Source organism: Eleutherodactylus coqui, chromosome 1, assembly GCF_035609145.1.
Source record: "Eleutherodactylus coqui strain aEleCoq1 chromosome 1, aEleCoq1.hap1, whole genome shotgun sequence".
Taxonomy (NCBI): Eukaryota; Metazoa; Chordata; class Amphibia; order Anura; family Eleutherodactylidae; genus Eleutherodactylus; species Eleutherodactylus coqui.
Genome location: NC_089837.1, coordinates 96,522,138 through 96,656,800, shown reverse-complemented (window position 1 = coordinate 96,656,800; position 134,663 = coordinate 96,522,138). Strand labels below are relative to the sequence as shown.

General features: G+C 43.4%; 1 protein-coding gene across 1 annotated transcript; it reads left to right on the top strand.

The window, feature by feature from the left end:
• The first annotated feature begins 14,037 nt into the window (after positions 1 to 14,037).
• RASA2 (RAS p21 protein activator 2) lies at positions 14,038 to 124,340 on the top strand. Its single transcript, XM_066598149.1, has 24 exons — positions 14,038 to 14,167; positions 38,903 to 39,020; positions 45,938 to 46,041; positions 51,370 to 51,464; positions 62,810 to 62,883; positions 65,779 to 65,862; positions 68,755 to 68,827; positions 69,052 to 69,128; positions 73,177 to 73,278; positions 75,393 to 75,549; positions 79,153 to 79,301; positions 79,387 to 79,501; positions 81,220 to 81,294; positions 89,008 to 89,131; positions 91,509 to 91,615; positions 93,753 to 93,839; positions 93,969 to 94,046; positions 97,442 to 97,515; positions 103,101 to 103,207; positions 110,896 to 110,978; positions 112,112 to 112,320; positions 112,718 to 112,821; positions 118,173 to 118,353; positions 119,824 to 124,340. Exons 1-24 carry the CDS (start codon positions 14,074 to 14,076, stop codon positions 119,852 to 119,854), a joined length of 2,502 nt encoding a protein of 833 aa, XP_066454246.1. The 5' UTR covers positions 14,038 to 14,073; the 3' UTR covers positions 119,855 to 124,340.
• The last annotated feature ends 10,323 nt before the right edge of the window (positions 124,341 to 134,663 follow it).

Here is a 134,663-nt window from a genome sequence, read left to right as displayed (position 1 = left end):
TTATCCTCCTATGTTGTTGATCCAGAGGAAGGCAAAAAACCCCAAGAGGCAGGAGCCAATTAGCCCATTTGGGGGAAAATTCCTTCTCGACTCCCTAATGGCAATCAGACTGTTCCCTGGATCAACCCCTAATAGTTCCTGCCTGCTGTATACCTGGATTAACAATTAACCTAAGATTTATATCCTGTAATATCCTTCCGCTCTAGAAAGACATCAAGTCTCCTTTTAAACTCCTCTATGGATTTTGCCATCACCACCTCCTCAGGCAGAGTTCCACAGTCTAACTGCTCTTACAGTAAAGAACCCTTTTCTGTACATTACAGTGTAAAGTAAAATTTTGTTAAGGATTTTTAATTATTAAAAAAATTGCAGAGATCACAAAGGGCTTATAAGGTTCACAATTATTTAGAAAGTCTTGTCACAGGAACAGGACTCCCTTAAGAAAATTGTGAGCTTAAGAAACTCCAATATTTGAGGTAAATAAATCACACCAAACAAAAAACATATTTGTTATTACAGCATGCGTAAAAGTCTGATCTATTAAAGTAACATATTATTTCACCCACACAATGAATGATGTCAGAAAAAAATACATAGTGACTAAATTGCACTCTTTTGGTCACCCAGTCTCCAAGAAAAAAATTAAGAAAAGAAATTAAAAAATCATATGTATCCTAAAATGGTGCTAACAGAAGCTACAGCTACCCCACAAAAACAAGCCCTCACACAGGCCCATCAATATAAAAATAAAAAAAGTTATGGTGGTCAAAAGGTGACAACAGAAAATTATGTTTTCTTATAAAATTTCTTTATTCTTTAACCCCTTGAGTGGCGGGTTTCCTACCACCCTGTCATGCCCACCAGGGCAGGTTTTTTAAAATGGTCTAATCATTGAATTTCAACTAATTTTGCAGTTGCGTCTCAAGAGCCATAACTTTTTTATTTTTCCATTGACATGGCCATGTGAGGGCTTGTTTTTTGCGGGACAAGTTGTGATTTTTTAAACAGGGGGGAGGAAAAAAAGAATGGGGAAAAACGAAAAAAAGGGGCCATGTCATTAAGGGGTTAAATAATGCATTAACTTCCTTCTCTGGGTCATTACGACGCACGGATACCACATGTGTGATTGTATTTTTGATTTTTTACAAAGTAAAGGGAGACAAGTGTTTTTATTATGTTTTTTATAATTTTTTACCTTTTTTTTAAAAAGAATTTTTTTGTCCCTTTAGGGGACTTCCACAGGGACCCATCAGGACCCCTGATCACATTCCAGGGGTCCGATGGTGACAGCCCTTTACATGGTGCAGTGACAGCCCTTTACATGCTGCAGTCACATAGACTGCAGCATGTTAAGGGTTAACACAGCAGAGATCGGAGGTTTTCTCTGATCTCTGCTGTAAGAGCTGGTACCTAGCTGTCCTCTGACAGCCAAGCACCAAGCTCTCCCTGCCACAGAGACCATCGGCTTGCTATGGCAACCTGTAAACAAAGCAGGAGGTTGCCGACATATCGGCAATATCTTCTGCTGGTTTTTCAAAGCCCTTGCTTTGCTCTCTGTGGGTCTGTGCAGGCAGAGCACACTGTCACAGTTGTGGCATTGTGCTCTGCAGCTCCCATAGTGATACATAGCCCGGAAATCTTCCGGGCTATGTCACTACGAGCAGTGGAGCTCGTCCCGGAAAATTTCCGGGCGTGCCACTCAAGGGGTTAAAAGCTGTATATAAAAAAAAAAGATATAAATTTGGCATACTGGTGTACAGAATAAGGATGACATATCATTTTTGCTACACTGAGTATGCCATAAAAACAAGAACTGCCAAAAATTGGCACAATTGCGATTTTTTTTCCTTCCATTTCATTCCACTTTTCTTTCATGTTTTTACAGTATATTACATGGTATCTCGTCTGTACCGGCCAGATCTTCTTTCTTTAGCATGGTGGTTGCATCCTGCTTTCCCGCGGATCCACAGCACAGCCACAATGACAGCTGTGGCTGTGCCGCGGATATGGCAGCTTCCATTGACTTCAATGAAAGCCGTCCAACGGAATCCACAGCCAAAATGGAGCATGCTGCGATTTTCTCCCACAGCGTGCGATTCGCACGCCGGGAGAAAACGGCATCCGCATCCTTTTAAATCGTTTGCAGATGCTAATGCATCCCTATGGGCGGCTTTGATTTGCGGATCCTCCAGGCGACTGACCCGCGTGGGTTCTGCAAATCAAAGCCGCAAGTGGACATTGGGCCTTAGGATATGGTTACACGTGTAGTTTTTGTTCAAGTTTTCGTATGCAGTCTTTAAAGCCAATACCAGGAGTGACGACAAATAGATAAAGGACAAATCTCTAACCCACTAGACACACCCGCTTAATCACCTCCCCCTCACAAAAGCACTACCTCTCTAGTTTATACCGAGTCTTCAGGTTAAACATTACGGCATTCGATAGCTCATCAATTTTTAAAAAATGGTTAAAAGAAATCAATGACCCAGAAATTGAACAGAAAATCACGAATGGCTGGTCAGCAATGCGCAAAGCCATTTCCAATGTAAAATAGAGAGAAACTTGGTTTGAAATTATACATAGGGCCATATATGGTTTTGATACCCCACCACATCCCAATGCACCCGAAAGACTGCTGGCCTGTCCTAAATGTAACAAGTCAAAAAACCTAAATTCCATAGTTTATGGAGTGGTCCCGAAGCTCAAGATATTGGACAGAGATAAGACTACTAATAGACAAGGTCAAAAAAATCTTACTACCATTGACATCCCAGGTTTTTATATTTCCTTTTCTCCCTGCTGAACTACAATCAAGGCATTTGATCCATGCTGCTCTTATAGTAAGCAAACGTTGCCTATTAACACAATGGCTTCAGCCGCTAACCCCAAAACTCACAGACATAACACACCAACTCAAGCAATTTTCGTGTATGGAAAGATTGGAATTAGAACATAGGGTGGAGTCACGAGCTTCAGGTTTTTTTTTTTTAATGAAGCACAGTCTGGCTTTTCACCTCCCATAGATATACTAGTCTTTTACCTGTCATTTTTTTCTTCGTCTCAGCCCTGGGAATACTGAGCCTTTCAGGCTTTACCGTACAGAAATTAATGGACACACTGTGGCTGTCCTCATTCAGGCTCGGGCTGGTCAGGATCAGGGCATATTACTCAGTGGTGCGCCCTCTTGTGTTAGAAACAGTAGCAGCAGGTCGGCCATGCTGGACAAAAGTTCTGAGATAGGTTTCAATTTTCCTGACAATTTGGAGCAGACGATGAAACTGTATGGAATTCCTTTAAAATTCTTCTAACACGGACTCATACAGGCCAATATCGCTGTTAAATGCAGATGTCAAAATTATAGCAAAGATTCTGGCAAATCGGCTCACCAGAGTGGTATCCACCCTGGTGCACCCGGACCAGAACGGATTTATACCGGCGAGATCCACAGCAGCAAACATACGTAAACTGTTCTTAAATCTGCAAATACCAGTTGATAATACCGGGAATAGAATAATATGCTCCTTAGACGCCACCAAAGCTTTTGATAGCGTTGAGTGGCCATACCTTTGGAAAGTGCTGGAAAAAATGGGATGTGGCCCAGCGTTTCTGCGTTGGGTCAAGCTGCTGTATACGGATGTGGGAGCAGATGTGTTCATCAACGGGGGGTCCTCAGAAACATTCCCACTGTACAGGGGAACAAGGCAAGGGTGCCCATTATCACCACTCCTGTTTGCCCTGGCAATTGAACCTCTGGCATGCAAAATACGAACACACCCGGGGATAGAGCGATTTCGGAGAGGAGAGATGGAGGAAAAAAATTGCTTTATATGCAGACGACATACTCTTACTTTTGGGAGATGCACAAATATCTCTGGAGATGACTATGCAGATAATTAAAGAATTTGGATCCTTTTCGGGACTAAATAACTGGCCTAAATCAGTGATAATGCCAGTGGATGTACCTGAGCTGCAAATTACCAATAAAGAAATAACTATGAAATGCGTCATGACATTCAAATACCTGGAAGTTAATATCCCTAGGAAAGTTAACGAATATGGGAAAATAAACCAAGAACCACTTATCACTAAATGGAAGCAAAAACTACATGTATGGCGTAAACTCCCACTATCAGTGATAGGAAGGGTAAACCCCATAAAAATGATTTGGATGCCAAAACTACTATATTTGATGCATAACTCCCCACATTGGATAACACAGCGCTTCTTTTATAAAATAAATAGAATGTTTAGAGAGCTTATATGGGGAGGGGGGGGGGGGGGGGGAAGTCCCCCGCATCAAACTGGAAGTGCTGTGTAACCATAAAGAGAAGGGCGGGTTGGCAGTCCCTAACCCCATGTCATATTTCATAGCCTCACAATTACAACATCTCAAAGGGTGGGAGTCGGAGGAGACGCCAGACGCTAGTTTTCAGATTCTAAAGGAGCATTTCGCCGGGTCACACCTATTTGAAGCGCTAGAGAGATGTATGTTTAAAAGAAATGGGCAGATTACTCCCACGCTCTTGCTTATCCACAAAACATGGTGGAAAACTAGGAATATATTAGGAATAACTATCCCAATATGGGATAATCCGTGTTTCCCTGAAATTCATAAACTACAGGACTTTCAAGGGTGGAAAGATAAAGGCATAATAAGGATGATTCAGATACTAGATGAAGGGGCAATGAGAACCTTTGAAAATCTAAGACAGGATCATGACCTGCCAAATAAGGAATTCTACAGGTACCTGTGGCTTAAACATGCCCTTCAGGCAGAGGTGGCCAAGGAGGAAGTAACAGTAACAAAAAACATAGTAGTAGACATAATAGGAACTGCAAGTACCACGGCCGGAAAAATCACACAACTATACTGCTATGTACAGGATACAGTGAACGAACGCAAGCCAGTTCTGACCAAAGCAAAGTGGGAAGCGGATTTAGGCCCAATTGAGGAGTCGCACTAGGAGGATATCCTACAAATGATACCCAGATTGTCCCTGAGCGAGTCGCACAGGCTGTCTCAAATATACCTGATACATAGAGTGTACCGTACCCCTGCCTTCCTACATAAGATAGGAATAAGAAATTCACCTATGTGTGCAAGATGTAAGACCCACACGGCTGACCTTATCGATATGATGTGGTAATGCCCAAAGCTACACAGATATTGGCGGAGATTGGCAATACAATTAACACAACATTTGGAATAGTCTTGGATCTCACACCATTTGTGTGTATATTGGGGTATACGCATGACCTAGCGCTAGACGAAAACGAAAAAATAGCGGCAGCCAGATTACTATACCTGGCAAGAAAAACGATTGCACAGCACTGGCTGGATGAGCCCCCCCCCCCCCCCCCCTCAACAGGCGAATTTAAAAACAAAGTCAACCAAATACTCCCATGGGAAAAAATTATTTACGTTAAGCGCAAAACTAGCCAAAAGTACTACGATATATGGCTTAGATGGATACAGGCTCAAACCCGGATAAATCTAAGCCAGACAGTGGGATAGAGAAGACTCGTATGGAGAGTGGTGTGGAAAGCCGTGTGGGTCGACATCTACAAAAATGGTATTTGATCCGATGGAAGAAGGGAAGGGGGGAGGGGGAAGGAAATGAAAACATCAGGAAAAAAGAAATAATCGAAAAAAAATATGGTTTATTAAATGAGAAAAAGCAGATATAGAAAACAAAGGCAATGAAACAATGATAAAATATGTCACGGGATGATTTGAGGGATGGAGTATGAAGAGATATCAAATAACTGACGGAAGCATATATTCTTTCCCCCGAGCTGAGCAGGAACAACCTTATCTTTACTTGGAGCAAGAAAGACAGGAGAATAAAGAAGAAAATTACTATTGAGTTAAAATGGACATTTACTGTTAAAGCCCTCTTTGAACTTTGTTAAAACACGAGTTGGAACTTTCTGAATTTTGAGACAATTACATATTCTGGACTAAACGTTAAGAGAGAGACCAAGGAAGGGGGGGGGGGGGATTGGGAGGGAAACAGTTTTGTACACCAAAGACGTATAATGTGCTTGAAATATGTTTGAAATTTGTAAAAGAAAAAGTTGAAAAAGTTTAATAAAAAAATACTTAATAAAAAAAATTTCAAAAATTCTTCTAACACACCTTACGCTGATCACTGCAGCATCTACCATCCCTCCTGTGTTGTTGCCGGCCTGACGAAGAAGGCAAGCATCGCGCCTCCTGCTCTGGCCCGGCAATAGCACAGGAGGATGGAAGACATTGCACTGATCAGTGTTAGGCCGCCTGCACACAGGTGGGTTGGATTCAATTGCAAAAGGGCCGTGGATCGGACGGCTTCCATTGACTTCAATCACTTGGAATCCCTTTTTCCATAGCATGCTATGGATGGTATTTGATGCAGAACCCAGAGGCAGACGCCCACTGCAGATTCAACAATACAAATCCACCCGTGTTCAGACAGCCTTAGGTGAGTACAATGTACGTTTATTTAATTCTATTCATAATATGTGTGGATCTGATGGTACAGTAGGGAGCCTGTGTATGACTCCCTGCTTCATCATAATTACTAACTGCATTGGCGTCCTGTGGATGCGGATACAGTTGAGTGCAGCACTTGCCTGTGGATTTAGGGCACTAGGCTAGAGGTCTGGAGCTTGTGCCCTGAATCTCCAGTGATAGCAATGCTCCTGATCCTCACCTGGTTTTGGCTTCAAATACCCAATCTAAAAACCTGAACACAAACCGCACATGTGAACCAACCCTTTTAATGAAAATCCTGATGACAGGTTCCCTTTAACTCTTCCTTTTCTAGGTTTCCCTGTTTAGAAGGACCATTGGTCACGTTTGCACACTACAGCTCCAATCACTGGTGTAACTATAGGGAATGCGGTTACAACTGGGCCCAGGAGCCTTAGGGGGCCCATAAGGACTCTCTTCTCCATATAGGGAGCTCAGTACTATGAATAAAGCATTATTGTTTGGGGGCCCTGTTGCAGGTTTTGCATTTGGGCCCAGGAGCTTCAAGTTACGCCTCTCCGTTAAGGGGTTAAGAGAAGTTGAGGTGCCCCAAGATAAACTTATGTACCCAGGCCCATGAGCCTTTAGCTACACCCCTGGCTCCAATCATTTCAGTGGGACTGCTGAATATAGCCGAGGGCTTGGGGCAACCTCTTTAGGATGTTTCCAGTCACTTTGTTTAAACTTTGACTGCTTGTCTTGTGGGGTTCATTCAGACCTTCCAAACCTCCTTCTGCAGTACCCCAGAGTTGGGGTCCCACAGCACGTCTATCACTGCGTCAGGTTAAATGTGTATACTCTGGAGAAAATGTAGAAATTGTTTTGTGATACATGTTTTAATTGTGACATATGAATAACTGGTTTATTAGTGTTAATTTCTAATATTCTTATTTGCTAACTCTGGATGATTCAGCAGGATGTCAACTAACCCCTCTCACTCCCGTCAATCATGCTTAGGTAGCTTGGGGATTGGATAGTTAGTTGGGCCCTAGCTCAGGATTGATAGACGCTGAGGGTATAAAAGATAGTGAGAGGGTGGGGTTAGGGAGTTCCATCTAAGTCTAGCCAGCTCATTGGAGTCTGAAGAAGACTGGGGAGACAAAAGATCTTCTATTCTAAATCAGTGTGGTGGGAAGAAGAATGCAAAGTGCGAGTATGAGCCCAAAGGAATTATGGAAAGAGAAGAGAATGGAGAAGAGAGAAGCAGACAAAAGAGGGGAGCAGAATTGAGTCAATGATGTGTCTATTCCACATTAGTCAAAGCCCAGGATGAAAGCTGGAAGTGTTATCTATAGACTGTCTGCTGGATTACTTCCCACCATCTGCAACAGCTACACTGAGGTACCACACAACCCGGCAGGAGTGTAACGACTACTACCCACATTTTTCAGTGTTTTTGGGTTATCCACGTTTTATTTTCTTTTTGTTTGTTTTTTGTCCAGAATGGATCTCTGCCCATATACAGACTGGCGTCACGATAGACTAACGTTTATTTTATAGTAATCTTTTTTTTAATTATTTTATTTTTACCACTCTTTGCATGTGACACACTGATCATGACCGCGACTTCCCAAGTTAAATTGAAGCAGAAGAGCCACTGTGACTACTCGTTTATTGTTCCCCGATGCTTACCCATGTTGCCGATCCCCGCTCCGCTGTGCTTGCTACACTTCAGTGATCAGATATTGCTGTATAATTCATTGTTCAGGCCAAAGACACATGGTAATGCCCATGTTGTGCCCAGAAAAGTTAGATGCACATAACACTGGAGAGCAGACGGACACCATATAGGTACGTGTGCTGCCTCATCATCACAGAACCCCACACACTGCATGTTCTATTCTTGTCTATTAAACCAGGGTGGGACATATGTGCAACCTATACAGCTGCACAGGGGCCCAGCAAGTATAAAAAGGACACTACCATCTTATAAGTAGCCTATTAAGGCAGCTTTAGGGCTCCCACCCACTGACGATATTTTCTTTCTTGCGCTGCGAGAGCACGAGAAAACTCTCGCATCGCAGTGCAAGAAAGAGGCTGGTATAGAACCGGCATATTGCAAGTGGTTTCAATGGGGCCAACGACAGCAGCGCTAGCCCCATTGAAAGCATAGGGAGAATGCCGCGGACTTCTGCCACAGCTGTCACAGCTGTGGAAGAAGTCCGCGGCATTCTATTCTATTGCTTTCAATGGGATCAGCCAAACCCTGCAGAATGATTATCGGGGAAGCGCTTGAAATATAAGCCCTTCCCCGATAATCATCAATAAGTGGTGAAAAAATAAAAAAAATTATTACTCACCTCTCCTGTGCTCAGCCACGTCCTCCTGCTGGCTCCCCGGAACTGCTATGAAGCTCTTTCAGCAGTCGGGGATTTAAAAATCCCCGCCTCCTGAAAGGGCTGTGCAGATTGGCTGAGGGCTCAGCCAATAGCAGCTACTGCTTAGCTATTGGCTGAGCGCTCAGCCAATCACACATAGCCCTTAGCTATTCATTCATGAATAGCTAAGATATAGCTATTCCGGGGAGCCAGCAGGAGGACGCGGCTGAGCGCAGGAGAGGTGAGTATAATTTTTTTAGATTTTTTTTCACACTTTAGGCAGATTATCGGAAAAGGGCTTATATTTCAAGCCCTTCCCTGATAATCATTCTGCGGGGCTTGGCAGAAAGCAGTGCTTTCAATGGGATCAGATCCCATTAAAAGCAATGGAATAGAATGCTGGGGACTTCTGCCACAGCTGTCACAGCTGTGACAGCTGTGGCAGAAGTCCCCGGCATTCTCCATCTCTTTTCAATGGGGCTAACGCTGCTGCCACTGGCCCCATTGAAAAGACTGGCGATATATCGGCGTGATGCTGATATCCCGGCGTCATGCCAATTTTTTTCTCGCACTGCGATGCTATACTTTAACTATAGAATCGCATCGCAGTGGAAAAAATATCGCCAGTGGGTGGGAGCCCTTACATGGGCAAGACGGATTCTGCATGTGGGTTGGTCATGCACAGAACAGTTTGTTTCTTTCACAGTTTTTTGTTTTGCTTAGCGATGACGTGGGTACCCGCAGCCCTAATGCAATGTTAATTGCATATGGGCTGAAGGTTGGACGACCTCCGTTGACTTCAATGGAGGCCGTCGGCGCGGAGTACGCAGCAAAATTGAGCATGCTATGATTTTTCCTCTGCTCCGGAATACACAATTCGAGTGTGAATGAAACATCGATTTTTACATGCCTTTTAATGCATGCGATTTGCTGCGGATCTTCCGTGCAGATGCCGATCATGGATACCGCAATAGGAATACAGCTCTGCTAAACCGGCCTTACTCTCTATTAGATTGTAAGGATTAAGCTAATGAATTTCATAGATCCGAATTACTGGTGCATTGTTAGAAAAACGGAAAGGGCTTGTCCAATGTAATTCTTTTACATAGTTTTGGCACCTGTGCCTTAAACTATATTAAAGCAATATACTCATGGCATCTGACAGGTAACGTCACCGGGTCTTCGGGTCTGGTGATGTCCTGTAAACTTGTCATATGGCCTCTACAGTAGAAGCCCTGGCAGGTCACTGATGACATCCCTGTTAGGACTCCCATTGGCTGCATTGGTCACGTGGGTAAATAATAATGTGGCCACTACTGCTGGAGTAAACAGAAGACTTGAGGTCTGGAGCTGGTGGCGTGGGTGCAGACTCAAACCCCCTCCAATGTCACCAATGCTTCATAACTCCAAAGACCCCTTTAAAGTATGTGCTCTATGGTAACCTATTTTAGAGCATGGGGCCCATATACTGTAGTTGCATAGGGGCTCACTGCTGTCTCGTGGCTGCTCTTGGTGAAAGCAGACTAGAATAGGACATGCTGCGATTTATTTTTCACAAGGGCCACTTGTTGGTGTCTAAAAAAGCCACTGTTTCTTTTAAATGGTACCTGCTTTTTAACATGCGCTCTAGCATAACTATGAGTTGCGTCCAAGCCATATCGCAGCTGTGTTCTGAGCGATTTTGTGGAGCTACTCTGATCATGACTGTTAACCCTTTAAATGCCCTGACTGGTATTCAGGAATCCCTCATGGGCCTCTGGCGATGAGATTACGAGGTGTCATGGCAGCCTGGGGCCTTCTGAAGGCCAGCAGGGTAGCAATTTATTTTTTAGCAATAAATCTAAAAAATTAAGTTTTATTAATTATTAGAAAAAATAAAAAATGTAGTGAAAGTTTTAAAAACCTCTCATGCCAGTCATCACATCTAAAAATAAAAGAAAATGTAATCTGTAAAAGTCCAATTTAGCAAAATAGCTCATTATTATTCTTGCACGGAAAACGGTGTCAGAACAAAACGATATACAATGCCAGAACTACGCTTTTTTGGTCACCCCGACTGCAAGAAAAAATGTAATCAAAAAGTAGTATGTGCCTCAAAATCAAACTACTAACAACCACTTGTCAGTTAGTATGTATGTGGGTGCTTCTCATGCTCCACCCGTCGTGACGTCATCGCAGGTCCTGCAACATATATAAAACACAAAGTCTGACCAACAGAAGAACAACAAAGTTAGGGCTCTTGGAAGGGGAAGACAAAAATAAGAAAATGAGAATACAACTAAGCCGTTATTATCTCAGACACAACTCAAAGGTCCTGACAGAAACCACCGACCTACCGCCACCACAGAGAATCGGTGGGCTGAAGGACCTGTGGTGACGTTAGTGCTAAGGGAGGAGCCATTGTGCAGTTTGGTAGAAAGTACTGTATGTTGGATAGGCTGACAGCAGCCACCAGGACATGTGATGATGTCACCGTCATGTGATCACCTGTGTGGGTGGAGTCAGGGATCACAGGATCAGGGGCTGATCACTGTATCCACGAGTCTACTGAGCTGATGATGTCTGGAAATCAGCATGGATGTGCCACAGCTGTGTGTGTGAGGTGTATGCGAATCAGGATGCATGTAGTAGAGCTGTTTGTGTAATGTGCTGTGTGTAGTGTGTGGGGTCAGGATGGATGTATATAGTAGAGCTGTGTGTGTAATGGGCTGTATGTGAATCAGGATGCATGTGGTAGAACTGTGTGTAATTTGCTGTGTGTGTAATGTGTGGGTCAGGATGGATGTAGCAGAGCTGTGTGTGTAATGTGTGGGGTCTGGATGGATGTAGTAGAGCTGTGTATGTATTGTGATGTGTGTAATGTGTGGGGTCTGGGTGGATGTAGCAGAGCTGTGTATGTATTGTGATGTGTGTAATGTGTGGGGTCAGGATAAATGTAGTAGAGCTGTGTATGTAATGTGTTGTGTGTGTAATGTGTGGGTCAGGATGGATGTAGTAGAGCTGTGTGTATAATGTGTGGGGTCAGGATGGATGTAGTAGAGCTGTGTGTATAATGTGCTGTGTGTAATGTGTGGGGTTAGGATGGATGTAGTAGAGCTGTGTGTGTAATGTGCTGTGTGTGAATCAGGATTGATGTAGCAGAGTTGTGTGTGTAATGTGTGTGCATCATGATGCATGTAGTAGAGCTGTGTGTGTAATGTGTGGGGTCAGAATGGATGTAGCAGAGCTGTGTGTGTAATGTGTGGGAATCAGCATTGATGTAGCAGAACTGTGTGTGTAATGTTTAGGGTCTCGATGGATGTAGTAGAGCTGTGTGTGTAGTGTGCTGTGTGTGTAATGTGTGGGGTCAAGGTGGATATAGCAGAGCTGTGTGTGTAATGTGTGTGAATCAGGATGCATGTAGTAGAGCTGCGTGTGTAATGTGCTGTGTGTGAATCAGGATGGATGTAGCAGAGCTGTGTGTGTAATGTGCTGGTGTGAAATATGTGGGAATCAGGATGGATGTAGTAGAGCTGTGTGTGTAATGTACTGTGTGTAATGTGTGGGGTCAGGGTGGATGTAGTAGAGCTGTGTGTGTAATGTGTAGGAATCAGGATGGCTGTAGTAGAGCTGTGTGTGTAATGTATGGAAATCAGGATGCATGTAGCAGAACTGTGTGTGTAATCTGCTGTGTGTGATTCAGGATACATGTAGCAGAGCTGTGTGTGTAATGTGTGGGAATCAGGATGGGTGTAAAGTCCGGCCATCAGCATGCATGTAGCAGAACTGTGTGTGTGATTCGGGATACATGTAGCAGAGCTGTGTGTGTAATGTGCTGTGTGTGTAATATGTGGGAATCAGGATAGGTGTAATGTCCGGCCATCAGCATGCATGTAGTAAAACTGTGTGTGATGTGTGGGAATCAGCATGGATGTAGTAGAGCTGTTTGTGTCATGTGTAGGGTTCAGCATGGATGTAGTACAGCTGCGTGTGTAATGTGTGGGAATCAGGATGGGTGTAAAGTCTGGCCATCAGTATGCATGTAGTAAAACTGTGTGTGATGTGTGGGAATCAGCATGGATGTAGTAGAGCTGTTTGTGTCATGTGTAGGGTTCAGCATGGATGTAGTACAGCTGCGTGTGTAATGTGTGGGAATCAGGATGGGTGTAAAGTCCGGCCATCAGCATGCATGTAGTACAATTGTGTGTGATGTGTGGGAATCAGCATGGATGTAGTAGAGCTGTTTGTGTCATGTGTGGGGTTCAGCATGGATATAGTACAGCTCTGTGTGCAGCTATGCTCCGAAGTTGCGCATGAACAGGGTTCATAGCGCAGGAGTTTGAGAAAAACAGCAGGAATATAGACCCCGCCTGATCCTTCCCACACTAAATATTAACTACATGCGGGAAGCATACAGCAAGTCCGATCTTTTCTCGCCCGTACAATTAGCGAGCCAGAATCCCGCTAGTGAGGAAAAAAAATCATTCAAATCCATGGTTTAGTTTTATCCGGTAACGCGGCTGTGATTATGATGTCATCACGCCGTGTGTTTAAGCCCTCATGTATTACATAAAGGTACTATATACATTCCGTATGACTGATCCACAGAATGAGGCCATTTTTTACTGCATCATGAATGTTTAAAAGCACTCCCCAAAATGGCGAAATCACGTTTTTTCCCCCCATTTCTCTCTCCTTTTAAGCTTTCCAATACGGTCCGTTAAATGCTCCCGCTGAAAACTACGACTCGTCCTGCCAGAATAGCCCTCCTGTAGGTCGCCGGGTCTTCGGAAAAGAGAAACGTTACACTAAACGCAAAGGCGAAAAAGGCGTGCAGCCGCTAAAAACGCGAAGCTCTTCTATGTTTCATGTCATTGTGGCTGTCGTCTGTCAATTCACGTATGAAGAAATCAGCGTCACTTTTGCGCCATTCCTTGTGAATCCCCCTTGTGAGGTTACTACACATACAGCACATAATGGATACCAACGGCAGCTATTACACACAAATACTACACTGTATGCCAAATGCTATAGCGGCAGGGAGCACTTCAGCGGGGCACCCTATGCCCACACAGCAGCACTACACCAGGGCACCCCGTGCCCACACAGCCATCACAGCCCCGCCCCTATCCGCTCTAGTGTGTAGTCCTGGACAGCCTCAGGTATTACTCCGCGGCGGGCTGCCTCCCTTGTCATAAGCTGCTAAATAGTGCGGCTGGCGGAAGAGCACGGGCAGCAGAGACTCTGCCGCTGCCGCCTGAGATGGCAGGGGAGCAGCGGGCAGGAGGCAGAGGAGAGGCCGGGGATCCTCCTGCGGCCCCCGTACGGGTCCTGCAGAGCCTGAGAGTGAAGATCTGTGAGTATATGTGCGCTATGCCAGCACTGGACAGCCATTCACTGCTGCTTGTCACCTCCTGGCATGTAATAGTGGGCTTATTGCATTGTTAGGTGTGTGTATGCATTACCTGCGGCTGCATTACTAGTGCAACTTTCTATAGTGTGTGCTGACAGTCTTCTGTGCTGCTTGTGTGCACTATATGAGACAACAGGTCACTTATATGCTGGTGGATGGGGCTGTATAGTGACTTATACAGTTATAGATCAGGCACTATCTGTGCTGTATGTCTATATATATATATTAGCTGAGTGCAATATATTGGTTTATTACATAGTAGTAAAGTTATGGAAAAATGGCACAAAATAGCATAGTGTTCTATGGATTCTAGGAGTTGGTGAGAGTATATCAGACCATCAGAGATGATACATGATATATGTGGCCCTAATGAGTTACATGAAAAGTACAGTGTGTATGTATGTATGTATGTATATATATATATATGTGTGTATGTATATGTGTATATATATATATATATATATATATATATATATATATTCAATTGTGTGCGTTCGATATGGGCTGTACTGGGGGTCATATCAAACCCAAAACAACATATTGCATGGTGGTTGGATATTCACCCCGAGTATATGTGGGTTTCCTCCAGATACTCTGGTTTCCTCCCACACTCCAAAAACCTACTACTGAGAGTAACATGGAATTTAGATTGTGAGCTCCAGGGACCAATGTAAGTGGTGATGATCTCTATACCACACTCTGGTATATGCGTGTGCTATAAAAGAGAATAAATAAAAATTAATTACAGGCCTTCGTTAAAATTGCAGCTTCATTCTAAATAAACTCCGGACATGCCATCGAGGTGACCGGTCTATTGAACCTGTAGAACCTGTGTCGATGGAGTTTCTGAGATGTAGAATGTCTCCACACGGAGGTGATCGCTGCCCGCACCACTGCTGTCCCGTCCCAGTGACCAGTCGGAAGATAGAGGCAGAATTTCTATATAATGATCTTGGTAGAGCCAGCTGTAAAATGATTTATAAGTTTACCTGTTTGTTTGGGAACCTGCAAGAGGCAATATACACTCCTGATGCTTCACACAAATTGTCTTTTTATGTGTTTTTTTTTTTTTGTGTAAACCTTTTATTGCTACTTACAATAAAATAGTCCGGTAAGTTGGAGTACACAAGTTTTAGGCAGTATCTGTTATATGTAACTTAGAGATAAAGTTTTGTTATATTTAGAGGTGCAGTTTATAACCAGCTTTTACACACTGGGTACATTTTGATACATACTGTGTAGAAATATTATATATAGCATTATTATTTTTTTAATACTTTTTGTTTAATTCGGGAACATTCTGGTTTGTATGCAGAAGCTGGTGTAGACTTCTTACTTCTCATGGCTGATGGCTTGTTGCACTTGCATCTGGTCTATACTATCCTCTGTCAACGAAATGCATCCCTAGCACAAATGTACCTCTTGTTCTGCTCGTTTGCTACAATATATACAAGGTATCGATCTGCAGTTCGGTCTGCTCGGTTCATACAGTGTTGACTAGATGTTATACTTTGTTACAAATTCGAAGCCGTGTTCTCACCTGCAGCGTGGGTTCCGTTTTCCTGTTCTGTTCGGAGGAGCAGGAAAGGGGAGTCTCCTGGCTGAATGAATCCGTCTTATGATGGAACTGAATGGTTCATTGACTATAATGGCGTCGTTTTGGTTTCCGCTCAGCTGTCCGGCATTTCACTGGACGAAAATGGGCTGCATGCAGCGTTTTATTTTGGTATTTTGCGCCAGATCTGTGATGAAACCTCCAAACGGAGATCCCAGCACAGATGTAAAACAACCTTAGAAGAAGTAGTATTGTTTCTTGAAGCCACCAGGAAGTCCTAGTGGAGTCAAGAGTGACAGGAGGTGACGACCCCTGTTGCTGATTGGCTGGGCAGATGGCAAGGCAGAAGGTCCTGCAAGGTAATAACGTCTATAATAGGTATAGAGTGTCGGGCGCACCTATTGCAGGCTACTAAGCAGTGAGGCAACAGAGGAGTGAAGCACCTCCACCCCCCCCCCCCCCCCTCATGTTACTTACAGATGGCTGCAGAGATGGCACCGCGGTGGGGGCAGGCACTGTCCTACCCTGCTGGACGCACAGTGCAGCAGCACAGCAGAGATCCTAGTGTGGCGCCTGAGCGAAGCAGCATGGTGAGCGCTGCCACATTTTGCTATGGCTCCGCGGCGGGGGGGGGAGGCACTGTGAGAGCCGACCGGACGCACTGCTCGAAAGCAGAGGACCGATCGAAGTGCTCAGCAGGATCCTCTTCTGCGGCGCCGACACACGTCCACTAGGTGTGCTTGGGGCAGCTGCCTTAAGGGAACACACAGGCCCCAGGCCGCTCGCAGCAGCTAGCCGCCCGCCGTAGCACACAGCTGCTGTCCATCAATCTGCCCTTATCCTCCTTGCGGCAACAAGCCATCACATTCTACCAGCGCTGACACTCAGGGGTGCAGCCTGTACGTTACTTTTTGTCGGCCCTGCTGCCTTATAGTGAGGGTTAATTTTCACCCAAAGCCGGCAAAAAAGCTATATACAGTCTGCACCTAGGACCTTCGCCTCTTGACCCAATCAGGAGCCAGGGGTGTGACAGGGGCGTTCCTCCTGTAAAAGCCCTAGCTCCTGGTGGCGTCAAGATACACTAATACCGAAGTGAGTGCGAACATACTTCTAGAACACTACTAACAGAAATGGCGTTGTATAACCTTTAATTATACAGTGATTAAACTTTTATTTGCTAAATACTGGACGACTCCTTTAAATGTTAAAGGGGCTGTTTGGTTACTGGACAACCCCTTTTAAGTTTGTTATTTTTCCACAGTATCAATGAAAGAAATGATTTCAAATATAACTCAACCGGATTGGGGCACAGGTTACTTAGTACAAGACACAAGTCCCCAAGTTCTTCAATTCTCTGTCCCACCATTGTCACTGTCATCTGATTTGTGTACAGGTTGGTTGAAGCAGCGTGCGGCCGTCTACAGGTCTTGGGGTGGTCGGTAGGAGCAGCGTGCGGCTGTCTACAGGTCTTGGGGAGGTCGGTAGGAGCAGCGCGCGGCCGTCTCCAGGTCTTGGGGTGGTCGGTAGGAGCAGCGTGCGGCTGTCTACAGGTCTTGGGGTGGTCGGTAGGAGCAGCGTGCGGCCGTCTACAGGTCTTGGGGTGGTCGGTAGGAGCAGCGCGCGGCCGTCTACAGGTCTTGGGGTGGTCGGTAGGAGCAGCGCGCGGCCGTCTCCAGGTCTTGGGGTGGTCGGTAGGAGCAGCGCGCGGCTGTCTACAGGTCTTGGGGTGGTCGGTAGGAGCAGCGCGCGGCTGTCTACAGGTCTTGGGGTGGTCGGTAGGAGCAGCGTGCGGCTGTCTACAGGTCTTGGGGTGCTCGGTAGGAGCAGCGTGCGGCCGTCTACAGGTCTTGGGGTGGTCGGTAGGAGCAGCGCGCGGCCGTCTACAGGTCTTGGGGTGGTCGGTAGGAGCAGCGCGCGGCCGTCTCCAGGTCTTGGGGTGGTCGGTAGGAGCAGCGCGCGGCTGTCTACAGGTCTTGGGGTGGTCGGTAGGAGCAGCGCGCGGCTGTCTACAGGTCTTGGGGTGGTCGGTAGGAGCAGCGTGCGGCTGTCTACAGGTCTTGGGGTGCTCGGTAGGAGCAGCGTGCGGCTGTCTACAGGTCTTTTGGGGTGCTCGGTAGGAGCAGCGCGCGGCTGTCTACAGGTCTTTTGGGGTGCTTGGTAGGAGCAGCGCGCGCCTGTCTACAGGTCTTTTGGGGTGCTCGGTAGGAGCAGCGCGCGCCTGTCTACAGGTCTTTTGGGGTGCTCGGTAGGAGCAGCGCGCGGCTGTCTACAGGTCTTGGGGTGCTCGGTAGGAGCAGCGCGCGGCTGTCTACAGGTCTTGGGGTGCTCGGTAGGAGCAGCGCGCGGCTGTCTACAGGTCTTGGGGTGCTCGGTAGGAGCAGCGTGCGGCTGTCTACAGGTCTTGGGGTACTCGGTAGGAGCAGCGCGCGGCTGTCTACAGGTCTTGCACAGTAAGACAAGTTATGAAAGTTCTGGTTTGGTCAGTAGGGACAGTATGCAGGTGTTTGTGGGTCTCCGTTTGGTTGGTCAGAACAGTATATAGATCCTGGATAGGTCTGTAGGAGAAGTGTACATCAGTCTATAGGTCTCGGTTAGGTCAGTTAGTTATACATTAGTATACAGGTCCTGGTTAGGTCGGTCGGAGCAGTTGCAGATAGATCACATCTCTTAGTGGCAAGGCAAGGAATATGTGGCTGGTGTTCTCACCGAAAATGCTGTTGTCAATAAGCCATAAGGTGCATTTTAACTGATACAGTGGCTTATTTTTTTCCAGTGACTCAGTTGCTTGTTTATATAGCGTGTTATGTTATCAAGATCTGAAGTGATTATACTGATAACATCGACAGGATATACAAAATTGGTATGTTCATCTTCAATTCATAAGAGACCGTATGGAGAACCAGAAGCTTGCTACTACTTTATTAGTACAGAGCATTAAGCTCTTGGTCCATCATTGTTTTCTTGATAGTGGAGCATCTAACAGAAAGTGCGGACAATTAGCTCAGGTACGGCTCATTTGCACCATTGTGTTCAGTCAATTTCCTATTCACGTATTACTTGGAAAAGGCTGCCATGCACTCCTACATCCCTCAACGCTTCGGCAAGAAATATGTGGATGGTATACAGATCGCGAAAATGCTGTCCGTGAGCCCATAAGGTGCATTATAGCTCATATTGTGGCTTGTATTTTTCCAGTGATTCACTTGCTTATGTGTATATAGCGTGTTACATGTTATCACGATCTGAAGTGATTAAACTGATGATGTCGGCAGGATATACAAAATTGGTATGCTCAACTTTGATTCATAAGGAGTGATGTTACCACATATGGAAAAACTTTTTATATACGTATCGTATATACAATTTATTCCCCTCTGGCATCAAGTATATTGTGTAACATCCGTGCATCACTGAGGTTTTAACGATGCCTTTGACACTGATTACAGAAAAAGATATAATGCCATGTGCATGGGGTCTTATGGCGGCACACAAGGTCCCTACAGGGGCATAATACGGACATGTAGGAGCAGTTGTGCGCCGCCATACGGCACATATTTAATATAGCAGGCTCTGATTCATATGAAACCTTTGAGCAAAAACTTCCAGTGTCTCTGTATAACATTGGATGCACCATATGGGCATATATCAGACTATGGTCGCTGGATTATAGCGTTGTAGAACATGGATTGTAATATGGTGATGTGTAGTTTTTATTGTTAATCTCACATGGGAAAAATGAAAGGGGTTTACCAGATTGGCAAATTAACCCCTCTATCCTGTTGATGGGGAAGAAAATGCTAATTTGTGGGAGTCTGAGACCCCCACCGTTCTTGAGAATGTGGTATCCTGTTCCCCTCTGCTTGTCCTGTGGGGTCACTTCAACCTCTGCATTGACATCAGAATTAATAGCGCGCTGGCTGAGCATGCACGATCAGTGCTGCATTCATTTTAGTGGGGCTTACGGAAATAGCCAAGCAGCAAGCGCTTGGGTATCTGCAGCAGTCGCATTGAAAATGAATGGAGCGCTTGTGTGACCAGTGCTCCATTCAGTCTCCTTCTTACTGCAGGGGGTGCAGTAAGCCCCCAGTGAGGAGGACGACAGGGGGATTGGGACCCCTGTTATCGAGATCAACCAGTGTGTCAGTGGTAAGAACTCCACTGATTAGTAAGTTATCTCTTATCCACAGGATAGGGGATAACTTGTGATCCTGTTACAACCTTTAACATGTTACGGGAAAAATAACCCGGTGCATTATGGAGTCTTGGCTAAGCTTTTGGGTATTTTCCTGATAACAATCTTGTTGAGTTTTCAGTTGCAACCAGCAGAATCGTGAATATAGCTCTGAGGCATAATACAATTTCTAAGTCAAGAGCAAAACTATTAGAATTCTGGATTTAAAAAAAAACCTCAACTTTTTTGCAGGGGGTGTCTACATATAAATTGTACACCAGTGTTCCAAAATGGATAAATGCAGCATAGTAGCTCATGGTTTAGCACTGCTATCTTGTACTAAAAACTTCGATCCCCATCTGAGCAAGGACAATATCGACATGGAGTTTGTGTAGCAGGGTCTGATCCTGGGGATAAACCTGCTGCAGGTTGCAAGAGAACTGTGGCTTGTTGATGCTTTCTTTATGTCTCCAGGAATCCTTTGCGATGGATGTTCTTCCTCGACCGCACCATTCTCCAAATACTCTCTACACCCTTATACGCGAAATAGTCTAGCCTATCACGGCTGGTCTCGCGTCTGTGACCATGCCTTGCTGAAAGTTGATCAAATCACTCAATTTTTCCTACTCTAATGTGGATTCACACTGAAACTGGTTCAAGAAAAACTTGCTCACTTGACGTTCTGCTGAACCCCATGGACATGTGTGCAACTTCCATGCAGGGAAGCTCCAATCATAAGAAGAGCAGGTGCCTCTAGGAAAGTCATCATTCAGTAAATGTTTGTGGGGATTTTGAGTGCATGATGTATTTTTGTACTCCGTATTGGGCCCATTACAGTGCATCACCAAATTTGGGATCTGTCTGTTATTGATGCCAAGTGAGGCCTACAGGGTTATACTTTGCATGCTGCAGACAAGCTGGAACTGTAAGATCCAATATTTCATGCATTCTAGGCAAAATACGTTTACGGTGTCCTTGCTTCTGGTTAATCTGCATCACTGGGTATTGCATTGTGAGTAGGGATCAGGGGGTGGTCAAAGGTAGATGCGGTTTGAAGCACCCTGAAATGCAGCGTACCTTCCCTTGTCTAATGCAGTGGGGCAGATTTATTAATGCTTACATTTAGATAGTTTACAGCTAGACTGGATGCACCAAACTTGTCACAGTGGCTCATGATATATAATAAATCTGGTGAATCTTTAGAAACTTGGGTCTAACTTTATGCCACCTTCATTTAGACCAATGTTTTTTTTTCTAACAAAACTTTTGCATGTTTTAAATGACCCCTCCTTGTCTAGTGAGGTGCAAAGAGTGTCAAACATTTGCAGCCTGGCTTACCTTAGGAATGCTGACCATATGTACTGGCAATTGACATTATTGCAGACCCATCATAACCTCCCAAGAATGCCAGTTCTGGCGGCATTATACTACTCTTACATGCCACGATCTTTGCAACTTCATAACTTGTTTACCACATAGGGTAGCGCTACGTGGTATCGTTGACTGTGATGCACACGGCCAAAGATTGTCCTATCTTTGCTACTGTGCTATATTGAATCCTAATGTAAGTGAATGTTGCCACAACTGTGACCTGACAATCACAAGTAACCTATCGGGTTTGGACTTCTTGTGATTGTCTGGGCGCAGGTTTGGCAACTTGTGAGTCGAAACACAGCTTTACTTACAATAGGATACAATATGGCAGGGCCATAGTGTGATCTTTGGCCGCGTGATGTGTGTTCCAGCCAAGATTATTTTGGAGGCCGAGCCTAAAAATTTTCCTTGCTCCATTTTTGAGTAACATATGGTTCCTGACCATCCCTGAACGGGAAATAAAAGTTTAGTGGGAAATGTAGGCTTTACATGAAAATCTACATCTCGTTGTACCTATCCTATTGAAAGTAGTAGCGCAACTCGTTCACCACCAAGCACCCGGCAGTCGTCCCAATAATTATCTCTCCTGTGCTTTCACACAGGAGCAATAATCATTCAGTGAATGGAATCCTAGAAAGAATCATTGAATGGTAGAGTTGGAAGGGACCTCCAGGGTCATCTGGTCTAACCCCCTGCTCAATGCAGGAGCACTAAATCATCCCAGACAGATATCTGTCCAGCCTCTGTTTGAAGACTCCCATTGAGGGAGAACTTGCCACCTCCTGTGGCAACCTGTTCCACTCATTCATCACCCTCACTGTCAGAAAGTTGTTTTATTTATTTATTTATTTTTTTTAGACTATAGCTTTCACATGTGCATGGTGCCGGGCTACTTTTCGTGGCGCACACTGTAGATGACCATATTGTTTATTGACCTCACGCTAGGTGTATAATGCTGGTGACCTCACGATGGTAGTGCTTCTATAAACTGTTGTATTGCAGTAAATATTAAAGGGGTATTCACATATCTGCTTTTCATAGCAAAGATGGGAAACCGCTGCTATTGTTTCCAGCCACCTGGCCGGTAACTACCAGAACAGCTGAGCGCTTCGGCCCAGCGCTGTTTCCATAGCTCTCACTGTAGTGAATTGGAGCAACCGAAATGGCGTAACATATTGTGCTACACTTTCCATAACTGGAAATGTTACAGAAGCCGCATAGCGTGCTGTGCTATCGGTTTCCGTAGCTCCCATTCACTTCAATGACCACTATGGAAATGGCGCTGGGCCAAAGCGCTCGGCTGTTTTCCTTCAAGTGGTCAGAAATCAAGAGCCAGGTTTTACCATCTGAGCCGTGAAAAGTCGGAATTTACAGTGTTTTCCCATAAGACAGTGTCTTATATATTTTAGCCCATAAATATGCGCTAGGGCTTATTTTCAGGGGATGTCTTATTTTGAATTGGCTGATCGGCGGTCAGCCATTTAAAAAATCCCTTTCCCCCACACAGCGATGGCTGTGATTGTCTGAGCTACTATAGAAAATGCAAGTGGAGCAGGACACAGCCACGGCTGCTAATAGAACAATACAGCTGTTTTGCAAACAACTGTAGTGTTCTCTGCGCTTATAGTCCCTGCCCCATAAGCCCCGCTGGGAATTCACAGCAGGACACGGGCACAGAGAATCTTATCAGTGCAGTAGGCTGATAACAGCCAAACCCTCAATTCTAGCAAGCTAGAATTGAGTAATCAATGACTTGTGCACCAAAACTGCACGATGTCCCTGCATTTAGACAGAACGAGAATCGCTCAAAAGATTCTTTTGAGCAAATCTTAAGCGAGTCTCGTCTCTAAATCAGCCTTTAAGGTAGGTAAGAGTCTCTTTAAGATTACATTGTCTAATGAGACCAGTTGCAGACATTTGGTGGATACATTCGTATTACGGACGTGTTTCAGACAGACATATGTAATCCGTATTTGATCTGCTTTTACCTACTTACATTTTACTGGTATTGCCACATATGTCTGCGAAATTATACTGCACATGCAGGCGGTCACGCACAGTACACCTGTTTTTTTTGTCGTTTTTGTTTTTGTTTCTATTTCCCGCGCTATTGCTTAGCAATGCCAAGTAGACCCGCTGCACATATGCAGTGTAATTGCGTATGGGCGTGTGTGTTTATACGGCAAAATAAACTATTAGAATATGCTGCGCTAAATATGTAAGCGGAACTGCAATGTAATTGATTGCTTGCGAGCTTCCGTGTATCACACAGACATACAGCGCACGCGTAATATATGTAAACATACGGGCGTGTGGGCCCTTGTACTGTTTTACATCCCAGTTGAGAATAAAGCTGGCTACACATTTAGGTTTGTTTGATCTTCGAAGTGATGGAATTGGTCTGAGTTGGATGTGTGGATTTTCGCTCCGGAATTCACTCATTGCATGCCAATTAATTAACTTTGCCATGCAAATCTGCCGCATTTCCGCAACAAATGGGCATGCTATGGATTTTCAAATGCTGAGCATGTTCTATATTCATGTCCATTGTGGACATTTTCTTCTGTAAGTCAATGGGATTTGTTACCACATTGTACTGCAGTAATTCTGCGATGTGTGAATTCGTCCTGAAGGGTTGCATGAGACTAATGTTTTTGTTTTTCTTCCAAAGGTAAGAAATGTCATAATTTAAAGCCACGTTGGCTGGTTTGATATACCTGCCTCCCATCCTCCCTGCTGGGCTTTGTATACATGACCGCTACGGTGATGTGCCATATACATTAGTAACCAGCGCCGCCGATCACACGACTAAGTGGCCTTGTAGCGTACACTGCTCAGGCCAATGCTTGGCTTCAATGGTCAAGTGTGTATACTGGCACATTACTCCTGCAGTCACGTAGGCGAAGACGGGCAAGGAGGATGGGAGCTGGGGAAAACAAACGGGTGAGTATAGCTTGTTGTTTTATTCTATAACCACCTTTTAGGAAAAAACAAAATATATATTATTTTTTTCTTCTTTAACAAAATTAAGTCCCTAGAAGAAATTGTCGCATTGCTGCAAGACTCGGCATACAGATATATCTCAGGCAGATTTGCAAATAATTTGAGTTATGGGGGTGATTAGATGAATGGTCTTGCCACCTGAGGCCCTAAAAGTGGTTCCTTGACCTATAAAAAGGCTCTGAGGCTCCTTCTGTGTAGTGACCTTTTCCCTCTTGTGTAGAGCTTGTTGGCCGCTAGACGCCTCTACGATGCAATTGAAGAGCTTTTGCCAAGATAAGAGTTTGAGAGGGGCGCATTATTGGGATGTGAGAAGCTGGATGGTCGTATCGATGAATTGTCCACCACCTGGGCTGGTCTGACCAGACTGTTAGGAAGTGTTTAGACCAGTAGATGCATGAGGGAGCACACATAAGGTGACCGGGCTCAGGACGCCCTCAAATGACCACCAGCAGTGAGGATCATCTGATCAGGTCGACAAGCATGACCAGCTTCAACTGTTTCGTTGTCCGCCATCCAGAGACAGTTGGCGCTATCATTACAGGCTTTTGTGTCTGTCGGAACCATTAACCGGTCTTGGCTGAAGGACATTTGGTCTCGTGGTGCCTATCGCTTTTGTGCCTTTGACACCCTCCTGCAGTCTCCTCCATTTGTAGTGGTATAGTGAGTGAGGAAACTGGACTGCTATGAAATGCAACTGGGTTTTCTTAAAATACAAATCCAGGTTTCGTTTGTGCACTGGAGACCTAGGGGTGAATGACTCAAACCTGCCTTTTGCTGTGGAGCGGTACACTGCCCTCACTGCTGGTGTGATGGTCTGGGGGCTCTTGCATATGACAGTTGGTAACCCCTAGTAGTGGTACAATGACGGCTCAGCAATATGTTCAGGACATCCTGCAGCCACATGTGTTCCTCTCATGGCGGCTTCCAAAAGGCATCCAGCAGGATAATGCTCTGCCGCACACACAAGGGGTAACAGGAATGTCCCCACAACATTGTCACACTTCCGTGGCTGCCTGATCACCAGATTTATTGCCAATAGAGCAGGTATTAGACCATCTGGGATGCCAACTCTCAAAACACAGCCTACAAGTTTACCCAGTTACAAATGTGGACTGATATGCCACAGGATACCATACGGAACCTCTAAACTAGAGACGGTAAAACAGGGTACTAGAGCCTGCATGCCCGCCTGTATCACATCTTGTATCCAAGCTAGAGGTGATACAACAGGGTACTAGAGCCTCTATGGCCCCTGTATAGCATCTTGTATCCAAGCTAGAGTCAGCACAACAGGGTACTGGAGCCTCCATGCCCGCCCGTATCACATCTTGTATCCAAACTAGAGGCGGTACAACAGGGTACTAGAGCCTCCATGCCCCCCATATCACATCTTGTATCCAAGCTAGAGGCGGTACAACAGGGTACTAGAGCCTCCATGCCCCCCCATATCACATCTTGTAGCCAAGCTAGAGGCGGTACAACAGGGTACTAGAGCCTCCCTTCTAGTGTTCAATTTTGCACAATAAATGGTCCTTTTGCTCTGGTATTGTAATCACTTATATCACCATTACAATCATACATATAAAGTTTCATTTAATTCTGACAACTCTTTCTAGGTACTGGATTTCTTTTGAAAATGAGTGGTTTTACTTGGGTTGTCGGAAATACAATCTAATCTTCCTCATCTATTTTGACCCCCTAAGGGCTTCTTCCGGTGTGCTTATATCGACCAGGTTTTCACGCCCGGCCGATATACACGGTCTCTGTCTGCAGGTGGAGGAGGCGGACCGGGAGCAGTGCACTGAGCTCCCGCCCCCTCTCTGCCCCTCTCCACTATTTGCAATCGGAGGGGTGAAACTTGGCTTCGCTCCCGCCCCTCCCATGGCAAACAGTGACAAGGGGCGGAGCTTAGTGCACTCCTCCCGGCCCGCCTCCTCCACCTGCAGAGAGGGACAGCGTATATCAGCCGGGCGTGAAAACCTGGCCGATATACGCATGTCGGAATAAGCCCTAAAACAAAGCCGGTCTATGCTCTATAATAGAATTGCCTATGTGGTTTGCATGCTACTATCAGTGTGATTGGCAGACAAATTTTTACGCACATCAGATGAGTTTCCTGGCAGATCAGACAGATCTCCGTCAGATCACTTGGTCATCTTTAAACAGCTAACGTTTAGGCCTCATGCACACCGGGCAAATTGAAAATCGCAGCATGCTCTGTTTTAGAGCTGGCTGCGCAGGTACAGCGTCCACTGAAGTCTAGCGTCAGCGTGGGGAAATCCGTACTGCGCATGTGCGCCGGCGGCACATCCGCATACAGAAGAAATGACAGGTAAGCAGTCGCTGGCAGCAGGCATGGGTGGATTCCCCACACTGAATCCGTGCGTTCCGTGTGCATGAGGCCTTACAGTCCTCTTCTTCCGGTAGACCTTTACACCTTTGATGGAGGATGTTACGTTGTGTCCTCTTATCTCTGTGGATCTTAGTTTTCTCTGCATTGTACGATCAGGCTGCTGTACAGTTAATTAGGCTTAGAATCTTGTTTTGGCAATACATTAAGTAACGGTGCTTCCTTACACTTGTGGCTATTGGTTTCATTTCCAGCCTAGAAGCATTCCAAATGCTGTGTGGGTTTTCTCCAGTTGCTACAATAGCCAAATATAACTCAAATACCAAGCCTTGCTCATCCTCAGCTTCAAACTGGTAGTGAATCGACGGCAGATGGTGTGTTTTGCTATTACTCATTTTGGACACTACAGTTCTCTTGCAACATCGCTGTTCTTGTATAATATGAATATCTAATTGAGTATATAATAACTGCAAATCCTAATTAAAGAGAACCTGTTGCCTCCAAACAGCACCATAAAATAAGTTCTATGGAGGTGATGGGTAGCATGGAGAGGTAAGTTATTTATTTTTTATATTCGCCCGTGTATATAGAATGACAGCAAGGGATAGTGGAAATGGTCTGTAAAAGGAATATATCGTACACTGTGGTTGTACCAGAACCCCAAGGTATACCCTATCCACTGAGAGCCCGTTGATCTTAAAGGGGTTGTCTCGCGCCGAAACGTTTTTTTTTTTCTTCCATAGGCCCCCTGTTCGGCGCAGGACAACCCCAAAGGATGTGTTTAAAAAAAAAAAAGAAAAAAAAAAAAATTTTTATTACTTACCCAAATCGTCTTCCTTCTTCCTTCTTCTTCCTTCACCAAGATGGCCGCCGGGATCTTCACTCACGATGCACCGCGGGTCTTCTCCCATGGTGCACCGTGGGCTCTGTGCGGTCCATTGCCGATTCCAGCCTCCTGATTGGCTGGAATCGGCACACGTGACGGGGCAGAGCTACGAGGACCAGCTCTCCGGCACGAGCGGCCTCCTTCACCAGGAAGAAGACCGCACAGCGCAAGCGCGTCTAAAAAAGCAAGAAGACATCAGAATTAGACGGCACCATGGCGACGGGGACGCCAGCAACGGAGCAGGTAAGTGAATAACGTCTGTATGGCTCATAATTAATGCACGATGTATATTACAAAGTGCATTAATATGGCCATACAGAAGTGTATAACCCCACTTGCTGCCGCGAGACAACCCCTTTAAGACTGAGGGCCCTGTGTCCCCTTATGCCTTTCACTGCAGTGTAGTTTCTGCCCCTGCCTTGATGTCAGAATGAATGGTGCGCTGGTCCAGCATGCACAGTTGGCGCTCTATTTACTTCGATGTGGTTAATGGATATACCCAAGCGTTTAACGCTCAACTATCTCTTGCACAACCAGCGCTCTACTTCACTGTGGGAGTGGGCGGGTGGGGGAAGCCCACAGGGAGGAGGAGGGGGAACACGGGACCTCTGTTCTTTGGATCAGTAGGGATCTCAGCAATGCGATTCCCACCAATCGACAAGTTAAAACTTGCAATTCTGGTGCAACTGCTTTAATCATGTTGAAGATAAGTAATTTAATATTTTAGATTACAACAGTTTTTGTTTTTAAAACCTGACTGAGGTCTGACTTGTCTGTATGGCCATGCGTGGATTGAAAATATGGCATACTGACCCTTCCACAAAGACAAGGGAGTGACAGGGAAGCCTTACTATGCTGAAATATATAATATTGATAGTTCTGCTTAGTATAGTCCACCAGCAGTACAAACAACCTCCAATGATGACTCTGCTGGCTATGTCCAAGCTTGCAAGGCAAAGCTGAAGGTGATCTGGAAAAAAACTGAATGAGAGCTAGTTTATACAAAAAATATTGTCATTTTTTCCCCCTAATGTTACAAGCTGGTGGCTTTTTTGAGCCAGGATTAGATCTTAGTCCATTGACATGCAGCAGAATTGGTGCAGATTTTCCAGAGAAAAATTCTGCATCAAAATCTGCACCATTGGTGGAAATTTTTGACATGAATTTTGGTGCAGATCCACCGTAGACGAAACCGCTTCTGTTGAAAGCGTGAAAACCGCTATTAATCCGTATCAAAATCTGCACTAATGGTTTGGATTTTGACGCAGTTTTTAACGTGCATTTTCCGCTGCAGAAAATCTGCACCATTTTCACTATGTCTGAATATACCCTTAAGCCTAGGTTCACACAGGGCGGATTTGCCGCGGTTCTGCTGCAGCGGCCGGGCCGCTTCAAAGCCACCGTGGCTTAAACCGCGACGGTTCTCCCGGTGGAAATCTCGCGGTTTTTGCTGCGGCCAAACCGTGAGATTTCCGACGGGAATACGCCAAGTGTGAACCCAGCCTAAAACGTACGAAATGAAAACCTGTATTTCGCATAATACTTATGGTCAAACAAGGCACAGATTAAAAAAAAAAGCATAACTTAAAGGGGTTGTCCCGCGCCGAAACGGTTTTTTTTTTTTTTTCCATAGCCCCCCCCGTTCGGCGCGAGACAAACCCGATGCAGGGGTAAAAAAAAAAACCCCGTCCTGTACTTACCCGAATCCCCGCACTCCCGCAACTTCTTACTTACCTTAGTAAGATGGCCGCTGGGATCTTCACCCACAATGCACCGCGGGTCTTCTCCCATGGTGCACCGTGGGCTCTGTGCGCTCCATTGCCGATTCCAGCCTCCTGATTGGCTGGAATCGGCACACGTGACGGGGCGGAGCTACAAGGAGCAGCTCTCCGGCACGAGTGGCCCCATTCGGAAGGGAGAAGACCGGACTGCGCAAGCGCGTCTAATCGGGCGATTAGACGCTGAAATTAGACGGCACCATTGAGACGAGGACGCTAGCAACGGAACAGGTAAGTGAATAACTTCTGTATGGCTCATATTTAATGCACGATGTATATTACAAAGTGCATTAATATGGCCATACAGAAGTGTATAACCCCACTTGCTTTCGCGGGACAACCCCTTTAAACTTGGCCCGAGAGTTGAGCATGAGAGATGGTGTCCGATATTGTCACCTTGCTGAATTCATTCCTATTAAATGGCTCGCCAGTAACCACATGTATGTGCAGCCCTGATGCATGGGGTTTAACAATGCCGCGCAGCCATTAAAGACTGTATGTGCTTCATTGAAAAAAAACATGTCCTCGATTAATGAAGACAACCACAGTTGCTGAGTGTGAAAAGCATTTCCCTTGTGAGGAAGTGGATGTGAAGGGTTTAGCACATAGCCGGTTCACAGTGCAATATTGGTTTTGTCTCTTAAAAAAATAACTGTTACCCTTGTCACTGAGGTGGGGTTTCTAGCATAACAGAGATTGCGTGTTAAAAGACAATGGTGGAGGAAAGGAGATTGCGGTTTCCGTTTTACACTGAAACTGCACAGATGTACGAAACCTCATCATACTCCCTTCCTAATGTGTGTCTACTTTTGACAGCAGAAACCTTCTTTACGTTGCTCTTCAATTATTTTTATCACTTCTTCCCAATCAATATATGTTGCTTCTTAGTTTACATCACTCAATCCTATTGGTCTGTAGGTGCAGTCTTCAAATTTGACACCTATTTTGAAGTCCCATTGATCCCCATGGCAAAAAGTGATGCTGCAAACTATTTAACTTTTTTTTTTTTTTTTTTTTTAAGGCCTCATGTCCACGGGCAAAATATGATTTAAGATCCGCAGCGGATCTCCCGCATGCGGATCCGCATCCCATAGGGATGCATTGACCACCCGCGGGTGGATAAATACCCGCGGATGGTCAATAAAAGGGATTTTAAAAAAAATGGAGCATGAAAAAATCTGGACCATGCTCCATTTTCGTGCGTGCACCTGCAATGGAAAACCTGGCTGATCTTGGTTTCCTCTGGCATAACCAGTTTTTTTTGCCTGCTTTCTGGGAGCAAGACCAGTGGTAATCCCCTGATCACCACAGTAGCTCTATACTGAAAGTGGTGATCTTTTGATAAAAAAACAAAAACAAAGAAAACCCCTTTTTTTCCCTTTCACAGCCAAATTGATAAATGCTAAAAGTTTGGCTGTCTACTGCTACCAATAGCTTAAAACTTTCTGCATGTCATTGAGTTCAAAGACCAATCCAACCTTGTCCATGGGCTTTATCTGCTATTGCATCTCAGTTATTTGGACGAGGCTGAACTATCCTATTTGACACAGCCCATGAGCTAAAGTGGTGCTATTTTCCAGGTGTGGGGAAGAAATAAGTTTTTTGGGTTTTTTTCCGGGTCTCAGTCACCCCCTTCATATTTGTCATATCCTGCTTTGTTCTTTTTTTGTGTTTGTCTTTTTTGGTGGAGTCCACCGATGATCTAATGTAAATGAGGCTGCCAACCAATTTTCATTTTCTTTTATTTTTGGCTTATTCTTTTGCACTTTTTTTTTACTTGTCTCCATTGAGAAGTGGTGACAGAAGTCTTATGTCTATGAGAAGCCTAAAAGGAAACTTCAGTAGATGCAGGAGTTGTGCATTGTGATTATTCATTAGGGATTCCTTACGTTTCCCTAATGAACACCCTTTTTTCGAGGGGTTTCTCAGCAGCAATATCCTTTTTTATTATACTTATTGTGCTTCAGAAGGGTGTGTATTCATGTGTGCCACCAGTGTTTCTGCACCAGGAAGAATACATTGGGCACCACTCCCCAACGCTTGAGCTTGGATTTCCAAAATTCATCTTTATAATAACAGCTGTCAAAGAGTACAGGGAGGGAGTACTGTGTACTTCTTCTGCTTTTAGCCTTCATACTACTGGTTTATTTTTGTTTTAATGTCTTCATTTTGGTAGAAATAACACTTTTGTCTGGTTTTCAGGTGTATTTTTTTTCTATCTCCCTGTTTTTCACATATTTGTGCGAAGACTACGTAAACCTTTTTGACAAGTGCCATATTGTGATGAGTAGACCAGTTGGTCAGAGCATCTTTGAAACTTTGAAGCAAGTCTTGTGGGGTGTTCCTAGTAGGTCCAAGGAAGGACAACCAATGAGCTGGTGACAGGGTAATGCCCAATGCCACTGTCATGCATGTGAACTGAAGGCTAGCCCATGTAGTCCGATCTCATGGCTATGATAGAAAGGTGTCGGAACACACAGGGCTTCTCAGCTTGATGAGTATGGGACTATGTAGTCACAGACCGGTTCCAGTACCTCGCTGACTCCTGTTCATTGCCAAAAGTGCCTTCAAAAGGCACCTGAGCTTTAGAACTGGATTAGGGAGCAATGACAAAATGGCCCATTTAGAAACCCCTATATGTTTACCGTATCCTCCATTTGTCAGTGGCCTCTAAAAGCAGGATAATTGATCAGGAGTGATTTTAGGAACCTGACAAAGAGTGCAAGGTGATGACTTGGCCTCCAAATTCCCCAGATCTCAATCCGGTTGATCATTTGTGGAATTGGCTGGAAAAATGGTTCTCATCCATGAAAGCCACACCTTACAGAATTTAAAGATTCCGGTGCTAATATCTTGGTGCCAGATACCACAGGACACCCTAAGAGGTCTTGTGGAGTCCATGCCTAGACAGGTCATCGATGTTTGGACAGCATGTGTAGACTTACACAATATTAGACAGCTGGTTTTAAGGCTATGGCTAATCAATGTATTTCAGCGTTGGTTACATAGACTTGTTAATGGGCATGACAATTTATCTTTAGTGTATAGAGAATACTTGATTTTGTTATTAAAGGGGTTTTCCAGGCTGTAACTATTGGTGACTTATCTTCTATCTGGAATATGATGTCAAAATGCTTATGTTGTCAATAAAGTTAATAATGACAACCAATATGGCTGTATTTCCTGTTGCCACTTTTTATCTGAAAAAAAAGTTTTCAATAGCTCTGTAAGTAAATAGGACCTAATCAACAAACTTTTGTTACTGCCCGAACTTCTGATTTACTTTATACATAGCCAATTTTAAGTTTTTGAACAGAAAAAAAAATCCTGCTGCTGCGCCTTTAAACAGTACAATCATCCACATCCCTTTCTGTTAAGTAATATGTTCTTGCTCTGCCTCTTCCACCCACGCACTTTAGATCATCTCTGGTTGTAATGTTTTTCTAAGAGTACTTCCCTACTGAATGTTATGAAATCCCTTTTTGTTCTGCCACTCGCCTTCAATTCTCCGTAAACAGTCAACTTTGTAGTATTTTTTTAGATATATTTTGTCAGCAGCGCACACATTTTCTTAGACATTCTTGGTTGGCTTAACTATATATAGTGAACTTCACTGATAGTGGGACTTTTTGTTCAGCTTTGAAATGCATTTCCAGGGATCTGGTCCGAAACCATTCAGCGCATGTATCATGGCCTCAATAATATATTTACTAGGTTTTTGTTTGTTTTTTTGGTTTTTTTTTTTCTCCCTTTTTTTTTCTTTTTTACAGGGTTGTCTGGCACTTTTACTATTGATGACCAATCCTCCGGATAGGTCAACAGTGGGGGTCCTCTGCTCAGGTTCCCCACTCATGAGTTAGTTGTATATTACAAAGTGCATTAATATGGCCATACAGAAGTGCTTAATCCCACTTGCTTTCGCGAGACAACCCCTTTAAGTTCACATATCTATAAAACGGGGAAATAATTCCTCGTTGTAGAATAGGGTACAGAGACTTGTAAGGCTGGGTTCACGCTGACTGATTTGCTGCGGAAATTCGCCTGCGGCCGCTAATCTTGCAATTAGCCAGCCATGTAGACGAGATTTCTCAGAAATCTCGTCCACACGAGACAGCGAATCTGCCGCGGCAGAAGTCGGCGCTGCGCCGCGGATTCGTCGGCCGCAGCATGTTCATTTTTAATTTTTTTTAAATTTTTCTTCTTCCGCTGCGGCCGTGCTCTCCTCTATGGGAGCATCGGCTGCAGCTGAAAAGTGAGCGGCCAGGCCACTTCAAAACCTGCGGCTAAGTGCCGCGGGTTTTGGATCAGCGCATTTCCCAGCGGAAATCTTGCGTTTTTTTCGCTGCGGCCAAACCGCAAGATTTCCGCCCGGATTCCAGTGAGTAAGAACCCAGCCTAAGGCTGCTTTCACACCTGCGTTAGGGCTCAGTTCAGAGTTTCCACCGCTCTGCTCTGCTTTTAGAGGAGAAAATCTGGAATAAAATGGATTTTTCAATGGGGTTTCAAAAAATGGAAAGTAAACAGGCTCAGTTTGCCTCCGTTCCGTCAGGTTTCCATCTTTTTGGCAGAAAATGGTGCAGTCTGCAGCATTTTTCCATTAAAAAAACTGAAACCTGACGGAATAGAAATAAACGGAAGCCTTTCTGTTTACTTTCCGTTCTTTTTTTTTTTTTGTTTAACTTTATTGAAGTTGGTGGGGAAAAGAACGGATCTTTTTTTTTTTTTTTTTCTTGTAGCCCATGTTTCCCTTTGGAGCCTTCTTTTTTGTCGCAATGCATGAAATCGTGCTTTTCGTGCGATGCAACATTAGAAAATAAGCCCTACCCTGAAACGAAGCTATGCATGCCTCGGTCCGGGTCCTCCTGTTGCTCTCTAGAGCTCCGCCGGACATCCTGCAGCCCTCGTTCGCCCACAGAAGATCACTTCCTGGTTGCAGGTTTCATAAATCCCACCTCCAGGAAGTGATAGCTCTGATTGCCTGAGCAGTGCTGGATGAACCAATCCATGCAGCGGTCGATGAACCAATGCGATGGCTGCGATTCATCTAGGCTAGGCTAAAAGGGGGGGAGGGATGTGGCTAGAGATCTATATAAGAAAAGATAAGTTTGTGTTATAGGGGTAGCTTAATTGAGCAACCAAAGAGCAGAGGAGATATAGACTAGAGTCCTGGTAGGTAGCGAGATCAGGGATGTCAAGGCCGCCATAACCTTTGAACGAGAGAGTAAAGATCGTGCAATGTGCACCGGTTTTTGGAACCATGTAAACTTATTTCTCATCACGCATTGGTTGTTAAGGAACAGTCATGGTATGTGCACGGGAACCGCTTCTAGAAGGTATAGGAATACACCATCCTTCTGAAGAACTGCATTATCTATCAGGATCCTAATACGTTACTTTAACTGGGGATGAAGTTTAAGTTTAGACACTCTAATAAATTTCTCAAGTTTGTTTAGGCTGTAATCACATTGGCGATTGCGATCTGTAGGATATGGTCCGATTTAAAAAGAAAAAAAAAGAAAACAAACAAAAAAAACAAACAATTTTCCTGCAGTTTTCATGCGCTTTTTAGGCCGCCTGCACACGGGCGGAAATCCCGCGGCGGTATTTCCCGTGGGATTTCCGCCACTGAAAGCCTGCATAGGAGTGCATTACAATACGCACTCCTATGCAGACGGCCGCGGTTTGGCCGCACGAGATTTCGCGCGGCAAACAAACCGCGGCATGTCCTATTTCTGTGCGGGGCTCGCAGAGTCGCGCACAGAAACGTCACTCACCCGGCCGCCGGCTCCGGTCTAAGCATGCGCCGGCCGCCGGCACATGAAAGAGCCGGGGCCGGCAGGCACGGGTGAGTACGCGCTCGTCCCTGCAGGCTCTCGGGTCCCGCGGCGAGAATTCTCGCCGCCGGATCCGACCCGCTCGTCTGCAGGCGGCCTTAGTGATATATTTCCCCCCCCCCCCCCCCCCCGAAATGTGCAGTGTCCATCTGTCTCTTACAAAAAAAATACATAAATGTTCAGGACTTCTGCACTTCTTGGCTCTCTTCATTTTATGGTCTCCATGATCGAAATGTTTTAAAAACGGATCATATTTGGAAGATGTTTGTGTAATCCCTCTTTTTTTTATTTAAACCCATCCACTGAATTAAAGGGGGGGATTTTTGTTAGAAAATTGGACAACAAAAAAATTATTTAATTTTTTTATTTTGTTAACTCTGACTGTCCATGATGTTCTTGTGAATATCCCAATTCAAATCAATGAGTTCTATTTCTGATTAATTTGGTCTGAAAATTGCCCGGGTAAAGACAACCTTATTATATTTCATTGTATATTGAATGGCGACCACTCTCTACTGTTCTAGATCTCTCTTCAGCATTTGACACAGAATATCACCAAATTCTCCTAAATATGCTCCATTGTAATGGTCTTACAGATACTGCACTCTCCCGATTTCCTCCTACCTCTCTGACCACTTGTTCAGTGTATCATTCGCCGACTCTACTTCTTCTCTTTTTCCCCTTGCTGTTGGGGTTCCTTAGAGTTCGGTCCTTTTCTCTTGTTTCTTTCTATACAGCCCCTATGGTGCAAACTATTAGTAGATTTGAGTTTCAGTACCATCTTTACACGAACGATACCCAATTAGATTATCTTCCTGTGATATCGCATTTTCGCTACTACAAAATGCCAGTGATTGGCTGTCTGCTGTTTCCACCACTATGTAGTCTCTCTATCTATCTAAAGCATAACCTCTCGAAGGCTGAACTTCTTGTGTTCCACCATCTACTAACCGACCTAAATTTGATATCGTCATCTCCATTTGGGGTACCACCATAACTCCTCAGCAGCACGCCTACTGTTTCTGGGTCCTATTACTTTCACTCCCCTCATCCAGTCACTTGCTCGCTCATGTCACCTGCACCTCCAAAAAACATTTCCCGACTCCGCCTTTTCTTCACTGTGGAGACACAAGAACTGTTATTGTTGCCATTATCTATTCTCGGCTTGATTACAGTAACTCTCTACTTATCGGTCTTTCCCTGGCTAATATCTCCCCTCTCCAATCCATCCTGAATGCAGCAGCCAAGCCATCTTTTGTCTCCGCTTTGCTAATGACCTTAGATTACATTCCTCTCTAAACCAGACCTCCTGCCTCCAAGACTTTTTTTCCCCAAGCTGCACCAGTTCCCTGGAATGCACTACCCCAGACAATGTGTTCAATTCCAAATGCCCACAGCTTTAAGCAAGCCCTAAAAACACATATTTTTATGGCTACCAGATTCCCTAATCAAAATTTCCAACCATTCCTCCACTACATCCCTCATGCACCCAGTGCACCTCTTATCGGTTTTATGTTCAAACATAGCTGTTGCTCAACTCACACAGCCATATACATATGTCTTCCTAATAGTCTGTAAGCTCTTACGAACGGAGCCCTCACTCCTATTGTTCAAGCTTCGTATCAGTTGAATACTGTGTTATGATTTATTTCGTGTAGGTTTCCCCTGATTTTTAAAGCGCTGCAGAATGTTTGGTGCTATATAAAAAATATTATCCTATTAACACTGGTCATATGACTCTTCCCCCCCCCCCCTCCCTAATAACTGTAACCTATAAATGTTTTAATTAAGTACCATCAATTTGCCACTTCATGGACTGGAGTGGATTTTGGTGCAGATCTGCACCTGAAACTGCATCAACTTTTTTATTTTTTTTATTTTAACCCCTGATCTGCAGCTGATTTTATTCTTCCAATTGAAGGGTAAATTCTGCTGCAGATCTGCACCCAAATCCCCACCAATCCACAGCAATTCCACTACATGGGAATATACCCCATGGGACTGAATTTTCTGCAGTGGCAAAACAAAATTCATCTAATGTGAAAAACTTCTGTGGATTTATCTTAGCTCTCACCCTTTGCATAATAAATGGTGAAATCCACTGTGAAAATTCGCAGCAAGTGGGCGGCGAACAATTGATTTAGCGGGAGCCTGAGCAGCGGACCCCAGACGATCACCATTGAGGTAATAGAAATCTCATGCAGGACCAAATATAAAGGAATTAATGTACATTGTATCCAAGACAGTCTAACAATCCCTACCCTCATTTCACATTCTATTATTTATCTATTTTTTCTTTTAATTAATTACTTTTTTAATTGGGACTATAATCCCGTACTACAATACAACCTATCAATGTCTTAAAAAATATTTTTCTTCTTCTACCTATGCCTGCAAAACTTAGGTTCTCTTGAGGCTCCTTGCAACATGCCTGTTATATCGTTAGAAGTCGGTACATATTTTATCTGATATGATTTGACAAAAGATACACATGGTTAAATGTAGGAAACTCCATCACGTTGAACAGCTCTACCATTCTGACGTGCAATCTGTCAGTTTGCTTCTCAGGAAAGAGCTGTTTCCTTCTATGGAATGGATTCCACAAGTGACACATGTTGCGTAATTGTCTGCATAGTATTTTGTAATCCACTGTATCTTTCCCTTTGCATATATAGCACTAAAGCCCCATTTACACACAAAGATGATCACTCAAAATTCGTCAGAAACTGATAGTTTAGAGCGATCATTTTGTGTTGGCTACTAATGGGCTAAGCAGCCCATTAGTAGCTAACTAGCTTTGTTTGCATGAATTTGAAGAACAGCGGGTGGTCTGTTCTCTAAATACATCTGCTTTGTTCTGCTTCTGGCTGCATACAGTGCTATCAGCGCTGCCCGCAGAGAACACAGCATGCCGTCCCCGTTCGCAGGGACAAGGATTCTAGGCTGACTTGAAGTCACCGATGAACGAAGAGTGCACAGTAAGTGCATGATGGGCGTGCATTTACATGCAACAGCTATCGCTCAAATGCTGTCGTTTGGCCAAATTTTGAGCGGTGATCGTTAAGTGTAAATAGGGCTTAACGCAGTGTGTGCAGAGATTATTTACTTTTACCATTCTTATCAGTCCCTGTCCCCAAAGGGGTTTACAATCTAATTTCCCTAACTCGGGCACACGCAATAGAGCAAATTTTATAGGACTCTAATTAATTTGCTTGGACTGTGGGAGGAAGCTGGATATGTTCAAACTGTGCATCATTCATTTGCAGTTTGCTTAAATTAGGATTTTAAAAAAAGCAAACAACTTTAAAGGGGATGTCCAGCTGTAAACTATTGTTGGCCTATGTTCAGGATGGGCCATCAATAGCCGATCAGCCTGGAGCCCCCCTTTGAAGAGCTCTTTGCACGTTGGCACTGAGCAGATTTCTAGCTCTGTTCCCATTGTAGTGACCAGGATTGGTATTACAGTAAATGTTCCCATTCACTTCAATGGGAATTTTGCTTGCCATACCAGGACTCTCCTGCAGTGGGAGCGGAGCTGTTTGTTCATGCACAGAGCTGATTTCTGCAGGAAGCACACAGCTTTTCAAAAAGGGTCCTGTGTGGCAGACTCCTGTTGATGTACTTTTTGTTGGCCTGGTCTTTGGCTTTCAATAATTTGGAACTGGACTACCCCTTTAAAATTTTACATAATCCCTGTGTAATAGTGTCATCTTGTTTTACTTTACAGGTGAGGCAAAAAATCTGCTGCCGTATCCAGGACCAAACAAGATGAGAGATTGCTTCTGCACTGTAAATCTGGACCAGGAAGAAATCTTTAGGACCAACGTTGTTGAAAAATCACTCAAGTAAGATGGAAATGAGTTGTTTCTTATTTATCATTTGGATTGCTGAAGATTTTTACCCATTTCCTGTATGCATACAATTACTGACGCCTAACGAGGCTTATTCTGAAGGATCTTTTACACTGCCGGATGATTGGGCAAGAACGTTTTGTAGGAGCATTCTTATGTCTGATCATCGGGCCCCGTGGCTGTGCCTCAGGATAGGTCATCAATAAAAAATGTCCCCTTTAAGAATCTTTTGCACAACCTGATGATTGGGGAAAATGAATATTCTTATCCAATCATCTGACAATGTGAAGGTGGTGCCAATCCCGGGTCAAGAAGCAAACGTTTGTTCATCAGAAAATTGCATCGGCAGCCTATGTGAAGGGGACATGTGCTGCTGACCTCAATAAAGCCGTAGTGAAGACGAATGATTGCATGAACAATTGTTCGTCTTTCATGTATTCTGAATTAGGGCCCATTTGGACACAACGGTTATCGGTGAAAATTTGCTCAAAAGCCTCTTTTGAGTGATAATCGCTGTGTGTAACTGCACTTACATTGTGCAGTTTTCGTTAAGCCGTTGCTTTTCAATGACGATCAACCTTATCAGGGATTCACAGCAGGATACAGCTGATACCATTGTTTCAGCTGTATCTCGCTCCCTGATAACGGGCTGGGTATGAAGAACAGAGCAGTCCCGCTTTGTTCTCCATACCCGGCAAGGAACGCTCGGCTGTATAACAGCTGGGCACTCCGTACAGAAAACATCTGGATGCAGAAGACAAGCGGGGAACCCCGCTTGTCTTCTGCATCCTCCACTCCAAGCGCTCAGCTGTATAACAGCCAGGCGCCCGGAGCGGGGGAACAGCGCAAGGTGATCGTTCATCTTAAGCGATCATCTTGTGCTGTAAATGACACAACGATGATCGCTCAAAAGTCGCTTGAGTGACATCTTTTGAGCGATTATCGTTGTCTAAATGGGCCTTTAGTCTTTGTGAAGGCCGGACAAATGACCACCAATGATTATCAAAAAGAGACAAAGGTGGCTTTATGTGGGATAGGTGTTTGGTGCATACGTGCCCGACAGTCGTCCCAAGACTTATCACGCCTGTGCTTTAACACGGAAGGCAAATGGAATGAAAACGGTGTGCCAGAGATCTCTTCCAGCTGTCCGCCTCCACTCACTGTGAACAGGCAATCGTTCAGAGATGAACAACCGCCTATTTCCACTTGCTCGCTAGTCACTTTGTTCTAGCTCACTCAAACGAAGCAACTAGTGACTACTGACCGATTTCTCACTCAGGACCCTGTTCGTTCCCGTGTTAACACGGCACAACGATCACCAAAAATTGCTCATTTGAACCAATTTTCAGCTCCTGGTTGTCCCTTTTTAAAGCCACCCTTTTGACACTAGCTATCCAGTTGTGTAGGACTATTTGATTGTTTGCCGAAATTGCAACACACAATCTTAAATTTGATTGTGGTGAAATGCTCTTATTAGGTGTAACCAGAGAAGAAGGTAGAGCTTAGATTTTTCATCAGAGATCCCCAATTTTTATTCTTTTTTTTCAAGAGCATCGTTGGGTTATAAACGAGGGTTTTGTGTCTAGTTTTGCCAAAAATACTATTTAAGACTTTAGTGAAATGCAGTCAACATACTCTTTCACGCCGGTGACTCGGTAGTCTTGCGTTAAAGCTGCTTACACTGGGTCTCCGCAGCCATAGTTGGCCATAAATGGTTCATGACTAACACGTTGCGAAGCCTTAAACAGAAATAAAATCCGCAGTCAGTGGAAAGGACGTGTGTATTTTCTGCAGGGTCAGACATTTCATACACAAACATGTTTCTACATACATTCACCTAACCTTAAAAACAGTCTGTGTGCAGGAAATTGTGGGCTATGAATAAAGAAAGAAAACTGTCAGAAACCACACTAGTGCTTCTTTTTTAACAATGAGTTCAGCATGTCTTAGTAATTTCCGCTTTATCCTTGTGAACTCGTGTAGCTTGGTATTGGTGGCTGTAGGCAACGTCTGGGTCACAGCCATCAAGGTGCCTACTGGTAACCCATCATAGGACTTAAGGTAAATGCAGTCTACCTATAAGACGTTAATATGACCTGAAACAAAGCCACGATTGCATAGGAAGTTGTAATGTATTTACCACAGCAGTTAGACTGCAGTTTTTGCATCATTTCCCCTTGCTACTTCAGTAAATGAATCTTGCACAAACCCCAGATCCGGTTGGTATTCTGCTGACGTGGTTTCCCCTTGTCATTTTTTTTCACTAACGTAGTGTTTGTAAGATCACTAGGAATGGGCTTTATTTCCCTACATTTAAAGGGGACCTGATGCCATATTGTCATATATTACGGCTAGCAATTTGTTTATAGACCTAACCAGTTCATAAGTGGATAATAAAATCTCTTTTCTCGTGTAAGTATTGGACATGAAGTATCGTTCTACTCTTTGGACTGCGCTAAGTTGTTTGCACTGTTTGTCACTTGTGAGCGGCACCCTCATACTGCTGAATTTTGCAAGTGGTAGGAGCAGTTCCACATTGAAAGCACATTGTGGCAAGGGATGTAGCAAGGGTAGGCTTAGGGAAGTTTAGGAGAATGTACCCCAGGTGGGGCTTCAACAATTTGGCTAATGGTATTTGGATGTAAGTCTACCGTCTAGTTTAGTAAACTGACCATTGGCTCCTGGTGATGGGCAGCCCAGCTACAACTTTTGAAATCGTATTGATGAGCTATTCTGAGAATAGGGCATCAATAGTTGATTGGCTGTGGTCTGCTGCTTGAGACCCCGGCTGATCAAGCATCCGCTGTCAGCATCACAACACACGGGTATGGAATGGAATCTGCTGCTCTAACCCTTGTGTGGTGGCCAGTGCGTGTAACTGCAGGTGCAGCTTCTGAGAGCTGCACCTGCAATTACAAGCAATGCCCACTATACAGGGGTTGGAGCGAAAACATCCTCTTTGTCCACCTGTGTGTTGTGGCGCTGACAGTGGGTGCCCGATCAGCTGATCGGCCTAGGTCCGTAGTGGTGGACCCCAGGCAATCAAGTAGTTGTCTCATGCCGACCATTTAAATGAATGTCCCACCTTGAATGGGTCCACCAGAGAGAGTTCTTGTGAGCAGTCCAACTCTGGCTATAGAGGGAGGTCCTGAATGGGTTATTCCCACACAGTTTCTTTAGAAGCCTCCTGTAATTAAGTTAAAGACCTGTTATATCCTCGTGGCAATGTGGCCAGCTGCATAGCTTTGCAGCCATGGCTCCGCTGACTTCACCAATGTCTTTTTTATTTATACTCTATCCCATCCTGGCGCTTAGATTAGGCTCCCATTGCTGTATGTTTGTCAAGTGCACGGACCCCACTGCTCACGGTCTATCAAGTCCTACCGCCCCTTGGCAGTCTGCAGTGAGAAGACCAACCGCTTAACACATTTGTAGCTCTGGAAGCCGAATCGAAGAAGAATCGGTAAGGCAGTGAGTATACACAAAAGCAAGACCTTGTTGCTGTCAGCGAGGCCACGGCAGCACAGCTATGCAGCGAACTCCGTGGACACTATTGGTCCTTTTTAACTTGGTTAAATTAGCTGATCTGCAAATCTTCTTAATCCAACTCTGACTTCTAAAGAATTATTTAAAAATTAAGTTTTGGGTTTTTTTTTTTTTGTTTTTTTTTTTTTCTCTGCTCTGCATTGCAAATCCTATAACCCGGGGCTTAGTTTAAAGTGAATGTCCACTACTGAATGCCATTTTATTTTTGTTATTGGCCCGTTACATCCTAATAATTGTGCTGATTTAAATTCTGATTACTATAACGATGTATTAGAGAATTTGAAATGGACAACTTCTGCATCATTTCATGAAAGTGATTTGATTTCAATACTACAGCTCTTCCAAATATCTATGTTTTGTTGCCGTGTATTCAATATATCCTATGTGAGTTATCCCATATTAGTTAATTACTGCCCCATCTACTACTTCTTTTTCTTTTTTAATTACTGCTTCTCTTCTTCATTCTCTGATCTGGACACCATATTGGTGTTTTGGCAGTCCTTCCTTATCATAATACTTATGGAACTAAATAATGAAGTTTTCTCTGCCTACAGCCACCACTAAAAGCGTCCATACATGCTCAATAGCTGTCCGCCAAAGGCTTGTTCAGCCAACGGCTAATTCTCCTGCTTTCCCCGTACAAATCAACACAGTTTGTCTGCGCATTTGGGAGTTTTTCGCAGTGAGAGTTGAGAAAACCACAGCCAGACAACTCTGGTGGTGGACTATCTGCAGGGAAAACAAAGGGAATGGGGTATGTCCTCCCCGGTCTCAGCTTATAATTGCTATAAAAACTGTGACATGTTTGTATCTACATATGACCACTTCAGCCAATGTCTGCCCAGCAGCTGCCCCAGACAAAGTCATTGGTGTATCTATCTGCTCGTAGCCTGCATGACCTGTACACCGGCCTCACGTCTTCTTCTTAATGTAGTGCTGTAGGTCTACTTTAAAGTGAATATCCACCTTTTTAATACCATCTTGTTTTTATTGCAACATTTAGTACAGAATAACTTCATACTACACTAGATGTTTATAGTGGAGTTAAAGGCGTTTTCCTAATATCTTTTTTATTTTAGTATGGCCTGCTTGCTGCCCATAGCAAGTTGATAATGTACTTGCGATGCCGCCAATATGCCAGTTCATTCGATGTTGCATTAGGTGATCTCGCCATCTGAATGAACAACTGGCATATTGGTGGTACTGTAAGTACATGATCGACTTCCTGTGGACAGCGAGGAGGCCATATTAAAATGAAATTTGGAAAACCCCCTTTGTGGCCAATTTCACATGGGCGAGTGCGATATTGGACCATGGAACTCAGCCCGATTTCTCTGTTGCGGCTTTCAGCCGTGCCTAGAGGAATCGGCAAGTGCTTCCGATTGTTTTCAATAGAAAGCTTCACATCGCACTTGCGTGTATCTTGCACACCATGCAATGTGTTTTCCGGGCCCATTGAAAATAATGGGCGATACAAACGGCCAAAGATAGGATATATTGCGATTTCAACCCCACCCCCCCAGGAAAAAATTGCTCATGTATATGACCCCATTCAAAAGAATGGGGATCATTTTTGTGCGTCTCGCAACGTACAATACGTGATTTTTCTCGGCAGTGTGAAAGCGGCCTAAGGCCTCCCTCACATGGGCTGTTTTTACTGCAATTAGCGCTTTGCTTTTTAGCACCACGCTAATCTCAGTATAAGTCAGCACCACGCTAATCTCGGTATAAGTCTCCCATTGTTTTCAGTGGGGCTGCTCAGACATACACTCGATGGCCGCACATTTCAGCTCCGCGATTTTTAATCTGTGTCTGTTCTGTTTTTTTGAGCGCTTAGCGCTAAATGATGCTTCGACCAAAAACAAAAGTAAAAGGCGCAGTTTAAACTGCGGCACTTACCGCGACGCATGTGTGAGGGAGGACTTAATCTTAGTTCTGCTATAAGGATATAGTAGAGTGTGAAGTTATTCTGCACACAATGTTGCAATTAAAACAAGATTGTGCTAAAAGGCGCATCTTCACTTTAAAGTAGACCTACAGCACTACATTTTAGAAGAGGGGAAATAAAATTGAAACGAGTTGCCAAATCTTCAGGTTAGATTAGGAATCTCCATGTTGTTGGAGTGATATATTAGTGGAGTTTTGGAGTTCCCCAACCACATGCCTCTCTTGATAGAAAATCCCTGATGGGAATTTTTAATAATGGCAAAATGTCCCAAAATTTCAACCGATGAACTGAATTTTTACATCCATGGCACATCAACATGCAGTGCTTTTTACCTTTCTGGGACATACTGAGTCATAACCATTATAGGCAACCAGTGGCTGCATTGGTGATGTCCCTATGTACGCTATGTCACTGTTGTGGCATGTTTTACACTCTGCAATCCATCCTGAATGCGGCAGCCAGGCTCATCTTCCTGTCCAGACGCTACTCGGACGCCTCTGCCCTGTGCCGGTCACTGCACTGGCTGCCCGTTAAATACAGAATTCAATTTAAACTCGCTACCTTCATCCATAAAGCCCTCCACAGTGCAGCGCCCCCCCTACATCGCCTCCCTCATCTCAATCCATCACCCAGCCCGGGCTCTCCGCTCTAACGAAACCAGACTGAGCGCCCCATTAATTCGAACTTCTCATTCCCGCCTCCAAGACTTCTCCAGAGCAGCACCAATCCTCTGGAACGCACTACCAAAGGCTACCCGAGCAATCCAGGACTCGCAGAACTTCAGGCGTGCTCTAAAAACGCACCTCTTCAGGGAGGCATACCGCATTCCCTAAACAAACCTCTCTGTACTCCGCCTGATAACATGCTCCCTGACCTACTGACTGCAATCCCTGCTAGCCATCATAAACCGCTCCTGCAGTCATACCGTTTCTGCCGTCACACGGCTAAATGTCTGACCATTGTCTATGTGTATAGCATCCCTCACTCTCCACCTCGCCATACCTTGCACATCTCCAGCCCCTTTACCTTCTGTATCACCCCATTACTTGTAGTATGTAAGCTCGTTGGAGCAGGACCCGCACCCCTATTGTTTCCATCAACTGATTACTATGTAACCAAGGTTCTGTCATTTTTGTATTTTTTTTTGTCTTACTGTATTCCCCTGTCTATGTAAGCGCTGCGGAATATATTGGCGCTATACAAATAAAGTTTTTATTTTTTGTTGTCTTATTTAAAGCTGGAAAACCCTCCTAACTGAAAATGTTAAAACAAGTGTGCGTTCAGATTGACATCACTTGTTGACCATATTGATGGCATTTGTTTCTCCTTGAATGGCTGTGGTTATCTTTTGTGTGATTTTAATTTTTTTACCCTTTTTTCTCTAATTACGGTATCCTTTGAATTTCTTTCTCTGCAGTCCGTTTTATGGTGAAGATTTTTACTTTGAAATCCCAAGAACATTCCACAATCTATCCTTTTACATTTATGATAAGAGTCTATTGCAACGAGATCTTCGAATAGGTGAGAAATAACTGGTGATTTGTCTTTTTGTCCAGAGTGGATTAAGTAGCAGAAGGAACAATAAAACTGTATATTATACTGTTATTACAAAGATATCCCATCTATCTATAGTATATCAAATATTGGATGGAAAGTTAACATTATCGCTCAGCTACTTCATGACCTGCCTTTTCAAAAGTTTCGGTATCTTTCGGCTACAGTAATGCCGTTATTCCAATGCATACATTAGGGCATCTACGTATAATGCACAATTTATGCATCCATCGGCCATATTCTGGCATCTATAAATGGGATTCCCAATACAATTCATAGGTGACTTCAAAATGTGTTTCATCCAAGAGATAACATGTCTGTTTTGGAGGTGGTGGGGTGGAATCTATTAGACTGGGTTCACACTTGACTAAAATCCCACAGAAATCTCACGGAATGACCGCACGGGAATATCGCAAGATTTCTGTGGGAAACATGCAGGTTCAAAACCCGTGGCCTATCACCACGGATTTTGGAGCAGCTTCGCCGCCCGCATTCCGCTGCAGCCATCTCTCCCTATAGAGAGGAGAGCAATCGCCGTGGAAACGGGGAAAGAATTGACATGCTGCGCCCTTGAGATCCGCGCGGCATGTCAAGTTCGGCGCAGATTGGCCGCAGTGAGTGGACGAGATTTGCTGTCTAATCCCGGGATTAAAGCCGTGGCGGAATGTCCGTGCAGAAAGTCCACACGAACATTCTGTGGCAGTTACGCCCTGTGTGAACCCAGCCCTAATGTTAATGCCTTGGTACTCTTGCACAATGGAAGCACTTAAATAAAAAATTTTGTCCACATTCAAAGACCCATAAGAATTATTTTTATATTAATGGAACTATGCAACGGCTTGTTTTTTTTACATGGAAAGTGGAAAAGTTTGTTTTCACTGTTACGTTTTCATAGTAAGTCCACATTTTGATTGCTTTTATGCCGCTTTTTTCGGTGGGATATGTAAAATTACCAATTTTTGTTTTCTGCGTGTGTTCAATACTTTAAATGTTTTGCATTTGGCCGTTGCAAACCTAGTGATAACTAGTTTGTTTTTTCTTTTAACATAGTCGTAGAATGGTGGAGTTGGAAGAGACCTACAGGGTCATCTAGTCCAACCCCCTGCTCAGTGCAGGATTCACTAAGGCCTCCTGTCCACGGGCGATATTTCATTGCGTTACCCGTGGCGATAATCCACACATGGGTAATGCAATAAACGCTTGCCATTGGATAACTATGGAAAGCGCAGCCCGATGTACGCGAGCGGAAAATCGTGGCAATTTTCCGCTCGTGTACAAAAAAAAAAAATCGCAGCATCCCTCGATTTTTTTATTTTTTTAAATTTATTTATTTATTTTTCTTTCCATGATGAACCTATCAATGATTGGATCATCGCGGAAAATCGCGGTGACATAATGCTCCGCTGCGGCGGCTCCTGCGCCGATATCGCAATGCCCGTGGACAGCTGTCATCACAGACAGATATTTGTCCAGCCTTTGTTTGAACACTTCCCTTGAAGGAGCACTCGCCACCTCCCGTGGTAACCTGTTCCACTCATTGATCACCCTCACTGTCCGAAAGTTTTTTTTCTAATATTTAATTTGTGTCGTCTCTCTTTCAGTTTCAGTCTTTCCTTGTACAGATGAGAATAGAGCTGACCCCTCTGCACTGTGATGGCCCTTCAGATATTTGTAGTCTATTAAGTCTCCTCTCAGCCTTCTTTTTTGCAAGCTAAACATTCCTAGATCCTTTAATCGTTCCTCATAGGACATGGTGGCAGACCGCTTACCATCTTGGTAACTCTGAACTTGCTCCAGTTTGTCTACATCTTTTGATGATTCCCAGAAATGGAGAGCGTATTCCAGATGAGGTCTGACTAAGGAAGAGTAGAGGGGGATAATTACTACACGTGATCTAGACTCTCTGCTTCTCTTAATACATCCCAGAATTGTTTGCCTTTTTGGCTTCTGCATCACATTGTTGACTCATGTGAAAAGTCTTTGGTATACTAATCTATATCCAACAGATTTCCCTGGCATGACTTGTTTGTTACAAACCCATGCTGGCTCTGGTTAATTACTCCATTTTCATTCAAGTACTTGCATACATGCTGTTTAATAATTTGTTCAAAGATCTTCCCAGTATAGAAGTCAGGCTCACAGGCCTGTAGTTTCCTGGATCCACCGTTTTCCCTCTTTTGAAGATGGGGACAACATTAGCCCTTTTCTAATCTTCTGGGACTTCTTCTGTTCTCCAGGAATTTACAAAGATTATAATGAGGGGTTCAGCAATTACCTCCGCTGCTTCCTTTAGTATCCTGGGATGTAATTCATCTAGACCTTGAGACTTGAATTCATTTAAGTTAGCTAAGTGTTCCCTCACCATCTCTCTCCTTACAGATAACCTTTTTTTTTTTTTTTTTTTTTTATGGCAAATTACTTTTTCTCCTGAATGCGGAAAGAAGACAAAATCTGTATTAGATTTGTAGAAAGCCCAAGTTTATGGAATCAGATTGATTCTAAAGCGTTAATTTATTCACCTGACTGACGGGAGAGATTTGCGTTCCAGGCTGTGTCTTAACTAAGGAGGAAGAGGAAAGGATTGCGGGTTGATCTTTATCCACTATTAAACCTGTGCAGTGGTTTTGTGGTGCAGACTCAAGTGTTTTCCCGTCAGCAGGTTTGTTTGCAGCTGCCAGGAAGTTAAGGACTCCATCCCCATCAGTGAATCTATTTCATAGTAATTTCAGTGACGTGAGCCATTGCTTACAGGGACTTTTAGTCAAGTCCTGCATTTTTCATATGGCAAGAAGTCCCGTAGACTGCTGTTGCGGGGTATTTTCATAGTTGAATCTCTTATCTACCCTTCAAATATTATAGAAATAATGTAGTACTACCGATCCCGTGATTTCAGTTGGATTGCTGGGGATAGCAAATTGCTTTAGCTTGAACCTCCCACCACTGTTAAGATAGTTATCCCCTATCCTGTGGCTATCGGATAATTTTGTTTTGTGGGAAAACCCCTTTAACCTCTTCACCCCTCTTTAATGTATATGTTCGTCATAAGGTGCCAGTTGGGTACAAAGTGGGCTCAGGAGCCAAGCCTGTTACATACTCGGTGAGTGCTAGCTTTTTCTGACAGTTGACACCTGCAACAAACAGCCATAATTGGAGATGGTGGCAGTCGCAGCTGTTTGACAGCTTACATGCCATAGTCAGGACTAAATGTGCATGTAACTTGTCAGCCAAGGGGTGGGAGCCACTCCTCCAACTCACCATCAACCACTTGTGATACGATTGTGTAGCGCTGATGGCTGCCATGGGTGTAGTGAAGGCCCCCAGGGCTGCTATGTAGTTAACCATAGTAAGCCTTGTCTGTGACCTGGCTTAATATGTCATTGCTAAAAATACAATATACTGCAATATTCAAATATTGCAGTATACTGTAGAAGCGGTCAAATAATCAAAAACTCAAGTCCCCCCCTTTCTCATTTTTCGAATACCACAATTAAAGCAAAAAGAAAAATAATCTCCACGTTTGAAAAAGCCCAGACTTTCTAAGTATCGCATTATCTTATGTGATGTATGCTGTAAAAAGAAAAAAAACTATTGCCAGAATTGTGGATTCAATACAAATTGGATAAAAAGTGATTGATTAAAAAGTTTTATGTACCCAAAAACTATAGCAATAAAAATTACAGGTTTCTCCGAAAAAAAAGCAAGCCCTCGCACACAGTTATTGGTGGGGAAAAATAAAATACTTATGGGGGTCAGAATATGATGATAAAAAGCATTTTTATTTTTTTTAAAAAAGGATTTTTAATTTTCTTTATAGTAGTGAAACAGACAAAATCTATAAACATCGAATCATAATGGTACTGACCCATAGAGTAAGGTTGACATGAGGCACAAAGGCCCCCTCACCTCTTAAATAAATAGGTGGGGTTGAGATGGGAAAGTTATTTTTTTTTTTTTTTTTTTTAAGTTTTTCAGTGCACTGTATTGTGTATTAAATGGTATCATTGAAAAATACAGCTTGTCGCGTTAAAACAAGTTCTCATACAGCTATGTGAATTAAAAAAACAAAACAAAAAACACTTCTAGCTCTTGGAATGCGGGGATGAAAAATACAAAATCCTGAAAAATGGCTGGTAGTTAAGGTTGTTGTTCAGTATGCCAGAAGTCCTCAACTTTTTGTAGCTTGTGAAACCCTTTCAAACACATAGAATAGCACTGGATCAGGCTGCATAGTAAAAGTGAAAAGTCCACTAAAGATATGACTAAATGGCATAGCTTTGATGCTCGTGTTAAATGTCTTTGATACGACTTTGACCGAGTACCAAGTTTTCGTAATGCATACTTCATACATCCGTGCTGTCACCTAGTGCACAATAGTATCCACAGCTGCCACTAGTTGTAGAGCATTACCCTATACAAGGAATAGATTTACTTTGATATTGCTACCAATTTCTCTTATTGAAATCTAGTTCCTTTAATGGGCCCAAAATAAGATTGTGAAAAATGAAATGGGTCAAAATATATAGTGAATAACATAGTAATATAGCATGCAAGGCTGAAAAAAAGACAAATGTTCAGCCTGTTTTCATCCCCCTGCTGTTGATCCAGAGGAAGGCAAAAAAAAAACAATGCGGCAGCTGCCAAATTACCCCATTTGGTGAAAAAAAAATTCCTTCCCGACTCCATAATGGCAGTCAGAATAATCCTTAGATCAGTGTTTTGAAAGTTCCTACCTGACTCCAAGACCCGGATCAACAACCCTGCTGGTTATTTAATGTCTATATCCTGTAATCTCACAGCGCTCTAAAAAGACATCTAGTCCCCTCCTTAAACTCCTCTATCGATAATTTTTTCTTTTATCTTTTTTTTTTTTTGGCCATCACCACGTCCTTGGGCATCGAGTTCCACAGTCTCACTGCTCTTACAGTAAAGAACCCTCTTCTATGTTGGTGATGGAACCTTCTTTCCTCTAACTGGAGAGGATGCCCTACTGTTGCCGTCACAGTTCTGCGTATAAACAGATTGAGAGAGCCTTGTATTGCCCCCTAATGTATTTATACATAGTTATTTGGTCGCCCCTTAACCATCTTTTTTCCAGGGTGAATAACCCAATTTTGATAGCCTCTCTGGGTATTCCAGTCGTACCAGTCCAGAATAGTGCTATTACTTACTTTTCTCCCATGAAAAACAAGTGACTTGCTAACTCCCAACCATAAATGTATTTATTATTATTTTTTTTTAGGGGAGCGATATATATTTCACTTATTTATTGTCCTTTTTCATTTCATTATCTCACAGGAAAGGTTGCCATTAAAAGAGAGGATTTGTGCAGGTACTGCGGTAAAGAACCCTGGTTTCCCCTTCAACCCATAGATTCTAACTCAGAAGTACAGGTAAGGTTAATTAAAATTGCATTCAGTGCCTGAGTATCTTTTATGGAAATCTCATTATGTTCTCTTCTTAAGATCTGCCTCACCATTTTCGTTGTTTGCAAGTGAAAGAAGCAGGAACATAAGGCACGTGGGATGTGCTCAGCAAGATATAACATTCTGTTTTTCTAACTGCAATTCTGTTTTTTCTTTTTTTCCATTTTTAATACCGGCATAAAAAGACAGCAAACGGAATCATCATTCAGAGGTTATTTCCTCCTCTAATATATCTAAACTTCAGCCTTGAAGGAACAGCTTTTAACTATTTAATAATTGCAACAAAATCCCTGAATTTGTGCAAATTGTCAGTAGATGTTCTTTGCGTATGGATATCTATTAAAGCTATAATGGTGGCTATACAGTTGTCATAAATCAGGATTTAAGAAGGTTTGCCAAGGATTAGAAAATTAATAAATGGCGCTGCATATGTCCAGGGCTGTATAATTACCATTCAAGTTAATAGAGAGACGTGGTGCAAAAGCTGGAGCTTTGGCCAACTTATGATGACACCACTTGTTGGTCAACAATCAAGACCTTACACCTTTTTGAAATACCATTGGCATCTTAGGTTATCTATTCGGTGGTTGCAATTAGCATCCAAATTCATTCTGCAAATGGCGTTAATGATCTTGTCTTGGGTACATTTTGGCCACCGATGGGGCACAGAGCGAGAAATCGCTCACTTGTTGAAGTTGCTTGGTTTTTAGCAAAACTAAAAACCAAGCCACTCTTGACCCGTGTAAACAGGAAGCCCTCAATGGGTGACTCCTGTTTACTATGGATGGTGGCAGGTAGAGGGAGCTGTATCCGGCCACTTCGCCGGCATTCACTTGAATGACTGTTGCTCCTGTGTAAGCACAGGAGTTATAGCCGGGTGGCAGTCGGTGGTACAGATGTACAGATTATCAATGTAGGGGAGCATATAGGTACTCTAAAATGAGTGATGGAGACTGGAGAAGTTTTAAATAGATCTGTAGGGTATTGGAACTCTGAAACACTTCCTGCTCTTAGCGCAAAATATATTTGGAGAAGTCCAGGACAGGCACCTGATTTCACTTGGTTGTGTACCACTTTCAAACCAGTCACATGACACACAAGCATCCATGCTGATTATGATGATACCCAATTTCTATTAGATTTTTTTTTTTTTGCTATGCCACTTTAAAAACAAATCTTTGGAAAGGTAACATTTTCTGCCGCTATCTGCTGACAGCCATAATAGCGCCATTGATATAGTTGTGTGAGGGCTTGTTTTTGCAAGAGATCCTATAGTTTCTATTTGAAGTTCATATGACTTTTTTTGTTTAGTTCCTTATTCAGATTTTTTTTTCTTGGAGACTGAGTGACCCCAAAAAAGCAGTTCTGGTACTGTCTGTCTGTCTGTCTGTGTCTTTGACAACATTTACCGTGATGATAAATAATGAGTTATTTTGATGCAGAAGACTTTTACGGATGCGACAGTACAAAATGTGTTTTTGTTTTATTGTAAAAATGAGAAAAGGGCGTTTTTACTTTAAATTAAATTACCTTTATTACCATTTTATTTTTGCAATTTATTTTTAGGCAGTTTTACTTTTTTTCCCTAAGTCCTCATAAGGCACTTGAACTTGCACTCGCTTGATCGTTCATGTTGTATAATACAACACTATAGATTTTCTCTTTTGACATGTTCTATCAGGAAGCCCATCAAGACGTGCCACAGGCATGTATTGATGGACAATTAGTCATGGGAGCTCTGGGGGTCTTGACAGATCTCATTGCAGGGTGGCCATTCGGGACTCCTGAACACTGATCAGTGCATTTAAGTTCCAGAATTGATAGTTGCATTTAAAAGGGTTAGTGGATGCGATCAGGGTCAACCTCGCTGATCGCAGGTGTCAGATGGCTGACACCTGTAGATCATGGAGTGGAACCAGCTCACAGCCCTGCTGCTTACAAACACAGTCCAGCGAGGACATAACTGTATATATTGGACTGTGAAGGTGTTAATAGCAATGAGGAGAAATTAAGACTGCAGCAAACTCATACTCATTAGGGAAAAAGTCATCCAAGCCTGCTGACTCTGGCAGAAACAGCCAACTATTGCATGTGCTTGGGGGCCTCTCAGCTGAAGTTGACTTTCAGTGCTCCATGCTCTTGTTCCCCCTGGAGATAACTTGCCACCAGTGTTGTCTGGCACTGATTTTCTTCACTTTGCCTATTGAAAAATTATGAACACTTGGCCAAATCGAATATTCATGTATGTAGAGAAATGGCTGTTGGCTGAGCAAGCATTTGGCCAACAGCTGCAGAAAGTATATGGGCACCTTAAAACCACTGCAGAAATACCGTATTTTTTGCTCGATAAGACACACCCCGTTTTAGAGGCGGAAAAATGTTAAAAATATTTGGAACTCGCCCAGGGAGTGCAAGGGATAGTACCTATCGACGGAGCAGCAGAGCTCTGAAACGCCAGAGCTCCGTGTCAATGACACTCATGTACGGGCCAAGGAAGGGAAGAATTGGTGGAGGCGGGGAGCAGCAGCAGTTCTGCCGGCGCTAACCACCAATTAGTGGTACATAAGGGGCAGCAATGCAGAGGTGAGAGGACTAGTAAATGATGCATTAAACTCGCTATCGCGCCGGAAACCTTCAATATTGGTACGTTCACTCTATAAGATGCACTGAATTTTCTCCCCTGTTTTGGGGGAAAGAAAAGTGCATCTTTATAGAGCAAAAAATATGGTAAATGACATCATGTGAACCCGTTATAAGAACAAGCATTTCCATTGACATAGATTTGCAATATGTAGTATAGCGTCAAACGGAGTGGTAGGCAGCACGCTGGCATTCCTATTTTTCAAGACTTTTTTTATGAAAAAAGTTTCAAGCTTTATCAACTCCGATACATATACAACGTTTCGACCATATTCTCTTGGTCTTTATCAAGATTGATGAAGGCTATGGATTCCAATGTGCTGCCCACCACTCTTTTGACTTGTGACATCTAGTGGATTATTGAGGAACCTTACCAGCATGCACGTGCTGTAGCTTCCACGAGCGTAGCTTGAATGTTGTGTGCTGTTGGCAACGTCTGACACACGAATATGTAGTATAGCGGTGAAAGTGCCAGTAAAATAACACAATAATAATAAATAGTAGTGCTACATAATATCCATGTCGTAGAACTGCCACAATGGAGACTATCTAACAGCTGACCCGTTGCTCCATTGGCATGTAAATTAATTCTCTAAGTAGAATGTTCATCAGATATTGACGCTTGGTGGGAAAGCGTGTCGGTCACAAGATATCATGTTCAAGGACCTAAAGTGCAGAAACTTCAGCTGGGATTTACTCTATCTCACAGACATGCCCAAACTTGTTTCTAGCTCCGTCCTGCCCAGTAGATGTGTCTAGGCATGTCAGGCACTTGGGTTAGGATTCCTCTTACTATGGGTTATTTTAGTTATGACTGGCCCTGGACCTGGTACAATATTAACCTCCCACAGACTCAACCTGGGCACATTACATTATAATGCTAAATGATTGATATTTGGTTACCATGAAAGTATAGGGACTGCACAGTGTTTCTTCCTGTAATCAGAGATGTTGCCGGTTGATCACCTAAATGTAAGCTGTGCCTCCCCACTTCGCCCTGTGCAGTAGGACGCAGTGTTGCTAATGCCATCTCGCCAAGATTTTCTGCAGTGCTACCGGCTATGAATGTGGGTTGATCTGGCCATAGATTTTAATGATAATCCCTCTAACAGATTTTTGGGTCGTTTACAATAATCTGTGCATCTATTTATATAAATAGTAGAACTTGTCCCAAAAATTACAAGGTGTTCTACAACTACATTGACAAAATAATAATATAAAAATGTTAAATATACTTGGGCCGGTTTCATGGGGCGCAGAATCTCGCGTGAGATGCGGTGCAAACAATTGCGGCATATCCTATCTTTGGGCCATTGTTTTCAATGAGGCCAGCAAAACATTGCACTGTGTGCTAGGTGCATGTGGTGTGATGCGAGGTCTCCCATGGGAAACACTCTGCGATACTCCACCGCGGTTGACAGACTGCTATCGCACTCACCCATGTGAAATGAGCCTAAGGCTTCGATCGCACGAGCGTGCTTCTAGCACAGATTAGGCGTGTGAAAAGATCGTGTCTAAAAGAACCAATGGTTTCCTATGGAAATGTTCACATGACGCCATTCTAGACACGCAAAAAGCTCGCACCTATCAAAGCTCGCATCTAAGGCCTGTGCTGCGAAAATAGATAGGACCTGACCTATTTTTAGTGCGAGCTGCGCAGGAGTTTCCATAGACTCCTACGGGAGCTGGATACCGCGCACCACCGATCATGTTAACAGGCAATTTCACTGCTAATTAAGCTTGAGACTTAATAGCTGGAAATTTGTAGTGCAGTATACCCGTGATCTTCGTGCGCCTATATTGCGCAAAACCCACGCTTGTCTGAACAAGGGGGACTGAATTCTGTGTCAAATATATATACAATAGACCTAGATTCAAAATCTACAATAAAAAAGTGACGTTTTTGGAAGGGTTTTCCAAAATCGGTTGCACTTATCATTCTGCATCAAAATTTTCCTTTTGGGCTCATGCCCACAAGCGTCGTGAATTTCCAAAGTAGGAGTACCACGTTTAAAAACGGGAGTGATCGCGAAATTACGCAGCGGATTTCCACGGTCTCCATCAATACTATATTAATGGAGACCTCCTGCTGCGGAACTCCGCGGTGAAATAGAACACGCCGCTATTTTTTTCCCGCAGCAGAATTCCACATGTGAGCATTGGCAGCAGTAAAGCTATTAGGCTCAGTAGAACCTAATAGCTGCGGATTTCCGCCGCGGGAACGCAGCAGAAATCCGTCTGTGGGCATTAGCCCTCTTGATGTTTGTTTTTATTTAATTATTTACTAAGAAGATGCACAGGGCAATATATTTCCATTTATGGCACTTTACTGACGAACATTGCGAATAAATATCTTATTTGAGGTCCGCTTACATCTATAGTTTTCTTTAGGCCACTTTCATGCAGCTTTATTTTGGCCGATATTTTGTATCTGTAAACCCAAACCAGACGTGAGCCCAAAATACAGAAAAGGTACAAATCTTATACTTTTTTGGTTTCCACTTAAATGACGCCCGATGTACTGCTGTGTGACTGTAGCCGTAGTCTAACGGCCCCCGTACATGTATGGTATGTCAAGAACAACCCTACAAGTACTGTTCTCGGCATTAGATAATCTGATGATTAAATGAACCCTGCATACACATGAGACAAATATATGAATGTACGGTGTTTATGCTAGATTTTTGGCCTTAATACAAGAAAACCTTTTCAGGCTGTTGAGAAATCTGTCGCATACTGCGTGGGCGGATGAGAGATTGGCACACCATTCATATGGCGCATTGCTATTAATCTCTGCCAGTGTTGTAATAAATTTATGTGCACATCATTTGATCATTCTCAGATCTGATTTTTGAGAAGTATCAAAAGTTTGAAGTTTTTGTTTGATGTATTTGGTTGAGTTGGGCAACTAACTTTCAGCCTTGGACTGTCATGATTCTAATTTTGCATAGTAGACAGTGACTCCTACGGCACAGTACGATAAACCTATATGCCTAAATCGCCGGCATAAGAATATAGAAGGTGAGCATGGTTCCTCTTTCACCATCGCTAGTGTTCATATAGTTAAATCACTTTGGCGGCTTCTAGTTTTCAGGATTCCCTGGGATGTTCCTCCTTCTAGATGGCTCGCCAGGAGTGTAGCTGATTGTGGGGGGAACCTGCTGCTGACTCCATTTGAGGATGGGGACTAATGAGAATGCTGACGATGCTGTCCTGCTCTGCAGAGCGAGCAAGAATTAATTTCTCTTAGAGCTCCACACACTTGTGTTTTTTTTTTTAACCCAAATGTCAATGGGACTTTCTAATGTTAAAAATGCATCGCAAGTTGGTGCTTTGCCATTCTTGTGTGATGCGTTTTTAACATTAGAAAGTCCCATTGACAATGGCGTGGAAAAAAACAAAACAGCTCTAAAAAAAAGCTAGTGTGTGGGAGCCCTTAGGCTACATTCACACTGGCGAGCGCAATATTGGGCCAGTTACTTGCCAACGTGCGTTCTACCTGCAGATGTGAGTTTTTATCAAGCAAAAACCCCTGCATGACGTCTCTGAAACGCGCGGTAGAAGATCAGAAGTATTTTTCATTGATTTCAGTGGGAAACCTTGCATCACACTCACATGCACATCGCACGGAATGCGAGTGCCATGCGAAGTCATCAGTCGACAATGTGTTCCAGAATAGGACATGCAGCGATTTTCCCCCACCCACCTTCACAGCATCACTGTGAGGGAAAACATCAAATCCACACCTCAATTAATACATGTGGATTTGATTTGCGGATGCCACGTGCAGACGAACTGCAGTACATCTGTGCAGGAATAAAAAAAAATCGTGATCGCCGGCAAGCATTTAAAAATCACTTCCGCGCTGATTCGCATGTCTTCCGCTGCAGAAATCCGCGAGTGCCGTGAGCATGAAGCCTTACAAGACTGTTCTGTGCTGACCCACATTATCATTGTGGACATGCTGTGAATGTTAATTGCACAATCAAGAAAAGCTATCTTCTGCATGTGTGGACCCTAATAAGACTTTTATTGTGTGTCATTTATAGATACCAGGTATTACAGTTTTTGCATAAAATTATTGAAAGGAGAAAAACAGAAATGTAAACCCCAGTAGTTTGTAGTTTTATAGAATATTGTGGAAATGTCAGGGGAAGCTCACCAATAGGGACCAGTCCACACCTGCGCTCTGACCACAAGCTGATTTCTATTGTTCAGCTTTGTTCTTGGAGCCAAACACTAAAACTGTAAGGATCTAAGCAGCTCCAGATGGACCCCATTGACTTTAATGGATTCTGTCTGGCTTCAGACCTGCCGGCCAAAATGTTCCTGCATGCAGTAGTTTAGCTTGCTGCGTTATTTTGTCTGAGAGGCAAATAAGGGAGATGGAATAATACCTCCACAGCGCCACCTATTGGAAGGCAGCAGTCCTTCAAGCCAAAGTTAGACTCCTCATACAAGCCTTGTAACAATGACTGGGAATTAAAAGCAAAGCCAGACTCCAATAGGTGGCACTGTGGAGGGATTATTCCATCTCCCTGATTTGCATATTACCCAGAGGAGCATGAATGGCCTTTTGAGTCTCCTCACTCACATCTAGGTGCTCTCCCTAAGGAGAAAAGATTGCGTTTTTAATCTTTGTCTGAGATTTCATTACAGATCTCCCCTGGAGGAGGACCTGAGGACCAGGGGTGTATTACCTGCAGTTGTTCTTTGCCTTCCCTCCGATTCGCCTGTTTCGGGCCCTGGTTTCGATATATTGCCCTTTGTTTGGCCAGTACTGATCACATAAACAGCTCTGGCCAATCGGAGAGTCAGTATAGTGCATTAGTAGTCTGACACTACCGATGCTGTGTGGGGATTAGATTGTCCGAAGAGTATGTTGGCCACCTTGGACAGTAGAAATCAGGACTTAGAAGCAGCAGATTGGAGGGATGGCAGAAAAGAGCACCTACAGATAGTATACCCCCTCTTCTGGTTTTGGGTTCGAATCCCCCCATGCTTTCCCGCCACCCCCCCCCAAATATATAGCATGCTTTAGGCATGAAGGATTTTCTGGTCAGTTGAAACGCATAGAAACCCACCAAAAAAACATTTAAAAATGCATGAAATATATAGTGTCTTTTTACAAGTATGTTAAAATGCGGAAAAGCGCTTGTGAAGGAGTCCTAAGACCTTTCTCCCAAGCCCCCCATCGGTGTACCTGCTCCGCTGGTGGAGGCTTCTCAGACGCATTGCAAAAAAATGAAACACAAGAACTTCTACTGCACTTTGCAGTTAAGGAAAGGAGCAAACCGGCCGGCAGAGGCTAGGGGACACCTTTTGGGCATGGCCTAGTACATAAGAGTCTATGGAAGCGGGCTAGGGGACACTTTTGGGCATGGCCTAGTACATAAGAGTCTATGGAAGCGTTAAAGTATACTCCTCCAGGATCTTTTTCTGGTGTGTACACTAGGCTGAACATGCCAGATGGGCCCCATTGACTAGAAAGGATTCCTTCCGTTGTTACCGTAATCATGTCGGCCAAAATAGCCACATTTGTGTTTGGTTTTCATACAGTTTTTCTTACCTCAGAAACGGCTGCGTCCAGATGTCTGCTTCAGGCCCCATTCCACACAGGCGACGTGATTTAGATGTGAGAAAATCGCAGCGGTATCTCATCGGTGGTCCATGAAATTTCGCTGCTTATTCTCACAGTGATAACAGTATTTTGTGTCGCTACAGAGTCGCACGAATTTGCAGCATGGATTTTGTGGGGGTGGGGAGGGGGCTTGAAATATAAGCTCTACCCCAAAAATAAGACCTGACTGCAATAAAAACAAAAAACAAATAATACATCACGTAAGAGGCGCTGTCATCTGCTGCAGCTAGGGCTCTTACAGTAGGATTTCCTACTGTAAATGTTGCATCGCACCGCACGAAAACCGCATTTTAGTGCGATGCAACAAAAAAGAAGGCTACATAGGGAAGCTTGGGCTAGAAAAAAACGCTAATAACGGCTGTATAGAGCATGCCGCGATTTTGTAGTGCCGCCGGCTACAAAACATTGTTAGTATGGAAGAACTCATAGGGAAGCATGGCCTCTACATAGATGCGATTTGTAGCGCTGTCGCGTTGCGACAAAATCGCAATTATATATGGTGGCTTTTCACCAAAAAAAAGCCCAATGCCTCATGCACACGGGGCAAATTGAATTGCGGATCCCGCACTTGTCACCGGTGCAAGCGATCTGCTGCTCAATTTGCCCATAGATGTGTGTGAAGATTCCTCTCTCCACGCACACAAGCGTGCCGAAAATAAAATTGCAGCATGCTCCATATTAGAGTGGGATACGCATGGACAGCTTCCGTTAAAATCAACGGAAGCCGTTCGTCCCGCGGCCCTTCCACAATGAGCATTGCAGAAGTGTCGCAGGATCCGCGTTATCACCTAGCGATGGCGTGGAAAAATCTGTATTACGCATGTGTGCCAGCGGCACATCTTCAGTACAGGTAATGACTGGTAAGTAATGTCACCGGAAGACAAATCGCAGCATGGTCCATTTGCGCAATCGACTGCTTCCATTGAAGTCAATGGAAGCCATCTGATCTTCGGCCCGCTGCGGAGTAGGAGATTTAAAAAAACAAAACCCGCTGTACTGTGCATGTCTAACGGTGAGCTGTGAGGACCATGCGTAGTACAGCGGACCTGGAAGTGGAGGGATGCAGGTAAGCATGGCTCACCACCGCGGGCAGTGCTGGATTCCGCGCGCGCGCCGTGGACATGAGGCCACTCTCTCACAGATGTCGGGTTTTTTTCTTTGGCATTTTCAGTGCAGCGCTAAACGCTGTCATTTACTGCCGTTAATTTCAATGGGGCTTCTCAGACAAGCGTTAAAACGCATAGTTTTTAAGCCAATTCTCACACGGATGTTTTTTACCACGATTAGTCGCGGTATAATGCTCCCATTGGTTTCAATGGAGACTCTCCAACAGCCGCTCGATTGCAGTGCGATTTTTGAGCAGAGTCTGTTCTATTTTTGATGTTTAGCGCACCTTATCCATGACGAAGTATTCTAAACTCCGCTGTTGGATGCAGCATTGCTGTGGCTGAAAGCTAAAGTAAATCGCTGCAAAGTGGTACGACTGAAATCGCAGCGCTTCCCAGAACGTCTGTGTGAACGAGGGCTAACACTGCGCTTTTCAAGCGCTGCCTGCTCTGTTTTCATGCGTTTATGCATTTTCAAAACGTGATGCTTTGCCCATTGAAATGAATGGGGTGCGTTTTCAGCCATATGTGAGTGGCCTCATGTCCAATTGCACGCACTGACTCCACTGCTGAATCCTGCAGCGGAATCTAGCCGCAGACATGGACAGAAATGTACATTTCTCACCTGTCCAGATCCAGCGCAGGTCTCCTCCATGCCGGATGGATCTTTTTTTTCTTTAGCACAACAGATGTGTCCGGCGTGCCGACCAACGTCCCAGGAGCATGTGCAGGGCGAATCTTTTTTAAAAATCCCCTGCTTTCCCACAGATACACGGAATGTCCACAATGGAAGCTGTCCCTGCGGGAACCACAGAAAAATAGAGCATGCTTTGATGTCTTCTCTTGCGTGCGATCCACACGCCAGGAAAAAATTACATCCGCGTGCTTTTAACTGTTTTGCTAATCCTAATGCATCCCTCTGGGGAGCTTGATTTGCGGTTCTCCCACAAATCCTATCCACCCATGGACATTGGGCCTTAGGCTGCATGTCCAGGGGCATGATTCCGCCAACGATAAATCGCCAGCGAATCGCACTCTCTGAAGCTTTCCATAGCGTTGCGGCGTCCACGAACGGAGAATCATAGCGATTCTCCGCTCGCGGGATTCAAATCACAGCATGCTGCGATATGCAGAGATTCTCCGCGGTGAGCCTATCTGTCAGATAGGCTCACTGCAGAGAACTGTCAGCTGTCTCCTACTCCCCGGCGACGGTGATCTTCTGCGGGATATCGCTACGCCCGTGGAAGGCAGCCTTACTGTTCTACAAAAAGTACAGCAAAACCTATGTAACGATTTCTATATCCTGTCTTTCTGTTGTGTTGTGATGTATGTATGTATGTGTGTGTTTTGTTTTTTTGTGTGTTCTTTGTATCAAAAGAACTAACCCAGCACTATGTTATTGCCAAACGGGCTTAGCATATTTGCACTCGCAAGTGCGTTTTTTTTTTTTTTGTGTATTTTTGTATGCGCAAAAAAACATGCAGCAATGCCAATTAGCTTAATGAATTCAATTTGTTTTCTATCCTGCAAAAAATGCACAGGAAAATAGAGCATGTTGTGTTTTTTTTCTTTCTTTTGAGGTTGGAGGGGGGGTTTACGCGACCTAATGGAGCACACAATATGTGCATGGTAACGAACCTGTTTTGGGGGGTTCTGATAAATTTTATATATATATATATTTTTTTTTTGCTCCCCTCCGTCCACGTGCTGCAGAAACCATGTCATCATTGCAGTGCAAAGGGTGGAAATGTTCTACAAAATCTGCATGCAGGTTGTTTCTCCATTGGAAATTGTGCGTGGTCCTGACCCAGATCTGTTAACATTAATGTATTCTCCTTCTCCCCTCCACCATCATGTGTCCTTTCAATGTGACTCATGAGCTGTAAGCCGTCGGTGTTCTAACATATAATTGTTCTGTCTGGCAGGGAAAGGTCCACCTGGAGCTGAAGCTCAATGAGCTGATTACTGACAATGGATCGGTGCAGCAGCTTATGGTACAGTAAGTATATCGGGGAGGGTATTGGCCATGTGCAATGAGCAATGCACGGTGGTCAGTATGACAAGCTCTGAAAAGCCACCAGGACACTTCCTTCTTTCCAGAACTCGCGCAGAGAGGAAGCGTAGGCGGCTGCACAGAGGCTTTGAATAAATACAAATTACTGTTAACCTCTGCTGCCAGTCTGCCAGGACGAAAGAATGCCATGAATTCACCGGCTTTATGAACCTTCTGCAGGCGGCCCCCAGATTCCAGCCATTGTGCATAGGCTACTGTTTGACAGAAGCTTTCTCCAAATTGCTTGTTGCTTTTGTCAAAACCCTTGATGGTCTCCTTAGTAATTTGTAACTCGTCGGGGCTCCTTAGGTGCTATTGGGGGCTTTCTGCACACCCCTATCCTCGGCTAGCTGTACAGGAGAAACAAGAAGGATGCTGTTTTAGGAACTCTTGCCTTTTTAGAAACTCCCTTTAAAATAAAATGTCAGTAAGGGCTTGTTCACGTCCGCTTTTTGCTTTTAACAGATCCATTTTTCTTTAAATGAAACCTAGCACGACTGAACTATAATGAAATAAAACAGAAACCATAGTTTCAGGGTTTTTTCACAAATTTTATTTATTTTTTTTTCCTTCACGGATCTGGTAGACCTGTTAAAAAAAAAAAAAAAAAAGAAGGTTTCTATCCATTTCTGATTCGTTCCATTTACATCTATTTTCAGCAGACCCGTTTTTTCCTTTTTTGTGTGTTTTTTCCCTCCTATTCTTATCTGTTTTAAATGGACAACAAAAAATGAAACTATATGGAAACCTTTCTGTTCTGGCATGCTAGATTTCTCATAACCCTCAGTGGATTCTGGCTAGGAGCCTTGCCGTTGCCCCGGTATTAGTGTAGCTTGACGCCACCAGGAATCTAGGGGTTCTTGAAGGTCCTTTACCATCGTGCTGGTGAGGACCTTGCTGTCAGGCCAATGTAGTCACTGCACTCAGGCTGCTTGGAGAGCGAAGTGCGCATATTCTGACCGCTGTCCCCGGAGGGCGGCGGTGTGATTGGCTGCTCCCATGTCTTGCAGTTGCATGTGTTGTCCCCGCTGTGGTTCGCTGTGCGGCTGCCGACACTGAGTACAAGCCAGAGTGCATTCCGCACTGTGCACTGATGGAAGAAGGCAGTCGCCAGTGGCCGGACCCTGCTGCTGCAACTCGCCTATCCCCACTAGTCAGCCCTGTGCAGCTGTGCTGTCAGAGCAGTGCCCTGGATTGCAGTGACCGGTGTACACCCATGTGCGGCTGCACTTACTGTCCGGACGCCGACTCTGACGGTCGTTGCTCTCCTCCGGCACCTATGTCAATGGCGCTGCCGCTCCCGTGGTTTAGCCTCCCTGCTGACGACCCCGCTCTGTGCTTTAGCACTGAGGGGGGTGCTGGCGCAAGGGGGCCGCTGTCTCCTATATTAATCCATGCAGCTGTACGCTAATATTAGTGGGCTGCCAGAGCCTGCAGCCCAGCCACCTCTCCAGCCTATCCAATTCAGGGGGCGTCACCCCCCCCCCCCCCCCTGTCAATCTTGTCTCTACCAGCACTTGCTGGTGGTGTCAAGATACACTAATACCCAGTGCCCCTGTGTACCTCCTATAACTGTACTGCGGATGACCTCAGAGGCTTGCAGGCAGACATGCGCAGTCCTTTTTTTTTTCTCCCCGTGACGTCGCTTACGCTTAGCAGTGACACGGGTAGCCCATACGCAATGTTAGTTGCGTATAGGCTGCAAGTCGGATGGCCCCCGTTGACATCAATGGAGGCCTTCCGTGCAGATTCAGTGGCACAATAGAGCATGCTGGATTTTTCTTCCACTAACTGAATATACAATTCGTATCTGCAAGTATGAACAAAAAAATCGAAAATGCGTTCCTTTCGAAACCCGCGTTTTACTGCCGAATCCACTATTCTAATTTGCCCATGTAAGCCCGTCCTTTATACTGTTTGTGTGTAATAAATGTATGTATCTTACATTGTGAATACATTTATATAATATTTTCACGGTGTAAATAATATAAGTATATAGTATAATTCAATATATAGAAATATTTATTTTGGTGTATGTGACTGTTACGGGCCCATGTGAAGTGCATTGGACACCTGAATAATCCCTAAGTGTAAATCATAATGCTAGTTTGCACATTGGGTCTCATTTTTCAAAATTGTCTAGGAGAAAAACTTTGCCCTTAGCAACCAATCCCGACGCAGCTTTCATTTTCCCACATCAGCCTCAAAAATGAAAGCTGCGCTGTGATTTGTTGCTATGGACAACAAATAGTTTTTCTTTTACACGGTTTTGATAATTGAGAACCATTGGGCCAAAATTATAGTGCATCATTAAATGATTGCATATATTGAGCTACCCCAGGAGGTGCCAATTAGTGGCAGATGTAAGAAGTCTTATTGAGGCCGCTCTCGTATGTGCGTTTTGCACGTGACACTCGATGCAAATATCCCATTGATTTGTATTGAGCCGCTCGCACCAGCATTTTTTTATGCACAAAAATCGCAGCAAATACGCTTTTCGTGTGAGCTCAGCGCGACTCTTTATAAAGAAGAGGAATTTCTAAAAAGTTAATGTTTCCAGCATTGCATCGTAGGTTGTTCTATGAGTGAGTATTCAATTACACACAACATAATGTTTTTCAATTGAAGTCTGTTTGAAACACAATTATTTTTTTCTTAATCTAGTTGTTACATAATTGTTTTAGCGCCCCCTGGTGTTATTTTCCTCTTAGAATTTCCATTTAATGTATCCAGTGATGGTGAATTTTATCGTGTGTGTGTTATATACATAATTTCATAGACTGGTGTAAATTTCACGCACATTAATCTCTAATTTGAACATATTTTCCTTTTTTTCCCCAGTATTGTAGAATGTGAGGGGCTGCCTCTAGTGAACGGGCAAAGCTGCGACCCGTATGCTTCTGTATCTCTCGTTGGCCCATCTAGGTAAATACCTTTCTATGTATGAGTTAGCATTTGTGTTATATGTGTGATATAATGAGGGTATTGCACTTCGGTGGTTTAAAGGGGTGTTGAGAAGCCACGGAAGACTTTCTTGACTGACAAGACCATGCTGTAAATTGGGGTCTTTTATACCTGGCATGGTACTCCAATGTGACTTCTGTTATGGCTTGTATATCGGTGTGTACGGTGCGTCTATGGTCGCTGATAGGTGGACGTGTGTAAGGAGACGCGTCTTTACAACTACTTTCTCTGAGTTGGTTTGCAGATGTGTAATGCCCGTCCATAGTGTTGTAGGGAAAATGATACAAGGTCTGCCCACACAACAGGGCGCATATGGCGATGGTTTTCTTTAGTGTCAGTGGTGGGTCTTTTTTTTTTTTTTTGAATATTTTTACTTTTGTAATTTTTATTTATTTTTGTAAATATTTTTTTCACAATCTATGTTTCCATTGACATTATATAAGACCTCTGGGGATCATTCACATGGTCCCTTTTTTTTTAACTTCATTTTCACACTTTCTTCCTGTAACTGTAGCTCCTATGAATGCTGCAGCTACAGTGGAAAACATCCCTCTGATTGAGCGCTATGTAGCCTGGAAGGAGAAGGCATAAGCCGTTAAAAACCCCTTTTCCCTTCTCTTCTGGGTCTTCGGCTGTGTCTGACAGCTGAGGACCCAACCTGCTCCTGAGGAGCAGAGGCTTTAATCCCACGCTGTATTTCGGCTATCTGCTGGGATTAAAGTCCAGGACCAAATGCCATATATTTACCTCGCTTGGTCCTTAAGGGGTTAATCTGGCCATGTTTGAATTGGATTTCCATAGCTTCTGATGGTCAGACAAGCTCACTGAGCTGTGATAGTCTAGCCAGTAAGATTACAAAGAATTGATAATGATGTCATTATAAATCTGTAACGGAAAATGTAATGCATGCGGCTTTTTTTTTTTTTTTTGGCCAGCATCACAACTGATGCATCAAATGCCACCGTGTGTGTGTCTGTGATTAGGAAATGTATCATTTAACCCTTTCCACTCCAATTTCCCTGCCACCCGCATTCTCTTCAGCTATTACTTATTTTGGTCAAGAAAGTGCATTGTGGATTCACTGTAATTATTTAACAGAAACACATAAAAATGAGCCATAATATTAGTCATAATATTAGAAATTACAAATAAAAATTAAACGTGAGTTATGAGTGTTTTCACATCGGGAAGATGATTTGTGGTGATTATATATATATATATATATATATATATATATATATATATATATATATATATATATATATATATATATATATATAATATATATTGATATAACATTCATTTATATAATGAGACTCCATCTGTAATTTCTCTAATGATGGATAAATATGATTAAAGAAATTACAAATAGTCTGATTATGTTACTTAAACAAAAAAATGGAGTATGCAGGACAGCTCTCCAATGTCAGAAGCTGGTCTGCATATGTATGTTCATGTGGGCTAGTGAGCATTGGACCCACACGAACGTTACCCAGGATAGGGAACGCCATGTGAAACAACCACTGATTTAGCACCTCTTCCTCCCTATCTTCTATAAAGGCAGATGACCAAGGACCTACCTGAGCGGGGACATCGCCCCGATAGGGGGCGGCCCAGCGGTCTTCGGGTCTGGGCCTTTGCTGCGCCTAGGAATTCGCGTACACATGCCACCACCGACAGGGAGAACTGGACAGCATAAGAAAACAGAGCCCAAATCGCACAATACAGCTGCCAATACACAAACTTTAGTAGCAGATGTTAATGCTATAAATGCCAGGTATTTGACATTTTGGCCAAGATACAGAAGCTAGCGGACCACAACATGGCTCCTGGCAATACCGCTAGTCCCTACACTAACCAGGAGTCCAGCGACCTAACCAAACAAAACCACATTGCAGCCATCACATATAGAACCTGCTCACACAACACAGAGAGAATAAGAAGAGAGAAAGCTGAACACACCCACACCTAGAAAGACAGCTTTATGTGTACTGACCTAGGGGTGATTGGCTGACTGATGACACACACACACAGCCAGCACAATCCCCCACACCTGAGCAAGAAAGCTCCAGAGAACCTGCAGTATAACAGATCTCACGAGACAGATGTAACAATAGCACTGCAGAGCTGCGTTGTCCTGCATAGTGTAATATATACATATAATATACATATGCAGAACAGCCTACGACATTGGGGAGCTGTCCTGCCTAGTGTTAGAAATGTGTGGGACTATTCCCAAAATTAGAGCTATGCAGGGAAATCTGAATGTCGGACAAGGTCCAACACTGGATTGGAATGGGTTAAAGTAATCCTCCAGCCCCAGTCCAAAATTTTGTTCAGGGACCTGATATGGAGAATTATATTACGTAGTCCCATCTTTTTCTCCATTTTAGCCACTGATCCAATGAGGCCACTGCAATTCGTAGACTAAACAAAGCACACTGAGCCTCAGGATTCATTGGTAGTCTAAGATTACACAATGCTCTGATTGACCTGTACTGCACATGTAAACACTGCTGGCCAATCAGGATACAGTGTGCACTGTCTAACTAACAATGTATATTGCGTAGTGAAGAGAGCGATACTGCCATATTGGACCTATGAGGAGAGGTCCCAGTTAAAGGCGGATTGTATCAAAACTGGGAAAAAGATGACGACAGGTAATATAACGCCTGCCGTCTCATCCTTGGGCAATTTTTGCATTGGGACTAGAGGGATACTTTAATAATATATATGGAGCATAAAGAAAAGGCTAAATTGTACAGGTCTTGTAGAAGTTTCCTTGGTATAGATTGTTTATGAAGAATATTTAATTTGTATCTTGAGGTCTTACGCCTTGTCTTCCTGTTGCAGAAATGACCAAAAGAAAACCAAAGTGAAGAAGAAAACAAGCAATCCTCAGTTTAATGAGAAATTCTACTTTGAGGTGAATAAAGATGTGTTTTTATCGTCGGTTCGTGATGTGTATGAAGAGTCGTTGTCTTTATGGTATTTGACTCGTTTTCTTTATAATATTTGACTTGTTGCTAATAGTTGGTATCCTACAAAAATATTCCTTATGGAGAAAACCTTTCTCTCTCTTATTTTTCCTCTTCACAAGGACTGTGCTTGTTCTCTCTTATACACTTTTTACCGCATTGTTTCTTGTAGGTGACGAGGTCGAGCAGCTACACTAAGAAGTCCCAGTTTCAAGTAGAAGAGGAAGATATTGAAAAACTTGAAGTAAGGTTTGTACGCCACATTTTCTTTACTCTTACACCAAATCTGAATTGACCTACTGTTTTCATGAAGTGGTAAGAATGACATTAACTTTTTTTCCGTGGGAGTAAGTACGATTATAGTGATAACAAATTTTTTATTTTTTTTTTACCTACTTTTTTAAAAGGTAAACTTTTTTTTTTTAATTTTAGTTTTCTGTCGCCTTATTCTAAACCCCATACCTTTTTTTTTTTTTAATTGTCTATCAAGGGGCTGTGTGAAGATATCTTTTTTTTCTTGTTTTCCTTTTCTACAAACCAGTAGTTTGTTTGTACCATTTTGGGGTATTTTTAAAAGCACATTAATGAAAAGTGACCAAAAAGTTTTTAAGAGGTGGCGTGACAAAGAAGAATTTTTACACAATGCCAGATTTTAGTTTGTTTATTAAAAAAAAAAAAAAAAAAAAAAAATTCACTGGCTGCGATAATTAATGCAATATTTTAATAGTTTGCACTTTTATGGACAAAGCAATGCTAATTTATGTTTTTGTTTTTTTTTTACTGTAAAATGTTTAAATGGGTTACATCCTTTTTTTGTTTTTTTTTTGTTTTCTTAAATGAAAGCTTTATATTTTTCAACTGTATAGCTGAATGACGGGGCAGAAGTTCAAGAGGCTTTTTCTACAGAATGGGCTGATTATCGCCTATACTGTATACTAAAAGGAACAAATGACAGTTACACTTTACACAGTTACAGATTGTCATGTTTTGGAGGTCCAATCATATGATTTTGTAGCGATTTCCTCATCTAAATGCTGGATTCTTACAATCAATCTTTTTGTCCTTATTACAGTCAAGTCTTGGGATGGTAAGCAGCATGTGTCTGCAGTTTTCTTGCGTGTCTCTATGTTAATTGCTGTTGGATTTATACTTTTGCATTATATTTAAAGAGATACTTCACTTAGGAAATTAAAGTGTAAAAGAGGCATTATGGGTGACTGTCGTAACTTTTAGACGTGGGACCCACCAGGGCAAGTGGGTGAGAATCGCTCACTTATTGTAATCGCTTATGCCCCTTTTACACGAGCTGATTCTTGTTTAAACGAACGCACAAGTGAGGGACCGCACCGCTAACTCCTTTTTAATCGTTTATGCAGCATAAATGATGGACAATGAGCTGAATGCTGATCGCTCAGTGTAAATAGCAGCCGTTCAGTATTGAACGGCCGCTATGTTATGTCAATGGAGAGGGTCGGGGGAGCGAAAGGAGAGAAATCTCCTGCAGCCTCCCTGCTGAGAGCCAGCAATTTTAGCTTTCGTGCAGCAGCACAAGAGCAAGTATGTGCGGGCACGAGTGTCGGGCATCGCCCATCCCGTCTAAATGGAGCTTAAAGGAGTTGTCCGCCAGATGAAGTAAATTTTTTTTTTTGGAGATACAACCTGCAAATACAAGCGAATAAAATACACACTAAACCCCCATTTAAGTAGCCCTTTCCGCTTACCTGAACTAGCTTTTTATCTTCTTTGTAAAAATTCTCTTCAAAGATGGCGCCGGGGGTCTTCTTCTATGGTGCACCGCGGGACTTCTCCCATGGTGCACCATTGTATATGCTCCGACGTGCGCGCTCCCGATGGTGTGTTCTTGGCTCTTCTTCCAGCAGCAGCGGCAGTCATATTAGCACTTTCTGCTTAGGTTAAGCAGCGCTGCTGATTAGAGCCACCTGATTGGCTCTTCGGCACCATGTGACTACACAGCGTGCACCAATCAGGTGGCTCTAATCAGCAGCGCTGCTTAACCTAAGCAGAAAGTGCTAATATGCCAGCGGCAGGCAGACACTCACTCCACTGGTATCTGAAACCAGGAAGTGAGTGTACTGCGCATGCGCCGACCGGCGGCGCGCGTCTCCTGCAATGATTAGGGAAAGAGCGCGGTCCCGGCGGAAGAACGAAGGACTGCGCATGCGCGGAGGGGAAGAGACGCGTTCCCGCGCCGACGAGAGCTGCTGCCGGCCCGACAAGAAATCCAGACGATTTCTTGTCGTAACCTGGGACGACCGAGTGGGGCAACACGGGGGGGCACTACTAAAGGTAAGTGAATAACTTCTTTTTGCAACATTTTCCATGCACAATGTACATTACAAAGTGCATGGAAATGTGCAAACAGAAGTAATGAGATATGATGTTTATGGCCGGACAACCCCTTTAAGTTGGCTGAAACTGCAAGACAAACAAAAAGTGAATGAAAGAAAAACTAAAAGTGACTTTAAAGTGCACGATGGCTCACATTTAGACAAAACGATTATCACACACTTCCGTTCATTTGAGCGACAATCATTACGTGTAAATGGGCCTTTAGTTTTTAGCTCCGCTACATGCTAAGTGCCTGTCGGCCCGTTTAAATTGACAGTCGATGATCTATGAATGACTGCCTGTTTACTGTGAATGGAGGCAGTTTGCCTCCAGAGATCTCCGGCGTGCTCCGCCTCCAGAGAGCCATTATGTTTCCTGTTTGAAAGCACAAGAGTGATGATCACTGGGACCGCTGTCAGGCACTTAAGTGCGCAATGGTCGTCCCATGTAAAAGTACCCTGAATTGAGCTTATAATCTAGTTGCAGCAAAGGGCCTATTTGTTCCCTACTGCAGGTTCCAAGTAACTGCTCAGTACAGGTAATGCATGCGGTTTTAGCATGCTCTTTGACATTTTGTCTTTTTAGTGTACTCCTGCCAAGCACCGCTTCGTATACATATATCCTCACACTAGATCATCACTTCCCAGATCCCATGTTCATGTTTGCTGGGTTATTCGAGTACTCTGCAGTTAAATGATAGGACTGTTTTGACGGAATATTACTGCTAGTTGGTTGTCTGTGTAGAAACTGCTTTGTAACCTGATCATAGGCGCCTGACAAGCTCCACTTCTTCTATTGAGCAACTTTTGTGAGGGATGCGTGGGTGCAAGTCACATGCAGCCTTTGTTTTATATGCTAATTTACACCAAAGGAGATCCTAGCAGTAGATTGCTTTGCTTCATTAGCAATATCTTGCAAGTGCACTATTTCCTGTGTGCATTACTCATCCTTTTATTCTTTGTATTGTCATTTTTTAAAAATTTTTGGGAGGCCTACATTATGGTGGGATTTTCCCGATTCTGCCCTATTTACAGAGAGCTTTGCGTTTTTAAAAGTAATTAAATCTACGCAGATAACGGTTTGCTTGTAGTGAAATATTATAACCAATTTATGTCTATAGTTTGTGTGTGTCTTAATGAAGGACTGTCAGGTGCACATCAAGTTACATCCTGGTCCAAAAACCCTACAGAAGAGTAATGAAATTGAACATCTGAATATCGCGAAGAAGTGATGGCCATGTTAGGGTGGTTTCACATCTGCGCTCGACGTTCCGCTTTCCTGCTCCGTTTGGGGAGCAGGAAAAGGGAATCCTCGCAGCTGAACCGTTTCGTATCTGGACTGAATTAAACAGCGCCGGATGGACCTATTGACTATAATAGAGGTCCGTCCACTTTCTGCCCGGCTGTTGAACGAAATAGAAAAACTCTGCATGTAGCACCCTTTCTTCCGGTATTTTGTGCCGGATCTGTGACAGATCCTCCAGCTGGCCATAGCTCCGCTTATGTATCATGGGCTTCTGCCAGCTATCTCCATCTGGATGTGGGTGATGAATCTTGATCACCACGTTCTCTTAGAGATATATGTATCACCCATGAGCTCCTGACTGTGTTGCTAATGAATAGTCCTTCATGATGTACCCTGTTACAAATATTTCCCCAAGTGCTCATATTAAGGACCGCAGCTTGAAAAGGTGTCCCATGTTTTTTTTACATGGATTTAGACAGGAAATCTGTCCATAGGCTCAGTATATATTCTGTCCAACTAGATGGGCAAGCTTATGCAAACCAGTAATCCAGCACCTTTTTCTGCTGCTACGTTCTTTGAGATCTCCGCTTGGGGGAGTACTTGGGCTACGTGAGTTTTTAACATCGTTTCGAACCCTAATAGATCTCTAACGTTCCTTTTTTGAGGTTTTGTCTTTATTGTATTGTACCCATTACTTTTTCAGAGTTGACCTGTGGAACAATGGAAATCTTGCTCAGGATGTGTTTCTTGGAGAGCTAAGAATTCCAGTGAAAGTATTAAGAAATGACTCGTCCCACCAGGCATGGTAAATGTCTCCTACCACACAATGTATGATAAATCTCTGCTTGGTACCTTGTCCCACTACAGCCCTTTTAAGTAAAAGTCATTTTACGCAGCGCAACAGTTGATCCGTGTCAAAGATAGAATGATCAGCCGATTAACGAGTGAATGCTTCACTCCTCTCTACTTTCTGCAGCCACCATAATGTCACCTCAATCGGGGACATATGGCCACTGCAACCAATCACCAATTCGTTTTAGGCCATGATTAGCTGCAGTGGTCGCATGTCCCTGTCTTGGGTCGCCATTACTTCTGCTGCAAGAAGTGTAGAGTGACAAGGGATTGGCAGAATGGGGGTAGCGGGGGATTGTGCGAGGTTTATATGACTTCTTTTGTGCCTTGTGAGCTATTTTTTTAAGAATAAAAAACACTCTGTCCAAATAATCCCATTCAGAAGCGGAGATGCATTGAACAAAAAGTTTTAGGAAACACCGAAGCGGATGTGTGTTAATTACTGGATTTCTAAAAAAAACCTTTTTGCACTGATCACAGAAGACCTAAGTGAAATTAAATACTAACCTCGTAATCAGACTACATAGCTGTAAAAAAAACAAAACACTATAGAGGGAATGCATAATAGAAATGTTTAGAGACGGACAGGCACTAGATAGAATCAGCCGGGCTGTTTGCATTTTCTTTTTCCTCTCCCATACTTGCCTCTGTTCGCCCGGATGAGCTCTTCTTAGGTCCAGCTGTCGGTGTTCTCAAATGGGTGTCAACGAAGTCCAACCCATTGAGTGTGAGTAGTGTGGATCAATCTGATGGCAGCCATTGAGTGTGAACAGTGAGGGGTTGCCAAGTTGACCCATTGAGAGACCTAAGAAGAGCATGTAAAGGCAAACAGAGGCAAGCCTGGGGAAAAAAGATTGCAGCCATTGCAGCAGCACTATGCAGCCATCTCCACCAAGTCAATCCAGTGACAGGTCTTCTTTAACCCTTTCCAATCCACTGCCTGACATCTTTCTACATTCTGATTGAAGCTTGTACAGCTCCAATGTCAAAAAACATCCGTCAGGGTATTCTTACCGTCTATTGCCAGCCACTTTCTGGCGCACACACACTGGCTTTAGTCAGCAGATGGCACCGTTGTATAACCGCAAAAAGAGAAAGCCTTTTAGAAAACCCTGAATCCAGAATTGGATTGGAAAGGGTTAAGAGTTGGAATCAACAGTGTTTATAAAGACAGATGCAAGAAATGTTCCAATAAATTAATTATAAGACATTTAAGTACCTCAGATCACCTAAAATTGGGATGTGTAGCTGTGCCCAGCTAAATGCTCTTTTCCAAACAATTGTAATAATAAATGGCCAGTGTGCGTACTGGAGAAGATCAGTCCTAAAAGTAGTCAAATTGTTGCTTATGATCGATGATGCCATGAAAAAATAAAATTGCCTTTATCGGCTGCACAATAGGTTAATGTAGATGGTTAAAGTAGTGACCCTTCTGTCTGGAGCACGGCCTTCAGAAAAACAATCCCCGGGTACAAGTGTCATTTCCCATGGGAAGATTTCCCCCCCCCCCCCCCCAATGTTCCTCAGATTTTCAGCCATGATTTTTCAAACTACCAATCGTTAATTCTCTGCGTAAATAATTGTATGGAATGAAGAGCTCTGTATCTTCACGTAAGGGTAAAGAGTGCTGGAGTATTCTTCTAATCTCCCATATTCGGACTATTAAGATATTGGGTAGATGAGAGCGAGCACGCTCGTTTAAGGCTGATGCTCGAGACTCCTCCTCTCCATCCCCTCTCCGCCCCTCTGCACTTTTTGCAATGAGAGGAGGCAGAACAGGGGCGGGGCTAAGTTCTGGGAATTAGCTCCGCCCCTGTCTTGCCTCTCCTCATTGAAAATAGTGCAGGGGGGTGGAGAGGGTGCGGGAGCTCAGAGCACTGCTCCTGGCTCTTCCAGCCTCCTCCCCCTGCAGAGAGAGACGCCGTATATCGGCTGGGCGTGAAAACCCAGCTGATATACGGTCGTGTGAATGCACCCTCTCTAGTATTGGGGTGTTCAATCTACAATCCTAGATTTTAAAAAGTCTTCCCTCACAACTTTTTGCTGCTTTTTGCTTTTCTCCTTCAGGTATCTGCTCCAACCAAAAGACAATGGAAGCAAATCCTCAAAGTATGATGATCTGGGGTCGCTGAGGCTAAGCATCTGTTATACAGAAGACTATGTGCTGCCTTCAGAATACTATGTTTCACTTAAAACTCTGATGATGAAATCGCCTGATATTCAGGTAGAGATATTGTGGTCTTATGGGTAATAAAGTCTTCTTTCAAAATGCTTCACAATGCTGAAGTTTTGCAAAGAATTTTGTTATTAACTTGCAACAAAACTGCTGCATGAGGCCTCCCTCACACAGGCCTCCCTCACACAGGCCTCCCTCACACAGGCCTCCCTCACACAGGCCTCCCTCACACAGGCCTCCCTCACACAGGCCTCCCTCACACAGGGCGTTTTCAGCAGCGTTTTCAGCCCTGTGCTAAACGCTGTACAACACTCCCATTCATTTCAATGGGGCTGCTCACACAGGGCTGAAAACGCTGCGTTTTGAAAGCGCTGCATGTTCTATTCTTGGACGTTTTCGGCTGAGTCTCCCATTGAAATGAATGGGCAGCCTCTTCAGCTGAGCTGAAAAGGCAGCTAAAAAGGCAGCGTTTTGCAAACGCCCTGTGTGAGGGAGGCCTAAGGATACGGTTCTGTTCACACTACCCTCATGGCTTCGTTTCATAATGAAACCCTGCCAACAATTTTAAAATACATCCTGACGGACTCTGACTTTTTTTTTATTGGATCCATCTGAATGCCATTGGTTAGCCAGTCAAATGCTAGACAGACAGACGGGCAGCGGGACTTGAGTCTTGGTGTTTGAAGAAAAGAATACCACCAGTTTTTTACGTGTTTGTTCATATAAACCTTTAACCCCTTGAGTGGCACGCCCGGAAAAGTTCCGTGACGAGCTCCACTGCTCATAGCAACATAGCCCGGAAGATTTCCGGGCTATGTATCACTATGGGAGCTGCAGAGCACAATGCCACAAGCTGTGACACTGTGCTCTGCCTGCACAGTCCCACAGAGAACAAAGCAAGGGCTTTGAAAAACCAGCAGAAGATATTACCGGCATATCGGCAATGTCCTGCTTTGTTTACAGGTTGCCATAGAGACCATCGGCTTGTCAGAAGCAAGCCGATGGTCTCTGTGGCAGGGAGAGCTTGGTGCTTGGCTGTCAGAGGACAGCTAGGTACTAGCTTTTACAGCAGAGATCAGAGAAAACCTCCGATCTCTGCTGTGTTAACCCTTTACATGCTGCAGTCTATGTGACTGCAGCATGTAAAGGGCTGTCACTGCAGCATGTAAAGGGCTGTCACCATCGGACCCCTGGAATGTGATCAGGGGTCCTGATGGGTCCCTGTGGAAGTCCCCTAAAGGGACAAAAAAAATAAAAAAAATTTTAAAAATTAAAAAAAAAAAAGTTAAAAAATTATTAAAAAAATAAAAAAAACACTTGTCTCCCTTTACTTTGTAAAAAATCAAAAATACAATCACACATGTGGTATCCATGTGCGTCGTAATGACCCAGAGAAGAAAGTTAATACATTATTTAACCCCTTAATGACATGGCCCCTTTTTTCTTTTTTCCCCATTTCTTTTTTTCCTCCCCCCTGTTTAAAAAATCACAACTTGTCCCGCAAAAAACAAGCCCTTATATGGCCATGTCAATGGAAAAATGAAAAAGTTATGGCTCTTGAGACGCAACTGCAAAACTAGTTGAAATTCAATGATTAGACCATTTTAAAAAACCTGCCCTGGTGGGCACGACAGGGTGGTAGGAAACCTGCCACTCAAGGGGTTAAGGGAACTTCCTTATAAATGTATTCTTGGCATATGGGACACCACATGTAATGGTCTTTATAATGGGTTACACAATAATGACAGTCACCATGTAAATCATTGTGCCTTATGACTATGCTTACCGATAAGTGCATCACTGGAAGTGTTGACGTCGGGGAAAAAACAGAGCCGTTTTTCAATAACATGATTTCATGTTAATTAACCCCTTAATGCAACATGACGTAAAGGACTATTACCGCTTAGAATCATTTAAATTGCCATATTCTCATGGGAATTTGACCGATAATCGTCCGGTGTAAATGCATGCTGCGACTGAACGAGCGTTATTCAGTTCCTGAATGCAGTAAACTGAATGGTGCACCGTTCAGAAGTTTATACTGCTGTTTACACTGAACGACTGTCTGCTTACAGTGAATGGAGGTGGCCGGGGGGAGAACGCTCCCTGGCTGCCCCGCTTTCATGCCAGCAGCGTTTTCAGTGATGCCTGCGATACTCCCTCCTGTGTAAGAGGATAAAGGCACCTTAGTGAACAACACTGCAATGCAAAAGAATGCTTAGAAAACAATAAGATAATAAAAAAGCCTTATCTGCCCTACAATAAAAAAAAAGGTTGCATTATTTTGAGTATGCGAAAAGGGAGAACGCGCTTCCACTTTGACGTTATCGGTCCTCCACACTGATGGTTTGCCACTGGTGTTCTGGCCTGCCATGGCCTATGATTGCTAATGTATCATAGCTATCATAGCTTTTATGGTTCAAGTCCCGAGTATGGACATAAATAATGTAAAAAAGAAAGTTTAAAAGAAAACAACAAACTTTTGTTGTGCACTTTCCTGTTTGTATATATAAAAAAAAAAATGTTAAAAATCCCCCCCATATTTTTGGTATCATCATTGTATTCCTAATGACTTGTACAATAAAATGAGCACACTATTTATCCTGCACTGCAAAACTGCCCCCCCTAACCTTAAAATACGGAGTCAAAATGCTTATTTTGTTCATTTTGCCACCCCCAACCCCCTGAACAAACTCAATAAGTGATTTAAAAATGCCTTATGTACCCTAAAATAGTACCAATAAAAACTACAGTTCGTCACGCAAAAAACAAGCCCTCCATGGAAAAATAAAGTTATGGGACTTCCAATGCTATGGTGTTTACAAAAAAAAAAGATTTTCTATTGTGCTATGGTGAAAAACCTAAAAAAATTATAATTTTGGAATTGTTGTAATTGTACCCGCCCATGGGGAAAAATGGTCACGTCATTTATGCTGCACTATTAACGCGGTTAATGGCAGAATTGATGTGTTTCTCTTCCTGTCCTCCAGAAACAATAAAAGTTTTACAATACATTATATGAACCCAAAAATGGGATCAATAAAAACTACAGTTTGCCAGACCAAAAGCAAGCACTCATATGGCCATTTCAATGGGGGAAAAAAGCTATGGCTTTTGAAAGGGGAAATGAAGATCCCGAAAAAATCATTGTGTGCTTATGGCCGAAATAGGCCATGTTCTTAAGGGGTTAAAATATCATATACAGAATGACTCTTTTAAAAAGTGTGTTTCCCCCCCCCTTCGTGTGATAATGGTAGTCCTCATGGTCATGTGAAGTGGAGAGATGCTATATGACATGTATTTGTGAGTTTTTAAACCTGCCACAAGAATCTCTGTCATCCATCCATGAGCAATCTTTCATGTGACCAGAAGGGGGAGTATGGTTCTTACACTGCAACTTCATTGAGAAATAATGGGGAAGATGTAGAAATAGCTCAGGTTTGCTTATGTGTCATGTCATCTACTGACATGAGTCAGACAGCAAATATCACATCCAAATTAATAAGCTGTTCCTTGGGGGTGAAGGGGGGCACGGGTGAACTGTAGTCAGATACTACTTCTATGCTGTAGTGCATTATATAATGTGCTAGTTCCAAAAATGATAAACCGATCATTTGAATTCTTCTCGGCTTCATCTGCTTTCTCTTGCAGCCCATCACTGCCTCAGCTGCCTTGATCTTGGGAGAGACTTGTAGAGACAAGAATGACGCCATCCTCCCTCTAGTCCGGCTCCTTCTTCATCATCAGAAACTAGTTCCGTTTGTGACAACTATTGCGCAGCTCGACCTGAACGACACTCAGTGCGTGCTCATGTAGATAGGCATTAAGATTACTCTCCAGTGCTGCCTGCTGTGGTAATCATCCAGTTAATGCTTTGCTTTGTAGAGAAGCCAATACCATCTTCCGGGGGAACTCTTTGGCCACTCGTTGTATGGATGAGACCATGAAGATTGTTGGAAACCATTATCTGAAAGTAACTTTGAAGAATGTTATAGATGAGGTAATAGAGAGTTCATACATTTACCGTTATCTGTATGTCCGCCTTCGCTACATGAGTGTAAAACTTTTATTAAAGTGACATCCCATTTTCGGACAAAATTCTCTCCCGGAACTGGAAGGGGGTATATATTGCCTGCAGTTGTTACTTTTTTCTGTCCATTTGATCCACCTCTTCCTGGCCCTGATTTTTGCCATCCTAGATGGCCGATACAGCCTTCGGACTACCTAGTCCCCACAGTGCATTGGTATAGCTATTCTCTTATTGGTCAGAGCTGCACATGTGATCAGCACTGGCCAATCTGAGTAGTGCACAGTGGGCATTAAGTAGTTAGAAAATTGCTGTAGCCATCATTGACAACTGAAAATTGAGCCAGCAGAATAGAGGAGCCGTAGGGAAGTACAACTGTAGGTAATATATTCCCTGCTTCATCCTGTTCTGGGACAGAACTTTGTCCCCAAAGTGGAGGGTCACTTTACTGTATTCCCAGAATTATCAAGGTTTCAAACCTCTTAATATTATTTAAAATGATGAAAAATCTAAATGATTTAAACTGATCCTCAAACTAAAGAGTATATTCAGTTTAGACTTTTGCATGTGTTGAGAACAATCCTTCTTTCCCCAATGTTTCAGCACATTGAATGTGACACTTTTTGCATAACCCTCACCCACTGTCTATGATGATCATAGTGTAGAACGAGGTTCAGAAGTTACGTTTAAAAGCAGTGCTTCTCACTTTTATACTTTTAGCAAAGCTTTGAGTATTCCAAGTGCATGGCTAGCATTGGTGCGTACGATGTCGTGGTGTATTTCAGTAGTCGACAAGCTAAGCAATTAAGGGTCTTTTCACACCAACCGATAAATCGTTCATATTCCTGCATGCAGCATCAAGCTGAACTATTCTTTCAGTGTAAATGCATGCACTGACTGACTGGCGAATGAGAACTCATTTGCTTCTTTTTTGTCATTCAGTTTCTGCATGCAGAAAATTCAACGACAGATTGGCCCGTGTAAACAGGCAGTTGTTCACTTAGGACCAACTGCCTGTTTATTGTGAATGGAGGTAGGTGGGCCGGAATAATCCCCGGCCCGCTCCGCCTCCACTTACTAGTGATAATTCCTGTGTAAAAGCAGAGGAACTATTATCGCTTGGATGACCTATCGGGCATCTGCACCTGACAGATCACACTGTGTAAAGGGCCATTTAGACACAGCAATTATCGCTCAAAAGCCATCTTTTAAGCGATATTCATTTCGTGTAAATGTGCCCATCTTTCAGTTTTCTGCCAAGCAATGAATCTCAGTTCTGCTGGAAATCTCAGCTGTCAGCCCTGCCGGCGCAACAAAGAGAATTTGTTCAGAGAACAGCGGGTGGTCCCTCTGAAAAAATTCAGCTCCTGGTGGCTCACATGCTACTAATAGGCATTAGTACCAATTAGTAGATTATGCAAAATGATCGCTCAAAAGCTATTTTTTTGAGCGATCATCTTTGTTTCTAAATGCACCTCAAGAGCAGCTAAGTAAACAAAACTGCCATGCAAAAGAATGCTTATAAAACAACAAGATAATAAAAAGCCTTATCTGCAATAAAAAGGGGGTTGCATCATTTTGAGTATGTAACAGTCCTTTTCTAATAAAGGGCTTCACTGCTTTTGTTAATTCTTTAGTTTTACAAGCAAGTACTGTTGCCATATGTCTTCTCACCTTTACTTGTATTCCAGATATGTGACTCCCCAAAGCCCTGTGAGATAGACCCCAACCGACTGAGGGAAGGTGACAATATCGACAATCACAAGGTATGTGTTCAGGTGTAGTTGCATGCTTGTTCATTTTATGTGGCCATAGGTATTCCAGTACATTTATTGATATTTATAATTTAGTATTTTCTTAGCGGGACAAGGAAGAGAATCAATGTAAAATGTAATAAAAATCTAATAGAAATGGTAAAAAATGTACGCATAAAAAAATTAATAAAATGTGGTTATTTCTTAAAAAAAAAAAAATAAAGAGTTTATTAAATAATTGTTACAAAACACATTGGGTAGCATTTAAAAAAAAATTCCACTCAATAAATATAATGATTTTATATGCACAAAAAATAATACTGCATAAAAAACACTTCAAAACAACAACAAAAAGTGGAATGGAAAAACCAAAATGAACTGCCCTTTAAGGGGCTTCTCAAGATTAAAGGGGTTGTCTCGCGAAAGCAAGTGGGGTTAAGTACTTCTGTATGGCCATATTAATGCACTTTGTAATATACATCGTGCATTAAATATGAGCCATACAGAAGTTATTCACTTACCTGCTCCGTTGCTAGCGTCCCCGTCTCCATGGTGCCGTCTAATTTCGGTGTCGTCTTGCTTTTTTAGACGCGCTTGCGCAGATGGATCTTCTCCCTTCGGCTTGGCTCGGAAGCATCTGCGTTTTGGCTCCGCCCCCTTGTATGCGTCATCGCGTAGCTCCGCCCCCGTCACGTGTCGATTCCAGCCAATCAGGAGGCTGGAACCAGCACGCGTGACGGGGCGGAGCTACGCGATGACGCGTACAAGGGGGCGGAGCCAAAACGCAGATGCTTCCGAGCCAAGCCGAAGGGAGAAGATCCATCTGCACAAGCGCGTCTAAAAAAGCAAGAAGACACCGAAGTTAGACGGAGCCTTGGCGACGGGGACGCTAGCAACGGAGCAGGTAAGTGAATAACTTCTGTATGGCTCATATTTAATGCACGATGTATATTACAAAGTGCATTAATATGGCCATACAGAAGTGTATAACCCCACTTGCTGCCGCGAGACAACCCCTTTAAGCCTGTTGGGTTATTCAGCCACATAAGTTATTAACTAATTTTGTAAGCCTGACCATATCCTACAGGTTTTACAGTTAGAAAAGGTTGATCATTTTTAATTCTACTCCCCTAATTTACCATTTAAATGAAGTGAAGCGTGATTTTATGTAACTTTAACCCCTTAGTGACGAAGCCTGTTTGCGCCTTAGTGACGGAGCCAAATTTTGGAAATCTGACATGCGTCGTTCAACGTGGCATAACTCCGTAAAGGCTTTACATATCCCAGTGATTCTGACATTGTTTTTTCGCCACATGTTGTACTTCATTTAGATTGTAAAAAGAGACTGATATAATTTGTGTATATTTATTAAAAGTACCAATATTGGAAAAATTTTGAAAAAATTGTCATTTTTTCACATTTTCAACCGTAATATCTCAAATATGTCCAAACATACTGTACAAATTTTTGATAAGATATGTATTTCCATCTGTTTACTTTATTCTGAATGCACACTTGAAAAACTTTTGTGTTTTTTTTAACCATTTAGAGGACGTACAAATTTAACATTACTTTTCAGCATTTTGAGGAGCACTTTGTTTTCCTGCACCAAGCCAAGTTTGCAGAGGCTCATAAGTGTCAGAATAATAGATACACCCACAAATGACCCCATTTTAAAAACTACACCCCTTAGTGTATTCACTGAGGTGTATCATGAGTATTTTGACCCCACCAGTTCTTTTCAGGAATTAGTTCAATTTAGGGGACAAAAAATAAAATTTCATATTTTTGCAAATATGTCATTTTAAAGACATATTTTTTTCCTATAGAGCCCATGAAAATGAGGATTTACACACCAAAATGGATACCCCCGTTTCTCCCGTGTTCAGAAACATACCCATTGTGGCCCTAATCTTATGTCTGGATGCATAACGGGAGCCAAAATGAAAGGAGTAGTCGGTGTCTTTCAGAACATAAATTTTGCTTGAAGGCGTTTTAGGCCCATAGCACTTTTGTAGAGCTCTTGAGTGGCCAAAACCAAAGAGAACCCCCACAAGTGACCCCATTTTGAAAACTAGACCCCTTAACGAATTTACCTAGGGGTGTACTGACCATTTTGACCCCACAGTTTTTGAATGAATTCAAGCCAAGCAAAAGGAAAAAATTGTGATTTTCATTTTTTTGTCAATTCTGTCATTTTAAAAACAGCCTTTTTTGTACAGCACACGCATGAATGAAGCCTTTCATCCCAAAATGGATACCCCTGTTTCTCCCGTGTTCAGAGACATACCCATTGTGGCCCTAATCTTATGTCTGGATGCACAATGGGGCACAAAACGAAAGGAGTAGTCGGTGGCTTTAAGAACATAGATTTTCCTTGAAGGAGTTTTAGGCCCATAGCACTTTTGTAGAGCTCTTGAGCGGCCAAAATCAAAGAGAACCCCCACAAGTGACCCCATTTTGAAAACTAGACCCCTTAATGAATTTATCTAGGGGTGTACTGCCCATTTTGAGCCCACAGTTTTTGAATGAATTGAAGAAAAGCAAAAGGAAAAAATTGTGATTTTCGTTTTTTTGGCAATTCTGTCGTTTTAAAAACTGCTTTTTTGGTACAGCACACACATGAATGAAGACTTGCACCCCAAAGTGGATACCCCTGTTTGTCCCGTGTTCAGAGACATACCCATTGTGGCCCTAATCTTTTGTCTGGATGCACAACGGGGCGCAAAATGAAAGGAGTAGTCGGTGGCTTTCAGAACAGAAATTTAGCATGAAGGTGATTTAGACCCCATTGCCCACTTGTAGAGCCCTTGATCGGCCAAAACGACAGAGAACCCCCACAAATGACCCCATTTTGAAAACTAGACCCCCTAACGAATTTATCTAGGGGTGTACTGTGTATTTTTACCCTACAATTTTTGAATAAATCTAAGCAAAGCAGTAGGAAAAAAATTACAATTTTCATTTTTTTGGCAGTTGTATCAATTTAAAAACTGTTTTTTTTGTACAGCACACATAGGGATGAAGACTTTCACCCCAAAATGGATACCCCTGTTTGTCCCGTGTTCAGAACCATACCCCTTGTGGCCCTAATCTACTTAATGGACGCATGGCTAGGCCTATAATGGAAGGAGCACCCGTTGGATTTTAGGGTACAGCGGAATAAATTCCAGGCTCCATTGCCCACTTGTAGAGCCATTGAGCGTCCAAAACTATAAAGACCCCCACAAATATCCCCATTTTAAAAACTAGACCCCTTAACGAATTCATCTAGGGGTGTACTGCGTATTTTGACCACACAGTATTTGAATAAATTTCAGCAAAGCAGAAGAAAAAAATTACAATTTTCATTTTTTTGGCAATTTTGTCAATTTAAAAACTTTTTTTTTTGTACAGTTTACATAGGAATGAAGACTTTCACCCCCAAATGGATCCCCCCGTTTGTCCCGTGTTCAAAAACATACCCATTGTGGCCCTAATCTACTTACAGGAAACGTGGCAAGGCCTGTAATGGAGGGAACACCCGTTGGATTGCAGGGCATAACTGAATAAATTCCAGGCCCCATTGCTCATTTGTACGGAATAAAAATTGACTCCCTAAAATCCCCCCCCCCCCCCCTCCACGCCCTTTTCGGCGTTCCCCAAATCTTAGATAAAAGTAATAATGTGAACTGTGTAGTATTTCCAAAGACGGGTAATTATGGAGGCTGGTTGGGATGGGTACATGGGGCAATAAAACCATGTATCCCCCCTCCTCTCATGCTTTTTGGGGGTCATTTTTTGACCTCAGTGGCGGGGATGGGGTGTAAAAAGTGGTGCTCTGTGAGTCTCCGTAAGCTTGATGAGGTGCGGCGGTCTCACACAGAAGGCGCTCAACAAGCTGCTCCTGGAACTGCAGGAAGGCGAGCGTTCCCGGGGCTTCTTGTAAATTGCGTATTACAGGTAGCGGTCTGAATAACGCCGGGCTCACACGGCCGTAGGTGGATCCCGGCTGTGAGCCCGGCTGTGACCCTGCGTACGGCCGCGTAATGTACTGCGCATAACTGCGTACTTACACGGGCGGTCATGCGCAGTACACTTTTTTTTGTTGTTGTTTGTATTTCCCGCACCGTCGCTTAGCGATGACGCGGGTACCCGCAGCCCGTATACAACGTAGTTGCGTATGGGCTGCGGGTATATCCATGACCATGGAGCACAATGGGCTCTATGTTGCGGATATCCGCGGTAAAATAGAACCTGCTGCGTTCTTTTTTCTGCGAGTGGATTACGCAATTCCAACCCGCTAATGTGAGCGGAATTGTGTAATCCAATGCGATTGATCTGCGTATTACCGCTAATCAAACGCATGCGGAATCCGTAATTCCTATCCGGTCATGTGAGACCGGCCTAAGGTAGATCGCTACCTTTTTTTCACGTGACCGGGGACTGCTCAACGAGGCCATCCGTCACTGCTCCAGGCTCTCGGTGACCGTTGGTCGCCGAGAGCAAGGAGATATTAAGTTTCCTGTGCTCCCCGACTCCTGCACATGTGTCCGGTGTTTTGCCAGCGGTCGCATGCGCAGAATACGGGAAAGTTCACGGAAGAAGATTGCGTCGGGGTGCAAATACGGAGGCCTCCGGTAAAAAAATTTCTCTCCTCTCACCGATCGCATCGGTGAGGGGAGATGAAGCTTCACCTTTTTTTAACTTTTACGTGATCGCCATTATTCTTTGGATAACAGCGAACACGTGACGAGGAACCGCTCACCGCGGCCCCCCGTGAAATCTCCAGGCTCTCGGCTAAGTTTTGTAGCCAGGAGCAGGGAGATTTTAAAAAACCACGGCTTTTGCGCATGCGCCTGCCACATTGGTGACGGGCGCGTGCGCAGAAGCTGGGTTGAGGTCCGCGGATAAATCCGCAGGCCTTAGGTACGTCATTTCATCCTCCCTCACGGATATGATCCGTGGGGGGAGATGAAACGCAAGCTTTTTTTAACTTTTTAAAACTTTTTTTTTACTTTTTGCACTTTTTTTTTTTACCTTTTACCCCTTTTTTTTATTTTTATTTTTTTACTTTTTGCACTTTTTTTTTACTTTACATGATCACTGTCATCCATTGGATGACAGTGATCATGTCCCTGGTGACATCCCTCTGCTCTTGGCTACACATGGCAGCCAGGAGCAGAGCAATTTTGAATTTCCCGGGGCTCGAGACCCTCTGTGCACGCGCCCGATGTCAATCATCGGGCGCGCATGCGCAGACGGGGATTTCGGGTCCCGGGACATCGGGACATCGCAGAGGACCGGGGGTGAGTATCTTCACCTCCCCTCATGGATCCGATCCATGAGGGGAGGTGAAACTTTACTTTTGTTTTACTTTTTAAACTTTTTCGCGATCACCGCTATCGCAATGGATAGCGGTGATCGCGGGCCCGGGGACCGCTCACAGTGGTCCCCGGTAACACCTCCTGGTTCCCGGCTACCTTCAGGAGCCGGGAGCCAGGAGATTTTAAATTTGCCGGGGACACCCGGGCTTCTGCGCGTGCGCGTGACGTCATCGTCAGGCGCGCATGCGCAGAAGGCCGCCGGCGGGTCCGGGAGGACCAGATCTCCGGGGGACACCGCCGACAAGCCGTGTGAGTATTTTCAGCTGCCGTGATGGATCCGATCCATCATAGCAGCTGAATTACTATTTTTTTACACTGTTTTATTTACTTTTTTGCGATCGGCGCTATTCATTTTATAGCGCCGATCGCAATGCCGGGGGGGACTGCCCGCATCCTGGGATGACAGCTCCATGCTGTCGGCTACCTGCGGGCACCGACAGCATGGAGCTGTCACGTCCTCAGGCCAGTGGGCATCAATCTAAAGAGGATGCATAAAACTACGTCCTCTAGGATTAAGGCCCACTTTCTGAGGACGTAGTTTCCCGATGGGGCCGTCGTTAAGGGGTTAAGCTTCATGTCGGACAGCAGAGGGCGATGTGCAGTTTGATTATAAAATCTCCTACTAGGATTAAGCTCTTATTTCTTACATTTATGTAGCAGTTTAATTGATTTACACCTTTTTATTGATGATCATCACTTATTCCACATTTTTTTTTCTAAATAGTGATTTTTATTAAAAAATTTTGTTTTAAATTCAAACTTTTAAAAAATTTGCAAAATACGGTATATGTGTAGAAACTGTCAATTCCATTTCATTAATTGCAGAAACTCCAATCCATTGCCCAACTAATCCCACCGTGTTCCTTCTGTTTCAGAGTCAGTTGAACATGTTCTACTATGAGTTAGGTATATACTGTCATTTGTCATCATACAGGGATTTGTTAGGGAGCTTTTAAATGGGATGACTGTCCGGCGCATAGCAGCCGTCCCAGCGATAATCTGTCCTGTGCCGTTACCAAGAGCAGTCATCGCTCAGTGGATGGAGGTGGGGTGGGCAGGAGATCGCTCCACCCGCCTGCCTGCATTCATTGTAAACGGGCAGATTGGCGTTTTGATTTTTATGCCTTTTTAAGATCCGAACAACAAACGAATTATCATTCCTTGTGTAAGCATTAAAATGAATTATTATCTTCAGATTCCTGCGATCCAGGGAGAATCTGAATGATAATCATTCAGCGTAGAAGGGCCTTTAGAGCATTTGTATGGAGTCTTCTACTACAGGGGTTGTTTCATTACTGACAAACTTGTTTAAACTTGGAGTGATCACATAATCCCAATACCCTTTGTGAACAGCGGATTTTGCTGGGAAAGTTCTCCTCATCCAATCATTTTCCTGGCAGCATCCACTACTAATGTGTTTTCCCAAAAAATAAGACACTGTCTTATATTAATTTTTGCCCCAAAGAAGGCAGTATGTCTTATTTTCGGGGGTGGTGTGGTGGGAGGTGGGTCTTAATACTTACCTAGCAGGTGCCGTCCCGGTCCCTCTCGCTGTTCTCCAGGTGCTCTAGCAGTTTTCCGTGTCATCCTCAGCGGTGACAGAGCACTCTCTTCCTGGTTACGTGGGATGAATACCCCACCCCCAGCAAGAGATTGCTGTGATTGGCTCAGGACTGTGGCCTCAGCCATTCACAGCCCCTTCCCCCCCCCTTCACACACACACACACACACACACACACATTGAAAATCAGGGTAGGGCTTATTATCAAGATGTGTCTTATTGTCGGAGCACATTATTTATACATATATTATTATTCAAATAAGTAGTCATATTCATGCAAGACAATTAGTTGCACCTCGAGCTGTTGAGTGCTGCCACTCGTTAACATCTCTATTTTCTGGCTTGTTAAAAGGGGCCTTAGCCTCTTTAGTGGCACGCCGGGAAAATCTCCGGGGCTCGCTGCACTGACCATGCAGTTAAACCCCAGAAGATTTCTGTGGACAGCTCTAGTGCTAAAATGCTCAGAGCACTGAGCTGTCATCTGAAATCTTCTGGGGTTTCTGTAACATCAGTGTATTCTACTAGGACATATGAGACTTCTGATGGGACAGTTCACCTTTAGGCTATGTTACCGATATGCCCATCTGGCCCATGTATGTTCTAGAATGCTCTTGTGTTGCAGAAAAAAACCTCCTCGGAAGTTTGGCTTGGAGCTCAACTGTGAGCCCTCGAGTCAGGGGTGGGCTGCATCGGGCTCTTCCCACTCGCGCCATCAAGGCTGACAGTTTCTCTCTCTGCTTGGTTCCCTTTTATGCATGCATGTGTGATTAATGTAGAACGCAATTTTTTTTTCTACAGGACAATCTAAGACATTACGTGGACAAGGTGTTCTCATGTATAGTGAAATCCAGCATGAGCTGCCCCACCGTGATGTGCGACCTGTTCTCCTCACTACGACACATGGCTGTTAGACATTTCCCTAGTAAGAATCCTCCCCCATTGACTTGTTATAACGAACTTTGCAAATGCAAGAGCAATGCTATTCTTTTCTTGACTCCTTCACCATAGTTCCATTTTTTTAGAAGAACTCCTCTTCAAATGTACAGAAGATGACATGTTTGTGTGTGTGTGTGTGTGTGTGTGTGTATGTAATGATAGTTAATCATCTATGGGTATCTACAGAAACGTAACTACTTCCTGCTCATTGAAAAGGATGTCTTATGAGTTCTGGACCTGCATGTGCCACTGCTTTGGGGCTCAGTTATAAATCATTGCTGGGTTGGGTCGTGGGAGGGTTTTTGGAGCGCATCTCATCCTGTTCAGTTGCTCAGATTCTCTGCTTTATCTTGTTTAGCTGCTTCTTGCTACTGAGCTATTAGAACAGAGGAGGCAGCTGAATGAAGAAGTTTTGCACAGTAACATTCAGTTTGTATATTGGCACTTCTCTCCCCCTGTTTTGCGTGCTTTTGCTCTCAATCACTTCGCACATCACCCACATGCTCTCCCTAGTTTTGCAGTTTTGTTCTTTTTTTTTTTTTTTCTTCCCTCCCCAGTGTGGCTTGTTACAAGTATACCTTCTCCCATAGAGACTGTAGATATCTGTAATACAGATGATCTCCGAGAGCCACGAGATACAAATTCCTCATGCATCATTGATTCCACTGGTTGCGACTGAGCCTTTTATGTAGTGTTCACATGCATATTGGTTCAGCTCACCAAAAAGGAGTAGGGGGACAGGTACACTTTGAGAACAAGACGACCTTCTTTGTTCCATTCCAGCCTTGTAGTGCAGTCATTTCATGCTTTATGTTAAAATACAGGTGTCTACTGTGACAGCCAGACGCGTGTGATATGGGGCTCAACTCGAAGGGGTATTTTTAATTGTATAATTGGTTCTCTACTGTCTTATGCTGTCCATAGATGTCTATGTAGAGGAGAAGGGGAAGGAAAGTAGACAGATGTGCGTAGATGTGCTGCTGCAGCTAATATTGATAAGTGATTTAATGCCTTACAGGTACTTTGGGGATTATTTATACTACTAGAATTCTTCTAAAACTTTTTGAAACCACAGTTCTTGTTATTGTACAGGGGGTCTCAAAAATGTGGAAACGCCCATATAGAATGGAAAAAGTTTGGCAGATGGTAATCCAGTTTTGTATATGAGGTGCGGGGCAAGGAGGAAACCTGTTAGGCAATGTCACTAACATGACCTTTTGAATGCCGCCATCTTTGACTCAACTCAAATTTTTCTAATGGGAAAGTAATATATTATATATCAAATTGGCATTGAATTTCACCAGAATATCGGTAATGTGCTTCATTATTAAGATTACTTTATTCTCTCATGTTAACACTGTGATTTTTCTTTATTCCGGGCAATGTGAATGTTAGTCATCTGAAGTTTCTGTTATCCATTCTGCAAATTCTGTCCAACGGCCTGGGTCATCCTTTGTCCGGTTTTGCAGCGTCTACAATCTGTAAGGTTCTGTCTGAAGGTACGGCTAACCCCACATTCTTGAGACAGATGACGAGTTATGGACTCTTACTTAATGAGGCCAGAACAGCGGGGTTGCTGTTGCTTCATCAATAACTGGTTTTGGTTGTACAGATTTTGGTGTATCAGTGACAGAACCTGTTTTTTTGGAATTTGGAAAGAAGTTTTGCAACTGCACTGTGGATAATGGGAGGTCTGGCTGGGTGGCATTGATTGAAATCTTCAGAGATGACGCGTATGCTTCATTCACCTGACGGAACGATGATCTCAACATGTTTTGCTTGGGATAGCACCATCATTCACATTGCTTGTAATGGAAAAAAAAACCATTGAGTTAACAAAAGAACTAATGAAGTTCTGCTAAAATGAAGCACACCATTGTTTTTCTGGTGAAATTCACTACCGATTTGATATATCACACATCTACCTTGTTGTTGGAAAAATTAGTTGAATCCAAGATGGCAGCATTCAAAATGGCCGTATATTGGGGACATGACCTAACCGTTTTCATCTTTTTTCACACAGCTTGTATGCAAAATTGAATCACTATCTGCCAAACTATGTATATTGTATATGTATTTCCGCACTTTTGAGATGCCCGGTATTTGCAGTACATCAGTCTATATTACTAATTGTATCTGACGTGATATCATAACGCTCAGCTGGTGATGCAGGGATACCTGTATTTGTTGGACATTCCACTGTCTCTTGCTTGAGTTGTTTTCTTGTGTTCAATCCTCTCAGTAAGTTGAATGTTGCATTGCACTTTATGTAAGTAGCTTATGGGCCAGGACTAAGTTCCTGTGGTCTAAAGGGGTCTCATATACTCGAATGCCTATTGTAACAAATGTATTTATCTCCGCAGATGACCGCCATGTTCAGTACTCAGCTGTCAGCGGTTTTGTCTTTTTGAGATTCTTTGCTGTAGCTGTTGTGTCTCCTCATATCTTCCATTTGAGATCCCATCATCCAGTAAGTTAATGCAACTGTAGTGTTACTACCTCAAAACAGTCATCCTATTGGTTGCATGCATGGTATATTCGTTACAATGGAATAGCCATGCAAAATTCTTTTTTTGTATTTACCATTTTGTTAAAGAAATCTAAAAACTAAATGTGATAAGCAAAGCCGAGCCAGATCAATAGAATGGAAGAGGATTATGAAAACTAGTGCAAAGAAAAAAGGAGCAGTTGTCTAAGTACCAATCGGGATACATATTTCAGATGACTTCGGCGAAATGAGATATGATACGTTGCTATGGATAAGAAGGACCAGAGGAGAAAAATTGTGGCGCATCCCTAGTTAGAGAAGCATTGGTTCTAGGCAGTAGGTTAATGATGGTGCCAATTAATTGGCTGAGTGCTACCGACTCAGGCGGCACCACACTAGAGAAAGGGCTTATAGACAGTTTTGAGAGAATGCAAAAAAACTGGAACTAGCTCAACCTTCTTGCAATGGAAATCAAAATGCTAGAGTCAAGAAGTGAACCGGACTCCTCTTGTTATGGAAAAAAACAGTGCACAGTGCATTTCAAACCTGCAAGCCTCTTCCTCCGGTAAAGATGGCAGGTGTACAGCTATGGCTAAAAAATAGTTTTTGGCTGTGCACAAAACCGGAGATGAGAAGCTGAATGTTGGCCTCTTGTCAGAGCTCAGTTAAGGCCTATGTTTCAACCAGAGCTGTACATCTTCCAGCTTTATCTGAGGAAGAGGTTTGCAGCCTTGAAATGTACTATATGCTACATAGTAACATAGCGTGCATGCCTGAAACAACTCATATGTCCATCTAGTTCAGCCTATTACCCCCAATGCTGATCCAGGGAAAGGCAATAAAACCCCACGAGTATGACCCCATTTACACTGACCGATGGCTTCAAAGGCACTCAAATGACTGTTTAAGTGACATTTTTGAGCGATCATCTGTGCATACCTTTATAGTAGCCAAGTAGCTGCTTTACAGTTATGCAGCCAGAGCGGGACACAGCTGTGGCCACTAATAGAACAATACAGCTGTTTTGCATAAGCAAACAGCTGTATTGTTCTGCACGCTTACAGCACGTGCCCCACTGTGAATTCACAGCAGGACATGCACAGAGAATCTGATCAGCTCAGCTGGCTGTGATAATCGGCTGCGCTGATAACAGCTGATCACTCAATTCAAGAAAACTTGAAGTGAGTGATCAACAACTCCTGCACGAAAACTGCACAGTCAGTACATTTACACGCAATAAGAATCGCTAAAAAGACTGCTTTGAGCGATTTTTGACCGATTCTCGTTGTCTAAAGGGGCAATTGGAAGCCAATTTTCCTCATTTTAGGGGAAAGAAATTTCTGACTTCAAATTTACTAATCAGAATAATCTCTGGATTTATGACCCTTCTGAAGTAGTCAGAGACTATTACGTGTAATATTGTTACACTCAAAAAAGGCATCCAGACCCCTTTTAAACTCTTTTAGTGAGTTTGCCATCACCACATTCGTGTGGGAAAAAAAATGATTAAGAGCTCTCCCCACAAGTTCCTCCCTGACTGCTTTGGGTCTCTTCGCTGACGTTCTGTTTATAGGCTGCAGCAAAAAGTCACTCTCTGTGATTGGCTGCAGAAGTCTATGACCTCTTGAAATCTGGGTGCTGCAGCCTGTAAACATTGGGTCAGCAAGAAGACCCTTAGCAGGGAAATTTGCAGAGAGCGAGTTAACTATCGGGGGCTGTAGAAGCTTAATGGAACAGAACCATTGGCTTAAAAGGACTTTTCAAGGTACAACGCTGATGGCCTATTTTATATCCAACGTCTGTTGTCAAAGAAGCCTATCATTTGAGACGTTTGAATTGCGTAAAGGAGCGTACATATGGGGTATGGTACTTGCCTACAACTTTGGGGGGAAATGCACATTTTACATAACCCTTGATGCTGCTATGTGGCTGTTTTATAAAGAGGCTTCTAGCAAAGGATATCTTCTAGTTCTCACCAAGGTCTACACTTAGGACACGTATGAGGATATTGTATGTCCCTCTTAGCCGTATCCTTCAATAGAGAAGACTCGACGTATGGACATTTCTTGATTCTGCATAAATATTTTTAGGGTTCCATAAACCTGTTTCTCTCGCACAGGACGCGCAGACATCTCGTGTGTTGACACTCATATCAAAAACCATTCAAACTCTTGGAAGCGTTGGCTGTTTGTCAAAAAGTAAAACTGTGAGTTTCATCAGGGTTGAATTTTGTGTGTGTGTGTGTGTGTGTGGGGGGGGGGGGGGGGTCCGTTTTTTGTTTTCTTTTTCATCCTGAGTCCTGCAACTTTAAAACTGTGTTTTGTCCTCTCCACAGTCCAGTTTCAAAGAACCATTCATGTGTGAATTCTACAAGATGTTCGAGGAAGAAACCTACACGGCAGATGTTAAAAAGGTTAGCTAACGGCGATGTGTTTAAGCTCTTCTGGACCTCCCATAGAATTTAACCGTCTGGGCTATATGCAACTAACTCTGCATGGCATTTTAAACGGCTATGCGGTGTGCTGGTGCGGGCATCTCCCCACCGCATTGGAGCTCCTCGATCTCAGTCTGCAGACACCTGAAATCAGGGAGTTATGTCCACATATGGGGCATTTCCATGGTTGGGAGAAATTGAATAACAAATTATGGGATGATTTTTCTCCTATACCCCTTCCTGAAAATGTAAAAATTTTAGGGGTAAACTTGTATATTAATACAAAAACAGAATTTATAACTTTTCAATGCCAATGTTAACAAATTCCACAAGCCACCGGTGGGATCAAAATGTTCAACACTCCAAAATGAATTCCTGGAATAGTGTAGTTTCCAAAGTGGGTCTCTTCAAGAAGCTGGTTTTAACCCCTTGAGTGGCATGTTTCCTACCACCCTGTCGTGCCCACCAGGGCAGGTTTTTTAAAATGGTCTAATCATTGAATTTCAACTAGTTTTGCAGTTGCGTCTCAAGAGCCATAACTTTTTCATTTTTCCATTGACATGGCCATATAAGGGCTTGTTTTTTGCGGGACAAGTTGTGATTTTTTAAACAGGAGGGAGGAAAAAAAGAAATGGGGAAAAAAGAAAAAAAGGGGCCATGTCATTAAGGGGTTAAATAATGTATAAACTTCCTTCTCTGGGTCATTACGACGCATGGATACCACATGTGTGATTGTATTTTTGATTTTTTACAAAGTAAAGGGAGACAAGTGTTTTTTATAATTTTTTTTTTTAATAATTTTTAACTTTTTTTTTTTTTGTTCCTTTACGGGACTTCCACAGGGACCCATCAGGACCCCCTGATCACATTCCGGGGGTCCGATGGTGACAGCCCTTTACATGCTGCAGTGACAGCCCTTTACATGCTGCAGTCACATAGACTGCAGCATGTAAAGGGTTAACACAGCAGAGATCGGAGGTTTTCTCTGATCTCTGCTGTAAGCTCTCCCTGTCACAGAGACCATCGGCTTGCTTCTGACAAGCCGATGGTCTCTATGGCAACCTGTAAACAAAGCAGGAGATTGCCGATATGCCGGCAATATCTTCTGCTGGTTTTTCAAAGCCCTGGCTTTGTTCTCTGTGGGTCTGTGCAGGCAGAGCACACTGTCACAGCTTGTGGCATTGTGCTCTGCAGCTCCGATAGTGATACATAGCCCGGAAATCTTCCGGGCTATGTCACTATGAGCAGTGGAGCTCATCCCGGAAAATTTCCGGGCGTGCCACTCAAGGGGTTAATGCTTGGAACCTCTTGGCTTCGGCGAACCTGAAATAGTGCTTTGAAAAAATCCTAATAAAAGGGAGGCCGCAAAATCTTCTTCATTTCTAAGGCCTGTGTTTAAGTGATGGCGCACACTAGGGCCACACTGGAATATTTCTAAGAACTGCGGAATTGGGGTAATAAATATTGAGTTTTATTTAACCGATAGCTCTGGCTCTGATACAGGAAAAAAAATGGTTTACAATTGAAAATCTGCAAGAAAACTTAAATTTTTAAATGTTGCCTTCACTTTGCTTTAATTTCTATGATACACTTAAAGGGTTAACAAATGCCGTTATGAATACTATCAGGGAAGTAGTTTTTAAAATGGGGTATAACAATCTGTCTTGCAAGCAGAAAATTTCACATTTTGAAAACTGCTTATTTTTCCAAATTTACAACAAATTTCAGGTATTTTTATAAATAAATGCAAGGCATATTGGCCAAAATTTACCCCTGACATAGTAAGATTGTCTTCATTCGGCCTTACATACTATGTCCATCTAGTTCAGCCTGTTTATCCTCCTGTGTTGTTGATCCAGAGGAAGGCAAAAAAAACCAAGAGGCAGGAGCCAATTAGCGCATTTGGGGGGAAAAATTCCTTCCCGACTCCCTAATGGCAATCAGACTGTTCCCTGGATCAACCCCTAATTGTTCCTAATTGCCTGTATACCAGGATTACCAATTAACCTAAGATTTATATCCTATAATGTCCTTCCTCTCCAGAAAGACATCAAGTCCCCTTTAAACTCCTCGATGGATTTTGCCATCACCACTTCCTCAGGGTTCCACAGTCCAACTGCTCTTACAGTAAAGAACCTCTTTTTGTGTTGGTGATGAAACCTGCTTTCTTCTAGACGTAGCGGATGCTCTCTTGTTGCCGTCGCGGTCCTGGGTATAAACAGATCATGGGAGAGATCCTTGTATTGTCCCCTCATGTATTTATACAATGTTATTTGGTCGCCCCTTAGCCGTCTTTTTTTTCCGGGTAAATAATCCCTATTTTGATAGCCTCTCTGGGTATTCCAGCCCTCTCATTCCGTTTATTAGTTTAGTTGCCCTTCTTTGAACCCCCTCCAGTACTGTAACCTCTTTCCTGAGCACCGGTGACCAGAACTGCACACAGTATTCCATGTGAGGCCTGCCTTATATAGTGGGAGGATAGTGTTCTCGTCCCTTGCCCCTATACTCCTTTTAATGCACCCCAAGACTTTATTATCTTTTGCAGCAGCTGACTGGCATTGGTTACTCCAGTTTAGTCTATTATCCACTAATACCCCCAGATCCTTTTCCATATCACTTTTCTCTAGCAGTACCCCATTAAGTGAATATTGGTGACATCCGTTTCTCCTGCCCATGTGCATAACCTTACATTTATCCACATTGAACATCATTTGCCATTTTCAGCCCAAGCCCCCAGCTTATCCAGGTCCGTTTTGTAGCCGCACATTGTCCTCCGTTGCATTGATTATCTTGTATAATTTTGTGTCATCTGCAAATATTGATATTTTGCTGTGCAGCCCTTCTATCAGGTCGTTGATAAATATATTGAACAGAATGGGGCCCAGTACTGAACCCTGTGGCACCCCGCTAACGACGGTGGCCCAATCTGAGTATGAGCCATTTATTACCACCCTCTGCTTTCTATCATTGAGCCAATTCTTTACCCAGATACACACATTTTCACCCATAAAATGCAATATGTTACAAAAAACAAACTTCAAATCACTTGGATAAGTAATGGCTTTCTAAAGTTATTAGCATTTAACGTGAATCCTGTCTGATTTGAAAAATGGCGCTTGGTCACATAGGCCAAAACTCACTTGGGTGGAAACTGGTTAAAATTTGTATGGCTAAACCTAAGGAATTGAGGTTTATGAAAGCTGTGCATGTTGTAAACCGCACTTCAGTCATATAAACCCTTAGCTTGCCAGGTCTACAGTATGCAGGCTGATGATTCAACGATAAGCCAGTCTGATTGTGTTAGATTAGTGTCTACTACAAGAGTGCTGCATTGCAGAGGTAGGATAATTCATCTCTTCCTATTTCTACTGCAGTTTTTAGAGGAGATATCATCCACTGAAAGTAAAGAGCCAAGTGGAATGAGTGAGTCGGTCATCCTGAAAGAAGGGTAAGTGCATGGCTTTATTTAGCACCAGTCAACTACTAACAGATGTTCTTTTTGGCTGAGACTTGTCATCTAAGTAAATTTATGCTTTTAAAGCTTTTTAAATGGTCACGAACTTTCAACAAACTTGTGTTTCTGTGATAGCCAATATGATAACTAGCCAAATAGCAATTCACTGTATTTACCTAAAATTATTGTTAAGTCCACGCTGAGCGTAAACACATCACACCAAACACGAAGGTAAGGCAGTATCCACTCTGGACAGAGTAATGACCACCGGAGACTCCCAAGGGGGAGGAAAGGGGAATCTAGCTCTATACTAACGGAATACCACTGCCTAAATCAGCCGATCCCTCCAAGAAGAGCGGCCCCACATTCCGAACCTGTGGCCACCTAACTGTCCCTAGTTGGAAAGAGGTGATGTCCTAAACAGGTGGTATTAACAATAGACATGGCAGGGACAATGGCAGAAGCAACTATCCTATAAATGTACACACACCCACACAAAAAACGGCTACTTATCTCAAGTATAATGACTGCCACCTGAGGGATATGGACCAGAACAACTACACCAACATAAGATGAATATAATCAGCACCCAGTAAGAGCAGGGGCTACAATATATAACCCCCTACTATAATAGATTGGCTAACCAGGGATAACTGAAGGGAGTCTTCACATGACTTCGAATTAACCCTTTGCAATGACTGAGGAACCCAAAAGGATTACTGACCCGAATTACTCCTTAATTAAAGATTTGTGAAATACATTAGCAATCTTGAAAGAACTGGGGATCTCTAGCCTGAAAGTGACAGGGTTAATAACATCTTTGATTTTGTATGGACTTGTGAAACGCAGACCCAATTTAAAAGCTGGCAGTTTAAGCCTAATGTTCCTAGTGGACAGCCAAACCAAATCTCCAACTCAGAAATTAATGCCCTCCGACTGATTTCTGTCTGCCACCCTCTTGTAAGCTCTCACTGACTTCCCAAGGATTTTCTGAACCTCCCCCTCAAATTATCCAATTATGGTCTAAAACGTCATTCTCATCAGGTACCTCAGAGAGAAATTTGGAAAACGAACCAAAGCATGGATGGAATCCATAATTACAGAAAAAAGGAGAGGCGGCAGTAGACTCCAGAGACCTATTGCTCAGTGCACTACTCTGCCAAAGGCAAATAACATGCCCAGTCTTCCTGATTGCCAGAAACAAAACGCCATAAATATTGTTTAAGACTCTGGTTACATCTTTCTGTTTGACCATTTATCTCTGGATGATATGTAGAGGTAAAAGACAGTTGGATGCCCAAACTACAGCACAGGAGGTGCCAGAATTTAGACACAAACTGAACACCTCGATCCGAGACAATATTAAATGACAACCTGTGCAACCTGACAATATCAGTTATAACTAGTGTAGCCACAATTTTTGCATTTTGAAGAGTAGGCAGAGTCGTTAAATGACGCATCTTGCTAAACCGTTCCACTACCACCGAAACAGTATTGCCCTTGGTAGGGGGTAAATCGGTGATCAAATCCATGGGCAAGTGGGTCCAAGATTTCTCTGGTACAGGCAATGGCAACAACCTCCCAGTTGGAAGATTCCGAGGGGACTTGGCATAACCATCACAAAAAGACACATAACTATATAAACCTTCTGTCCCATAGAAGGCCACCAAAAGATTCTCATTATCAGTCTCCTGGTATTAACAGCCAGATGTCCATCCAGAACAGAATTATACATTTCAGATATTAATTGAAACCTTAAGTGTTTAACGGGACAAAGGGCTTTCCATCTGGAAGACCCAAAGTAGCCAGATCCTGAGCCTTACGAATCTGCTCCTCCAGATCAAGAGTCACAGATGACACAACTACCCCCTCAGACAGGCACAGGACGTTCATATGAAACAACCAGAACAAAATGCCTAGAAAGAGCATCAGCTATGACTTTCTTGCTACCAGGACAATGTGTGACAAAGTGCAAGCGAATAACAACCACCAGGCCTGCCTTGGGTTGAGTCTCTTTGCAAACTCCAAATATGCCAGATTTTTGTGGTCGGTAAGATCACCTTATGTTGAAACCCCTCCTAAGAGTTGACACCATTCCTCAAAGACCGATTTACTAGCCAAAAGCTCGCTTTCCCCAATGTCCTAGTTCTATTCTGCCAATAAGAATTTCCATAAAAAGAAAGCACAAAGACACAAAGATTTGTCAGCTTCCTGGTACCAAAGACAAAACTGCTCCCACTCCCACCTCAGAAGCATCCACCTCCACAACAAATGGCTTACAGGAATCTGGCTGTATAAGAACAGGAGCAGTGGAATAAAACATTTTTTTTCCGGGTATTGGAAGCTTTTAACGCTTCCAGGGACCATATTGATGGAAAAACACTCTCCCTGGTCCTGTCAATCAAAGGTTTAACAATTAAAAAATTTGCATATAAATTTTGGATAATCGTTGGCAAATTCCAGAAACCTTTTAAAGTACCTTAAGATTTTCTAAAACCCAATCTAAAACAGACCAGACTTTATTTGAATCCATCTGGAAACACCAAAAGAAGTTATAATATAGCAAATATACACTTTTCTCTCTTAGGCCAGTTTCACACGTTTGAGAATCTTGCGCTAGATTTGTGCGCTGAGACTCACGAAACTCGCGGAAATATAAACCCCATTCTTTTGAATGGAGTCATACATATGGCCGATTCTTTCCCTCACTGCGATGTGGCGAGGGGAAAAAAATCATGACATGTTCTATTTTTTTTTTTTTTTTTTTTTTTTTTTTTCGCGTTCCTCGAAACACATCACCCATTGATTTTAATGGGACCTTAAATACATTACATGGCTCTCGCATGCCGTGCGAGTGTTATGGGAAATGCTTCCGATCTGCTATTGCATGTGAAACTCATGCAAGAGGATCGGAATTTCACAGATGGGATGGGAGATGATTTTTGCCTGAAAACCGCCTCACCTCTGCAGGAAAACGCAGGTTGACGAGTGTGATATCGCGCTTGTCCATGTGTAGGTAGCCTAAGCAAACAAATCATTAGCAGGAAGTCCTTACAACACCCGTCACACATGCTAAACATGAGAAGTCTAATCAGGGGAATAAATAAGGATATCGTCCAACTTCAAAAACCAGCTGGCTCCATTTAACAGGTTAAACAAGTCGGGAATGCGTGACAACTGATAGGTATTGTACCTGGTGATCTTATTGAGTTCTTTAAAACGTACAAAAAGAATTCAGCGGCTAAAGGTGAATTAGATGGGCGTACATGACCCTTCTTAAGACTGTCGACAATATATTCCTTTTAAGGCCTGTCTCTCTAGACCAGACAGGTTATACATACGAGGTTTAGGTAATTTGAAACCTGAAATAAGAACAATGGCGCACTCGCCCATTGTATGTGGCGGCAGTTTAGTCGCTCCTTCTTTAGAGAATACATCTGAGAAATCCTTGATAAACTCTGGTAATTAATCACCTTGGACAATAGCTGTATTAACAGACCTACAATCATGCCAACGGGCAGGGTTCCACCTGACAATATTTCCCATCTCCCAATCGCCAGCAGGGTTATGTAACTCCGGCTATGGTAACTCCAACACTACCGGTATAAGGAGAGCCTCCATAACAACCAAATTAATTTCTTCTGAATGCAACATTCCAATTTTCAAACCAACACCAGGAACACACCATTTTAAATGCCTTTGAGAGAGAGGAGCAGAATCGATAAAATGGGAATCGGATAATCTAAACGTTTTAAAAATATTCCCAATTGTTTTGCCACATCTTGGCAAATCAAATTAATCCCAGCACGACTATTCAGAAATACAGTCACGAATTCAGAATTATCTCAGCGGGAAGAACTAGCTGAAAGATGACATCCAAGCAATTTGTGGGGCCAGAGGAATCTTCCCCTTAACCTCCAGGTCAGTTAGTTTTCCAAATGAGAATCCCAAAATGGGGACACCTGAACAAAATGACCTGACGGCCACAGTTAAAGCAGTGGTTCTTGGACAAACGTTTCCCCCAGCGTTTCTTCTTCCTTTATTACAGCGCGCCCTATTGCATGGGTCCTTCTGAATCAGAGGTCACCAAAGGTGTGACCTCTAAACGCTCACTTATTTTCTTTCACCCTACGACCAATACAAAATGCCAAAATCATAGTATCCCATTCCTACAACGCTTCACAAAGCGGAGTCATTAAATCCTTTAATTTTGTCAGATAACCCAAAACAAAGGTGACTTTTTAGCTCCGGCTCGTTTCACTGGGCCTTTAATAGGTGTCTTGTCCCTAGTGCAATGTTCTAATTTTTTCAGCAATAGTGACCCTATCAGGATCATCGTATAGTAAACGTAATGCAGAAAAAAATTGTCCACATGAGAACGCTTCAGACAATGGCGGCAAAGAAAAATCCCAAGTTTGTGGGTGCCCCTGTAATGGAGACGTTATGATCCTCAACCTTTTGGAACTCGTTACCTGAGGACGAGGGACACAGTTTGAAATACAACTTGCAACTTGGATTCAGAAAAAGGGAAGAAGTAATCAGGCAAATCTAACTCTTTGCTAGGAATTTACCAAATCGTTTGTCACTTAATATCAGCATCAAAAGAGCCTCAAGCTGATTAGCCAATACCTCAGTGGGATCCATAGATCCATGATGACTCAAAAGAACCCGCTGAAAAAAGTTAAGCCGATTTTTATTCTGTTGCGTCCGAGCTGAGTGTAAACTCACCACGCCAAGCATGGATGTAGGGCAGTGTCCACACTGCACATAGTAACCAGCAGACACGCCCAAGGAAATAAAGGGGAAATCTAGCTCTGTACTAGATACGGGAATACCCTTGCCTAAAGCTGAGTGATCACTCTGAAAAGAATGGCCCACGTCCCAAACTTGGGTCACTTAACTGTCCCTAGGTGGAAACAAGGGATGCCATAAACAGGTGGTGGTAACAATAGACATGGCAAGGGCAATGGCAGAGGCCACACATATATATGGAGCCATGGCAATTATGTGTTTGTGCTGAAAAATCCCTCTTATGTGCTAGCTAGTAGGGACATCTCACTTTCTTTCTAATGTGTTGTGTTGTCCTCTACCTGTTTTCATGGGAAGTTCGTCTCTAGTAACAGATATAAAGATGGATTACAAGATGTGAGGGTGGTCTTTGATTGCTGCTCTCTCATGCTGTCCATAGAAGTTCAAGGGAGAGGTTAGGAGGTAACTGCTGGAAGGACTCACATATTCTCATAGCTTCTGAAATCACTGCTCAGTTCTGCTGTAGAATCTCCATTATGCTGTTACTTATGAGCTTATGCTACAGAGATATAGGAGAGCGGAATCTCTTCATCTGTATGTAATACAAAAGACTTCATAGCAGCTAGTCTCCTCCACCCACCTGCTTAGGGAGGACTGACAATTAGCAATTCAGGCGGAGGAGGGGAAAACTAGTGAAAAATGCAGTATACAAGTCATATAATGGTGAGAAATAGTTCTGCTACTCATGTAAGCATACCCCAACCTTTAACCTTTTACAGTTGATATTCAACTATAATGTTCCAAACCTTTTTGATCTTCTTTTACTTCAGAGAGATGTACAAACGAGCACAGGGTCGCACTCGGATTGGAAAGAAGGGTTTTAACAAAAGATGGTTTTCACTAACAAGTCGAGAATTTGCCTACCACAAGCATAAAGGTGAATATCGTACATTTTAAAGTTGTGAAGTGAAGAATTAATACCAGCTCTTTAGTATATAGTAACTTATCTGTTGCCTTTCTATGTTAATGCTGTCTTTTATTTTAATGTGCAGATAGTAAGTTAGGTGGCTGTGCACATTACATATAGATCTGCTGAACCCATCGATTTCTTTTTAAGCGGGATCGGCCTGTCTAATGTGTATGGTAGCCTCCCGATGGCAATTGTCAAGAAGAATAAGGATGCAGGAGTTGGATTTCAATGGCCTTCTCCCTTCACTACATACAAAACACACGCACTCTCGGCTGGTTGGCCGAGTGTGCGTGTATATTGCGCAGTTGGGAGAGATGGCTGTTGGCCCACTGCTTATGTCATGTGTATGTGCATTCAATGCTCAAGAAATAAAAGGGGGAGACGTCCTAATTCCCCTTAGTATCAGTGGATATACATGTCATTATGGACATTTGGGTAGCAGACCTTTTCGGCTTTCGTTGTCTTTGAAAACATTTGCTTTGTTACATTTTGATTGCAGCTCAAAGGGCAATCGTCATCGGTAGATGCCTTCTGATGTCACAACTCTAAAGTACAAGGTCATAAGGGCTGTGGACATCTTTAGAGGGGGGGTGGGAGACAACCTTTTTTTTTTCACTTAAATGCGCATATTTTAGGCTGACTAATTTTTGCATTAAAGTTTCCTTTTAAAATTAGCACTGTTTTGTATGCAGGTATCCTGCATACGGATAAAGTGTGATTGTTCTCAGTGAGAGAAACCAAGTAATCTTGTAGATATATTTTTTTACAAGTCAAGTTCTGAATTTCTTATGAAGTTTAAAAAAAAATTATTGGGAAGACCTTCTTCAGACCTTTCATATTCTCTACTTATGCAAGAATCCTGGGCTGAGGTTTATTCCATTTTTGAGGGTATCAAACATGGCCATAAACTTGTACTCCCAAATTCTTCTGTGACGCTGCGACTTGAAATTGCCCTTCAGTATGATAACGCTCATCTGCTCTATGCTATGTCTGTTTAAGCTGTTTAAACTTCATAAAAATTCAGAACTTGATTTTTAAGAATGTTGCCATGTAATAGATGGTGCTGCATCTCCTTCCATGTGCAGGTTGAAGGAGAGATGAGACACCTCATAAAACTGCCACATTCCTGAGCTCAGTGGACTGATTAGGTATTTGTCTCAGCTCAGTTTCTTTTGAGTGCAAAACTGTCTCAAATTTCTGTGTTTGAACATTTGTATTTCAATCAAGAGGAGGTGTTCTCTGTGCATCTGTCTATTATATATGTGCCCCATCCAAACCAGTTTCATTTTAGCCTGATGAAGGATCAATAGAAGACCCAAAATCTTGCTGTTACATCATGTATTTTTGTTAGCCATTAAGAGGTATCATATCTACAAGATTACTTGGTTTCTCTCACTCTAACACGGTACCAAACCCCCTTTATTCAGTCTACGGATACTTTCACACAGGTGGACAGTTGCCCATGTAATCGCTCAAAAGAGTTATTATAGGCAACTGTTGGCCCGTGTAAACACTGTACTTGACAGGGCAGGTGAGCAAGAATCACTCACTTATTGGAGTTATTTAGTTTTCAGCAAAGTGACTGTTTGCCCATGTAAACAGACAGTCATTCGTCTATAAGTGGACTGTCTGTTTACTCTGAATCAGTGCAGGCAACCAATGAGATCTCTGGTGTGTTCAGCCTCCATTCGGTGAGTGATAATCATTGGGACAGCTATCAAATGCTTAGGTGTGCAACAGTCATTCCTGGTAAAAGTAACCTAAGGCCCCTTTACACGGAACAATTGTTCAGTTTCTCACTGGATCGTGAGATTATAATCGTTTGGTGTAAATGCTGCCAGTGACTGAGCAACGAACAATAAATCGCTTTGCTAATCGTTTGTCATTGAGTTTGGGCAGCCATAAAACTCAAAATGATGATCGGCTGGTATTAGCAGGCGGTCGTTCATCTATGGCTGACTGCCCATTAACTGTGAATGGAGGCGGGCAGCTGGAAACTATTCCCGTCTCGCCCGCCTCCATTCACTAAACTATTATCGCTACTTTGTGAAAGCACAAGGGCGATAATCGCTGGGATGAATTCGAGTACTTAAGTGCCCGACAGTTGTCCCTTCTGAAAAGACCCTAATGGCCCAACTATTGTTGCTCAATCTTGCGTCTAAACACGAAGAACATCGTTCACTTTTCGTTCGCCACTCAGTTTTAGCTGGCATTAAAATCAGCACTGGTTCGCTCACTTCTCGTTAATCTTAAGCACTCCCCCCTCAGTTTTGCACAGGAATGTGAGCGGTGAACGATTCTCAATGATGATCCGCCTGGCTGAACATTTGGCACGAGCTGAAGCAACTAGCGGTGACATTACCGATCCAACCTTTTATTTTTTCTCTTCTGCACTTGTTATTAGCTCCACTTTTTGTTGTGGTTGTAAGTTGGCTGATAAGAACGTGTAGAAGAAAATGGTCCGACAGTCAGGTAAACAACTGCACAAGTGCTGATGTCACCACTATGGCCGTTGGCAGTTGTGCAGAGCGTTTACACGGACAGACTTCCCTGCTGGAGCACTTCTCACTCAGCGCTTCACCTACATGAAGCACTGAGCGGGGACAGTTTACACAGAACGACAAGCCCGTGATACATGGTTTTTATGCTGGCTGAAAGTCAACAATAAGAACCTGTGAATTAATAGTGAGTAGAGATGAGCGAACGTACTTGTCCGAGCTTGATGCTCGCTCGAGTATTAGGGTACTCAAGATGCTCGTTACTCGAGACGAGCACTACGCGGTACTCGAGTCAATTCCATTTCCTTCCCTGCATGTTTAGCGCCATTTTCTGGCCAATAGACATGCAGGGAAGGTATTACAACTTCCTCCTGTGACGTTCCAGCCCTATCCCACCCCCTGCAGTGAGTGGCTGGCGAGATCAAGTGACCTCCGAGTACTTAAAGCGGTCCTGCCCGTGGCTCGCCTCAGACACACACTGGGAGAGATCAGGGAAAGTGCTGTTCCTGCTATAGGGAGAGTGGTAGGCTACTGTTTGCATCTTCAAGAACCCCAACGGTCCTTCTTAGGGCCACATCTGACCGTGTGCATTACTGTTGTGGCTGCTGGGAGCAGTTTTGCACAATTTTTTTTTTCATCTTGGGCTGCGCAGACTATTGCGTTCTCAGTCTGCAGCCAATTATACAGAGTATAGGGGCAGTACTGGTCAGGCAGGGACAGTGGTAGTGTAGAATCCGGTCAACAAGTACCCCAAAAAAGCTCCTTCCTAGGGCTACCTGTGACCGTGTGCATTTTACTGTGTGTCTGCTGGGAGTTGCCTCACTATTACCCAGCTAGGCCTTTTTGCAGCCTTGCATATAATTTTTTGGGACTGCAGTGTGCGTTACATAACCGCTGTCAGCCTCCAACTGCAGACCAATAATTGCATATTTTTTACACCGCTCTGTGTGTGCCTGCAAATTCATGCATCGCGTGCGGCGACAGCCCCTGATAGAGGGAAAGACATATACATGCTATCTAGGCTGTTAGCTTTTTCAAAAAAATTTGAAAAAAAAGCTCCTTCTTAGGGCTACCTGTGACCGTGTGCATTATACTGCGTGGTTGCTGGGAGTTGCCTCACTATTACCCAGCTAGGCCTTTTTGCAGCCTTGCGTGTTATTTTTTTGGGACTGCAATGTGCGTTACATAACCGCTGTCAGCCTCCAACTGCAGGCCAATAATTGCATATTTTTTTACACCGCTCTCTGTGTGCCTGCAAATTCATGCACAGCGTGCGGCGACGGCCCCTGATAGAGGGAAAGACATATACGCGCTCTACTTATACTGCGGCGACAGACATGTTACTGGGGTCTGCCTTTACTTCTACAGAAATGGTACTGGGGTCTGCCTATACTGCTGCTACAGAAACGTTACTGGGGTCTGCCTGTACTGTTACTACAGAAATGTTACTGGGGTCTGTCTATCCTGTTACTGCTGAAATGTTACAAATGCTGGGCTCTGCCTGTACTGCTGCTACTGAAATGTTACAGGGGTCTGCCAATACTGCTGCTACTGAAATGTTACAGGGGTCTGCCAATACTGCTGCTACATAAATGTTACTGGGGTCTGCCTATACTGTTACTACAGAAATGTTACTCGGCTCTGTCTATACTGTTACAACAGAAATGTTACACTAGTCTGCCTATACTTCTGCTAATGAAATGTTACTGGGGTCTGTCTATACTGTTACTACAGAAATGTTACTTGGGTCTCCCTAGACTTCTGCAACATAACTGTTACTGGGGTCAGCTTATACCTTTGCTACAGGAATATTACAGGGGTCTGTGTATACTATGGGTGCACTAAGTCTTCCCATCGCGGTGTTCTACCTATCTGGCCCGAAAAAAATCCCAGACTGACTAGGGCATGGATTGTGGTCCGAGGCCAACATGTATTTCCTCTCACGTAATATCAGCTATGCGGGGCACTGCAATGGGATTTCTTTATGTACCGTCTGTGTGTTCCTGCTAGCCACTCATGCTGTGGGTGCACACAGACTTGCCATAGCGGAGTTGTACCTGTCTGTCCCCAAAACACTGACAGACTTGGGTAGGGTGCAGAGTGCAGATGGTTTACCCCTTGCGTTGTCGATGAGGTATCCGACACCCAAACAGAATGAGTAGTGTGTGGACACATGGAGTCCCCATTGCTATGTCACTCGCAGCACCTTGGGCCACACAAGTCTTTGCTGGGACAGAGGCTGACCCAGGGCCCGCTCACATACTTCCCACACAGAGTATTGCTGCATTGTGGAGATGTGTAGAAGTGCTGGGCTGGCAGCTGAGTTCCCTTTATGCCCATGTTTGCAGCTCCTGATGGAGGTGGCAAAGGATTGGAATGAAGATGGAACGTCAATCTATTAATTCTCAACAGCAATGTGGTCTATCGCCCCCCCCCTCTCCTTCCCTTTCGAAGAGGGTCGCTGCCTGGCTCTGCCAACCCTCTGCAGTGTGTGCTTTCGGTTACTGTTCATGGCAGACGCACTTATAAATAGACATGAGGGTGGTGTGGCATGAGGGCTGCGCAGGGGCACTTTTGTGTGCGCTGCGGACGCAGGGTCGTGCGGGGGTGGGGTGGGGGGTGGGGTTTGGGCAGCATGTAACCCAGGAGAAGAGGCAGCGGTGTGTTCCGCAGGCAGTGATTGTGCTTGGTTGGAGGTAGTGTGGGTGCTTAACTAGAGTGTGCCTTGCTAATGAGGGTTTGTCTGAAGTAAAAATTGTTAGGGGGGGGGGGGGCACTTTTGCCGCTATTGCGGCTTAAGGCCGCCTGCAGACGAGCGGGTCGGATCCGGCGGCGAGAATTCTCGCCACGGGACCCGACCCGAGCGCCTGCAGAGACGAGCGCGTACTCACCCGCGCCCGGCGGCCCCGGCTCTTTCATGTGCCGGCTGCCCGGCAGCCGACACATGCGCAGACTGGAGCCGGCGGCCGGGTGAGGGACGTATCTGTGCGAGGCTCTGCGAGCCCCGCACAAAAATAGGACATGCCGCGGCTTGTTTGCCGCGCGGCCAAACCGCAGCCGTCTGCATAGGAGTGCGTATTGTAATGCACTCCTATGCAGGCTTTGTTTCCGCCCGTGTGCAGGCGGCCTAATAGTGGGACCTGGGAACTTGAGATGCAGCCCAGCATGTTGCTCCTCGCCTGCCCTATCCGTTTCTGTGTTTCCATCACTGTCGTAGGTTTTGCAGATTTGCACAAATGAAAACCTTAGCGAGCATCGGTCATGTACAAAAATGCTCGAGTCGCCCATTGACTTCAATGGGGTTCGTTACTCGAAACGAACTCTTGTGCATCGCGAAAAGCTCGACTCGAGCAACGGGCACCCGAGCATTTTGGTGCTCGCTCATCTCTAATAGTGAGCGATTTTTGTACATTTACACTGCATGGTTGTCGCTCAGATTCGTTCGTGTGAACGCATTTTGAGTGATAATCGCCCCGTGTAAATGGCCCATAAGGGATCTTCCATATGGGACAACTGTCGGTGCTGTCCCAGTGATAATCGCTCCTGTGCTTTTACATAGGTGCGATCAATGTTCAGTGAATGGAGGCAGAGCAGCCGGTAATCATTCTGGCCCACCCACCTGCATTCACAGTAAACAGGCAGTCGTTCATAGATGAATGACTGCCTGGTTACACAGGCCAATCATCGTTTGATTTTTATGCACAATCTGAGCAATAAACAAATCTTTGTTGTCGTTCAGATCGTGCAAGCATTTACTTTTACACTGAACAATTATTGTTCAAAGGGCCTACGTCATCAGCTCAGCCTCCATCACTGATCTTCTATTGAGATATGTAGCAGCTGCAGAAGACAAACTGAAGAATTTTAACTAAACCCTATTGCAAAACTTAAATGCCAACCCCCCCTCATCCCAAAAGGTGTCCATATCCTTTAAAGGCTGCATATGACAGCAGTGATGTATTTACCACTGCTCTGCATGTAGTTGGTATATACCCCATACTCCTTATGCAAACTTTTTCATCCTCCAACTTGTCCTTGCCTTGCAGTGACCTTGAGGTGTTTACTCTGGTTGTTCCTGGCAGCGTCCTATAGTAGTTGTTTAGTGTGCTTCGGGATGACCAACCAGGAGAGCACATCTTGAAAACTGCAAAAATGTTACTGTGAATAACTAGAGTAAACAACACGGGAACATTGTCAAGGATGGAATCATAATAGACTTAAGGCCCATTTGGACGCAACGATTATCGCTCAAAATTCGCTCAAAAGCTGTCTTTTGAGCGATAATCGTTGTGTGTAATTGCACTGACATCGTGCAGTTGTCGTTACTCCGTCGCTCCTCGTTGTCTTTCAGCATGCTGGAGGATGATGATGAGCCTTATCCGGAATTCACAGCAGGATACAGCTGATACTATTGTTTCAGCTGTATCCCGCTCCCTGATGACAGGCTGGGTATGAAGAACAGAGTGGTCCAGCTCTGTTCTCCATACTCCGCACGGAGCGCTTGGCTGTATAACAGCTGGGTTCTCGGAGCGGGGAAAAGCTGGATACAGAAGACAAGCGGGGACACCCAGCTTGTCTTCTGCATCCTCCGCTCGCAGCGCAAGGTGATCGACTCATCTTGAGTGATCCTCTTGCGCTGCAAATGACACAACGATTGTCGCTCAAAAGACATCTTTTGAGCGTTAATCGTTGTGTGTAAATGGGCCTTTAGGCTAAAAGGCTAATTTAGACCATTTTGTGTCCACCATTATGATGAACAGTAAGTATACCTTGTCTGTTGTCGTCTCTTCTTTCACAGCTAAAGTTGACCATACGTTGGGGTTGGGGGGTGGGTGGGTGGGGGGGGGTCAGAAATCTGTTACATAAACGATCCGTCATTCATGGGTGGCTTATGAAGGTTGTTTAGTTGCTGATGGAACTATATTATGACCTATGGCCTGGTCTAAGCTTGCATTAATGGGATGCAGGTTTGACATTAATTACTTTCCCCACAATGACCAAAAAGCAACAACCAAAAAGAATCCAGCACAGCAGATCAGCATTTCCCCACAGATAAATGCCCATGGTTGGCGTCGGTCACGCTTCTTCACGTAACAAAAAGGCGCTGCGTTTTCTATTTGATATCCATCTAATGCTGTTATCTTGTTTCTTTGACAGATAAAGAGCCGGTCTTTCGCATCCCCATTAAAAACATCCTGGCTGTTGAGAAGCTGGATGAAAGTGCCTTCAACAAAAATAATGTAAGCATCTTAACCTCAAATAACAGATTATAATGTGATTGTTCCCAGCAAGAGAAACCACATTATCTTGTAGATATGATACCTCTTAATGGCTAACAAAAATACTTGATGTAATGGCGAGCGTCGAACCTCTCGGGCTCCTCGTCAGGCTAAAATGGAATAGATCTGAAGAGGCATGAATATTTATACACACTTATAACATACATACTTATGACAAGGCACAGACATGGATGTGATTGGTTTGCACTTAAAAGGAATACTGCAACAGAAAACAAACTTTTGACTAGGCACTGATAAGGGAGTGAGTTTTTTGTTTTTTTTTATTGTCCCTGAATTACTGTTGGGGGGGTCGTCAGGCCAGGAATTCTGCAAGAGGTACACAAACATTTTTAACTAGACACTGATAAAGGAGTGAAAGTTTATGGTCCCTGAATTACGGTTGATGGGGGTTTTCACCAGGCCAGCAGTCTTATCTGTGCTATAGATGTCTCATACCTCCCATTCACCCATAAATCCTTGGGAATAATTTAACCCAGTATTCAGCGTGTTAAATTATGAATTTATATTCCCAAATTTTTCTATGGTTTTGTGACTTGAATCCCCCCTTCAATATCAAAGCTCTTATATCTCCTATGTCATGTCCACGGTTAGAAAAGTGCTTGGCCACAGGTAATTCTCTCTTTCTGTGATTAATCATGTGGCGATGACCTCTCATCCTGGCTTTCAGTTTTTGTCCTGTTTCTTCGGCATAAAGGCCCCCAGAAAACCAATCACATCCCTGTCTGTGCCTTGTCATATGTATGTTATAGGTGTGTATAAATATTCATGCCTCTTCAGATCTATTCCATTTTAGCCTGACTAAGAACCCCAGGAGGTTCAGAAGCTCACTGTAACATCATGTATTTTTATTAGCCATTAAAAGGTATCATATCTACAAGATTACTTGGTTTCTCTTGCTGGGAACAATCACATTTTGCTCTACTGGCTAACACGGTACCTAACCTTTGTTTTCAGTAGAACAGATTATTTCACACCTACATGTCATAGATAGGGGTAATACTGTGGACTATATGAAAAGTTGGATATTCTGCTCGTTATGGTTGGCTTCTATGTAATATATGGTTACTTTACAGATGTTTCAGGTGATTTATGGTGAAAAGCCTCTGTATATCCATGCCAGTAACTGTGTCGAAGCCAGTGAATGGATAGAGGTGTTGAGTAGAGTGAGTAGACGAAATCATAGAAGACACAGCAAATACCATCCGTCTGCTTTTGTAAATGGCACCTGGCTGTGCTGCAAGGCATCTACTGAGAGTATTGAAGGGTGCAGCCCCTGTACTGTGTAAGTATTGCAGATTGCCAGCACTGACTATGGTAATATCCTGAATCCGATGCTGTACAATGTAGATGACGTACTGTAGCCTTTTTTCCCCACTAGCCTAGATCCTGAAAAGTAAGGTTGATGCACCATGTATACAGTTAAGAGCAATATGTTGACTTGCTTTTAACCACTCGGCAAGGACTTTCCATGAAAAAAATACATCATTTCGCCCAATGTAATACTTTACTCAACTTTATCTGGAGAGCAATCAACTTGGAGGGGACATTGTGAACGCTTCTGTCTTCCATCACATTCATTATATTTGAATTCTAGTCCCAGCTGCTGTAAATCAGAGCGTTCTTTGCTAGGTCCACTGTGTCATGAGCTCATTAATGCCTCTCGTGTCTTCACTTTACAGAGGTGTTCCAGCTGACGTGGCGCTAGATATAGATGGAGATCGCGAATGTGAAAAGATTTATTCTCTGTTTAGCACAAACATGCCAAAACTGCAGAAAATGGAAGGTAAGAAGTTCCTAGAAGTAACTCCTGCTTCTGTTGTGCATAACATTTGTACTTTTGCTGTTGACTGCTAGTTGTATACAACATTTAAAGGGGTTGTCCCATGAAAACAAGTTATTCCCTATCCATAGTGTAGAAGATAACTTGCTGATTGGTGGGGGTCTGACTACTGGGGTCCCCAGTGATTCTTAGAACTGGGATCATAGCGTCTCACGAGGAAGGAAGCAATGATTGCACAAGTGCTTCACCACTCATGCGTTCCAATGGGACCACTGAAGACAGAGCATTTGAACTCTTATCTCCAGTGGACCCTTTTTAAAATGAATTGAGTGGTGGTGGTTTTTCGGATCCGCATGGATCCCGGTGGTTGGAGATGTCACTTCTTAATCTGCGTCGGAAATTCCACACGCAGATTTTGCCCATTCACAAAGCAAAATCTGTATGTGAATCTGCGGCAAAAATCCAAATTTGAATTCCACTGTGTGAACGAGGCCTTTTAGAATTTTTTTGTCTTGCTACATAAAATCACTATCTTCAAGAGTAGCTTGAAAATCTCTTCCAAAATGTTCCAGTTAAATAGAAGGTATCATCAGCAAAAAACTTTTTATATAAATCACATTCTTTTGCTAAACGTATTTAAGAAATTTTGTTAAACTTTTTTTTTTTTTAAATTTACCGGTACTTTTTGACACAATCTAGATTTGTAAAGAAAATCCTAAAATCCTGCATTTTTCACACAGAGCACAAATCCTAACACTAGCCTCTTACTTCCTGATGTGTGAGAAAACTTTACAGCAGTCATCTCACTAACATCACAGGCAGGATTACACTGAAAAGAAAACACTTATATGTAGCTAATACAAGATCCACCATTCATGAGAGGTGATCGGCTGTGACCACTACACAGGTCACCGAGCATGCCTAGAACAGTCTCCCATACAAGTCAATGGGTCCCCTCTAGTGATGAGCGGTCATACTCGCTAAGGGCAATTGCTCGAGCGAGCATTGCCCTTAGCGAGTACCTGCCTGCTCGAGAGAAAAGGTTCGGCTGCTGGCGGGCGGGGGAGAGCGGGGAGGAACGAAGGGGAGATATCTCTCTCCCTAAACCCTCTCTCCCCCCCCCCCCCCCCCCCCGCTCCCTCTGCTCACTGCCGCAACTCACCTGTCACCCACGCCGGCAGGTACTCGCTAAGGGCAATGCTCGCTTGAGCAATTGCCCTTAGCGAGTATGCTCGCTCATCACTAGTCCCCTCCTGTCCACTGTGTGAAATGGCTATGAGGCTGCTGTAAAGCATTTCTCTAAATGCTGTTAAATGTAGTTCAGTCAAGATATCCGCCCCCATAGTCATGTATAGACAACAAAAAAAATACCTACAAATGGGAAATAGAAACCGTTTAGAATAATGAAATGTTTCTCCATCTGGTTTTAATTACAAAAAAAACCCGCAGGAGCTATTTATTTTTCCTCAGAGTATAATAAAAATTGCTTGGAAATTTATTTTTGCTGTCATTACTCTGTAGGAAAAATATCTACTGCAAAAGGTCTGGGTGTAGCCTAAGAGCTAATTCACACTGCCATATGCAATTTCTGTTCTTAAAAAAAAATAGACTGATTTCACTATGAGTATTTACACATTTCTTTTTTTTTTTTTTTGCTGCATTTGTGCTTTTTTTTTTTTCTCTTTTTTTTTCTTGCCTACATGTGCCATCTATGTTTTTCATGCACTGGCGAAAAAAAACCAATGCAAGGCTCAATTGATGTCAGATTTCTTCTACTGTCCCTTGTAACATCTGTGCATGTTTTATGCTCCCATAGACTTTCATGGGCAATGTTGGTCTGTAAATACAGGAAAGAACAGGACATTCTGCAGATTTATTTTATTATATATTTTTTTCTAACACGCAACATCAGCCCACAAAAAAAACAACACATGTCTGAATACACCACTTTAATGGGTCCGTATGCAGTCCTTTTTCAGTCATTAAAGTGTCCCTCCAGTCCTGGACAAACAAAGATGACCCAACCTCTTCTCTGACTACCTTGTGCACACTGTGCATTAGTATGCAATAGTATTCTAAGTTCTCTCATTAAGGAGAAACAATACCCTTCTGGACCCACATCTATAGGCCTCTCACTAGCCAAGCCAGAAACCTAGTGCACACTGATGAGGTACAATGGCTGCCTGTTGTGTATGGTATTCTGGCTTAGATCTCAATTCCCAGTCGTTGTTATAAGGCTTGTCTAAAGAGTCTGATATTGACTTGCAGGTTTGCTGCTTTCCAATAGGTGGCACTGCAGAGGTATTGTTCCGTCTTCCCTATTTGCATATTTCCCAGAGGACCATGGACGGCCTTATAAGTCTCCTCACACCTTCTAGGTGCTCTCCTTAAGAGAAACGACACCCTTCCAGAATCCTAGTAATCAAAGACACTACATGCTGCTCTGACTGGCCAGCACTACTCATGTGGACAACACTGGTCAATCAAAGCAGGTGTGTCTTAGTCTAATGATGTACATTAGTGTACTGTGTACATCAGGTCTTCAGAAAAGCTGGTGTAGCCATCCATGCTTGTCCAATCCTGGACATTGAAATCAACACGAACTGTGCCTGCCGTTACAAGCGCTGGCCATTACACAGAGGGCGGCGCTGAGACTTTCGCTGCTTCAGCTGTGACCTCTGTGTATTTGCAGCGCTGACAGCATGCACCCACTCAGCTGATTGGTCAGGGTCCCGAGCGACAGCCCCCAGCCGATTAACTATTGATGACCTATTCTGAGGATAGCTCATCAATAGTATTCTCCCTGGAAAACACCTTTTAAAAAAAGAAAAAAAAAATGGACAGCACATAGACCGAAAATATACCCGAGCGAATGGGCCCTAAAAGAGAGGAACACTGGTTAAAGTAAAATGGATACTATTGCTCAGCTCCATTGAAGTTGAGCTGGAATGCCCACCCAGAACTGTGAACAAACAGGTATGCTGGGATTTTGGACAAAGCCTTTAGTCTAGTTTCACACTTGGGTTTTGTGGCAGTTTTTGAGCCAAAGCCAAAAGTGAATTGAAAAGAGATAGCAAATCTAAAGGAAGGCCTTTTACTTCTCCTTACTGCTGGATGACTTTGGTTCAAGACATTGACACTGCAAGTGTTTGTCAAAAAATAAAAGCATGTATGTGAAACTTTCCCTAATGAATTAAATGAACACAATACTAAGGAATCTAGTATATTCACGAAGAGAACACTGAAGGATAAAAGCCAATAATGTAACAAAAATGGGTCAAAGTTTTTATTAATATTTTCCAAGATGTTAAGACAGATTATACAATGAAGAAAAACAGGAAAAATAAAAACAACTTCTACTACTCCATATTTGGAACTTGTACACCAAAATTAAAATTTTAAATAAACAATCGGGATAAGACAATGGAAGGAAGGGAGTGAAAGGAAGGGAGCCCAGAAATACACGTGTAATGGAAAGCTACATTTATTAACTCAAAATGTTATGGGTTTCAGTTATATCGTCTGAATATGAAATCCACAATTTCAAAACCACATCGAATCTGGGCATTGAATCATCCAGCATATTGGATAACTTGTCATTGACCGTAATCAAACCTAGTTTATTGTTAAGTAATTTGAGAAGTATTACATGAGGTTTCCACAATTTGCCATCCAAAAAAATATAATGGATGCATTTCCCAGTATATTTTTAAAAAATTTGGGACTGTTGCATCCGATAGTGCTTGGGTGGGATCTTTCTGAAGTTGGCTTGTGACTAAGCATGTTAAATGATCTATATGCCATTTCAGAATCCAATGACTTTTGAGCGTTTCCACCATACATAGTACCCAACATTCCACATTGCCTAAAACATAAACGTAAGGCTTCAGGACAGATACGGGATCGCCTTGTACGCACCATATACTATGCCCTCAAAACCTTCCATCCAGCTTCTTCCAGTGATGTATTCATAGAAGGTTTTGCTGCGTTTTGAGTCATGTATGCCCAACCTTTTAAGGGCTCATGTCCACGGGCAAAATATGATTTAAGATCCGCAGCGGATCTCCCGCATGCGGATCCGCATCCCATAGGGATGCATTGACCACCCGCGGGTAGATAAATACCCGCGGATCGTCAATAAAAGGGATTTAAAAAAAAATGGAGCATGGAAAAATCTGGACCATGCTCCATTTTCGTGCGGGTCTCCTGCGGGGACGGCTCCCGCGGGCTTCTATTGAAGCCTATGGAAGCCGTCCGGATCCGCGGGAGACCTAAAATAGGAATTTAAAGTATTTACCATCCGTAGCGGACCGGGAAGGTCTCCTCTTCCTCACGGCCGCATCTTCCTTGCTTCGGCTCGGCGGATGTGCCCGGCGCATGCGCGCGGCACGTCGACGACGTGCCGGCGACGTGCCGCCGGCGTCAGGAATTCCTCCGCCGGCCGAAAATGAAGATCCGGCCGTGAGGAACAGCTGACCTTCCCCGCCCGCGCCGGATAGGTAAATGCTTTTAAATTGCTATTTTCGGCGCTCATGTCCGCGGGGCAGGAGGGACCCGCTGCAGATTCTCCATTGAGAATCTGCAGCGGATCTGATTTTCCCCGTGGACATGAGCGCTAAGTCCATTGATTCCCCGATGTCCGATCCCCATTTAATCATATATGGTAACTTATTAAGGATGGAAAGAACGGCCGATGTACCGGATGAGTATAAACATATGTGTTTAAAAGAGGTTCTCTGTGTAATATTGACGCCCTTAGTCTTTTGGCTGTTAATAAAATGAGTTATTTGGTAATACCAAGGGAGTTCTGAGTCTCACACTTTTGTGAAAATCGCTAAAGAATTAAAACAGTCTAGATACCCTGCCTATTTATGCAATCTTCTATTCTTAAGAATTGTTTTTGTTTACCATCTGAAATGTAAAGGGGAAAGACCGGGCAAAAACCTGGGGTTTAGAAAGAGTGGTGCAACTGGTGTAAGAACTAAATTTCCTCTGCAATTTAGCTCTGTCTATCCCACTCAGCCAAAGAATGTGAAAGGGCTGGGCACAAAATGGCCGGTCTACTCTTAGAAGGAGGCTAAGGAAAAGTGGGATCAGTGGGATATTTTTGGGAGACCTCCGTCTCTATTTCCACCCATAATAGAGCTTGAGCACGTGAGAAAATTTGGGATATCTGAGCTAAATATGTAGCTGATTAATATCTTATGTGAGGCATACATACCCGTACCCTCAAGAATGCATGAAGGATACATTGTCTTAGCCTCTGCTCGCCTTCCCTTCGGGCCCCAAGCAAATTTTAGAAGCTTCCGTTGTATTTGGGTGTTTTTTTTAATGAACTTTACCTCTCTTTACAGAGGCCTGTGCAAGCATGGCGGTATATCAGGGCCCACCAGAACACAGTGATTACCATTTCACTATAGATGATTCTGTGGAAACTTTCAAGACCCTCCAGCAAATTAAAGCCATTGTTGAGAAGCTGAATGAACCTCACGAGAAACACAAGAAAGGTTCTACCAGTGCAAAATATGGCAGCCAGTGAGTATCTGTTAATGTCTATTAACTTGGCAAAATGTTTCCTAGAGGAAAAGATGTTTCTGTATAAGGCTGGTTTCACACGGGTGACAGTTCTACATATCGCATGTTTGTGAAGCCCATACTTTCCAATGGGTTCTTTCCCGTTAGTGATGTTTTTGTAGGCTGCTACATTGCGAGAATACAAAATCGCAGCATGCTCTATAGAGCCACAATTTGCAATGTTTTATGGTCTGTTTCCCTATGGAGCCTTCCTAGGTGTTGCTTTTACATTAGGAAATCCTACTGTTCGAGCCCTAGAATAAACCCTATCTACATAAAAAAAAGCAAATGACAATACATCACCTAACAGGCGCTGTCTGCTCTGCCACACTTCTCCTCGCAGGTTCCCTCCACACTTGCTTGTAGTTTTTCCGCAGCGCTTCCTGGTCAGGGGTTCTTAAGCGCCGCGACTCAGCCAATCACTGTATTGCTTGATTAACCAATCACAGCCATTTAATGCAATGCCTGTGATTGGTTCATCGAGCGCTGCAATGATTGGCTGAGCTGCGGCGCTCAAGAACCAATCACTGCAGCGCTCGATGAACCAATCACAGGCATCGCATTGAATGGCTGTGACTGGTTCATTGAGCGCTGCAGTGACTGGCTGAGCCACGGTGACCAAGAATGGATGTTTTTCAACCCCTGACAAGGAAGCTCTGGGGGAAAAACTACAAGCAAATGTGCCGGGGGCCTGCAAGAAGTGCAGCTGACCTGCTAGGTGATGTATTGCGGTTTTTGTTTTGTGTTCTTTTTTTTTTTTTTTATGTTAAGCAGCCAGGGCAAATTTTCGGGGTAGGGCTTATATTTCAAGCCCCCCAAAAAATCCAAGCAAAAGAGCGCTATGTGTGACTTTGTAGCAACACAAAATCGCAATATCGCCGTGAGAAAACACTGCCATATCGCACAGGACACACATGCGATATCGCTTAGATTTTCTCGCTGTTACAACACTGTCACCTGTGTGAAAGAAGCCTAAATCTTGTCTTCTGTTGTGAAAAAGCTTAGCTCACTCAAATCACTGTAATGTATCGGAGGCCCAGGTTTGATCTACGAGCTGCAAATAGAGTAAATCGGCTTGTTTTGCTAGTTGCTGAACAAATATTGAGCTTAAAGCAAAGTTATATGTAGACTTGCAATGCGATAACCTAAAATATCCTAAAATGATCATGTACAGTTTGTCCCCATTAGCCCTTTTTGCAGTACATTACCATAGTGCGTGTTGTGGGAAAGGGAACACGTTATCAGCAGTGTTGTGCTCCCCGTATATATGGCTGCGGTTCATCGTCTAGGTCAATGCAACTTTCTCAGCCGTTACCTGGCTGCTGATAATTGTACTCATAATAACTTCTACAAACTTTGTATCATTTTGGTTTACAGCGTGAAGCTAAAGGGCATGGTGTCCTCTAATTCATTATCTGTTTTGCCTTTCAGAGAGAATCCAATTGTGGGAAAAGGTTCATAGCACCCGCTAGGATGTTGGGCATCTAGAACTGGAACAAAGTATTGCCAAGAGACAATTCACAGTCATAGTGTGGAGGCTAGAGTTTTCTAATTACTTGGCAGGTTCCTCTCAAATTTTCATTATAGGAAAACTTTCAATGACGTTTGGATGTCTTGTTTGAAAGTTGGGAAGAGCATTGAGGTGCCAGTATTTTACAGCAGCCAGGGAAATTGATGAGGATACATGTGATGACCTTCACACTGCAGGCAGTACTTTGCATAGTACAGATTACTCCGTCACATTCCCTGGGGTCACACCTAATGTTCTGTATCTGTGGCCTGGCTGCAGTGGCCTAGCTGTGTTAGGACACACCACTCAAAGGACAATGAGATATTGGTCAAGTGTGCTCGGCCCCGTGCGATCGTACAAGGTTTTATGTGTGAACCTTGGGGCACGCTTTGTAGCTGGATAAAAAGTGTTGCCATAAGAAGAAGTCATAGAGGAGGAACCCTTGAAGAAACCACACTAGACTTTTCCACCTGTCCCAGAACTAAGGAAATCAGGGCCTGGCTTCCTTTAGACGGTACAAATTGGTTTTTCTTGTTTTCCTCTTCTTTTTTTTAACATTTTGTTTGGTTTGATTTTACCCTTTTTTAACTGAAAACAAAAGGAATAGATCTAGTAAAACTGTACAAGCCCAATGGCACAAAGTTTACTCTTCACCATCACACATGACCTTACAGATCAACATGGTCGTTGCATTATTAAGGAAGGGAGCGGGGTTATTAACCACCACTATCTCGACACTCATTTTCTTCAGTGATTTAAGAGACTTTTAAGGGACATGAGGGGACACTATTAATTTACTGAGATTCCAAATGGCAAAAAAAATGTTGCTTATTTGACTTGGCATTTTTTTAAAAGTGGATTTTCAGGATTAGAAAAAACTTTTTTTTCCCCCCAGAAATGGGACCATATCTGTCTGGTTTGCATTTCAGCTCTATTGAGGTGAATGAGCTGTTATACCACACATAGGCTAATGTTGATGTTTAGTTTGGTGACCAGAAAAATATCCTTTTATATTTGGGAGCCAAAGATGTCCCAGTGTTTTGGTTTGGTTTTTTTTACTCCCCTGAGGCCCTGATGCAGTATTTTAAAGGGTTTTTCAAATGTAAAATATTGATGGCCCATCGCTGGGATAGGCTGTCAAAGGTAGATCGTCAGGGGTCTACTGTCCAGAAACCCCCACTAAACAACTGTTCCCTGAGACACTGTGTTCATGCACTGAGATGATACCTGCCGGAAGCTGACCGCTCCGTTCTCAATGTAATGGCTAGGCTTAGTATTACATGTAAATTTCCTATTCGCATCAATGGAAACTTTGCCTGTAATACCAAGCATGGCCAATGCCGTTGGAACAGAGCTGTCTGCTTCCTGCAGAAACCGGCTCAAGTACACTGGCCCAGTCAACAGTTGATCAGTGGGGGTCCCAGGTGGCAGACCACTGCTTGATGTACAGTTGGTGGTCTATCCTAACGATAGGCAATCAGTAGTTTACAACTCGACAACCCCTTCAAACAAATCAAAGTGGGCAGATTTTGGAGTGGGGAAATTAATTTACCACAGTACGAGATGTAAGAATGTAATACGTTCACTGTCCTAATGAAAGCCCATATTCTGCTACTAGGGTATCTGTAATGTAAAAAAATCTATTTTTTTGTGTAGGTTTACATGGCGTTAAACACAGGATGTACTTTTGGTAGCAATGTACACAGTTTTGTAAGGTCAGTGCAATGGACACCATATATGCATTGGATTGTTTGTACATTCTTTGTCAAAAGCCCCTAGAAGGAGTTGTTGTTTTGCCCCTAAAATGTCTCCCTGAGGCCATTAGTATGTAGTGGATCTCTTTTTCCACTTCTGAAGAGCTTGTTGACCACTAGATAAGACTCTACGACACAATCAAAGAGATTTCACCCAGTTAACAAAGTTTGAGAGGGGGCGCATAATTGGCATGCTAGAAGCTAGATGGTCATATTGACAAATTGTCCGCCAACTTGGCCGTTCCAACCAGACTGTTAGGAGGTGTTAGGACCAGTGGATGCTTGGGGGCACACACAAAAGGCGACTGGGCTCAGAATGCCTTGAAAGAGGATTGTCCGATCGTCCAACAAGCATGAGCAGCTCCAACTGTTTTGTCCACAATCCAGAGAAGGGTAGCACCATTGTTACAGGCTCTTTTTGTCTTTTGGAACCACTTTCAAGTGCTTGGCTTAAGGACATTTGGTTTCACGGCACCCACTGTTGCCTCAGTTTGCAGTGAGGTCGTGAACCATGAAATTGGACTGCTATGGAGTGGAACCGGGTTGTTTTCAATGAAGAATATAGGTTTAGTTTGGGCAATGTGGATGGCTGTGTTCGTGTTTGGAGATCTAGGGGTAAGTGTCTCAACCCTGCCTTTGTTGTGGAGTGGCACACTGCCCCCTCTGCTGCAATAGTCTGAGGGGTCATCGCATATGACAGTAGGTCACACCCAATAGTGGTACGAGAAACAATGACAGCTCAGTGACATATGCACGACATCCTGCAGCCACATGTGTTACCTCTCATGGTAGGGCTTCCAAGAGGCATTTTCCAGCAGGATAATGCTCAGCCCACAAAGCAAGGGTGGCCTGCCCAGTCGCCTGATCTTTATTCGCCAATAGAACATATATGGGACCATCTGGGACACAAACTTCGACAACCTACGAGTTTGCACGATCTAGAAGCTCAGTTACACCAAATGTGTAGTGATTTGCCACAGGGTACCATACGGAACCTGTATACCTCCATGCCCGCCTGTATCATATCTTGTATCCGAGCTAGAGGCAGTAAAACCGGGTACTAGAGCCTCCATGCCCGCCCATATCACATCTTGTATCCAAGCTAGAGGTGGTACAACAGGGTACTAGAGCCTCCATGCCCGCCCATATCACATCTTGTATCCAAGCTAGAGGCAGTACAACAAGGTACTAGAGCCTCCATGCCTGCCTGTATCATATCTTGTATCCAAGCTAGAGGTGGTACAACAGGGTACTAGAGCCTCCATGCCTGCCTGTATCACATCTTGTATCCAAGCTAGAGGTGGTACAACAGGATACTAGAGCCTCCATGCCTGCCTGTATCATATCTTGTATCCAAGCTAGAGGCAGTACAACAGGGTACTAGAGCCTCCATGCCCGCCCATATCACATCTTGTATCCAAGCTAGAGGTGGTACAACAGAGTCTCCCTTCAATTGTTCAGTTTCCTGCAATAAATTATCCTTTTGCTGTGATATTGCAATCACTTACTTATATGAACATTACAATCACATATATTTCATTTGATTCTGACCACTCCTTCTAGGTGCTTGATTTTCCTTTTTTTTTGGCAATGACTGTGCTTTCTTTCCCTGAATAAACACTATATGGTCATGGGCCATTGCAAGGAAGAGCTTCTCTATGTGTATTGCAATTAAAGTTTAGTGTCCCTTCCGTAAAACCACAGTTGCTCTACATTCACTAAGGAGTAAAGGCAGCTCAGAATGTGCAGGGCTTGCAAGGAAATATAAACCTGGTATCACCTCCAGGATTGCCACTTAGTGCCATAGCCAGAAGAAGTGGCACTGTGGTAAAAAGATGACTACATCAATGCAGGTTTCACTTACGAGCCTGTTCTCCAGCCTGGAGTGCAGGTGACTTATTTTCCTGCGTATGTAGTGTTAAGCTGCAGCAATGGTGTAAAAAACATGCTTTGGCTTTGCACTGTATCATAGCACAGAGCACCCATATGTGGCTTGGCAGGCATGTTTTATTCCCCCCCCCCCCTTTTTTTTTTCTTTTCTTTTTTTTTTCCTCCTCCCCTCCATTTTTAACCTCCATAGATTTTTGGAGATTGTTAAACAATCCGATCCTGCACCAATTGTCTTCACGATGGGAATGGCCTACTCCTCCAGGCAGCCACTTTCCTTACCACTCTGAGCACTTTAGTAATCTGCTGTGGCCGGATTACATGTGTCTTTTTGTTTTCTTTTTTTAATATAAGATGCATAATGTATCAAGTTGTTTTCTTCGTTATGATCAGTTCCATGATCAATGCTGTAATTTCTTTTAATGATAAAAAAAAAAAACATTGGAAAAAAGAGTTTTATGTGTAATGTTTAGAAGACCAAAGATGATTTATAATCGTTCTGTATATATTTATTTTTAAGTCTTGCTTTCATTGTGGAAAAGATATGAGGTTTGCTTTTGTCAGTATTATAAAGAAAAAACAGGTACTGCTTTACTCTGCCTTATTTCTGTATTAAGGGATTAAGCCTTTTTTTTTTTTTCTCCCCGGATAACAGGTCCAAGTGCAAACTTTCCGAAACCACCAGTGTTGCACTTTTTTGGTAGAAACTGTTCCTTTCACAAAGAAGGTTTCTAGGACCGGTTATTGTCTCTGAAGGGTCCTAAGTAGAGATGAGCGAGCCTACTCGGTAAGGCAGTTACTCGAGCAAGCATCGCTCTTCTTGAGTAACTGCTTAGTGATCCGAGCAGGCTCGGGTGGGCTGCCGGGGGCGAGGGAAAGCGGGAGGAAGAGGGAGAGAGATCGCTCTCTTCCCCCGCTTCGCTCCCCCTCGTTCACCCCCACAGCCCACCCGAGCCTGCTCGGATCACTAAGCAGTTACTCGATAAGAGCGATGCTTGCTCGAGTAACTGCCTTACCGAGTAGGCTCGCTCATCTCTAGTCCTAAGGAGATGCATTGAATGAGTATTTTAATAGCACACAGAAAAATGTATGTAAACCTATGACAAAAGGTCATTTCAAACACCGTACTCAGTCTGTAAGCCTAATACAATCCCAGATTTTAAAGGCTATATCATTTTTTTTTTGTTTTTGTTTTTTTGCTGTCATTTTTTTGCTTGTATGCAAAGTGAAGCAACTTTGCAAATGTCCTTAGAAGTATTGTCTAGACGTTTCACTATTAATGACCTATCCACAGGATAGGTCACCAATGGCTGATCAGCAGGAGTTCACTTGGGATATCTGTCAAACCGCACTCAGCCATCTGCCATTGCAGATAGTGCTAAAACTAAATGGCGCTGTCCGTATTGCAGCAGCTTGGTTTGGTATTGCAGGCAGAGATCCCATTGAATTCTTTGGTAGCTGTGCTTGTAGTGCCAAACTGTGGAACCCCAATGATGGCAACACTATCGGCTTCCACCACTGTCCAGACTGACAGCAAGCCGGGCGATCAGCTGATCCCATGCATCAGATGCCTGCCGCTCAACTATTAATGACCAATCCTGAGGACAGGTGATCAATAGTAAAAATCCCGGACAAGCCCTTTCATAACTAAGTTTTTATATGGGTCTCTTCATAATTTATACATTACAGTCCATTTAGGGCCCTTTAACACGGAGCGATTATCATTCACTTTTGTGTGATCCAATGATTAACTGAACACCTACTGTTCAGTATAAAGATGACCAATGATTGAACGACTAATGACAACACGTTCATTTATCGTTCTTCGTTCATTTAATGCAGGAATGCCATTTTATTCTGAATGGAGGTGAGCGATTTCTCTTTGGGACGACAGTCGGGCACTTACGGCCCATGTACAACCACCCTTGCTCCCTTCCATCTGCTCCTATTTGTTTGTCTGTAGGCTAGTAAAATAATTGGGCCTCCCGTCAATCTTCAATCTGTCCCATCAGGGTATGCACAAGGTTTTTTGTAGTATGTAACTACAGTAGGGAGACACATAAGTGTGCATAGGAGCTGTAGACCCAAATGGCAGAATTTATATAGTACTGTTTGTGGAGTTGCTTCATTTGTTGTTTAAGATGCATATGAGCAAAAAATGGCAGCAAAACGGTACATGCACTTAACTTGCATAGTTGGTAATATACTAAGGCTATGTTCACATCCCGCTGTATGACAAGAACACATGCACCAATTAACCTGATGGAAACCAAATAAGTGTCCTTTTTGGCATCCATCAGATTTGTATGCATTGTTACACATTTTTAGGAACCATCACAAAAAAAAGATATGATATAATTTTTTTTTATTTTTAGAATGTCGCTGACATATGCCACTGTGTGGCTATACAGCGTTATACATTAGGGAATACCTCTATACTTAATATACAATTAGCGAGATGGGAACAGAGCCTTACACGTTAGTCAACGTTTAGGCTGCAGGTTGTCTTTTTAAGCAAACCCAACCTATAATTGGGGTCTATCTACGAATCTGTCATAATTATGTACGGTATATCTTGGTATGCTAAATTGCACTGGTTAGATTACTGGCCATGCAGCCATATTGCGTAAATTGGCCAAAATTGTATTTTTCAGTAAATAATAGGAACTAGCAATCCTCTGCGTAAACTGTACAATCCTTCTGTTATCCCGAAGCTTCACTCATACAAACGGTCATATGAATGCTGCAATATGTCACAGTGATAGTCTGGGCCAAAGCTGGAAATACTGTTATTGCCCAGAGTGGAGATGCTAAAACCAGCCCCAAAGCGTAACCTACAGTATGCGGTCATTGCTGATGGAGAGATCCATGGGTATATTCTGATGGGCTGCTGCAGATGCCTGCCTGTAGAATTTAGATCTCAGGCATTGGTTGACTTAATCCCTCTGAGGACCTTAAAAGAAAGCTACTGCGGACACGGTCGTTTGTTCTACAGGTCCCTTAGCAGGTGAGGATGGAGCATGTATGTATGGCATGCTCGGTTGGCACTCTGTAAAGTCTGCAATGCATGTAGTGGGGGCAGAATTCTAACAAGCATCAAAAATGGCTACCGAAACTCGTGAATATTTCCAAAATTGTAGGTTTTGAGAAAGGCTTTTATTGAGCCAAAATGTGTCACGTTGTGGCTGCCTTCTACATACGAATAAGTGTCCGGTTCTGCAAATTTACCAGTGCCAGTCTGGTTCTGTAATTCGACTGATCGGACAGGAGTAGCCGGTCAGAATACCCGTGGATCTCCATATTAATGGTGACGCTTTGGGGCTTGGGTGGGCACCTGCAATTTTGGTAAAGTCTGTACTTTCAGTTTGTGCTCAGGAGATCCTATTAAAGGGGTATTCCCAGATCCGTTAAACATGGCCATGATGGGAATACTCCTCTCTATGAAGTGGCTGGGAGAACAAATAGCTGAGCACGTTTTGCAGTTTCCGTAACACCCATAGAAGTCAACAGGATTTATGGAATCTGTATAGCACAGCAAACTATGATATGCAGCTCTCTGAACTCACATTAAATTATGGAAATGGCGCAAGACAGCTAGCTCAGCTACTTCCATAACTCCCGGCCATCTCATATAGCCAGGGTAGAGTCCTAGAGCTAGGACCCTCATGTATCCCTTTTATAGCATATCCTATGGATATGCTATAAAAGTCCAGATGGAATACCCATTTTTAAATTTGCATTATGAATTTTGTGGGGGATGTTTTTTGTGTGCTTTCTGTAATTTCAATTTGGTTCAGGATTTAAAAAAAATTCCAAAAACTCCCCGTTTCAAAATGTTACGTAAGACGTGACTGTAAAGTTTTGGTTGATCTACGCTTCTCCACTTGCTCCAGTATTTTCTTCTCATATGTGACAGGTTGGGAATAATGACCAGGCATCAGTTTGATAGGTCACCAGACATGGTCCATTGGACTAATACTAGCTGCTTTACTGGAAGGGTCCAGCATGTGGCAGAAGGGCGTGCGGTGAGATGTGGTTCCACAACCGCCTGCTTACCAGCTAGGTGTAGGACATAGGCCAGTGTGTGCATGGTCCACATACTGTTAATAATTTATATAATGTAAAGCAAACTTAAGCATCAGAACAATCACTTTCTTATATGCGTGAACAGGGTATTTTTTTATTTAGACCAATATGGCATTACACACAATGATCTTTCCCATTTTTTGTTTTGTAATGTTTCCATTTTAGTTTTCTGTCACTTGAAGGGTTAGTAGGAAGCTCCCCATACCGCCAACAAGGCAGACCCCTGGCAGAACTATTGTGGATGCGATCTTCTTCTGCACTGGGGTCATGCATGGGCGCTGCCAGTTCCCGGGTCTGAGAGCTGTTCATTTTCCCACATTACTTTTTTGTAAAGCTTCTTCTCATCTCGCTGTGAAGTCTAGCTCTGTCTATTAACCTTGAGAAGTCGTGGAAATGTTTATTTTAATTAAAAACTGTTTTATTTTCTCATCAGGCGTGTTTCATGTTTTGTTCATTTTTTTTTTTTATGTTTCTTTTTGTAAACTACTGGTTTGAGAAGAACCTCTACTGAATAAAATGTCAAACATTTAAAGCTCAACAGTGTATGCTTATTTAACTGGGACTCCCATCTCCAACAAGATATGTTAACACATTAAAACCACTGATGGGTCAAGAGAATAAAATTATATTAGTGGGATATATTAGGCGGCAAGTGACTCCGCCATTTTTGAAGTTGGTGTGTAAAAAGCAGGAAAAATGGATGGCTGTAAGGCTCTGAGACACTTTAAAAAGAGTCAGATCATCCCCAAACAGCAGATCTTCGGTGTTCCCGGTATGCAGTAATTAGTTTCTGAAAAGTGGTCCAAGGAAGGACAACCAATGAACTGATGCCAGGGTCATGGGCACCCAAGTGATCTGACCGTGCACCCCAGGCTCAACGATGGGAATGCAGATCCCACAGAAGGGCAATTGTAGCATAAATTGCTGAGAATTACAATCCTTTCCCATTTTTCACAAACACAAATGGTATCGCCGTCCATTATAGTCTAAACTATTAACGCGGACCTCTTCTTCTTTTTTTTTTTTTCTTTCCATTTTTGTTTTTTCCTCCCCCCTTTAAAAAAATCGTAACTCCTTTATTTATCCATCAACGTCGCTGTATGAGGGCTTGTTTTTTGCAGGACGAGTTGTATTTTTCTTTCAAAATATGTTTATTGGTTTGCGAACACATATGCAACATTGCATTGATAAGTGCTTCAAAGAAAATGAATTAACTTGAGAACCTTGATGTCTAAAGGAGGCGCGGGGGGGACGCCGAGGACAAGCCCAGTCAGGGGCGCCGCCCAGAGGTCATGTACCATTTGGTCTATGTGGGAATTTCCAGTGTCCTGTGTCAGTCACCTCCCCAGGATCTCCCGCCAGTGCTCGGATAGCTCCCCCTTTTCTACTAATGTTGTTAGTTATTGGGGGTTCCCGGCGTCCCCCACGCCCCCCCCCCCCCCCCCCCCCCCGGCCTCTGGTGAAGCCTTTTACATGACTCAAGCCAAACAAAACAAAAACATCAATGCAAAGTATACGATTATACGAATAGGTATAAATTTTAACTAAAACTATAGTCCTAGCTGAGGTGCCAGGACAAACATAGTAGGGTAGGACAGGGATGATAGGTAGGGGGATGAGGAGAAAAACAAAACGGAGAAGAGGGAGGGAGGGAAGTAGAAGAAGGGAAGAAAGGGGAGATGGGGAAGAGAGGAGGGGGGGGGGGGTTAGGTCCTCTACCACCTCTAACCAATATCACGCATGTATGCACAACAAAATAGAGCTTGACCTAGGGTGAGCTATAACCGGACTAGATTCTTCCTGATGACTCAAGTCCTCCAGGACTTGAATGCTCATAGTGAGCCGTTGATCAGCCACGTATGATAAGTAGGTGACTCTTTAAAGTCTATCCAGGCAGTCCAGACATCAGCTGTAGTTGCTCGTGTGGTTCCAGGGACTGAATCTGAACTCCTGAGAACTTCCATGTGCTTGATGTGTTCCATTGCCTCCATCCAGGCCGATCTACGGAGCTCGCCTCTTTGTCTCCAATGCTGAGAGATGATGAGGCGCATAGCCACTAAAAAATGTCTCAAGAGGCCTTTTTTGATTCTTGATATGGTGCCAGGTATCATGGATAGAAGAGCAATTTCTGGAGTTAAGACTATATTGGACCGACATATTTTGTTATATAACCCGGCAATGTCCCCCCATAATGGAGCAACTAATGGGCACAGCCACCATATGTGTATCATGGAACCTACCTCCAGACCGCATCTCCAGCACTCCTCTGGTACATCAGGAAAGATTCTGTGGAGTCTCTCTGGGGTCCTATACCATTGCGAGATGATCGAGTTGTATTTTTCAATGGTGCTATTTAAAGTACCATATAATGTACTGAAAAACCTTGAAAAAATTCTAAGTGAAGTTAAAGGGAAAAAAAAATGACATTCCACCATCAGTGCGTCTGTTTTCTACAGCGCACAAACTTCAACATAAACGACATGATAACTTTATTCTATGGGTCAGTGCGATTACTACGATACCAAACTTGTATAGCTTTTTTTATTTTTTTTTACTACTTTTTTTTTTTTTTCAAAGACCTTTAAAGGGGTTGTCCCGCGCCGAAACGGGTTTTTTTTTTTTTTCAAACCCCCCCCCCCCGTTCGGCGCGAGACAACCCCGATGCAGGGACGTACAGAAAGCTCACCGGAGCGCTTACCTTAATCCCCGCGCTCCGGTGACTTCTATACTTACCTGTGAAGATGGCCGCCGGGATCCTCTGCCTCCGTGGACCGCAGCTCTTCTGTGCGGTCCACTGCCGATTCCAGCCTCCTGATTGGCTGGAATCGGCACGTGACGGGGCGGAGCTACACGGAGCCCCATAGAGAACAGGAGAAGACCTGGACTGCGCAAGCGCGGCTAATTTGGCCATCGGAGGGCGAAAATTAGTCGGCACCATGGAGACGAGGACGCTAGCAACGGAGCAGGTAAGTATAAAACTTTTTATAACTTCTGTATGGCTCATAATTAATGCACAATGTATATTACAAAGTGCATTAATATGGCCATACAGAAGTGTATAGACCCACTTGCTGCCGCGGGACAACCCCTTTAATTTGTGTAACTTATTTTCTCCCACCATCTTCTGCCCGCAATAACCTTTTTAATTTTTCTGTCGACATGGTTGAGCAAGGGCTCATTTTTTGCGGTATGTCCTGTGGTTTCCGTTAATATCCATTCAAAATACATACGACTTTTCGATTGCTTTTTATTGCATTTTTTTCTGGGAGACAGGGTAACGGAAAGCACAGTTTTGGCATTCTTTTTTCCGAACGACGTGTGGGGTAAATAATGTGCTACTTTGATAGATCGTACTTTTACGGTCACGACGATACCAAATATGTATTTTTTCTTTTATGATTTAGATTTTTTTTTGTATAGATATAGCAAAAGGGGGGTGATTTAAACTTTTTATAACTTTTTATAATTTAATTATAAAAAATTTTAAACTATTATTCTTTTTTTTTTTTTTTTTTTACTTTTCTTTTAGGACTACAACATGCGATACGTTGATCGCTCCTGCAGTATGACGTAATGCTATATTACATCATACTGCAATCTGACAGGCAGCCTATCAAGGCAGCCCTGGGGCTTTTCAGAAGGCCCCCGGCTGCCATGACACCTGCACGGCCCCCCAGATCTCACAGCGGGGGGAAGCCGTACAGAATTGACAGTGGCATTTAAAGGGTTAATTAATAGCCGTACGGCCGATTGCAACTATTGTCTTTGGGTGTCCGCTATAATAAACAGCTGACGCCCGCACTGTATGAAGAGAGGTGGCCCCACAACCTCTCTTCATACACACCCGACGCTCCAGGACGTAAATGTACGTCCTGGAGCGGTAAGGAGTTAATATATACCATTATCCTGCACATTGAATGCCAGAAAACAGTGTTCCCCCAACTCCAGTCCTCAGGGACCGCCAACAGGTCGCGTCTTCAGTATTGCACAGGTGATGTAATTATTGTCAGTATCTCAGACCTTGCCATAGGGGTTCTTACTATAGGATATCCTGAAAACATGACCTGTTGGTGGTCCCTGAGGACTGGAGTTGGGGGACCCCTGCCATAAAAAGACACAATGCTGGAATTGTGGGATTTGTTGGGCATCCTGCATTCCAAAAAAAGTGCTAATAAAAATGGGTTGTGTTTTCAAAATGTTCCAATAAAAACTACAACTCATCCCTCAAAAAAAAAAAAGCTCCTTTTACGCAAAACTGAAAAATTGGGGTACATTCACACAGAATCCGCTGCAGAATTTGCCATGTCAAAGAACAAAATCCACATGCAAAATTTCCATGTTTCTAAATTTGCGCCAAAGATTTCTCCCTGTAGAAAATCCACAGCAATTCTGTAGCAGATCCGGCTCGAAATCTACATGTTAGACATGCAGATTTTGGTACAATTTGACCGTGGCTGAATTCCCCACCACATGTGAAAGCACCCGACCGCATCTTACAAGTGAGCGTTTACTACAATTGTACGAAATTCTAAGAAGTTGTACAAGTTGCAAGAATGATGACATGTGAATAGTTTTCCTTTTTAGGGACCAACCCCTTTTTTTCTGACTATTCTGCATAAATGTGTAAACAAGTAGGGATGTTACTATATTTATTGTCCCCTATCAAAGACTCAGTCTTGGGTTCTAAACGCAGGACTAACGATACTGAGTGAGACATAAACAAGGTAAAGTGACCTAACGAGGAAAGCGATAAGCTGGCCGTAGACATAACTGTTAGCATTGACTATCCAACAAGATATGTAGTAATACAATGTAAGACTGAAAAATAGACCTACTCTGTCTATCCATACATCACAGAAGGGGAAATATGTACTCTGTCTATCCAGTTCAGTCAATTAACCCTCAATGTTGATGCAGAGGAAAGTAAAAAAAAAAAAACCTCAATGAGGTAGAAGCTGATTTTTCTCATTTTTAGAGAAAAAAATTCCTTCTGGCAATCGAAATAAATCCCTGGATCATCGACCCTTCTGAAGAGATTGGTAACTAGAACATGTAATACTGATATTATAATACGTAGTCCTTATACAGCTGTCACTAAAAGAATAAAAATGCTATGGGTCTAGTTATATGGTGACAGAGAAACTATTTTATTTTATACGTTTTTGGGTGTGTAAAAGTAATACCAAGTTTATATGTTATTTAAAATGTTATCATCATAGTCATGCTGATCTAGAGAATAACATTGGAATGTACTTTTTACTGTACTGTTAAAACGCGAAAAACAATGTTGTTGTGATGAATGAAGAAAAAAACACACAAATTCCATCCCTCACCCCCCACAAAAAAAATAAGTTTTACAACACGATCATACATACCCCCAAAGTAGTGCTATGAAAAATTCAACTTGTCCTGCAAAAAGAAAAAACAAAAAGGCCTAATCTGGCTGTGTCAACGAAAGAATAAGAAAGTTATGGCTCACGACAATGAGGAAAATAGGGTTTTGTCATTAGAAAAAAAAATAAAAATCAATGCTTATCTATTTCTACCCCGTCAGTCTTCTTACTGCATCTTCTCCCCTTCCCGATCTTCTCCTGGCTCCTGCAGTCCCCCTGGTCACCTCACACTGCTTCCTATTTTGGAGCGTCCATTAGCTGCAGCTTACTTCCTGCAGGGCAATGTATGATACGAGTGACTTAGTGTTCACCGCCTAGCAGGGAATGCCGAATTCCCGGCAGCCTGCTTTGGTGCACATGTGCCATATCTCACAGCTAGTGTTTCGTATAGAATATGAAACACTAGCGGCGAGACATCGCGCATGCACAGTTGCACTAAAGCAGGCTGCCAAGGATTCGGCATTCCCTGCTAGGGCAGTGAATACTACGCCACTAGTGACGTAACGTACACTAACCTGCAGGAAGCAGAATGCCGGCCATGTACGCTTCATCACGGGAAGAGGGTCTGGCGGGCTGGAGGTGATGTGACTCGGGAGATAGGAGGAGCCTGGAGAAGATTGGCGAGGCGAAGATCTATCTGTGAGAAAATCACAATGGATTTCTGTCCGTGGGCATGGAAAAGCGATTATTAATAGCATGTCTATGGGCAGTATTTGCTGCGGAATCCGAAGGCAAACACCCAATCCAGGTTCCACAATGCAAATACACCCGTGTGCATGAGGCCTAAGGGGTTCAGATTTCAGGACTACTGAGTCCAAGATTTTAAAGTGTAACTGACTTTTCAGACTAAGCTGCAATGTGTGTACATGAGGAATAAGACACTTTCTGGCCATTATGATCTATCCAGCATTTTCCCCTGCAGGGGTGTATATCTGATTCTCAGTCCTTCCCGGACTGGTGGGAGGAGCTGCTGCTGTGCTACAAGTGCTGTGTTCTATGTACTGTACACAGACAACTGCAGAGATTGTGCTCTCTATTGGGTAGGCCTCATGCACACGGACAAATTGTCAAGCTTCACAAAGACCATCTATGTAACGGTCGAAACGTCGCTGTATTTCATGATGATGTGATGTTCTGATGGAAATATAAGTCTTTATTGCACCTGAAGATCTGGACTCTGCTGCCTATTTTTCTTTTTTACTCTGTCTCAATCGGGAGCTAGGGGCGTGACAGGGGCGTTCCTCCATGCAAGCCCTGTCAAATGCCTAGCTTTCGGTGGTGACCCAGGTACAATAGTACTGATCTTGACATCATGGTTGCGTGGTTTTCTATCCAAACCGCTCTGCTACACCAGTCATGGGAAGGTGCTCGCCATATTGGTTGGGACGTAGTTGCTAACTACAGTCCTGTGCATTGTTGCACGTCACATTATAACTTTGATCCGCGTCACATAACAGTGCAACAGGAGGAATACACAAGTTAAAAACACAAGGTTTTCTCTTGTACGCCACCTGCAAAATGGAAGCCTATACAAAGCAATGTGTTACACATTACAGAATGCAAATGGGAAAATGGAACAACACCTCTGCAGCGCCACCAATGGGAAGGTAGCATTCCTGCAAGTCAATGTCAGAGATTTTA

What these genes read in the sequence shown, in the direction of transcription:
- RASA2 (XM_066598149.1), top strand. Translation starts at nt 14,074, where the DNA reads ATGGCAGGGGAGCAGCGGGCAGGAGGCAGAGGAGAGGCCGGGGATCCT. An exon ending in ATGAGAAATTCTACTTTGAG is followed by an intron (nt 68,828 to 69,051) that starts GTGAATAAAGAT and finishes TGTTTCTTGTAG; the next exon opens with GTGACGAGGTCGAGCAGCTA. An exon ending in CTCGACCTGAACGACACTCA is followed by an intron (nt 79,302 to 79,386) that starts GTGCGTGCTCAT and finishes TTTGCTTTGTAG; the next exon opens with AGAAGCCAATACCATCTTCC.